General features: G+C 40.0%; 1 protein-coding gene and 2 long non-coding RNA genes across 3 annotated transcripts; 2 read left to right on the top strand and 1 right to left on the bottom strand.

Moving 5' to 3' along the window:
* The first annotated feature begins 1225 nt into the window (after positions 1-1225).
* Positions 1226-78589, top strand: LOC126875370 (protein groucho-like). The gene is made up of 12 exons (XM_050638249.1): positions 1226-2983; positions 34592-34689; positions 37836-37899; positions 45074-45118; positions 48564-48701; positions 58369-58648; positions 60604-60629; positions 68141-68284; positions 70535-71082; positions 74162-74437; positions 76206-76809; positions 77635-78589. The coding sequence occupies exons 1-12, from the start codon at positions 2918-2920 to the stop codon at positions 77740-77742; spliced, it is 2397 nt and encodes a 798-aa protein (XP_050494206.1). The 5' UTR covers positions 1226-2917; the 3' UTR covers positions 77743-78589.
* A 120-nt stretch (positions 78590-78709) lies between these two features.
* LOC126875528 (uncharacterized) lies at positions 78710-93231 on the bottom strand. Its single transcript, XR_007693525.1, has 3 exons — positions 93083-93231; positions 90419-92989; positions 78710-90331 (listed from the first exon to the last, which is right to left on the bottom strand). It is a non-coding gene; the product is annotated as an uncharacterized LOC126875528 (long non-coding RNA).
* A 1606-nt stretch (positions 93232-94837) lies between these two features.
* LOC126875535 (uncharacterized) lies at positions 94838-98606 on the top strand. Its single transcript, XR_007693537.1, has 2 exons — positions 94838-94947; positions 96910-98606. It is a non-coding gene; the product is annotated as an uncharacterized LOC126875535 (long non-coding RNA).
* Positions 98607-117992: the final 19386 nt, after the last annotated feature.

Raw genomic sequence — 117992 nt, 5'->3', positions numbered from 1 at the left:
GCGTAATATTCGGGCGAGAACCGTCCTATTTTTGTCGCTGGATTATCCGGTTAAACGTGTCGTCGATATGTCAGAAGATAGGAATTTCGTATCGAGCGTTCTAGTTCGATGACAAGCGATGACGTGTTTCTTTCCAGCTTTCGCGCCGACTCGAATTATGCGGCACAGATTTCTGTATCCTGTACCGCCAAACGAAACGATCTCGTGCAGTATGACTTCAAAAAACGCTCGTGGATATTAACCAATTAAACCAGAAAACGACCGAATTAATCCTATATCGGTAATTATGCGTTTGCTTAATCGACGTACGAGTGATTTTCTAACATGGAAATCGACGTTTAAAAGCCTTTTTTGTTTCGCTATCGATTGAGAGTAAATTAATCTTCGGCAAAGTCGGTTTGATCGCTGTCTAATTTTACTGGCGCTAGATTAATTAGCTGTGAAATTTTAATTGAACGTTCCTATTGCAGTGTGAACGAACAAAAAAACGTTTGTAAAAAAACTTCATGTATCGAATATTAAAGAAATTTGTAAAACGAATGGTGAAAAGAATTAGAGAAAGTGTTAGGAGAATTTAACATTCTAATTATTATTATATGTAGTATATATCTTGTACATAATACAATTATTAAATCGTATTGCTCACGAGAAGTTAAAAGTATCTACGTATTAATACGATAATAAAACCATGACTGTAACAAAATTATTTCCTAAATCCTTTGTCCAACCTAACCTCAATTTCTCCAAATTTGATCACACCATGAATAGGTTCAAGTAATGTTAATATTTCACAATTAGAGCCGCCGAACGATACGCAGCGCGATGTGGAAGCAAAATTATTGCAGCAAGACATCGATACAGAGAAACGGTCGACAAGAAAAAAAATGCACCCCTTGTCCTCAAGCACGCTGCGCAACGATTAGCTCGAATTACAGTTGCTAAAGCATGTCGCTGGGTGCACGTTGCCTGGCCACGGTATCATTAGCGGGCTCCGGTAATTTCTTCTTCCATTTGCTCTGGCGTACGCGAAATTTTCGTGACGAACATGGCTCGCGTGTCACCGCTCGTTAAAACTACTCGCTCGTCTCGTCTTCTATCCGAGAAGTCTCTTTCTCCCTCTTTTCCCCTCTTGTAGCCTTGTTCTTCTTTCTCCCGTTAAATAACGATAAGATTAAGCGTCACCGGGCCGAGTGCAGGAAGGGTAAAGTGATAATAATTGTTTGCAGGGAGTTGAGGCGGAAAGGTCGTCGATGGTTACCACCCTATCCAAAGGGGATGAACGTCGAGGCTTGTAACAGGGCGTGCACGCGTGTACACGTATACACGCCGACTGTAGAACACACACTGTCGAGTTGGAGTCACTGGGACGAAAAGAGGCTGTAGCGGAGTAGAGAAGGCATCGACGTGGTCGAGGGTTAGGGAGAGAGGAAGGCGGGGTGTACGACAAGTAAGAGGTCGAGGATGAAACGGACTGGCGGCGGTGAGATAGCGAGGACGAAAATGAGAGAAACTAAACGAGCGTGACGAGGATGACGGATGAGCCGAGAGCAGGCTAAACTCCAATCTGAGAGGTTCGTGGCTACAAACGGGACGAATGTAAACTAACCGAAAAGCGCGGGTCCACGGTAGAAGGTTTTGCCGATTGTACCGGAACGATGCGGTAGAAGAATAAGCAGAGAGATTCGAGGAACGAAAATAACTTTATTTGTAGCATGAAATAAGTTTTGCATATCTGGTTCCTTGTTGTTTAATGTTCGTTTTCGGTTTGAAGTTGGGATGAGACGAACGAGAAAGCCGATGGTAATTGTAGTTTGTTTAAATTCCTTTTCGATACGATTTGAAGCTAGGCGGAGAAACTTCATGCGCGTCGAAACACAAGGATAATCGTTTGAAAATAATTCTGGATGCTTGCAGGTAATTTAATTTAATAAATGCATGGGGAAGGAATCGCGGTAGCGACATTCGTTATGAAGCGATCAAATTTGCATGTAATAAAGAGGAAGGTTAACATAGGTTTTCCGGCGCGCGTTAGCAATGTTCAGCGTGTCTGGAGTAATAATTTAATACGCGCTCGGCGTAATGCAGCTACAAACTCACCGCAAGATCTACCGCGTGCAAATCTCGTTTTTGTGTAAGTAAAAATGCAAAGCGGATCGCGACGAACGGATTCCCTGTCTAGCTGAAACGTAGTATACGAAGAGCCCGTCTATGCCGCGCGCGCAACCGACCGGACCAGACGGAAAAGAGACGAACGAGCTAAGAGGCCGATTGTCGGAGGTGCAAGAGTGAGAAAGAGAGGGAACGACTGTGCGGTTGGATGGGAACGAGTGAGACGGAAAAGACGAGCAAAGGGGAGACCACGTGGTGTCGCGGTAAGCAGTGGGAGGGCGTAGCGGACGACGGTGCGGGAGAAGGAGAGGGAAGAGCTTCCCCTCGACTCTGCGGTTGATTAGTTGATACCCGTCCGTCGTCGAGGGTAGATCGTTCGGAGTTACGTCTTACATGTGTGTGCCGTCGGGTATTCGTATTGTGTAACTCTAACGTGATTCGATACTATCGTAAGTATTATTTCCTATTCTAAACATACACGCGTAGCGTATGTTGGCTTTCTTCGCGGTGTATATTCATTGTGAAACGAGTATCAAGTGAGTAGTGGCTGCCACGAGAAAACGACTCGAAGAAGAAAGTGACAGTGCTTAGTGTGTGCTCTAGCTTCGACTATTCTTTTCTTGTCTTGTGTCTTCTCCCGTTATTTCGTTTTTTATTGCTGACCAGTGAATAATAGTGTATACTGGCTATGACCTGGGATACCGCCGGATATACCTGAGGATAACGGAGACATATCCATTACTCCTGGCAGGACTTCGTCGTGACGGGAGGAAGCAACATAACCTCTTCGAGGGCCTCTGACGATAAGATGTACCCTAGTGCCAGTATAAACGCTGCGGCAGCTGTGGCTGTGGCAGCTGCGGCACGGCACCCGGTAAGTGCTTTTATTTCTCTTTCTCACTTGTCGATCTTTCTTTTCTTTTTTTTTCTTTGCCTCCTTCTCTTCTTACGTACTTATGCGTTCGATAGGAATGACTGACACGACAATCGCGATAAAAATAAAACAGCAAAGAATTTTGAAGTATTGAGACATCTTGTATTGAGCTCACGAGGCGAAGCGTTTGGATTTTCGCGTTTAGTCGCGTCGAACCGTATGATTCGATCCGACGCTACAGACAGACACGATCAACTTTCGACGTGCTCGTGCAAATTCTTATAAAGTTGTGTGTTCTTACGTTCTAGGAAATGAGCTCGGAATTATTGATATGTATATGTAATGAGCGTGTAACTGTCGTTTACGCGGTAGTTAATTATCGTATTTACAATTTCTGTGAGACAATTGCACAAAGACCGTTTGCATATTGAACGATAGATTTTTCTGCGAGTCGTCAACGCAGTTGTTCCTTCTTTTCGCTCTGATCGTTTATCGCACGTTCTAAGTTTCTATTTATCGGGAAATTATACGCGAAATGATGAGGTTGATTAACTTGAACCGGTGACCTCGCTACATCTTGCTATCAATAGATAGTGATTAAAGCACAAAGCAACCGTGAAAACATTCAGATCCGTGGTCAGATACGATTAACCATAGTCGGTTTCCCCCAACATTATCGTGTATATACTTATACACCGTGGACGCATTGTTGTCGTAGCAGAAGTGCACCTACAACCAAACCGGTGAAATTAAATTTAACCTTCCTCATTACAACAAGATAGCAATTTGCATGTCGTAAAGAATAAGGTTACGAAAATTGCATCTGGTAGTAATCAGTCATCGAATGACTGTATGCTCTTTTCTTTCTACCTGAAACTTCTTGAATAATCATTTTGTTTAATTTTTTGTCGTGTAAAAAGAAATACATAATGATGTATATTTTAATATTTTAGATTAGATTCTCTTTTTTTACACTAATAATTTTTATAATTTTATGACCATTATGCGCAATATAGTTATTAAACAAATATATCTGACAAATATACTACGTGAATTACTGGTGAATCACTTGACCTGAATGACAAATTATGGAACGTATTAACCAAGTACTTTACAAATATTGAGTATCAATGTCTTATAACAAATGACGAATTGAAATTCACAGGATGTCTTACTCATATAGAGCAAATCAAAATTTTGAGAACTTTAATATAACGGCGTAATTTAATTTATGCAGGCTCTTTTAATTTCGTAGTTCAATAAATTATAAATTCTTTCTCTACCATAATACTTATATCTGATACCTAATACTTTTAACGTACACATCAAATATATTCTTTATAATTCTTATTAACAAAGGTAGAACATTATTTTACAAAAAATACTGCTAAGCTAGCTTAGCTTACGCCATTATGATTTTCAGTTAACAAATATGTATACAGTATACAAGTGGTGCGACTATTCATATTTGAAAAAAATGTCAAATAAAAATTAGACAAAGTTTAGTTCGGAGTATCCATCTCGTAATGGCTTCCTCTCGATACGTTGCGCCCCCATATTCCTATATACATACACGTACATACAACGTTGTCTCCACACTTCTCGCAATTCATCGTCTCGTTTCGCCACGGATATCGAGTATGCATCGTGTATCCTCACGTTCGAAAATCCTTTCAATTGTGCGAGCGTACTTTCGATAAGTATCGTTCGTTGCAGCACCGGTCGGAGCGGAGCCTCTACCCATGCTAATTCGAGATACCGATATATCGACCGGTATATGGGTGCCAGGTCCATAGACTCTTTCTGCCGTCAGATGAATTCGTAGCTCATGGTCTATGGCTCCATAGCCTCCCCTCCCCTCTACTCGCCTTTTCCCCTTCGTGCACCGGCGTTACTCAAACGGAATAAAAAAGGTAGACCTGAAAAGTACTGTCAGAACGTTTTTTCATTTTTTTGGGGGGCAGGTCGTCGGAACGGTTGCGACGGCAAGCGAGTCGCGCGCGCGCGCGCGTATACTCGCTCTGCCAGACGAACTCTTTCGGATCGTTAGTCGAATGAATCCGGTCCCGTATTTATTTTCTCTCGATAGTTTACCCACGTTCTGCACCCATCACCCTCTCCACTCTCTACACGCGCTTCCCTTCCGTCACTACCTCCATCACTCTCTTTCTGCAAAGTACACACACGCGGCAGGAACTCTGACTCGCGCGCGAGACGAAGTTTGCTCATGCGTCTGTGCGCTAAATACCTATGCACTCCTCTTGTGTATAAATACGCGTCCGATGGAATTGACGCGAATCTAATTTTTTCCCTTCGTTTAGTTTTTTGGACCTCTCGCTTGGACCCTGAATTCACTATATGTAGCATAGTATATCTACTATATGTAGTATATCTACTAGGTAGTATGATTGTCAGGATTGTACGTGTCTTGTGGAAGCGCCTTATGCCTCGTGCAAAAGTTATATGTGAACTGGTATATTGCTTACAATTTTCCACTAAAATTATGAGAAATTATGTTCGTAACAATTATAACAATTCTCTTCTTCTTTAGTAATAATTGTCATATTAGTGAACGTCGATTTGTAGTTGTAGATTATATCAGGCATACTTTTTAAAAAAAACGAAAAAGATTTCGTTCTGAAAGTAGCTCGAGTTCCTTATCTCCCGAAATATATCTCAAATTACATGTTTCGACAGTCGAACCGTGTAACTCAACTCCTTGCTGATTTTACGACAGCGCTTATACGATAATATGTATCGCATCAGCTGGTTGGAATTTTGTTTCGTTAACAGACTTTTGTTATTCTCGTCGCAAAATAAACCAAGTGGCTTAGTTCATTGAGTGAAAATGCATTGAATGGAAGACAGATATTGCGGCATTCTTAGAATTATACCTCTCATGATAAGGTCACGACCTCTGGTCAGTTTACGCGGCACTACTGTATATTGTTTCCATCTAGTTCGTTTGTTCACAAGGCTTGGTATATCTTGCGTGTTTGCGTTGCACAGCATTGGCGTGCTATATACAGACGGATAGACGGACGGTGGCGCAGAAACGGTCGAAAAACGAACGAACGAATGACTGAACTGGGCGAGCACAGTGAGGAAAAGAGATTGTGAACGAGCGTTGGGGTCGCCGACGGAATAATATTTGGCCGGCGTGCAAATTTCCATTTGGCCGTAAACAGGCCGCGAGCCGAGGCGGAAAAGCTCGTCGGGAATACGACGAAAATAAATGCGTGTATCGTGACCGCCGCCGGCCAATATCCGCAATTACATTATGTTTGCTATAGCGCGGTACCGGTAGGTCGATGTATCGACGATTACCGACCGAGTAAACGGCGGGAATCGAAGGAAGAAAAAAAAAGAAAGGAGAGGGAAGGAAATAAATCTTGGATAAGAGGAGACGCTTCTGTCGCGTGGAATTATTTGAAAGTGCTGGAACATTTCCAATACGGTATATCGGAAGTGGAGCAGATTTGCTGCTCGTTTTAAAAGCTTGCTTTAGGTGATCCATTTTTATTCGATGTTCTATTGCACAATTGCTTTTTTATTGTCTCAATCGTATCGTAAGATATGCGTGTTATCGAACACGCTTCTTTTCGCCGTGTAACCGATTAATGATTCATAACGCGTTCGATGTGAAAGTGCGTTTAGTTGAAACTATAGACTCTATAAAATTGTATATGATTAATATAATTCCGGGCTTTGTCGTTGAAAAGAAAGCTGTCAGGTATAAGAAACAGAATTTTATAGCATAGCCATTGTTCTAGAGAACGGCATACACTACAGTATACGATACATGTAACGGTATGTCTAATGTAGAAATTCTTGATCCCTACGAAAAGGTTAGTGAAGAGCTTATGTGATGGAATGATTCATCTGTAAATGTAGCGCGAATGATGCTCGAAGATCGAATGAAAAGAATCGAGTGTTTCTCTTATGATATAGATTGAGAAACGATTCTAAGAACATACGTAATATGCATACTGGACATTTAGATGCAGAGTGACGTATGGTATAGGTTTTGTGCATGAATAAATCTTTAGGAAGCTGGTGTAGGTGATAGGAAAGAGAGAGAATCATCGCAGAATCATTAAAGTGTTGTGAGGTAGCGTGGTAGTGCAAACGTGGCTGCACAGACTTGGTTTCACGTTTGTATGAAGGTGCACTGTTGTAAAAAACACGTCTGCGAAAGAAAGACACTTTTCAGACAACCCAATATATGTATACCTAATTGAACGTATAAATGCATATATTTATATACTTATCAATTTAAAACTATTCAGCTCATTTTCCATCTTATCTATATCTATCCACTGATATTCACTCGCACGTGTAATATTACATAGTCGATTATACGATACTACGCACATATCTTCATAATTATATGAACTGCAATTTTCTCCACCATTCTAAATATCTACCACCCTCGAAATATGCAACTAATTTTACATTTCAAACTAACCTTTTCCGATTCGAGTTTCTATTTCTCGAACAGAGATCATCCCCTACATCTATACCTAGATGTCTTTTCACTGAAAAGTGAGTCTTGCGAACAGCATTCGCACCAGGACGAATCGCGTTTGCTCAAAAAATATTATTCGAAACTGTGAAGGATCAATAAAAGTAGGAGTACCTGCCGTAACGAGCCGGTCAAACAATCGAGGCTGACAATGCTAAGCAAACATAGTCGATCGCAACTCAGGTAACCAGCTTTTTCTATTTTTCTTTTTTCTTTTCTCTTTTCATCTGCTTCTTTCTCACCCCAAGATCCAAGAACACGGCATCTGTGTTTACATTGCAGGCACTTGCCAACAACCAACTGTCCCCTTTGTAAATTATAACCTCACCCGAGCAAGGGTTCGAATTTTACGATTATACGATGTTAATAGGATTACCAGATTAAAGTGTAAAAAGCTAAGATACGGCTGTTCGAAGTGACAGCGAACCGACAGTGGCGGGACGCGTCTTTAGAGAGGCGCAACGAGGCAGCATGTTCTCAAGCTAGATTTTTATAAGCATTTCTCGTATCGATTACGGAAACCTGTAAACGGCGCGTATTACGGCGATAAAACAGGAATAACCAACTCTCATCGACTTACCGATAGTACGGTTAAAGGCAGAATCGTTTACGATCGGATAAAAGGAAATGCGACTATGTGGGAACAGGTTCTATAATAGTGTAATGCTAATACAGGATGATACGAAAGTAAATTACAATCTTTACTTTTTTATGACGAAGGTAATGAGAGGAATTTGTGAAAAGGTTTTTATCGGAACGCATGTTTGTTTTGTTGAGAAATATTCCAACGTTGGGATAAATCTTGCTATACGCAATTGCCAAGAATTCCTCACAATACCGGCGAATTTGCCGTCATGTATTTCTGTATCGGAATATTTCATTCGAATTTAGTTCGATTTAAAGATATCGGAGCGTTCGATTTTTCATGAAGTATCTAACGAATTTTACTTCGGTCTGTTAGTTTGAAGGTAAGCTATTCACGCCTATATAAGCCATTGTAATATAATACTCCATCGTATATACAGGGTGGTTGGTAACTGGTGGTACAAGCGGAAAGGGAGTGATTGTACGCGAAAAAAGAAGTCGAAAATATAGAATACAAATTTTTCGTTTGAGGCTTCTCGATGGAAAAATTAAAAAAAAAATTTTAAAAAAATTGTTATTTTATATTTTCAACTTCTTTTTCGCGTAGAATCACCCCCTTTTCGCTTGTACCACCAGTTACCAACCACCCTGTATATTTCTCAGATACAACCAGAATTTACTAAAAATCCAAATCCCCTCCTGCTTAACAGCCCTTTAACACATTTCGTATTACGTAAGATGAACATCTTCGAGCAAAATACAATTACTGTATTCCACGTTATATTCCATTGCAACATATCCACTGAGATCCTGCGTAATCTCACCTTGATCGATCGGTGAATTTAGCAAAAGATCGAAATTGCATCCACGTGCATATCCTCGGCCGAGCACCGCTATTCTCCACTTCCAGCTACCATCCAATAAAAAGTAAAAAACCGGAAAGAGAAAAAAAGAATCGTGTAAATCGAAACGGAGGAGAGTACATTTAAACTCGAATCGAATTAAATCCCGAGCGATAATGGAACCGGCAGACTTTCTTGTAATTATTATATGACGATATACGCGGGAACAATTGGTCGCGTCGCGTAATTGTCGTCTGGCGTGTGGAAACGAAGAAAAGAGGGAGCACGCGGGGAATGTAAAAGCGGAACAGGGCTGGGAAGAGTGACGTGAAAAAAAAAAAAAAAAAAAGAAAGGGAGAGAAGCGGCGTGTATGTGGGAGAGATATATTCAGGCAGGATCAGGGCGAAATTGAAATCGAGACGAGCGGAACGACGAGATGGCGACGAGATATGGGGATGAGACGCGGGTGGGGCAGAGAGGAGCGAACGAAGGGATTCGAAGTACGATTGCACGAAATTCGCGGTTCGCACGCTTCCGAGCTTCCGCAGAGACCGCAATATGCATTGGTAATTACACGGGATGAATTACACCGCGGAATGAGCGAAGCGTGTTACGTGTAATTGGCGCGCATTATAAATCTCGCGACGTGCAAATAGCTCCGCACACCTCCGTTCCGCGTGGATCGTGGACCATGATATCGTTGTCACGGTCGTTCTTTTCCGTAGGACATTCGTTTGCTCTCGATTTTTGCTGGAAATCCTTTCGCGATAATTTATCGTCACGCTTTATATTGGACGTGGACGTTGAAAGTGGCAATAGGGAAATTTAGAGCCAGTCACACAGGCGTGTTTAATGTTTTTAATATGATTCGTGCTCGTTGCAACGAAGCTCGATAAGAGAAACGTTTCTTTCGATGAATCATTCGATTAGATCGTATGTAATGCATGGAATGTCTGAATTATTCGGATAGTTCGTTTAAATTGTGGCTAAAAGCATATCTTGCTTTATGTAAAATTAAATGTCAATCAACTATATGTTCTTTCGTTTCGTGTATTCTGCGTTTGAAATAGCGTTGTTGGAATTAATTCGCTATTCTTCTTCGAAATTTGAGTTATCTTCCCTTATGGGGTTAAATCCCACCATTCCATTGTGAATGCTGCATGCCATTGTTAATTGTTTTTGACGAGAGCTTTATTAATGAATGTGCTGTTCTTCGTTGGTTTTCTACATTTATTTTTAGTCACCCGTTAAAATGAAAAATAGATACACGTATCTGTGAAACATTCATACAGTAACTATGTATATAACGCTAGAAGTACAGTTTGATATTGTTACTGTAAATGGCTTGGTTAGAGGCGGAACGCTAACTAAATTGGAATACAAATGCTGCTTCCTTTTTAGTGGTGTAGTAAAATGGAAATAAATAATCTGTGGACGTGCTAATACCTTTTTGGAAATACACGACTCCATGTAAATACTTTCTTAATTCTTCAAAATCAGCCATGTAAATTTCACTATTGATACTGTTCATGAACCTTTGTTCATACATTGTTTTTTTCCTATTTGACGTATTATCTTCGGAACATCTTTCTTATATTCTTTCGTGTATTTTACATTGTCATAATTCGAGCAATTGCATAATTGAAAATATAACTAAAAAGCTAACTAATAACTAAACTAATAACTAAAAAAAAAACAGAACGTAATTGAAGACTCGATTCGTTCTCTAAATATTATATAAGTATCTTATTTTAAGTATTTTGTACATTCATATACGCGTTAAAATTTTCCATAAATACATAAGCGTCAAGTATATGAAATTATTTACATTCCACAGCTTTTATTCCATAACGTATCAAATAAATTCTGTTCGAAGAAATTTAATTTTCTATTACATGAAAAATCTCTATCCTATGCTATATTCTATTCCACACCGTAAGAAATTCTATAGCACGATACCACCGCAGTCTTAAAATTCTTGGAAAATTTACAACCGTACAATCATCCCACAGCCTTTCGCCGAAAAGTCTCAACGGATGATTCGCGTAATTTCCGTTCCGCGATCAGTCCGATCTTTCTTATCCGGGGTTCTCAATGTTTAAACGACGCCAAACAAGCTTGCCGCGTTTGGAGGCGCTAAAAGCCTTTCGTGAATTACTAATTTGCATGGAACGTAAACGACCGAACGGAATCTCGCGTCGTTAGTCAACGGGCGTCATTGCAAGTTTATTGCGGTCGTAAAAGCAAAAAGTAAGAGGGAGACAGGGGGAATAAGAACGAGGTAGAAACTGCTCTCTTGGCGTGGTTGGACACCGCCCTGCCTCTTTCTCGAAGCCCAAGAGTTACACCTTTCTTCTGGCTCTCGCATCGTGACTCATTTGAGCGGCCTGGTACTTGACCGAGTTGACACAGGCGGTGTTATTGGCACTCTGGAGGGCCGCCAGGGTTGTTTACGTACAAGCTGTACAAATATTATTTCCGGACAAACTGGCTCGCCGATCATTACGAAACTCCAGGCGGAAAGTTTTAACAGCGAACAACCCCTCCCACGTTCCTGCCGACGGCTTTCCACCGCCTTTCGTTCTCTTCTCCAGACGATACTTTAAACTTCTAGACGGGATCGATCGTTAAGGATCGAGCCCCGGTGTTTCCGGACCGACTACTCCAAAACGCTGTGGCTCTCGAGAATTTCGAACCGCCGGTAACGTTTGCGGTCTGGCAATCGACGAGACGAACGTTTCTCTTTTATTTTTCGGTCCTTCGGTCGTCGTTTAATCCCGCGAAACTCTGTCGGGATAAAGTCGGACAGCTGGTTTTTGGATGTCAGAGGATTCTCGAGAAGGATGAGGGAAGCGGCTGTCGCGTGTTACAGCTTGGATTGGTCGTGTTCTAGCGTGAATTGGATGTATCGGTGTGAAATATAAAGCGATGAAGTTGGCGTAAAATTGTTTCGACCGATAAAAATTGATTTTCATGCGATGATATAGCGGAGATGTGAAATAATTTGGAGGATTATGTAATTTTGATTTTCTTTTTTCTTTTGGTTTTTTTTTTTTTTTTTTTTTTTTTTTTTTTGTAGCGTCGAAACATTGGTATTAAAATATTAACTTCTTAATACACGTATGTTTTCCTTGATATTTCACGTTCTCTTTGGAAATGATTATTGAAAGCGTGATACGTTTATGGATATATAAATATGATTACTTTTAATACTTAGATAAACGTTCGAGTACAAATGGGTTAATACATTGCAAACAGATATGAAAGTATGGAAGACTTTAATTACAAAGAGTAAACTGAACGTGACGCATCTTTCTCTGTATAAAATAATTTTCGATGCGTTGGATGGTGAAGTTTAAATTGAACGGTTAAAGTAAATAAAAGATACCCGTTATGTTACTAAAACAACTAGACGGTCACCTATCTAAACAATGTTATCGCTTGGAAAGGAATTCTTGAATTATTCTAAATAATTAGTACAAATATTATTGTAGTAAATAAGATAAATATTTTGTCCTTGACACTTAGTTAAAAATGATACTCTTATGTTATCAAGGTACTCACGTTCTGTGTCATTATTTGACTGTTCGAGATAACAAATTACGCGAATTAAGAATACGCGAAAGCTGTAGGTACAAACAACTAAAGCAAACAACTTTCATCGCTAGTAAATTTCATTTCAAAACTTCAAACCTATTATACTCTAGATAGACTGATAATTATAAATAGAATGATCGAAATTATCTTTCTTGGCGATTAATTTTTAATTCTTCGTAGGCAATACGAGTTTATTTAGATTCAGGGCGGTATTTTTTATTGTTCTAAGCTTCCAAGAATTTCCAAAACATTCTGTAATATTTGTTTATGTCTTTATTATATTGTACAATCGTTTGTTAAGTCGAACGGTGGACACTTTTTTTCTAATAAAAAAGAACGTGTTTGGAGGAAAAAAATTAAAGGAAGAGTTTCGTTTGCATCTACTTACTCTAAGTTTAAAATTAATCTCATAATCTATGGGTATAATCTATTCACATACTTCCTTCTTTTTATTTCAATCCCTTCATATGTAACAAGATTATTAACATTCATTTCCAATACAAAATTGAGTGCATGATATAATTTTGGCAAATTATGCAGAAAATGCAAAAGAAATAATTATTCTCTGAAATTCATTTCCAATTCACCCTTATATAATATTACACCGTTAAAACGTTAATATCTAAATTGTTAAGCATTTTTTAGAAAATATCGTCACGGCAAATGGCAGAAAAGCGCATAACAAATATAATATTTAAAAATTTTCTAGTTAACTTGTCGCTTTTATTTCATACAACTACGATCAGTCAAATTTTATATAATTCGTTTTACACAGATAACTGGAGAGGAATGATTTCGGTTGAAATATCACGGGAATCTGTGTGTCGTTCCCGCGGATATTGTCCGGAATAAATCAGATTCCGTTTGGAATGTCTTTGTCGATGCGCGACGTGCGTCGTAAACGCGAACGAATATCATTCGAAGAGCGTAGAAAGCGCGATATCTAGGTACAGGTTTGTCTAAAAATTTCGAGAAATGATGACGCGGGTCCTCTTTGGTGAAATTCGGCCGCGGGAAATATTCTCGACGAGGATTCCAAAGGTGCATTTCGCTCGGATATCGTCGAACACAGTGACTCTGAACGCTCGAAGCGAAAACTCGAGACCGGGAGAGCAATTGCGCGCTTATCACGCGATATCTCGACACGAATTCGTTCCTCTGCAAATAACGCGACGTGCACGTGTAATACAAGACTCGTGTATGATCGTCGTTGACGTATCCGCGAATATCTCGAGTGGCTCTTTTCGTAACTCGCCTCTAAATTGCTTTGCGATCGTAGGAATATCGAATACGATATGAGAATTATCGTGTTGCCTCACTGTACCTTGTAGTCTTTTATTTATAGCCTGTTTTTAAATGGGGTATCGAAATCTTTTTCTGTATCTTTATCGCAGCAAAGAGAGAAATACAGGGAGGAGAAAATCGTTGCTCGAAAGTTGTTCCGATCGTAAAAACTTTTTGGAAGTTTCGCTGATTGTCGACGTGTAGTCTTCCATCTAGATATCGTTTGTGTGTTCTTTGTAAAACATAGCATGTATCTTATATATTTCTTCATTGTATCGAACAACAGAGTATAAACAATGTTGTTGCTATTAATGTTATTTTACGTCTAAAAAGAAATATTTAAATGCCACGTCGAAAGAAAGAAAAATGCAAAAGACCTGTTACTATTATAGTAGAATAATTTTTAAATTCTGGCAAGGGAATAACGATACGTATCGTACAATCGCAAAATCAAGTAATACGGTAATTTCGATAGCATCGGATTTATTGCAGACGTATCTACGGAATTATAAAATCGTTGTCCTGTAAAAGCCTAGGAAAATGTGACTTCGCGTGTTTTTCCTCTTTGTAGCCTTCATTGTAAATTACATTCAATTTTAGAATTTTAGCAGTTAAACGCGATACCTAACCAAGTAATTTATGATCATATCGAGTATCTATATCTTTTTCATTTAAATATTCGGAACTTTATAAATAATTCATAAGTTGTGAACATCAACGGAATTGTTGTATTTAACATTTTCATGCTTGAGGTTCTACATGCAACATTGTATGTTAACAAATTATTAATTAAACACACTAAACGATAAATAAATGTATTTGTTTTGGATAAAATTGGTCTTAAATTATGCTACCCAAAAATAAATCAACGTCGAGCAAATGTTTGTCCGGATTTACCGCTTATTTTTTCTCTCTAATTAAATTCGTTAATGAGTATAATTAAATTTATTTGCGCCGAGTGGATTGCGACGAGCTGGTCGGAACTCAAAAATTCATTGTTAATCGGTGGTTGCGGTACGCATTCACATGAACAGGTCCACCGAGAAATCGTGCAGCGTACAAATCCCTTGGTTGTAATTGTTGCAAAATATACAAACAGTCTGCGCTAACCCAGAACAGCTGCATTATCAAACCAATTCCGCACGTAGCACGGAATCCCTGCAAAAAGGCACAACCTTTCACCTCTCCGTTACGCAATAGGAATTTAATCGATTAAGGGGATATTCTACCGTGAACGAGCTAGTTTCAATTTGTTTTTGAAAATTCTTTTTCCGTGTGTGTATCGCTATTTGAAGTATCGAAAAAGCATTGTATCCTACTACCACTGTTCCATTTTTTCTAATACAAAATTTGTCACACGGTAGGAAATTTATACGATTTATGTAATTACCAGAATAACATTCGAACAATTAAGATTAGAAATTATTTGGTTGTCCGAAAAGTTTCTTTCGTTTTATAAGGAAATAATAAACGCACAATGTTTTCTGTTTTATATTAGCTTATTGAATTATGCACGAACATAATAATAGGAATAGAACGAAATGAATCACACCTAATTCAATAATGAGACGAAAGAAACTTTTTGGACAATCTAATAGAAGTGGAAAAATTTCGTAAGACACAGCGATGTGGTGTGAAACGGAATATACTTTTGAATAAATTTTATCCATTTTTTTATACATCGATATATTTAAAACTGCGTTCGTATCATCTCTTTTAAGTGTAACTTTGTAGTTTGGGCTGCAGATACCTGTATACAGCATTATACATGAAAAATATAAAAATCAAAAAATTTAACGTTCAACGTTCGATCAATTGATATTTCATCGAAGTTAAAAGTTTCTGCCGGAAGCAAGACAGATGCGTATTTTTTTACATCAATTAAGCGTATCATCGAGGGAGCCGTTCGACACAATTGTCGGCCGCAGCTTTACAAACGTAGCGTAGAATCGGAAAATAACGTAACCGAGTGACGGCAAATTACGCCACGGCGCATAATCTTCGGTCAGTCATTAGTTTATTGCGGTGCACGTTCGCCGAGGTTACCAATGATGACTTTTTATCGACGTGATTGTGATGATGATTAAATCTATTCCCCTCGACGATCTGCTGACCTCTGACCGGTTCATTGAAGTAATCATGAAAGAAATGTTTTCACGAGTTGGAAAAAATGATGCAACATCCACGCGTTTCATCTCTGCCACGAGTAATTTATAACACGTTGCACGTTACGTAGGGTCATCGATAACCGTAAATTATCGATGGAAGTGATATTTTTATTAGATAAACAAGAATATTATTAACTTTTTCTTCTTAATCTAAGAGAAGTTCGTAGCGCAGCGAAGTAACAGAAATTTGTATATATGTAGTATACGTGTGTATATGTGTATGTATGTAGTATATCTGTGTATATGTGTATATATATTTAGATGAAGCTTTTGGAAGGTCAGTTGTATTCCATCTAGGAACCAAATTCTTTTCTAATGTACGAGAAAGATTGCCTTTATTAATTATCGGTAACGGCAGTGTACTTGTGGGATGGTTTTATAAAGAAAATAAAGTTTTATTGAGAACAGATATATTTATAGTTCAGTTTAATTAATCGTGTTTTATATTATATTACATTGTACTTTAATAAATTGTAAACAAACAGAACGATAAATGTATAAATTTTTTAATAAAACTAGTCTTCAGTGTTATCATTATATTCTCTTCACAAAAATATGAGATCAACTGTACACGTTTTTGTCACGAATGGCTGATTAGACAAGAGTATTCCTACAATAATAAAACAATTGAATCCCGAAATAAAACATAAAATATAGTCAAAATATATTATTTTACGCGATGAGTCGTATGGAACACTGCTCCCTTCAAATTACAGCAAATTTATAGTCTACAACGATTGTGTTATAAAAGTACCATTCTGCTATTCGCATCACTTCTGTGAGGAACATTTAGAAACTGTAAAAGCTTCTTTACATTCTTCTGCACAAGTTTGGTGAAAGATGTTTTGGGACTTTTGAACATGTCTGCCAGGTCGGTCTGTGCCAGAAAATGGTGAAGTAACCGCATTGTTGGCGCGATAATACGGACTAATTTGTAAGGGGCAGCGAAACGTTGGAATCAAGAGGACCATTGTCAGCGGAGTCCTTGGTGGAACATGTCGAACAAAGCTCCCTCCTCGTAGAGTCCTTAAGATCGCCTCATTGTTCATAGACCGTGAGTCCTCTTCCACGCTCCATGGAGCAGCCGTTTAGTTAGAAATTGCCGATATTATGCGCTCGACACTTCTTCCTTTGCCAGGTAACGGCGGCTACGAGAGCGAAAAAAGGGAGGAGGGGAAAAAAAAAAGAGAAATCTCGCATTGTTTGCCAGCCACTGTGTCAAATATTTGTCGACGCTGGGAATCTCTAGAATAATCTCGATGGACGATCCCCGCTGGACTTACTTTTCACGTTGCCGGTTAACGAGCACTCTTGCTTTAAAATTGGGCGTTCCTGATAATTTTCGATTATCCTATCTACAGCGACTGTTGAAGCGCGCCCGTACGACGCATTACTTGAAGGGTACTCTCTTTTAGAACATCGATTTTTTAGCGTTTAATCGATAGTTTATATAAGGCGCTCACTAATTGAGAAATTGGTAGAAAACTCACGTAAGATACGTTGAGTGTTCGTTCTTAGGAAGATAAAATAAGAGTATATGTATTTATATACATTTTTACTTGAACACGATATCGATGATTATCGAACGATACGCGTACGTTCAGTGCATCGATGTATTTGTTATTTTATCTTGTTTTAAAGTGTAGTGTCTACATTCGGTGTTTTTAACCAGTTAGCTGTTGCGACCTCTTTGAAAACTTTGAAGAGTGTGTACGTAAAATGCGTGGCAAAAGGTAAGCGACGTCGAGTATACTCGTCAAACACAGAGTATGCGTGACTGTTATAATATAGAATTAAGTTGTAATGAAATGACTGTTTTATTTTCTAATTTTATTATTGACAGGGTTCGTCATAACACCAAATATTGCCATTTCTTCATGACGAGTATACTCGTCAGAAACAGTCAACTGAACTTAATTCGTATAACGATACAGCTTGGAGAAGTGGTCTTTTTAAATAAATGCATTCGTTTAATTGGAGTTTCGAAGAAGATCATCGTAGCAAAGCAGGTTAAAATCACACGATGAGTACCGTTTTATAAAATTTTCCTGACAGAGGAGCGAATCATTGCAAATTGATTCGAAGAAATAATTTCATGTGATAACTTCTTCATTCTATCAACTTATTTGCTAATACACCTCGAACATAACTATTGCGGATATAATCGCGCTTGTCACAATTCCAGAGAAATGTGAATTATTAAATTATACGCGATATCGTAAATGACAAAAACACGTATGTTGCGAAAGTACGTAGCTTGCCCGACAAAGTAATATTTTCCTATCTCTTTTCATGCGACATAGTATTTTGCTACTTTTTTCTGTCGTGATATGAAATTTTAAAACGTCAAACATTGCCTATAAATATATCTTTCATATCCGTGGAAACTTTTAGCATAGAAATAAAAATATTCTCAGCCGAATATATCACATTCTTTTCTCTTAGCAAAAAGGAGCAGAGTTATACGTTGTAACTTCGTGTTATTCGTATGTATTATGTTTCAAAGATTTTGTTTTCACTCTCATCCCCTGTCATGCAATCTTCTTATATTTTCTGGTTAACAGTGCATAATGCATTGTTCCACAATTATCGCTGTTCACACTCGTCCTCCCATTTATCATTGGCGTAGCCCACGCCAGCCTGTTCGTGATGTCCAGTGTTTATTTTAGACCACTGTTACACATGTTAGAAGAAAAGTAACTTACCCTTTAAATTTCCCTTTCTTTTTACTTCGAATGAAATCCTCTATCTTTCGGATTCCATAAATTAATTTCCAGTACAAATTTTTGTACTTTACTACGACGTGCGAATATGTGTAAATTACGATAATCCAGTAGCAATATTACTGAGATTTTCATTAAATAACAAATTGGAATTTCGTAGTACCTGTATAATTTTTGTTATTTAAACTTGTATAATCCAATGGAATACTCGACATGTGTCTCATCCTCGTCAACGAAACTATACTAATCAAACGTATTAAAACTAGTCGTATTACTTCCATACTTGCATGTCCCAATTAAGCCGTATTACTAAAAAAAATACACGCCATAAATTCAAGTCACAAAGAGCCCCCTTTAGCGCAATTATAATTCACATCAATAACCTGATCGCTCGATCATTATCTCTTTATGGTACAGAACCTATACTTTGTCAAACAAAAAAAAAAAAAAAAAAAAAAAAAAAAGAAGAAGAAGAAAAAGAGGAGAAAGAATAGCCGTTCTCACGATAAAAATACAAAAGATAAAAAAGAAAGAACTGGCAGCTCTTCGCGTGTTGAAATAACTTCGAAGTGTTCGCTTCCCGACTCTCGTTGGTCGTTCATCATCGAACGAGAATCAGTGCCCCGATTTCGTTCGTGGTATAATTAAGGAAGAAACTGGAAGTTTTAAGCAAGCCGATGAGTAGGTGAGAACAACAGGGTTGTGCCATGAATAGCGGCGTTCCCCGGCGAATTTCCTGCGCCGGCCGGTGTGGATTATTGCTAGGGGACGGAATCGACTACGAAATTGAAGGGCTCCGGGCAATTTAGGACGGCCCGCCCTAAAACTGCCGTCAATTTCCGCGTTAATGGCCGAATTCGGGAAATGGTACTTGGACCCTCGTCACCATTAAAATGCCTTGGGTACGAGTTTCATGCTTTGGCACTCGTAGACGGTCTCTAGTAGGAAGGCCGGAAAGGAGCCGAGTCGATTTCACGGCAAAGAGAACCCTGTCGGAGTATTTCCTCGACGCGTATCGATTACTTATTTCGAACGTCGAGTCCTGATTACAAATTAAAATCGTGCCTGGCATTTAATGGAGGACCAGCGACACCGCGCGCGGGGACGTGTTCCAACTTTTAAGAGACGAGAAACGCTTAGTAGCGAGCGCGCCATTTGTTGTCGTCATTATTATAATAGTATTTATGCCATCGTTTCTTTCTTCCTTTTTTTTGCTCGATCGTACACGTCCCTGCTCTTATATGCACGTACGTATAAAGAAAAAGAAGAAAAAAGGATGGCATGCGTAAAAAAATGGACGCGAATCGATGATCGCGTTTCACGCGTCATCGAATCCTTTTTCTTAATGCAATCTCGTACTCTGGCGCGCGTTGATTCGCGGTTTTATGGTCTCGCCGGGCTAAACGAGCGCAATCGAAGCCAACGAGCACACTCGAGCCTCTGTGTGCAATCACCAGTATCAGGGGGTGGAGGAACATTTCCACCGGGTCGCGAAAAAAATTCGATCGCGCCTCCATGATATATGTACATACGTATACGCGGTGGTTCGTGCCGCAAGTACGCGGCCGCTTATACATACACATAGAAAAATGGAAAAAGATATGTACCGATCTATATGTATATGTATATGTATGTATACATCATGCACGTAAAGATACATGTATACGCGTCTATATGTATATGCGCCACATGTACATACATCTAGACGCATATACATGTATGCGCCTTGTACATATAGATACACAACATGTATGCATCATATACATGTAGACACAAACAGGTAAACCACAGGTAGATATGTAGATAGTATATTCTACCAATAGACGGGACAGCTCCAGTCACGGTGACTACATCCACAGGCGCATGCGCGGTTGTATAGCGGCGAATACGCGAGAGCGCGGAAACGTACGCACGCACGCACGCGCGATGCCCTGTGTACATTGTTCGCAATAATGAGGAGTTTGCACAGACCGGGATCCCGACGTTCTTCAAACAAGGAGAGCAAGGACAAACAGCCCTATATGGACGGATGGACAAACACACTCAGCCACGAATCACACACCGCGCCAGCAGGCCCGGCGACATGCGTATTGCGTGCTTATGTACGAGGCAACTAAGCCTGTGAGCCGCGTCGTGTACATGTGCGCTCACCCGCTCACGGAACGCTCACGAACGAAGCCTCTTCACCGCTCCCACCACGGAAACTATCGACCATCACCCTCGCTCAACAAGCACCATAAGCGATATGGTGGCTAATATTTGCCGGGCTAAGCACACAAATACAATACAGTACTGTTTACCTACTGCCAGTGGTGCTCAGCCGTTTTGATCGACGCTGCTGATACCGGCAGGTCCCGTTTGTAATTGCGGCTCTCTCCGTTTCACGCACGATCGTCGTTCTCTGTCTCGTTCCATCGCGGACGTGTGTAATGTTGCACCATGCTGATGGTACGTCGCGCCGCGTCGCGTCGCTCCGAAATGGGAAGCGCGCGTTTCATTATGAATCGATCGAACCCCCTGCCATATGGGCTGGTGCGACCGGTTTGTCACGTTTTCGTGCCAATCTTGATTTTGCGAGGATGGAAGTTACATCGAGCGTTAGTTTTCCTTTTTTTTTTTTCTTCCTTTAGTTTTTTCTTTTTATTCTTTTATTTGATACTGCTGGTTGGAAAAGGTTCGAAGAATATGTTATGATTGATTTTAAGCGAGAGGTTTGCAGCAATTGGAGTTTGTTGAAGTTGATCGTATGCACTCGTTTGATCGAGGTTTAAGGGAGCGTAATTATGTTTATTACGTTATGTGTATTAATTCTATAATATTCATAAATTATTAAACGATTGTACAACGTTAAACGAAGTACTCGCGATTTGTATTGACCATTTTTCCAAAGTATAAAGCCAAAAAACGTACTTTTCTTATCGACACGGCCATGCAAAGGACGTACTCGAGATAAGCGATAGGCGATCAAGATCGATTTACGGTGTTTGTAGAACAAGTTTCATCGCAATATCGATTTCCCGATAAAATGTTTTCCGGGTATGATTTTCGAAGCTTCGATATTGCTGTGATATTTTCGATGACTCGGTAAATTTAATACGTGCTGATAATGTTGATCACGGTTTATCGATAACGTTAATTTTATATTGAATCTAAAGCTAGGACTTGTGATTTCTATCTATTTATGGACTATCGACTGATCTTTTAAAAATGTATTTCATTATGATCCAAATAAAAATGAAACCTTTTTTATATCCTACTTTAAAGTTAGATAAAATGAGGATTTTAATTTTAAGAAAAATATTCGTTTGTCCTTCTAAGTTACTAGTAAAAAGTCTATTCTGTATCGCTTATTACGATCTTTATCAAATTTACACTTTGAAATTCCTAACAATATTACGAATTCACTATCTCGACTTACCATTTATCGTACCTTACACAATCCATTTCAATACAATTTCAAATTAAACGCGATTGCTTATCCCGCCTTCTATTTTTCCACCAGTATCACTTACAAAGTAATCAAATTACATTCTACGCGGCGCTCTCGTTGCTCCCTGTATCACAAACAATCCACGAATTCGAAAACAATTGCCGCGCTCACAATACTTCTGCGCCATTCACCGGCACAAAGAAACGTGTATTAGCAACGGTAGCGCGAGAACCGATTCTCTCAACGCCTTTCCAGGCGTTTTTTCTATCGACCCAACGTAACGCGAGCCGAGCGCAGCCGGTCGTTTCGTTTCGGAGAAACATTTCTGCGAATCGGACGATTTTACGCGAACACGGTTCGTCGGGTAAATTTCTTTTTTGCCGAAACGACCGCAGGCAGCTCACTATCGAAAACGAGCTACTCGCATTCACCGCTTCCTTTTGAACAGCAAAATTCTCTCAGGAGCCGCGGGCCCGCCAGCATCCTGGCGTGACGGTTAGGTCAGCTGGTCGGTGGTTTGCGAACTATCTCAATTTGCCTAAGCCGCAACCGCGGCGACCACGAGAACCGCAACTTCCCTCATCCGTGGCCACCTTTGCCCCTCTTTCTCCGCAATTTCAGCTGTTCTCTATCCCACCCGCAACGATCCTCTTTCCCCGTCCGCCTTTTGCTGCTCTGTCTCCCCGAATATATTCTCTCTCTCGCTCTCACTCTCACTCTCTCTCTCTCTCTCTCTCTCTTTCTCGTGGCTCTAACATCTCGAGAATTTAGCAACTACATACCTAGTCTACATCGGCGTAACCTCTGACCACAGACCCTCGCGTCGAGAGAGCGACACTATCGTGTACTTTGCTACTAGTAGTAAGCTCGAGCGATTTTAATGATGGGGGGGAGGGTAATGTTAGGTTTATTTGAGACAGGATATTTTAGTCCGGTTAAGTAGCTTGCCTTGTAACTCGTCAATTTCGATTATGAACAATCTTTAAACGATCTACACGTGCATGTACCGTGTACTTACATCTACCTTGATAGCTTGACGATTATAGTTTTCTACGATGATGTAACTCCTATTCGCCGAAAGGAAAGTTTGTTAACACTAATAATTGTTTCTTACGACTAATGTCAATGTATTCTCAATTGTATATAATTATAATTCAGGGTACGTATATTTTCTGGAAGTTATTTTGTCGTTTATTTTATTTTCAATGTAATAGCTTCTCGCTGACTCAGACGTTCCTACCGGTGGCATTCTTCGAATCATCTTTCGGTTTTTTGATATCTTCGCTTATTGTACCTGAAGTACACCGTATTTCTTTATTCTTTCGTTATTATATCGAAGACCATTCGTAACAGAGATAGAAAGTCCGCTGTCTCGTAATACGCAAGCTTCATTATTCTGTACGGAATTTATGGTTGAATTCTAAGATGTCGAAGCTTAGGTGACTCGAAATAACTAACTTTACTATACTCCGACCCGAGTAAGATCTACGGCGAGAGAAACAGGAGGAGCATGAAAATGAGAATACCAGAAATTCCGCCAGCGAGATTACGAATAACCGCGACTCTGCCACGAGAAAGGAAAGTCCTGATCTCTGTTCTCTCGTTCTTCGCGACTCGATGCAAGACAAGAGATTGAATTCTTTCGCGATTGCTCGCTGTATCGAGCGTAACATCTTGCGGTTTTCTCGCAGCTCGATGGGTAATTTCGGAGTACGATGGGGAAAGGATTAACGCGTGTCGTAATGAGGCGTATGGTGTAAAAGTATTATTTTAGATTGGATTGCCTTATGTGAAACGATGAGTAGCGTGAGTCGGACGAGTTATGTCCGATGCTCGATCGAGGTTAAGGGGGTGCCCTGAATTAGAATGTTCTAAAGTAGCGTCTTTTTGTGATTTCTTTCAGAAGGGAAAGAAAGAAATGAAGTTATTGAATTGTGAGGTATGGTTTTATATATATTTAACGAATGCAAAAAAATTTTTTTTAAAGTGAAAAAAGAAAATTATAACAAATTTCTAAGCCTATTTCATGGGCTGCAGTTTTCAATCGGTGTGAAAGATCCACCTCGTAATTCTTGACCGAAACAAAAAACCAAAAAAGGATTAAATTATATATTTTTCTTCTCGATGAACTAGAAAAGTTCGTCAAAAAATTTATTCAAATAATTGTTATAGCACGGACGGATTCAACGATGCGTTATCGAGCGTGTGTTTTTCCTTTTCAGCAGATTTTTAGTTATATCGTATGCGAGACTGTTAATTTATGTGTTTACGATTTTTTAATCAGAGCCTCCCATTTAGATTTTTTGAATTTCGTTGTTCTTATCGTTGTTTATGGTAACGTCGTTGAAGTCATAATTTGTTAAGATGATTAACGTAACTGGAAAAATATCGTTTCTTCGCATCCGCATCTCGAAAGAAACGTATAGTTTTATTAAGTGTAACTGTCAATTACATTTTGTAGGTGCACTGTCAAGATTAATGTTATTGTAGCATTCGCTTTCTTATCGAACTAGAGATATAACAACCATCTTTTTTATCGTGTAACTGTAGAAGTATGTTGATGTCAAACTTTGTAAATTCATTGTATTCTATGTACAGAGTAATAACACACTAACTATTGCGGCGGAGATACAATTTTTTAACATCCGTACTTAATACCTTAATACGTAAAAAAAAGGTACCAGTTAGCAGAAAATATTGGTATGTCGCAAATAACATTTACACACATCGTGTTCACTTATCAATAATTTTAACGCGCATTAAGACTTACATATATAGCTTCTTGTTTTAAACCAACTGTTTACTCAATCTATTCTACGAATAGACGAAGAACTTCCTCTTGTATGCTTCCAACTTTTATCTGCTAAATATATCACCGCGAAAGATATCCCGTCTAAAGTGATATCCGTTCGTTGCTACAACTGCCTATCAAACTACTTATTAACGGTATTTACGATGTATTTTTGGAATGCAGGTAGAAGTTAGTAATGCCAAAATAAAATCGAGTGCCTAGATTATCGATAAGTATTCGCTAATTGTAGTTCTCGGTATCTACGCTGTTAACCATAAGCACTTGAACATCATCTCGTTACATTTATTGGGAAATTCTGATGCATTTCGTTATGTTTGGTAGCTTAGAATTTTTATTATAACAGAGCCTTTCCGAGTACAACTGAAATTTTCTAAAATGGTACAAGTCTCAAAAAACGAGATATATTAAATAGAACGTATGTTTATTTTTATAAAATCAATTTATTTTTGTATTATCCCGTACGAATATGGGTGGAATATACTTTCACATTACCGACACGCGTAACTTCGGTTCATGGGGAGAACCAACCCTTACCGCGTATAAAAGGCGGTTAAGGTTAAACGATCGAAAAACATCATTTTATTAACACTTTACCGACCGCTAGCGATTCTCCCTGGCGCCGGTTCTGTTTCGGTTTAGTCTCTCCAATACCATTCTTTTCGTTCATCGCAAACGATAAGTTTTCCAAATTGGTATAAAACTGTGGGAGCTTACGAAGCAACGCAACTGACGCAACTGAGCAATGTACCTTAGTACTAAATAACAAATTAATGCTCAGATAATGAGAAAGATTGTCGGCGACAAAAAACCGATTAATAGGCTATCGATCCGTAAAGTGTTAATACGCCATCCGCCTCGAACATGTTCCAACCATTCGCTGCGACGTAGCCTTGGTCGTATTAAATTGTTAGAAAGTAGATGCAACTAACAAAGGGTTACAATTTCCTGGAAATAAAAATAACGACAGACTGCAGTTACTATGTTATAGCATTGCAGGGTTGAGATCGGTGATAAAACGTGCCGCAGCGCAGATTTCGTCCACGTATCTGTTGATTGTCGTTCGATTTGATCCAGTTTCACGCGATAAAACGATTCGTTGAAACGATTTCTCGCGTGCTATTGGAATCTGTTGGAGTTAAAACACAGAAAGATTTACTGTTCCTTTCGGCGAGATCGGAATCTGCGAAAAATAAATAGCCTGTGACATCATTATTATTCGCGTCAAACACTATTTATCGCGTTTTATCTAGCGCGATAAGTTTTATGCGGCAGACAGTTGAGTGTACCAGGGGAGAAATATGATTCGTAGCGTCCTTGCTCGGCGTGTTTCACATTTTACGCGGTGTATTTCATTCGAGTAGACGTAGATAGGATGCGCGGAGAGGTATGTATCTTTAAATTTCCGACGATAGCCGCCAGGGGAAGCTTTCGTCATGCGAGAAAAATGCTTTCGTCGTGTTAGAAAAATGCTTTCGTGGCGCAAGAAAAGGCTCGCGACAAAGAAAATTCGAAACGAAGGTCCGTCGCTGGTAAATGAAATTTCATCGATCGAACAAGATAACCGGAGCTGAAAATGTGTTTCCATGCCGATAAAAACTGGTAATATTGAAGTCGATTGCCGTGTTGTAAAAAAGGTTTATTCTTTGATAAGCCGTTTCCAAAATTGATACGACGAACGTGTTAAATCTGTAGGGAATCCTATCGATAAAAGTTGAAGCGATCGATATCCATCGAGTGTTTGCTTATTTGCAACGAAAAATAAACTAGAAAACTTGAATCGGCAAGAAAACGAAGGAGTATCTTTGTCCGATGGGACAGTCTCGGGTGATTTTAAAGATTTGTCTTCTCTTCTTTTCAATCAAATCGCTTCTGCTCGATACGATTATTAACCAAATGATTGATGGAATCTGTTGCTCTAATCAGGAGACTCGGAAGAAAAGCGATACGTACGATAAAATCTTTAATTTCAGAAAATTATCGGTAAACTTGAACATAGAAAGATCTCTGTGCGTTTATTACTTTTGATTTATAGCCTTCTCATAATTCCGGTATTATGGGTTTCTATAATTCCTTCCGCGAGTCGTATTCGATCTTAACGGTTTTGTCTGAGACATTTTCACGTATTGTAAGATTATCGCAACGACTGCCTCGCGAATTCTCGTTTCGATGATAAATTTGCTTTCGAATAGTGAAAATCTCTAGCGTCGGTAACTATACGTTATTTCCACCACAGCGGGTGTGGAGTGAATGCACGATGTGCTGGCCGGTTTGCATTGCGGTGCACAGCGTAACGAAGTGCATTTTAGCGCATTAGCCGAAACGCTCTAAAAGCCGCAAAGTGCCGCTTGCGTTAAGAACCGTTTAAACTGCTGCAACAAGCTGCGTAGAGCGCGTGCAGCCTACGTGTGCTACTGAAGACGTAAGATATTTGACAAAGACAAACAAAAGGTTTCTATAAAATTATAATTACAGCATCGCGACTGAAATTACGACTGTAACGACACGAATACAATATGCAAGGTCCTTTGAAGCCTTTTTGAAATCGTACAGCGTAGAATGTTAATTTTCGTAGACGTTTCTTCGACCAACTTCGGCAGTTTGTATTTGTTTACTTGTATTTGTATTGCTTTCAAGAGCGAGTCGCGTTGCAACGTATTTATATAGTAGATTTAAACCCTTTCACCGTGTAGCACGAGAGAATCTTAGAAAGGCAGTCAAAAATATCCTACTACGAATTTTACATTTGAAATTTTATCAAACGTAACACAGTTACTGATACAGTAGCACGTATCCTTATTTTTCACTGAAATACTTTTTTTTATCAGATTCTATGTTACATATGTTCGTAGTATGAGATTTTCGTAGATGCACGAAAGTACCACAAAGTGATACGAAATTTATCGATGATACGAAAATATAATAAAATTAAAATTAATATGCGGTATATGGCATAATGATATAACGTATCATATAATAAATACAATTTTATATACTTGCACCCGATCGATTAGCATGTAAATGCTATAACGAGAACAATAGAGTACACTTCTCGTAACCACTGTATACACTTCCAATTAGAAATTGAAAATATGTATTTCTTGTTTATCACGTGCAAGTCACTGGTCCATCAGAGGCCGTGATTTCGCTTTCCTCATTTAACGTTTTACCTTGCTCGAAAGTAGACGATTGAGTTCCATTGCAGCAGAATAAAAGAGCCGGGGACGGAAAAGCGCGGAGCGAACCGCAAGAATGTTCGCACAAAGAGACTCGATGGATTCCACGATCGATTCAGTCGGCCGACAACTGAACCGAACAACGAGGAAAGGGAGCCTGGCTCCTCGGTTCATTCGATTACAACGGTTCGATTGTGATCGAGGTCAGGAGGTACCCGATGCACTTCTAGCTTAACCCGAGATAACTCCGGAGGCTAGCCTTCTTCCTTCTTCTTGTTTCCTCGATGATGCTCCTCGACGCTTCACGGAACATCTCGAGAATACGTAGTTGGCTGGAAGAACTTGCGCGAGGCACCTTAGCGTAGATGCAGACGCTGATTAATCAGCAACCTTCTTGTTTTCTTTCCATCGGAGCAGAGTAATCAAAGGGAAGTTTCGCAAATTATGTATCAAGCGAACGCTCGAACGATCGGCTCGATTCCACGACGAACGTTTCGTAAAGAGATTGATGAGCGGTAGGAACCTACGTGGAATAATTGATGCGATTAAAGAGCGTTCCTTTCGTGTTAGCTTTTCGAAAGGGAGCGATAAACGCTCACCGGTAAATCCGATTCGAATTTCTTACGCACGTAAAGCGATGGAGAACGAAAGCTCGATGTATTTGCGAAGAACTTTCCGTAACAAATTGTTACCTTTGTAAACTATCAGCCTTTGGATGTGTTTCTTTCATTCGGTTAGTCTCGAAAGCATATTTTTAAATGGAATTGCGACGATTATTAGCGTATCGGAGTAATCTAATAATCTTTCTCTCGGGTAGTTTTATTTATTTTATTTATGCTCAGTATAATTTGATCTATGTTCTACATTCCATATTTTATGTTTCTTATTCTGTTCCTGATCGTTTAATGAGATTATCTGATACATCCTTTCTTTCCTTTGTATCTGATTTTTGAAAAAAGATCGTAGTTATGCCAATAATTCATCGAAACTCCCGGTATGAATCCCGCAAGTCACGTTAATCGATTTCACGAATTGAAAATTACAGGAAAATGATCTTACAAACGCTGCTATTTTTTGAAATTTATGCCTCAGACCTCGCTCTTCGTCTACGTCATTTCGTAATATGTAAACCAGTGGAAATAAATCGACCATTTCCTGACAATCCATCGGTAATTCTACTACCTGGACTTTAGAAATTTACAAAAAGTGTAGTTGCGTGTGCGAATCACTTCGTATTCCGGGGCTCGTACAACTACTCTAGAACCGTCTTCCCGACACGGTTTTGCCTTTGTCGATCGATTTCCACCAGTTCAACAGAGAGATAGTCGTCGGTTAACGTGACTCTGCTTGTAGGGGAGCGTATCCAACACGATCTACAGGTCGGTCGAAGGACAACGCTTGCGTGGGCAGGGCAACTGGCGAATGTAGTTAACCGAACACCCTCTCTCTCTCTCTCTCTCACTTTAGGACACACGTGCAACGTCGATGGGCACCCACGTGCATTTGCACGCACACAGTACACGTGTGCGCGAGAGACTCGCAAGTTCATAGTTTCGGTTGTAGCGTGTAATCCTCGTGGACACCGCAAACATGTAATTAACACTTGCTCTCTCTCTACGAGCCGCTGCAGTCAGTCGAGATCGTGTTGACTATACCCAGCCTCGACCGTACCGACCGTGTAATCGTGTGCGCATGCCGACCAATGTAACGAATAAGACCCGCTCTTCGCTATACGGGGTGTCCCGACACCAACCGTAAATATTTTGTCATCGAATTTCGCTGGTGATCCCTGAAATTGAGATTTTGCTCGTTTCAAATCGGGTTTCTTGGTTTTTGCTATTTTTCAATTATCGTAGAGAGGAGACGAGTTACTGGAAAGTTTGCTAGTGGAAGAAATGCAGGTTGTTTTTGGTTTAGTGGACCACAAATATACAAGCAGTAAAAAATTGCTATACCTTGTGTAATACGATCTCGATCCTTTCACGCTTGGAAATATGATGCGCATAAGTCTGCGCTATTAAACTTTGAGTTTCATGGAAGTTTTTCTTAAGGAATGACCTAGTTTGTAACACAAGTATGATGCATATTGGTGTTTCTTTTTCTGTTTTTCTTTTTTAAGCTGCACTAATTCGAGTTTAGCGTGCCAAACAGAAACTTGTATAATTACGAAGTTACAAATTAACAAAGGCGAATGGTTTTTCGACCTGTTTCGGTGCTTGAAGCAGAAGTTCTTTGGTATTGAGTGATAAAGCTATTGAAGCGAAATAAATATCTGAAACTATACTTTTCTTCTTTTTGGGAAGAATTGAAATTATCGTGAATTTTTTAGACGGTACTGTGTACATATTATTTTTCTTTTTTTTTATTCTTGAACTACGTACGAGTACATGTTACATATATGACAAGCATACGAAGTATATGATAAGTTATAGTTTAAAGAACTTCGATCTTCCAGTAGGGGAATTCCAATAGAAAAATCTGAAACATATTTTTGTTAAATTACGATATTCACGTTATATGTACACTCGGATCAATTCTGAATTTCCATCGAGAAATATCCGCTGAAACGCTTCTGGAAGCGATCCTGAGCGCGAAAAATATGATGAAAGTTTCGAACTAGATTTTCGGCGATATTGTTGACACGAATGTCGGCTCTGCGGTAACTCGAACGTGATTTCGAACGTTATTGGGGATACGGAGGAACGTTTGAGATAATATGAAAGGAGAAATGTGTGTTATGCGCGAAGAATATGTAGAGTCGTTCGATCGATCGAGGTTGAATAGATGGTTCGGGGCGAGCGAGTTTCATGCATCGATGGAGACTGCAAATCATAGGTTTTAAGTTTCCTAGCGATGGTCCGTGTATGCATAGTACATCAATTTTTTGAAAGTTTCTTCGAGAAATTTGCGGTGAAACTCGTTTTCCATAGGTAGTTGTTTAGAAGATAGATTAAATTAAATGGTCGTGTAATTTCGTTGCTTAGCACTGTATACAACCACGAGAATCTTCCTCTGTCTGGAATTTCGACAGCGATACATCATTTTCTTGATTTTATATTCATTTGAATTAGCCATTGTTGTTATACAATATATATGATAGTTAACGATACAAATATGATTATTACAGAATTTGACAATTAGCTGTGGCGATTAGATACTCGAGATGCTAATGACAATAATCTCAGGTTTAATAACGAATACACGGTCAACGGTCAACGATAGCAGATACGCTTACTTCTCAAAAGTCCAAGTGGAACTGAACATACTTGTCCACAGTCCAAGTGTAACTCAACTTACTTGTCCACAATCCAAGTGGAACTGAACTTACTTGTCCACAGTCCAAGTGTAACTCAACTTACTTATCCGCAGTCCAAGTGTAACTCAACTTACTTATGCACAGTACAAGTGGAACTCACTCATGTATCTTTCTCTGTGCCTCTTTATACCCCTCGGGTCAACTATATTTTGAAGGAGAGCAATACAACTACTTACTTAACCTCTGTTAGGTAAAAAAGTCCATCCCATGACTGTGGCTACGTTTAGCGACCAGATATCACTTCGAGTCCAAGCCTGCTGTCATAAATCTCGGGCAAACATACTCGGATTAAATCATAAACAACTACTTCTAAGTTTTATTATTTAAGTACAGCTATAAAAAGTGTAGATTAAAGTATTGGGGATTTTCCCAAAAATTCTAAAGGAAAGGCCCCGATGTTCTTTCATCTCCGACATATACATGCGCGTTCTTTTAAGAAATATCGCTACTAAATACTGTGATGTTGTATATTTTATCAAATTATCGAACGTACGGATTTCCAATTTTATCATTGCTATCTTTAACGCGTACAGAATCGAGTTCTTCCATCAGACTATGGAAAAATTATTTTACAAATCACGAACGACAGAAGCACGTTCCTTTCGGTATTTCTGTAAAAGAGATACAGTGCAATAAAATCTTAGATCAGTCTCGAAACGTACGTTTATAAATCGATATCAATCAAATACAAATATACGAATCAAAATCAATATGAAACAGGTGGATTTCAATTCTTTCAAACATAACGCAGGAAAGTCTAAAACCAGTTTTAAAAAGTACATTCGTATCGTTTAGTCGCTTGACAGAGATACATTGATTTCAAATACGTTAATTTCAATTCTTTCTGTCATAAACATAATCTCTGCTCTCGATTGAAATAAAAATAGTTAACGTGTGAAAATCTGAGCCACCTTTCCCTTCCTTGTCAATGGGACACAGTATACATAGCGAAGCCGAAGGCAATGCGAATCATTGGTCTTTCGAAATAACAGAATTTCCTCGAGCGAGGAGAATTGTTTGGGATCGCGGAGTCTCCGGAGGCCGGACGAGATTCACCTGTCAAGCAAATCTTGTTATCACGTTGCGTTACGTTACATCGTGGGCTCACCCACGCGTGCACGATTGCCAATGGCGTTTAGGTGTCTTTCACTGTTTACCGTATGCCACATGGTCCGTACGCCTACCATCGTCTGGTCTGGTCTCGTCTCGTCTCGTCTCGTCTCGTCTCTTCGCTACGCCTGTCTGATTCCCCCTTTTCTTCGCTGGCTCGCGAATCGGCTAACGCATTATTTCCTGCATCCATTCTCGCTCCTTCGCGATGAACAGCTGTGTGAAATTAATTATTCACCGGCGGCATTGACGCGTATTCACATCGCGCGCTTCGCTGCGCTTCCGTCGCCTTTGCTATTCCTTTTTCAAATTGAAGAACGCAGGTGACAGACACGATAAGTCACATTTACGATCTTTCATGGGAGAACAGTTTTTAAATTCGATATATTGGCGTCTATTTTTGCGTCAATTTTGTATCAATTAATTCGTTTGATTATGGGCTCGAGTATGTGTTTTGTTATACGCTCGAGAAATATCAACAGCATCGGTTACGTGCACCGATATTAATTGATTTGAATTAGTATTAATTAATTAAGATTTGTATCTTTTATTCTCCTTTCAACAGTTTCACGTGAAAACATTTTTTTTTATCCGCTGGGTTCTACATAAAAGACGATCGATATGAAAAGACATATATTTTTCTCGTGTAGTCTTTTGTTTTTGTCTTTCTCTTTAGTTTCTTTCATTCTTCTCTTTCCTTTATCAGTTTGAAACGAAGCGAATTCTTTGTTTGAGATAAGATACGGAGAAAGTTGGATAATTCTTCGAAAAGTCTTGATGAATGTTAATGGGATTTAACGAGGATTTGTCTCGTGTGGTTTTGAAGACAGAAGCGTCATTCTTTGAAAGTGATCTTAACATCGAGTCAATGGATTTTAACTTGTCTTGAAATCTTCAAAGCTTTAATAACGTGAATAATTCAAACAGAATAACGTGGTGTAATTTCGGTTAAATACGTTTACATATGAACATATAAAAATATATATTTATATATATATTTGTTAGAAAATATATAAAACATGAAACATAATATTCTACAAAACTTCCTACTTAAGATTTTATTTCTTAAATCCTGTTCGTAAAATAATACCAGTGTAATTACACGAATATCATTTATGTTAACCATAACAAACATTCTTAAACGTAAGAAAATTCCGTTCTTCTTCATCATATTTTATTTTGCAACAAGTAAGTGAAATGACTGGCCATTACCAACGATAATAAAACGTGTATGGAATAGCGAAAACGGATGTTAGCAGTTTTATTTCCCATCGGTATAAAAACTACGTAGCAACTAAGAAGATAATAATATGCAATATTCCGTCGGCTAGTTTTCGCATAACATGCGCAACGATTAATACAGCAAAGTTTAGACTGTAAAGTTTGCTCGTGTTTTACGTGCTGTTGCGTTATAATGTGATACCACACACGTTGTATAGTTAGATATTCCAACCGTTATACTCTGTTACTTTCGCGAACTAAGCTGTAGATTATTACTGTGAAATCCGATAGATGATTTTTGCTGTTTAATTTATGTAACAGCATTCGAAGCAATATGTTATTTCGCTGAAATTAGCTTCAACTTTGTTACGCAATTTTGCGAACCATTTAGATATATAATTTATAATCGTTTTGCAAATTTCTAGAAATTTATAAATAAGATCAAATTCTACGTATAAATATTATTAAGTAATTTTTATTATTATTCATCTTATATTATATATTTTATTATTGCTTATTAAGTAATACTGTACGTTGAGAAAAATCATTGAGAGATTATTCGCTAGGAAAAATGAAAAGTTATGTGACAATTAAATTATCTTATAACAAAAAAAAAAAAAAAATGTTAAACGTAAGCTTTACTTATCTTGCTAAACAAATGAACGTATTTTGACGTAAAATGTTAATTCTTACTGCTCTAGAATACTCGACGAACATCCTGGCAGACGCATGTTTAAGAAATCGAAGACGATAAAGAAACAGCAAGATCGTTAATTTAACTGCTCGACTATTAATTCGTTTCTCTTGTGAATTTATTGCAGGGCCCGCCACAGCCCGGACAACAAATTAAATTCACAGTCGGAGAATCCTGCGATAGGATCAAAGAGGAATTCAACTTCCTGCAGAACCAATGCCACGCGTAAGTGACAGATATCTTGTACCATAATAATCTACGCATAATTTCCTCTCACACTTCTTAACACCTTGTCATCGTTTCATTACACAAAAACAACAAATACACCGATCCAACTTTTCGCTGATTTATGTTTTACACGCGCGTAGCGTTCTAAATAGAAAATCTAAAGAGAGATCTAAAGGTATCTGAAATACCTAGAAACAATCGAAATCTCGTTGTGAAACACAAGTAAAATTAAAATACCAAAAGTCGTGGTGAGGTAAGGAACGAATTAATTCCTTTGGAACAGCGACGTTAAACTATCCGCGATAAGGGCGAAACTTAATTACAACGCAGCGTAAGTAGAACATAAGAACAATCATCCGGAGAGATTCGACTCGAGGTCTTTGCACCCTTTGCAAGTCACCTTATTACAGTTTCTTTTCTTTTTTCTTCTTCGGTTCCAAGGGAATTAATATTAAAAAAGACGGACGGGCCAGAGCTAATCCGAAAAAAGGTCTTCCGGCTCGAATAAGTTTATTAAATCGTGTAACGAAAAGGGGGAAAAAAGAGAAAAGAAGAAGAAAGTAAGAGAAGGGAAAGAAGGAAAGAGGAGTAAAAAAAGGGGGGGACAAGAGTCGTAAAACGATTGAAGTCGAGCGGCACCTGCTCATCAGCCCTTTCAGACTCTCTTTCTCTTTCTCTCTCTCTCTCTCTCTCTCTCTCTCTCTCTCTCTCTCTCTCTCTCTCTCTCTCTCTCACTTCAAGTTCTCCTTTTGTCTCGAAGTTGCATACGTAGCCGGCAGCTACCGGGCACCACCATCGCGGATCGAGAAAGAGCCTGGGAATTCGTGCAGCTGCTTCCTTGGCTTTGCACGCGATACACAAAAGCCATAAGTGATTTACGACAACGTGGCTATTGGCAGACACGTAATGACACCCGTGCACCGTAGCCACCGCGAATACGAAATTAAGGAAGCCTCGATCTCGCTGCTGTTGCATTTTTCAGCGTTTCGCCGATCGAAACTTTCATTGTTCGTACAAGCTGCAACTTCCCAGCCGGAAGTTTCAAGCTCTTTTCCATTTCTCTCTCTTTCTTTCTGTCTTTTCTTCCGTCTCTTTTTCTTGTCGTTTCGCCTTTTTTCTTTTTTTCTACCCCTTTGAAGTTGGCAAACGTACACGGCATTGTTCCCAGTCGATGACGGCGAGGTATAAGAGAATGCAGAAGAACGATAGGAACAATATTTCAAACGTTGCGCTCCAACTTCTCGCAGCGTGCACACGCGAGAATGTACGTGCTGTCTATTATGGGCAGTAAGTGGTGCAACGAAGGACAGAGTGGTTTTGTATTAAAAAATGGATGGAAACTATCGAACGAAGATCTTTTTTTATAGGAAACTTCGTTTTTACGAAGACTTGAAGTTGTGAATCTGTATTAACGAACGAATGAAATTCATAGGAAACTGCGTTTTCGAAAAAGTTGAACTAATAGCGAATTTGTACTAGCAAACGGATGAAATCTTTTAATAGGAAGCCTCGTGGAATGTGTATTAAAAATTTGTCTAATTTAAATGAAATTTAATTGAAATTAATTGAATTAAACTAAATTATAATGAATCAATTAAAATTAATTTAAATCGAAAGTTGTTTCGTTCTCAAAAAGATTGAAACTGAAAATTCCTCGGTGGTGAGTTCTACGTTTAAGTTCCGATTTAGGTATTCATCGGGTAGAGTTTTTAATAAACGAAAACATCTACTGACATTTTCACTCGTCAATGTTGCAAGTGCAATCGTTTTGATGTATGATTAATGAAGATACGTCTATTGGGAGCTTTATACGCCAGTAATTAGATGCACGTGCACTCAAAGAACTTTCAAACTCAATTTTCTTGAGAACGAGGCCTTGTATCGCATTATCTTACTCTACATTTTTTATTCTTTTTTTGCATGTACAATCATTTATTATCCTTCCTTCTTCTACCACTTACGAGACACGGTAGTTTAATAGAAAGGGTGTGTTTGATGGGGGAAACAGGTTAGGGAATATAGCATAAATGGCCATCGCGTGTGCACGCAATTACGTATGCATAATCGACGACAATTAATATTAACATTATGCTAACGCGGTGAGCATAAAGTAGAAAGATCGTGGGACGTTACTCGGATTACACAGTGCGTAATGTAGGCATGTGTGACACACATAGCCACGTGTTATCTGTAAAATTATGCTACTTAGTGAATAACACGGGCAACGATATTTTAGACCATTTAAAATATCGTATAGCGGATGTTTGCATGTTGGTTGCCAAAAGTTTTCGTAAAGTGCGATTTTCTTATACCGTGTAAAGAGATAAATTCCAAAATTTCAATATAGAGATTCGCTGTGTAAGTATATCATGTAGTTAGTTCAATTTTCAAAGTAGAGAAAATTTATTGATCTGCGATCTAAAATAAGTTGTTTTTAAAAAGACATATTTATATTATACCATTGCCAACAATTTTTGGCTAACATACGCAGTGGTGTGTAGAAGCTTCTGGCCAAACAGATTTTTCAATTTATATTCTATCTTACAAATTTGTAACAAACGTTGTACGACTGTAGTAAACCTGTGTTTATTTGTTGTACTGTTTTCTTTTACTTGCCTTGCCTTTAAACTCGATATTTAAGTTAAAGTTCTTTAGATCTGGCTAAAATGTTACATTACATATATACAATCAATAAAACGAAAATAAATATACTATTTAGAACTGTATCTGGCTAAAAACAGTGTCTTACTTGCGTATTTATCGTACGAATAACGTGATTCATATTTTCACCATTCATATCCAAATTGATTTTTCTCTGCGATGCCTAAATTCCGAAACATAAAATTCAGCATTAAATCTGCTGTTCTTTACGCAACTGGACGTATCTTTTTCTCTCTCCTCAGAATGTTTCATTGTAATACTAAAATCGAATATTTAAAAGCCATTTATTTTTGGATAATATCAATCAAAATGAAATATTCATCTCGAGTCACATAAATCTAAGAAAAGCAATAAAATTAAGGTTACACCGTCGCTTGACCGCCACTTAATATATTACACACAATATACAAAAGTTAAGAGAAACATAAGATGGGATTAAAATCATTTAATCTGTACCAATTCCCCTTTCTCTCTGTTCACAGCTTGAAGCTCGAGTGCGAGAAATTGGCCACGGAGAAGATCGAGATTCAGCGACATTACGTGATGGTAAGGAATTACCATTCTGTAACACTAATTCCGGTTAAGTCCGTGCTCTCCTTTCTCCCTCTGTCCCCTAAAGTTTCCTTCTGATCCCTTCTCGCTTGGTCCTTTCTACCTCTATCTCTACCCCGTTCTCCGTATCCAGGATAATCATGCTTGCTCGACCGCTAAACCACCTCGGCTTCTTAGCATTAATTGCATCCTCGCCGCACCGACTTTACATTGGCCTGTTACGCCGCGCACATTTCCCCTCTGTTCAGGTATACAGTGTACAGGTACACACAGAGCCTCGCAAGGGACACTTACACACAAACGAACCACGTGTGCTGGCCCGTGTATCTGTATATTTATCTTGCGCACCTACTGTGCATAGCTAATGATTCTAAGAGGGCCAGAGGTTCTCACTGATTGGAAGACCAGTGGTTGGGAAAATCCAGTGTACGAGCGTATCGCATGCGAGCTTCTTATTTGACAAATAGCTTTACTTCAGCAAAATATAAAGGCACAGAGGATGGAGGGAATTACACGGGATTAGCATCAAAGTGCTTTGGCATTAAAATTGGAAAAGTTTGAAAATCTGGAGTTATTCATCTTGGCTTGTGAACTGCCCCCTGTGTGTTTCAAAGCTTTTACAACCGAAAATAATTCAGTTATGCTGTGCAAAAAAAAAACATGAAAACTGTCAAACGGGTATTTTCAAGGGTTAAAAACGAAAAACTGCGAAAATAATATTTGACCAAATAATGTTATGCGTTTGGTATATATATAAATTTTTTGTAAGCTTTCAAATGGTTTTTTGCGTTTTCTGAAAAATTTGTTTGAGTTGCCACGCTTTTGAAATACATGTTCGATATAGCAATGGGATCTGACACTTGGAATTTCTATGCAGCGCGTTATAAAATATATGGGGGATATTTATAGGGCCGATTCTAAATATCAAAAAGATGAAAAGCGCTGTTTCAAGCTTACCGTTCCAGTTATAAACAATTCTATTTTACGTTAGAAATATATTGGTATCAATGAGTCAGTTGATAAAGCTTTTTCTCTGTATCTCACTTAGATTTCTGGTTTCTCATTTTTCATCGACATCGGTACATTTCCAGCGCGAAATGAAATCGTTTGTAACTGTCTTCATTGTTTTTATGTTGAGAATTAACCCTCTCCCTTTCTATATATTTTAACCTTTGAATTATATTCCAGGTGATTTAGAAGTTAGAATTCTTGAAAGCTCTCACTGAATCCTGGAAATCCTACGTGTCTCGAGAGATACTTTCAAGTGTCTCAAGTGTGAAATTTTGCTCATCATAAGATCTTGACATTATTTAGACTATCCGATATTATACATTCATTTTCAATATCAAGGTATTCAATCGATACGCCATAAGGTACCAGCAGTTAATGAGATGAGAAATTAAAGGAGAAATAGAATTCAAGATCTCGAAACATTCAAAATTTAGAAAACTGCGAATCTGAAAGATTGAAAACTCGTCGAGGCTTTCGAGGTTGCAAAGTTTCGGATCGTGTTCGAAACGATTTGCATCTTCATAGTCTCGAAAAGCTTCGAATTATGTACTTGCGAGTTGAGATTCGAACACCCGTTACTACGAACGACCCGTCTTGGGACACCTAATGACAAAGTAATACAAGCTGGATGGAGGCGCGCGAGCAATGCCGAAGGATAATGTAGTTGGCCTCGTTGGCTTGTACCCGAATGCTTTCCAACGATCGACCGCCGTAAACCAGTCTAATTATACCGATCCGCGTGTCCCGCGAGGAAATCCGAGCCGCACTCGCTCGCCGCACGCAAGATGGGATTTATTGCCAGGCGTTTTCATGGTAAATGCCTCGCAGTTAACCCTCGCGAAATTGGACTGCGTGCGTGCACGAGTGCCAGCAAGAGGGAAAGGGTCCACCGAGTGACGTGTGGTTGGAGTTTATTGTGGTCCCGGTGACACAATTAATCGACGCTGATATCGCGACTATCGTTTATTCAGGGCGTTGTAAAATAGGACGTTTGACATTTTTCGAGTGTTAATTTCACGTGTTTCGTTTCTTGCGTGGGATAGAGCGGTTGAAATTTCTAGAAATCGAATGTCACGCGTAGAGAAACGGTTTCATGGATTCTGATTACTGTCTGTGGGTATCACGTATTCGAGCGAGTTTCTTCTTTGATCTTTCATTTTTCACATGTCGTAACACAGATACGCTTCGGTTTGTTATTTGGCCAGTGAAAAGATATACAAATTTTGAGTGATAGAAATTTTCTATACGATATAGGTACTTCGTATCAATAATATCACGATTAATAAGAGGAAGATAATTCGTTGCTCTGTTATTGTAAATTCATTTACGACGTTGAAACGTAATAGAACGAAGCATTGTTTCTATCCGTAGCAGTTCTTACGTATCTAGAACGTATACTTGAAATTGTATCTCTTCTGCAGCAAGTGTGCGATATTATTATAAATGAACATAAGTGAATGAGATTTCTTACGAACAAAAGCAATTACTACTTCATTGATAACCCTATTAAAAGGAAACGGCGATAATGTCTAAAACGTAAAAACACTATTGCTATCCTTGTATTTGTCATAACCTAATAATAAAATGATAAATTAAACGCAAAAGATAACAGAAGCAAACAGCAAGGAAAATAACATTCTTACAATTTAATCGTCGTGATTGCGTCTCATACTTCTCTGTCCTACATAACGCGCATAGTTACAGATAGAGAACTATAAGGACATAATATGGCGCCTTGTTCAAGGCCCGTATATCGGTTTGATATACTAATTTATTGTTGTCCCTTGCTACCCTGACGTGGCATTTCGCCTTAGGTTCTGTTTTTCCTCGAACACTCGGATACGAGGGAGTGTCTCTCCCTCGGTCCCTTTCTTGCTGTTCTTGCACAGGGCGTTGTACAGACTTAATTGGCGCGGAGGCGACTAGTTTAAACACGATTAATCAAGCGTACGAGCCAACACGGCTGCCGCCGGAGGAAGTCGCCGTGAAGAGAGAGAGAGAGAGAGAAACTCCATGGAGATTTATCGACACGAGCCACGTTGTTCCTCGCGAGGCTTTCTAAGACACGTTCTGTCTCATAATTTCTGTTACCGTGGAATGTAGATTTTGTTGCCCCCGGGACGTTATTATTGCTTGTAACATGCACTAAACGCATTGTTTCCCGCTAACGAATACCAACTTCTATGAACGTCCTCGTAAATATTGCCAACCGTGCTGGCCTTTCGTTGTATCTCTGTTACGTATTTTAATAGGCTGGGATTTTCCATTTTGTCGCGTGTTTTGTCTTATTTACAACAGGGCGAAATATCAGGGATGAATCATTGTCGTTGGAATCTCGTCCTTTACGTTTGGTCGAACGTTTTCTCAGATTGTTTCTGTTACAAGCGCATTATCGATGAAAAGTTTGCGATCAGTTCTCAGTCGGATCGTACCGAGTGTTCGGCTACTTTTGTCATCGATTCGAAATTGATATCAGATCGATGTAACAGATTTTTGACCATAGAATTTTCGGAGATGACAGAATTCCGAGCTGACGTTGCTGTTTTCCGGTTCTTCGCTTCTACGGAGCATGTAGGGTGATTCCAAGCTTTTGACATTTGAGGCAACTAAGGATATACGAACTCAAGCAATGACTATGCAGATGAAAATGATCTCCTAATTGTTTCAACCGGTATATAATAATACAGGCAATTGTCTTTCATATCTATGCTTGTTAATACTCATCAATTGTTACAGAATAGTACAACGATGATGAAAATTTCCAAAATTTTTAAACGTCCTTCCTCCAAACAGCTTATCCTGTTTCCGCGATTCCATTTCCCTAAGACATCAAAGTCGTTTCTGAATATCTCGAAACGCGTTTAATTCTGCGATTAATCAGCAAGCAACGCGCTTCGACCTATCCTCGTTCGAGTTCTCTAAGGGGAGCCGATCGATTTCTATCCGGTCAATAAAAATTTGTCGGATTGAATTACACCTCGGGCACGCCTTGGCCCGATCATTTATCCCCCCTTAACAAGATCACTCTCCGAGAGCAAAAGAGAAAGAAAGAAAGCTGTTCGAGCAATAGTACCGACGCGGCAGTAAAAAAAAAAGGCCAGGTCTCTAACAAAAGACCGCTTGTTAACTCGCTTAAACGACGTGTACAGAGTACATCTCGGTGGGGTGTCGGTGCCAAGGCGGAGCAACAACGGTGAGACGAGAAGTAGAAGAAGAAGGAAGAAACTAAGAGAAGAGAAGAAGGGCGCGTTGGCGAATCGAGGGAGATCGCGTGCTTTTTCTCGTTCTCTTTGTCGAGTTCATTAACAAGCGCCACGTTAAGGACGCTGGTGTACAGGGGTCGAGGCCCGTCACGTTAATTTGTTGTGCAAGCCATAATGAGTCGCGGAAGTTGGTCCAGAGAGTGCACTACTACTAAGGGCTGCTGCTGCTGCCGCCACCACCACCACCACCACCACCATCACCATCACCGCTGCTGATCGTCGCTGCTGGTTCCTGCTGCTGCAGTTGATCTTAACAACCTCTGCCTCCTGCCCTCTTCGCCTCTGTTGCTCTCTTCCTACCACCGCCGTTTCCTCAGCATGTCCTCCCCCTGTCCCCGCTGTGTTCCTTTCCATCGGTGGCTCGCTTCATCCCCCTTCTCCCTCGGGTGGAATAACTTACTTACGACGCAATTAATTCGCCCGTGTAATTACGGGGCTAATGGCCCGTAAAATTAAGAACCTGTACCTGGCTCTCGAGCGTGTTGCACGCGTTCTACTACCCTTCCCTCTTTCTCTCTCTCTCTCTCATCTATGTTCATCGTCTCTTTGCCCTTCATCTTCTATCTATTTCCGTCTTCTTCATACGCTCTCGTATAATTTCTCTCTCCCGCTCACACTCCAATTCGCTCCCTCGCGCAAAATCCTACGTATATACAACCGTCCGCTCCTCTGTCTCTCTGGAGTGTATTCGACTAGACTCGATTAAGTTTATCGCGATTAACGATAATTAATAACGCGTTACCACGGAAAGTGCAGTGCTGCATAGCGTGAGGGAGAGAGAGAGAGAGAGACTGGGGGCAGATATAGTCGAAGCTCGCTCGCGCCACCGCTCGTTCACGAGATTAATGGTACCCGGGGATGTTAATGACGCGGATGTGCAAGGAGGCGGCGACGTCGGGCAGGTGGTAGCTCGCCACGATGCCTTGCCGTAAGAAAGCCAGAGGATGAAAAAAAGAAGGCGAAGACGAGGGAGAGAAGGATGTAAGAATAAAAAAAAAAAAAAAAAAGAAAAAAAAGGGAAATAAAGGAGGAAAGGCGAGGAGAGAGAAAAAAGTAACAACGTCGAAATAACGAAGCAAGACACGGACAAATCTGGCAAATGATGTTAAATTGCTGGCAGTGAAGAGACGCCGCGCTGTACGGACGACGCGATGCTAAATGACCGCCGCTGAGCCTCGGAGTTGACTGTTAAGTAATGACGCTACAAAACGGTCTCTTCGGTAAAATGCTCGTTTACCGCAATTATGACCGCCTCATCGCTGCCCTGCTAACGACCACCGTTGATAGCCGATGAAAGACACTTCGCATCGGGAATTCTAGGAGTTTCCTGTGGTGTCGTAAGATGGCAGAATCGACGCCATATTATTATTTTTCAACCGTTTGAACATTGTTTCCGTGGAATTGACGGGACGAATCGCCGAGTTTTCGCGGTATAATAATAAGTGGCGAACGATCTATTGCAGAGAATTCTGTAAACGAGCGACATTATCCTTTCAGACTTTGTAAATTTCTTTCTTGTCCTGTCTTATTATCGTCCTTTTAAATTTTTATCAGGTGTATTATAAAAGTTAATTGCGTTGTTCGAGAAAACGTTGTAAACGAGTAACGTTGTTTCTTTAGATTTTTGTAATTCCTTTCAAACCCATCTATTTATTGTCCCTTCAAGTCAGATGTTGTAGTTGGATTCTATGGAAAAGTTCATTGATTTTTAACAGAGAACTCTGTAAAAGAGTAATGTTATTGTTTCCAATTTCTGATAATTCCCATCTATTTAGTGTATTTTAAAAAATGGTCAATATTGTATCGTAATTTCGCTGTTGGATATTTTATAAAGGTTTACTTTATAGAAGTTGGTAATTGTTTCCAGAATGAAATTTCGATATAAAACGAGGAAGAATATTGTGCGAATGTAAAACAGTTAAGTTTTGTGTTTTGATGTTTTCTGTGCAATATTAGAAATTTGTCTCTATCATCGAGGAAACATTGTAGACAGGCATTATATAACTTATTGCTAGTCTGTTATTTCCACTGAAAGCATCAAAATGATGAAACGGCAACCTAATGACATTATACATAATGGAGAAATATATTTCTGAAATAACGGGCCGCGTCTTACACATGACGCTTCATTTACATTATTATTTCATCGTATTTGCGAAAATAAATCTTGGAAAGCTCATTCGCGCGTAACATTTCTCTCTTATTATACGTTGGCTGCTTTTTAGTTTGGCATTTCAAGTTATCACAGGCCAGCGTAGTTAAGAATTAATCATTGGAAAATCTAATTAACTCTTTGCTTACAAAAGGCGGCTATGCATGCCCTTAATGTGTCATTAACATATTTATGAACTCTATATACAATAATTGTATGTACAGCCAATATATCTTTTAATTACCTGATAATCTCGTATATATTAAAAGGAAAGTGCGGATATTTGTAGCTACATTTATAGGAAATTTAAATGTGTATCGAAGAAATAATAAATAATTCGATTAAAATATACAATCGTATGAAGTTCAAACATGCACGAAATATCCAAAAATATCCATGTTACGATATTTAGAATGTGAGATAAATTTCTGGTCAGTTCCAATCTTTCGTTTCTCTAGTTCTTTTCACAAAAATATGAATTTCCATCGGCATATCCAGTCTATCGATATACACTGCACTTTTGCAATTATATTAAAAATGCTTCAAAATACGAAATTTAAATAAGAAATTCAACGCTTCTAACGCGCATCAACGACTGATTTCCAAATATAATTTCATCCAATGCAATATAATTGTGCTCTTTTAGTATACACCGTAGCTAAAAAGTTAATAATCCATTTTCATTTAGAAGTTGACGTATTTATAATTTTGATGCATAACCAATTTATGTTCTCTGTTACAGTATTACGAAATGTCGTACGGCCTAAACGTGGAGATGCACAAACAAGTAAGTTCCTTCTACCCTCTGCACCAAGAATTATCATAAATTTTCTCGTCATCATTTCCGACATATAACCGCGATTTTTTATTTATTTATTTATTTATTTAAATTTTACAATTTGTCCAGTAGGTCATTTGGTAAAATATTATAGCTTAGTGGTATAATAATATAACATATCTTCGAATTTGATTGATTTATTTCTTTAGTGTGGTGAGTGTACCGCGATTTTCGACCGGTGTACCATACAAATTTTTCAAACATGCAACACCTGACTATTTACTCAGGCGCATTGAACTCCCTTTTCCCTTAGATTATCAAATAAAAACGACGATATTCTTTCGATATAAAGGTCCTGTCTCGAACCAGCTACCTGTAATATATTTTTCAATGTGTCGCGAGATTTTAGTAATCAGCTTATCCGTGTAACGAGGCGAGAAAGGTCGAAAATCGCTGACACGATAGTCCCGTCTCGTTGCACGAAATTCAGAAATCGACCGCGAAAACGCGTTTCGCGTGTGTACACGCGCACTTCCTTCCACTTGCATTGCATCGGGCGACGATCTTTCTTGGCTCGAGACCCGCGCCGGTTAACGTCGCGTGTTTGCCGCAGTCATTAAGCGGGATAAGTTTGTCCCGTGTACACGGCCGAATAAACATTTGCAGCGATGACTCGACGACATGGGGCAAGGCTCTGAGAGAATGCAGCCGCCACTTTCGATTCCGTTTGCGAACATCTATTCCGAGAAGACGTTCCGTTCGCACGATAACTTGGTAGCCCGTACGCGTCAACGTTCTCCGTGTTTAAAAAAATCAGCTTCGCTACGGAGAATCCACGGATTCGTAAATATTGCTCCGTTCGAAATATTGTTTCGTACGATTCGAAAATACGAGGGCCGAAGAAATTTTGTTTTAAGATTAGGTAAAGAAGTTTGAAGATTTGCTTCTTAATATATTTCTTAATTATACTTGATAGGTCTACCTTAGAACGTGCGCGTATTTGACAGGTCAATCACGTAAAATTGATATTAATGAAACATTAGTTTGCAACTGTTATTGGAGATAATCGAGTAAAATTGGTTAACGGAATAGTTAAAATTCAGAGTATTCGAATAATTAAACTGTTGCGATAAATATAATCTGCCGGATACAGATCGTTTACCTCTATTTAATTTGCTAGTAAATTTACTTTAAATTTAAGCTAGATTATCTATAACTATTATTAGGAATTTAAATTTATGTATTTCTCACATATCTTTTAAAATAATCATCAAATATGTACAGAATTCTTTTCCAATACACCGTAGAAAATCGAAGAATCAAAATAGAAGGGAACTAATTTCCGGCTCTGAAAGACCTCGTAATGGTTATTAACTATTAAGTTAAAATTTACACAAAGATAAAGATAAATCAAGTTCGTAAAAGTTGTATCTTCTTGCTGTTTTTCTTTTCTGCTTAGTAATTAACATAAATAGCGCGTTCGTCGAATTTTTTGATCAGGCTACATAGGTGCAGTTAAGTTGGTGTACGGCTCGTTTCCTATACACAGAGGACGTAAACTAAGGGATCGGCTCGTTAAACCGGCGAAACCGAGCCGTGACGCGCAGCTTTTCTACGCGTCTCGTTAATCATCCTCCTTATGTCTGGCTGCGTCGCTTATTTCCGCGGTTCCACCGCCTCTTACCAGCTTCTTGCGACGAAAATAGAGACGCAGCCCATCCATGCTAGAAATACGCGGGTTCGATGAATATTGCTTGCATTCCGCCTATTTCCTTTACAAAATGTTGTCGAGTTGCCGCGGCAAAATATTAATTAACCGGCGGAACAAACAGGTTGAACGATTTTACGGTAGAATTATGCACACATTAATTTTTGGTAAATAATTTTGATCGGATGTAAATATGCAATCGAGCGTAAAACAAATTGAGGGAACGTTAGAAATTGGAAACTTTTGGTCGAGAGGAATTTTTATTGTAATTTTTTCCTTATAATATATTAATATACGAATCGAGTCGATAAATTAATTATACAAATATACATTATATAGTGTGACAAGAAATATTACGACAATATGGAATATTATAAGAAAAAGTTTAAAGAATTCCTTTTTCCTCTTTCAAGTCGATATTTCTTAAGAATAGGTGAAATTAAATATCCACGCAGTGTAATGTTTTAGAAGAAAATATTCTAAATCTGTAGTCTCGTTGCTCGAAAAGTTTAGGGTTCTGATATCTGTGTAACAAACACCTACGCTTCGCCAATTAAAACTCCAGCAAGACACAGTCGACGAAACCAAACAGTTGAAACGTAATTTCACAGCGGTGTATCTCGTTCTTTTGTACGTCTAATTTTACCGCATCGCGTGTTAAAAGTGTCCACGGTTAAACACTCTGCTTGCGAAAAGTGAGTGGGCCAAAAATATTTTCCATCTCTCCGGGCAGCTGGAAAGCATGTGTTCACCGCGAAAGCGAAATAAAAGCTTCCTTCCTCTTTTATGCACTTTGTTGCCGGCACGTTTTACTACGCGTAGCTCTCACGCGTCGACCGATCACCCACTGTGCCAAGTTAAAAAAGCGACGAACCGTGACCGGGTCCCTCTTACACCATTCAATGAAAAACTAATATTATCAGTGAAACTGTACAAGTCACGTGTTACAAATTACCAGTGCTATCAAATTCTTATGTACAACAGCCACCGTGTTTGATGATCTCGCGAATCCAGATCTTTGAGTAAATTTCGCAAATTACGAGTCTAATTTCTGGCGGAAATTTATAAAATTATAAGATAGAAGTTTGTACTTACAACTCGTAACTTGTCAGTTCATTGACATTATTTATACGATTTAATTTGATATTTTTACTTTGACTCAATAATTACGAATCCATATGAAATTTAAACGCTTGCCCACTATTTTGAGATTTCCAATTTTAATCTTAACATTTTTAACACGCAGTATCGCGAATCGAGATTTTTAAGTAAATTTCACGAATTACGATTCAGCCGATCATCTAATTTCTGGCGGAAATTTATAAAATTATAAGACAGAAGTTTGTAATTATAACTCGTAACTTGTCAGTTCATTGACATTATTTATACGATTTAATTTGATATTTTTACTTTGACTCGATAATTACGAATCCATATGAAATTTAAACGCTTCCCCACTATTTTGAGATTTCCAATTTTAATCTTAACATTTCTAACACGCAGCATACGTAACATTACTTCAAATGCTAAAAAAAATAGTAGAAAAAAGAAGAAATTATTGCTCCAAAAACTACATGGATAAATAAATGATAAATTTATTTTGAAAGACAGCGAATTAATTTCTACACCTAACGTTATTACTTGATAAATTATTGCGCAAGATCGTCCATATATTGTTGTTTTTATATAAATATTAATCGGGGACGAACGTTTCTCGTTAACCTCGAACCTTTGTTCCTTTTACAGGCCGAAATATCGAAGAGACTGAACGCTATCATCGGACAGATCCTGCCCTTTCTGTCTCAGGAACATCAACAGCAAGTTGCAACCGCTGTTGATAGGGCGAAACAGGTCACGATGACGGAGCTGAACTCCATAATTGGGGTAAGTGCGCGTCATGCTCCGTAATTGACTAATTTTCCAACAGAGGAGAGCGGTTGTTCGATCAGCATTACGCGTCAGGATATCGCAACAGGTGCATCGTGAAATTACGCGTTTCCGTCGAGGAAAAGGTTTAGTAATGATCTGTCAGTTTCAGTACCTCGGATACAATCGAGTGGACGTTTAAAGGATCGCTTTAAATAAGTTTTATCGGTGTCGTAAATTTTTTCATTGAGATATAGTCGAGCTTTCGTTAACCTTCATCCTCTTCGTCGTGTTGATTCGAACCGTTGCGATAAACGCGAAAGTGCAATATTGCTACGTGTCGTTTTATTATTTGTAAATCATACGAATGATATTCGTATGCTTGCCGATGTAGAAATACAAACGAGTCACAATTAAATGTTTTTATTAGGTTGTACATTTTACGTACGATTCGCCTTTTCCAATTGGGCCACACGTCCAATAACTTCAATTTAGTCATATAAAAAATGTATGGAATTTAGCCTGTTGTACACTTTCATAACCAAAGAGTAACACCGTTTGTTATTCTTGTAAGATACGTATAAATAACTAGACTTTATCTTTATGCAAACCCATATTCTCGAGAATATGATTAAAAAAAGCTAGAACTTGGCTAGAAAATTGTTCTACCTACCAAGTATTATACAAATCACTATACTTGCATGTTTTATACGTTTTTTCATACCATGTGCATTCTGCGCAATTTGGTACTTTCACATTATAAATGCATAAAGATCGGCAAACTACCCAGAACCCATGTACACAGAATGATCGTTTCAACCCATCCCATACACCTCCTCTTTTCTCATATCTACCGTATCTTCCGTATCTTCAAAGCGAAGTATCGCATGTTGCACTTAGAAGCCACAACATGATCTGCGATATTTTGGCGACGAAAAAAAGATGGGTGCACACGCAAAAACCTACCGCAGCAGGCAAAACGCGAGACAATTTTACACGCGACCAGCCGTTTATTCGGCGAGCGGGTAATTTAAGGTCGTTAAGTCGGGTGAATCACCCTTGCGTATCCATTACCTGACCTGGACGAGTCGCAAACGCGTTTCCACTTTAAAAAAAAAAAGAAAAGAAAAAGAATTTTTTTCCCGCCACCCAAGATCGCGTACGTCCGTCGTTGTCGAGCGAGCTTCAATTTACATAATAGTCCACCGAATCTAACCGCGCGACCGTGTGTACTCGTGCAAGCTGAAAAGGGAATGAGGTGTAGGTAAGCCGAGTCCTTTCTTCGCGTCTCGTGTACGACAGACTTCCGGTGGGAAACGTTTTTCTCATACTCATAGGCTGCATGCCGGTGATAGCAGGGTCGACGAATGCGAAATTGGCATTCGACCGCCGCGGCACGTATAATTGAGTTCCGTGTCGGTTCTCGCGTGCACGACTTGAATAATTCCCGATCGCCTAAACGAATGCACGGTCCTCGTGGCCCCGGACACGCTTGAATTACTCTTTCTGCACGTGCGCAGCTACATGCGCGTTAAAAACACCGCAGGCTAAAGGGAAATTTAGTAATCATATACGGCGAGCAGAAAAACCCAGTACGAGGGATTCTTTTTAAGAAATGATGATTTGTTTGTATTACGATATGAGAGACGCAGAAAATCGGAAACATATACTGTGCGACTACACAATGTATTTGTATATAGAGATCAGACCAATCGCACCGAGAAGCAAGGAATGGGCAGAAATAATAACAACAAACCGAGAAACATATATGACAACTGGCAAACTTCACGAAGGGAAGCAGAAAGTTGGATGCTTTCCGCATGAACGAACAGAGAAAGGAGGAACAGGAACGAAACACCAAAGACTGAAAGACTGACACGTAGAAGATGTATAGGATGGGACAGAATAAAGTGCGATTTTAAAAAAGCTGTAAAAAGGAACAATCAATTTTTCGAAATGTTATTTTCACCGCCTTCAAATACGTAAAAAAGTATTAAAGAAAAATAAATATTAGAATGGAAAAGTAACTAATTTTTCAAAATAACTCTGGTAATATGACGTCCGCTCAAGCATACGCATGCTTCCAGCCGGGCTCTCAAGTTATTCGTTACATTCCGCGGCATTGCCAGTGGAATTTGAACCACTTCCTGTCTGGAAATGGGCCTCGCCACTCATCCCTGAATTATTTGTAATGTCTTGATTAATTAAATTTAAAAATTCTTCACGGAACCGTCTTCGGTTCGCATTATCTGTTCCTTTAAGAGCCTGAACCATTTGGACTTCGTACGGATGATTATTGTGTAAAATTCATCTAATCGTTCTATTGGAAATCCTAAATGTAGCGCTGTGCGCTGGCGAGCCAAACGACGCGGGCTTCTTCCGATCGCAACTCTTACACGCTGTTACATGTTGTTTTCGGGTGTACGCACTGTTTTTGGTCTTCCAGGCGTTTTTTTCGTCGTTGACGAAGTCTCTTCAAACCACCCATGTTTCAGTCTCGACCCATTTTTTAATCAGACGGCATCGGTCTGAATGTTAAAATGGTTGCGGAAAGCATCGTTTTGATAAAACGCTTTGGCAGTATACGCGCGATGCTGAAGAGGGGTCCGCCGCTCCATTGATACAGCGTCCCCACTCTCTCACATCGACACAATACGATTGCTGCGCTTTTCAAAATCGCTCTTTATTCTGCCCACCCTGTATAATAACACGTGCAATAAATTAAGATATTGATCTACCTAGATAAATAGCATAAAAGGAATAAACTCAGATAAAAACGAAATGCAACGAGCGCCCATACATACGAAAAGACTGTAACAATCATAAGCTTCGATACAATAAACGAATACAATAGGATACGATATAATATACGATATGGGAGAAATTTATTAGTTGCATTTAATAATATTTTATTTTGTTAAGGTTTTATCTCGTAATAGAGAGAGAGAGAGAGAGAGAGAGAGAAAATACGTGGATGGATGTATTTATAGTAGAAAATATATTTAAGCAAGTTTAACTATAAGTACAATGTGTATGCTAGTCCAGATCCGCAGGCTGGCAGCTTTACTTTACGAAAGAGCTTCGAGGCCATGGGTCTATGGGTATTTACTCAATTACAGAAAACTGACCTGTCTGTACCTCGTTGCAGTATCTGTGCAAGGCATGTTCCTAGAAAACTATAAGGCTGAGAGGCCCTTCAAATTGATTTAGTGCTAAACAATACTGAATGGTTTCAAGGACTAAGAAAACTAAGCTTCAGAAAAGATGTGGAGTTTTCCTAGAAGTGGGACCCACTTCAACGTATGTTAACACTTTGACTACCACGTCGAAATCACATGTTTCGATCAGGACGCCACGGGAGTATTTTTATTATTCAAATAGTAAAATAATAATAAATTGATGATATAGACAACATCCTTCCCCAATGGACCCTGGCGCCTTGCTAACAGTCGATAGCGACATATTATAACAAGGCTTCGTTTATTTCAACAAACCATTCGCATTCGTTATTTCGTCGTAAGCAAAACGTCCAGAATATATTGTTGAAACGTGTAGAAGATATTAATAAGCAGTATTTGTTCATTCTGTGTATAATAGTAAAGAATGTGCACACTTCTAACTGTGCGACACGAAATGCAGAAGAAAAAAGGGCAAGCGTACCTTCTGTCTTTTTTTTTTTTTTTTTTATTTGGAAGTAGTTTACAATCAATTCTCATTGAGAATTATAAGTAAATTATTCTGACGTGGTGACGTTATAGAAAATGAAAGTTTCTTTCTCCGTGTAAAACTTGTACAGGGTATGTGAGTCTGATAGGAGTTGATTCTACGAAGCTCGTGGGACTAAGCTTCGCTCGTTTCGAATCGTCGAATCGGTTTAGCGAAGATAGTTGGAAGACAAAGACGATATCTTTACATAATATTACATCCTACTAGATTTTACTAAATTTTGATAACTAGATTCTACCGTAAAGGGACGATAATTTGTTAATTTTAAATTAAATATAAAGTCGAAGAATGCGCGAGCAAATTGATACGCTGCATTTTCGCGTAATGGACAGGCAGCGGACAAACGGCTTTCATTTTCTATAACGTAAATAATAAATGATTATCGTATGTTTGCTTCTAGCTGAATCTAATGTTTAAATCTAGAGAGTAATGTCTTTTTAGTCTGCGGATCTGATCCGTCGTGTCAAGTAATTGAGTAATTAGTGGGTTTTGGTGGTTGTTAATTCTTATGTTATATCTATTATTGAAATTATTATTGAATTTAACTGTAGGTATCTTAAGGTCGCGATTTACTGTTTCGTTAAGCGTACCTTTTTTTTTTTTATTATTTATTTATTTACATTTTACAATTTGTCCAGTAGGACATTTTAAGCAGAGAGTGCTTTTAATTTTGCAGAGAGTGCTATAAAAAAAATGTTAAACAGTTAAGATCAAAAATTGCTAAGAATCGGACCAAAAAGGTGACCACCTATTGTCCAGATTGTATTGATGAACCACATTTATGTTTAAAGTGTTTCAACACAGTGCACCGTTAGATGCAAGATTTTTTTTTTTTTTTTTATTTATTTGTTGAAATTACAATCAATTCTCGCGTTGAGAATTTTCAATAATTAGATGCAAGATTTGTTCTCATTTTTTTTTATTGATGTTCTAATAAAAATGTTTAATTGTTCAATGGGGCACTTTTTATTTCAAAGTATCTTCTATTTATCGCTTATATTCAAAATGTCCCAACCGTCAATTTTCATTCAATTTTTACAATTGTAAGAAGTTCAAGCGTTCCGGTCACTAATGACCACCGTGATCACAGGAGAAACCGTCATTATGACCAACGTGTCAGTCAAAGCGTTAACAGGATTCAAGTAAGTTTATTAATCGGAGTAGTTAATTCAACTTTGCACGGTTCAATAAAAATTGATCAAATTATGCTTGTTTGTTTCCCTTTCTTTTTCTTTTGTTTTGTCTCATCGCGAGATGCGTTTGACGTAAGACTGAATGAAACGATATATGTAGATAAAGAAAGTTAATTGAACTTCGTCTGGCTGATATCAAATTTGTCGGCGATCGAAGTATCTTTACCGGAATGGGTCAGATTAACTTTTGACGGTCGAAATGCTTGTAACGAAACATCATAGAAATTCGAATGCCGGCTGTTAATTATACCAGTTGTTTTCTACAGAAAAAAGAAAACTGTTGCTTTTGATTTCTGATTTCGACGTGCGATTTCTTCTGCCATTGAAATTTACTACGTCATTACCACGAGTCTGCCATAAAAACCGACCAACCCGCCAGAAAAATAAAAAAGAGCCATCGAACGTTATCTGGTCCGATCACCGCAGACAGAATCAGGCTCTCGTTGGGGCGTCCTCGATTTAACGAGCGCAGGCCTGACCGCTAGAAATCGTCGGATCGAGGTCGTGACACAAACCGCAATCTGCAGTTGCGTAATACGCGTCATCGGCATGTGGGGACGCGCGTGCACTCAGCGCCGGCCAGTGGCTAATACAAGGTGAAGCCGGCAACGTTACACGTGCACATGCACTCCTCTCGTTCGCACATGCGGTTAACGCATGCTGATGTACTTACCAAGGGGAGACGTTCCAATGTTTCCAGTTCTATCGTCGTAGGGTTGGAACATGCTAAATAAAGACGCGAAAACAAGGTAGAGATAAATCGAACGAGATAGAGTAAGGTACACACATATACATATAAATATACAAAAGGAAAGCGTAGTGGAAAGCAACGACGAACGCAGAAGAGAGACAGAAACGGACAGGGCAGAACGGCAGGGGCCAAAGGCTGAAGGGACGACAGAGGCAAATAGACATAAGCGCCAACCCCCATGAATATGTATTACTCGGTAAACAGGGGTTGAATCAATATTTCGTTTAATAACACTGCACGCTGGAACGCAATTCTCCCTGCCCCGTTTCTCCTATCTCGCTTCCACCGTTCCTTGTCTCCGCTGTATCCCATTGCACCTCTCTGTTTCACCCTGTCTCGTTTCGTTCCCCATTTCCTCTTCTTCTTGCACCTTTGAACGCGCGTATCGCACGCTTTCCTGCACGCACAGACAGATACGATAGCTAGCCAACCAGCCAGCCAAGGGGGATGCATTTGTACAGGCGCATACAGGATATTCCCTGACACGTATTTAAACGTACAGGTATGGACGAGTCGCACCTCCGGCACTGCGCGATGGTGCCGGACCGATTCTCCCCTCAGGCATCAGGCCAGCCAACCCTCCTCGTACTGTAGCTTCCCTTTCCGCGTATTATTCACGCCGCGTTAAACCTCGTTTGGGACTATTACGTTTCGTTTGCCGCGTTGCACGAACGACGACGTCCCCTGTTCCCCCCCCCTGTCGATTCTCTCGCGTTGCTTCGAATACGAATTGAATACCGTCGGGGGCTCGTGCACGCTCAACGTGGCCTATGCTCGCCGATTTTCGCTATACATGTACGTGTTTGTTGCGAACAACGCCGCTTCCACATCGGTTCTTTCCCCACCCCATCAGGTCAAACCGTCGGTCACAAGCACAAGGATTGGAACTTCGAGACGCTTTGGACGATTTTTAATAACAACATGAGAATCTTATCAAAAGGGTGAAGATCAATGTGGTAGTAATGTTTATCGACTTCAACCGACGGCACTGGAAGTGGACTATTTTTCTAATCTAAAATTCTCTCTCCACTCTTCGGTTGCGTACTAACGATGAGTTAGTATTTAGAAACTTTGGTAGTTAGAATGCCTTTTTATTGAATCGTCGGGCTATAAACCGAAATCAGTTATTATTCGCGCCACGTCATTGCATTGAGATCGTATTGAGAAACAGTATATCTTTTTCTTCTTCGATAGGAAACCGAGTTATTCTTGTTACATAGCTCTAAAATCAGCGAAATAGAATATTTTATTATACAAAAATCGAACTCAGGATACAGGAAAATGAACATTTACGGAACAACTCAAGCCTGTTGCCTTTTGAATATCGCGTGTCTATTGCTCGTTCGACAATTGTTTCCGTGCTTTGTATCTTTACTTTTATTTTTCTTTTCTTCTTTCGATTGATGTTGGTTTGTGAAATGGGGAAAATATTATAACTGACGTTTACGCATGTTTGATGGATGATACAGGGGTGGAAATTTTGGTCAGGGGTGTCCGAAATTTGATCAGGGGTAATCGATACATTTTGTTATGTATAAAGTGGAAAATGATTATACGGCGTGGTGGTAATGGTAGTATTATGGATATAGCGTAGCGTTCGAAATAAAAAAGGGTAATTTATGTAAATGGTATTCTTGGAACTGGTGAACATCCGTGGAAAGTTGTGATTCAGTGGCTGCGAATCTCCCGATGAAATGAACGTTAATAAAATCAGTCGATTATTTAAGCTGTACCAACGACGTTATCGGTGTTATATTTTTGGTAGATTCGTTTAAAATGCGTCTTAATGTCTGCCCAATAATAATAATGTCCAGTGGACGCGTATTTCTGTCATTCGAAAGCAACGTGCTTTCAAGTGGTCGAGTTAAATTTAGACGAAGCGAAAGGTTATCTTCGGTATTCGATAAAATTATTCAGTATTCGAATGTTCCTTGTAAAAATAAATTCTTCCGCGCATTCGCCTCTCTCCGTAAAAACATGGCTTTAGCAGCGGCTAAAATATCCTATCGGGGTAAACATATTTAAAATAGAACTAATTTTCCAGCACGAAGACGTAATCTGCGAGTGATCAAAATAGTGCATAATTGTTAAAATAGTTGCACCATTAATCGAGGTCGCTCTTTGTTTAGAAACTTGAACTCTCTTCCGCGATTACTGTTCTATTCTACTTCTGTTTTATCGCAATTTTAATCGTGTTACTCATTTCCTCATCCTCTCTCTTTCTCTTTACTTACACATCCAACATTTGACTCTGCATATAAAGCAAACGTAGCATAAAAACGACCTACTCTTTCAATTATGTTCACAAAAATATGAAGCCGCTCAAATATCCTCGACCTAGTATTAACCGCCGACTTAATATTTCCAAACGTTTAAAACTCCCACTGCAAAGCTTACTAACCGATGTCCACAAAGCGTTCGAAAAAAAGAAGAAAAAGAAGGGAAATTCCGCAGCAAATATCGCGCGAAACATCAAACGCCGCAGACCGTTTACCGTGCACGTCGATAAAAGCTCTCGACGGCTACCTCGAAAAAGCGGGGCGTTTCTTGAAAAAATCGATACCCCTGAAAAATGAACGTCAACGAGGCCTTCCTTCTCTTGCAAACGTTTCACCGTCTCGCGGCGCGATCCCCGTGGCCCCTTCCTGGTCGTTCGTCGAGCGGGCTTCACAGCATAGAAAAAGTTGTTGCGCGTCAAAAGCCCCTCGCCGGAAGTCGAGTGGCCGCAAGGCAAATTGCAAGCTACATCCGTGGAGTAGGTACACGTGCGTAGGGCGGTGCAAATACGTCCCTAGGGGGTAAACTGTGCTGCGGGAAGACCATACAAGCTGTATACACACACGCCAAGCCGCGACCCCTCGCCGTCCCTTTTGGCCCATTCAGCGACAGTCCAGGAAAATAACTATCGTACACAATCGGCGCGTAGCCCGAGAGGGGTTATTTCGCATAATCCACCCTCGTCGGTGCGACCACGACCCTCGTTCTACGAGAATCGTGTGTTACTTTCTCTCCCCTTCTACTCTTCTTTGTTCCTCTCGGTCGATCCCTAAATACCTAAGTGAAATCCACGATAAGCATGATTCGCTCACGTAACGAGTTTACCGGCCTCTGTTATCCCCTCTTGATCTAACATTGGATTTCTCCTGCCCTCGACAACTTGTTCTCTGTCTTCTTCGTGCTGAGTTTCTTTTTTCGTCTTCCCGTTTGCTCTTCACCGGTCTGTCCGCTCTTGTGTTCGTTGATTCACCTTCTCTCCCTCTATTTCTCGTTGCCTCTTATGGAGTAGCTCTTGGGACACCGTGGCCATCGCCATTGGTCTGCAAGGGTTCTCGAACACGGATTCGTTTTCACCCCTTACACGGGGCGTATAACGTCAGCTTGGATTTTCTCGGCGATGACATTTCATCCTGACGCCGATGGATGGTGTCATCTAAGGAAACGTCCACAGGGGACGTACTTCTGTGGTTCGAGTTATCGGTGATTATTATCGGTGGCGAAGTTTTATGCATTTTATGGAAGATTCGAAGGTGATATAAATACACAGAATGCAATGTAATATTTAAAAATGTGTCGAATAGAGAAAGAGCCTGTTCTAATATATCTAATAAACGAAACACACATTTCTGTATAATTTCTATCTCTTTTCTTGTATTCATAAAAGTATGAATTTACATAAGTACCGATAATGGTATATATAGAATGTCGAATATCTGAAACGTATGAAGAATTCAATTTTTATATTTAACTCCTTTGTTCTTAAATAAACCAATAGTGTTACGATAGATGAAACGCAATCAAAATTTAAACACAGACAATATTAATATACTATTCCTAATACTATTCCTATAGTATTAAAGAAATCAATTAGACAATAATACTATGTGTATTCGATGGCTATTCTCTTTGTACAAAATTATTTCTTTTATAACGAAAGATTAATTAATTCAATCAATAAAATAACGTTGTTATATATGAAAATTGAACCACGGTGATAACTATTTTTTCTGTGTTTTAGCAACAGAGACCTGACATATCAAGACTGCTGCAGCAAATGCATGCTCAACAATTGCCACCGGGGACGGCGATAGGTGCTCATCCAGGACTACCCGGACTTCCGGGACTAGGACCAGCTGCTGGACTTCCGGTGCCAACTTCCGCCTCCGCGGCTCTTCTTGGCCTTGGCTTAACGCCGGCTGCTGCCACAGCACCGGGCACAACAGCGGCTCATCCATTGTCGATGTTGAGTAAAACGGAATTGCATCGTGGTCAACCCGATGATTTAAAAAGCAATGGCGGTGAGTATCGTTGCTTCTCATTTCGATCAAAGAATACAAAGCTCCCATTAGCTTCTAAGGATTTTAACCCTTTGATAGTCCTAAGCGATTTTCTATTTTTATCGTTAATTTTGTTGTAAAAAAAATAAAAAAGGATTTCTTGTATAATTTAACGTTGAATATATCACGGTAGATTCTTTTCTATTTTTAATTTGGATATATGGTATTTTGATATGGAAAATAGAACCATTAAATAAACGAAAATAGTACTCGTCTGTGCTCGGAGGCAAATATTATCGTGATTTCTCGTGGAAAATAAGAGAAATATCGGAGTAACGGAGTTAATACTAATAAAACAAGAGAAACTAAGGAGAAATCTACTGTTCGATGGTACAAAGCCTCGTTCATTTAGCTAGAAAAGTCAACAAAAATACCGATAAAGATAATGATTCCTCGACGTACGTTACTCATAAAATATGCTTCTGATGGATCAAATAAACCGCGTATTTTCGCCAAAGAAAATCAACACGCGTGTATCATCGACGAAAACGTATCTCAGCTGCGACACATCAGCAAACCAGTAGGTAGAAAGGTTAATTACGGCATAACACGTATGAAATCATATGCTATATCCATCTGCAAATTATTAGAAAAAGAATTCCATCAAAATTACAACAATATATATTGTACTTGGTAGCGTGGAATCTGAAAAAGAACTTACGGTCCGAGGCATCAAAACCCATTTTAACGTCGGTGCCTGGAATCAAATTAGCGCCAGTTAATTTCCGCGCTTCCTTTTACGACGCATTACATTCCCTTCTCCCTCGCAGCAATTCCAAAAAACCACAGAAGACCGGCGCGCGGCGGGTGCGCACCCCTCCGCGCCACACGCTCCCCTTCACGATCGAATTCCTCGCCGCGGCTCTCTCCACGAGAATCGTAAAACCCCGGAATACTCGTTATACGCATACCTTCCGCCCTTTCACACGATTTTAATTGCCACCTCTGTGGGCAGCACGGCGGGAAAAGAAATTAACGAAATTCCGGCCTTTGGTCACGTTCGAGTGGCGCTGCGCCCCGATATAACGAATCACACCAGCACGCGCGCATGCGCAACAACGAGCGAGCGAGCGAGTTCCATGCTGCAAACGGTCCAGACCCATCGCGAGGTTTTTTCTCTTTTTGTCACCATCATCCGTTTGATCCCGCTTTTGCGATACCCTGAACAAAAAAAAAAAAAAAAAAAGAAAAAAGGAAGAGAGGGCCAGTCGACCGACTGTAGCCTATGTGTGTATATGTACGTGTCCTGTGTATATTGGTCTGTATATATGTATATGTATGCGCTATCGAAAATGGGTGGTCGGGAGCACTCTGGACCGCGGGACAGTCGACAGCGGGGGAAAGGGTATACGGGGGGTGAGGGAGAGAAAAAAAAGAATATGTAGCCGACGTGGCGCGAGCGTGCGGCTCGGCTCGCTCAACTGGAAATTTTCAAAGCGCTTTTCGGGTATCCGCTTTCGAGGCGAGGGGTGAGCGTGTTTGCGTCACCCTGTTAGCGGACACCGGCGGTTTTGAGCGAAAAGCGCATAAATATGCATGAAGATCATTTATACGGGCGCCTCTCGCGCTTCTACTATCCACGCCACGCTATGCCACATCGCATACGTATCTAACACACACATAGATATAGATATATATATATAGAGAGAGAGAGAGAGAAAGAACAGGCTAGTCTCCCCCTCCCCCCCTGTTTCGGCTCACACCCCTGCTGTCTCTTTTTTATGGGCACGTTATTAACATTTTATCGACGCGCGGTGGCCGGGATTTCGACAGTTTTTTTCACCTGCCCCCGTCCGCCCCTAAATCGTCCTCCCATTTCACCCCATGCATGAAAATGATTTTTTTTTCTCGCCCCCTCTTCCCATTGAAAGCGCACGGCTTTTGACTGACGATTGTTTGCATTTGTCTCGTTACAGGTCTCAGCTCGACCGAGGAAAGACACGTGAGTAGAAAATATTTTGTTCTATTGTTTTTTTCTATATTTCCCTCGCTTTCTTCTGTACTCGCCATTATCGCTACTTTTTTTTACTTTATCTCTCTCTTTGCCTTTCGAGCTAGCGAACGATTATTTACGAGTTATATAGACGAATTTCTCGAGTGATCGGAGAATTTTTGTACGAGAAACTCGCCGTTAATGAAATTTTGCTCTTTCGTTTCGCGTACTTTTATATTCGGTTGGAGTGCATTTAGTTTTTCTTTCGTTGCTTTTAACGAGTAATTTACGGAACGGTTGACGCGTGTACCGGCGCAGAAATCACGCTCAACGATAACGTCGCCGTTTCGAATTAAATTATTAATGGACGTTGAAGTGGCGGCGACGTGGCGCTTTTTGTTAGAATTTTCGAGCGTCAGAGATGCAGAGAGCGTGTGTTTGGGAAGTGAGAAATGTAAAGAGAGAGAGAGAAGTAAATGAGGGGAAGGGATGGAGAAATGGACGAGCCGCGCTTTATTTTTCATGTGTCGTAATTAAGGTTTACTACGCAAATGAAATTATGTCAGCGTCGCTGTTTTATCGCGGATGAAACAATAATATGCGCCGAGATTTACGGACCCATATTTTCGCTCCGGTAAATATTTCTCCACTGAAACGCAGACAAATCATTTATCGAAATGTCGAGTTAACAATCGGATTATCCGTCGAACTTCTACGTACGATCTATCGCATAAATAAATAAATATGCGAACGGATGGGCATTTTTTACCGCTTATCCGTTCTCGCCGCTGTTTCCGTCTGAAATTTCCAAAGGATTTAATGACGTAGATAAATAAATCCAATTGAAACGAATCGAACGAACGACAAAAATCGTCTCTGTATTTTCAACGATTAAAATTGCTTCAACATCCGCGTCTCTGTTATTGAATTTATGACGCGCGATGTGCGTGCATTCAGCGTGGAAAGAAGTTCGTCTCTCCATCGGTGATATGTAATAAATCGACGTCACTTTTTCGATGGATAGGAATTAACAATAACATTTAACAATAATTTAAAGTCACGTTTAAAAATATCACGTTTCGTCCACTGTAACAATAAATATTTTTGATTTTATGTACTAACAGGTTCGTATATGTGTATAGTTTTTCTTTAAAACTGTCTATTTTCTTTTTTCTTTTTGTCCTTTTTCGATACAATCGCAGACGAAAAATTAACATTTCTACGAAGTAAAAGTATAAACTAAGGTTCCTACGAAAAGAGGTATAACAATGTTTGAAAAAATAAAGACGTAATACAGAATTCGATATTTAGTAAGTGATTGTTACTTCTTGGCTTCTTGAACGTTTAATAATATTATTGAAGAAACAATCGTTCCTCTCTGACGCATTTTATCTCAAGGAGCGTATTTTAGTTAATCTTTCGTAGACAATTGTATCTCTCAAGGAGGTGAATCAAATCTGATATAGAAAGATAATACAAAACAATAAGAACGAAGTTCAGTCATCGCTAATGGTGTTTATTGGCTTCTACGAAACTTGTACATATCGTTTATGATGTTTTGCAATTGTTCTTATACCGTTACTAATATAATATAATATCTCAACTTTTAATGTCCTCCCTGACATTTTTTAATTTAATTAAGCCACGTTAAAATATTTGAAATTTATCGATACATCTAGATTCGTTGGAAGACAAGTAGTTTATACAATAAAAATTGTCCAATTTTCCTCACTAACTACTTCATTTTATCCACATAATATCAGTTCACGTTCAGATAAATAGATTCGATCGACAAAAATCCATTTAATCGTACAATTAACACTTTGACTACCACGTTGGTCATGTATGACCGGCCACGATTTTTCCTGTGACACCACACGGTGGTCATTTGTGACCGGAGCGTTTGAACTTCTTACAATTTAAAAATTGTATGAAAATTGAAAATTAGGACATTTTGAATATAACCGATAAATAGAAGATACTTTGAAATAAAGAGTGCCCCTTTGAACAATTAAACATTTTTATTAGAACATCGATAAAAAAAAATGAACAAATCTTGCATCTACAAATATTATTATAAACACACCTTAGAAAATAATCGTAAATGCTGTTTTATAATCATGTAATTGAAGTTACAAGTGTGCACATACCTTACTATTATATATAGAATGAGCAAATACTAATATCTTATACACGTTTCGGCAATATATTCTGCACGTTTTGCTTACGACGAAACAACGAATGCGAATGGTTTGTTGAAATAAACAAAGCCTTGTTATAACATGTTAGCAAGGCGCCACGGTGGTCATCCGTGAGCACCAATAAGATAAACGGTCCATTGGGGAAGAATGTCGTCTTCCATCATCAATTTATTATTATTTTGCCATTATATGCTTTAAATAATAAAAATACTCCCGTGGCGTCCTGAGCGAAACATGATTTCGGCGTGGCAGTCAATGTGTTAACTAAAATTTCATTTCGTTTCTCCGAAGCTTCAAACAATATTAGCCGTACGTAGTAATGTTATCTGCGACAGTGTTAAACGCAAACCATCGTTCCAATAAATAAAGTCTAGATAAACGGAGTTCCACTTTACGGAATTTTCTTCGATGACGTAAATGATGCACTCGAGACAACTACATATTTCTAATCTCGGGGTTGCAGCATGAACACGCGGCATGTATACGCACCTACAACGTACTCGACGTACGAGCACTCGCAACGTGACCTCCTCAATCTCTCTCTCTCTCTCTCTCTCTCTGATTCCCTCTCCTTCTGCCGTGTATTACAGCTACATTACACGCGTGTAACTTTCCGTGCGCGTGAAGGGTACAACGAGTGCTTCGACGTACTTCGCTTACGAGCACCCACTGTACGCGCAATTATGTTTTCGACGAACGCGTGAGTGGTATAAAGTGGTGGACGTGAAAGAGGCCTGCATGAAAAATACCTAACCGCGGCTACTAAGAAAAGAGCGTGTGCTCTTCGCCTTTCGACTTCACTCGTTCCCGCGTTTTGGTTCGTTGGACTGCAGTTTCAACGAACGCGGACCAAGGAAATTTTTCAGCTTCCCGAGCTTTCCGGTTCTATCGTGTTTACTTTTAGAAAAATTCTTTCCGAACGGAAATGGTTAGAGAAGAATATTAGTAGGTTAGTTGGTGGTTACGCTACGCTTTGAAACGTTTCGCAACAGAGTTGGTAATTTCGATGTATTTTTGTAGCATACAACTGTTTCACATCGAGGGTTTTATTTCGAAATGCAAAAAGTTAGAGCGATGTTTCCTTTCCTATTCTTCTTGTTTGTCACTGAACACGGCGCAAGAAACGTTATTCGCAAACGATCGTGAAATGGAAAGATTTTAGACGAAGAAACTTCCTCGAGGTTTCGGTCTCAGACCTTCTAATTATTCCACTTTTTTGAATAATCAAGTTGGTAAAAACAGCTTGTTTCGTAAAACCGTAGGGAACGGAATATACTCTAATAGTAAGGAAACTGTATCACAGAATTGTAGTTTATCTACATATTTCCTTAACACGCAGAGTTCTAGAAGTATCGCTCTTACGTACGCGAAACTGTGTCGAATTACATACGCAAATATCATCCAACACTTTAGTACTTGATGCAAGAACTTGGAGTTTAGTGTAGCAATAAGACATTGATGTTCTTCCATGTTCTTTCAAGTAAGACAACAAATGAATGATTCTGAATAAAATTAGCAAACAGCACAGGCGTATTCAAATACATTTGAACCTGTACATTACTTGTAATACGTTGTACTCTACACACTTTCAACATGCATTTGCACAAGTGAAATCGCACTTTTCTGAGAGCCATTGCGATCTAAAAAAAAGTAACTCGTCTATTAGCATTAGCGATAATCAACTCCTGCCAGTTCCTTCATCTTTTTTCAAATTATAATACTTAGACGTATTCGGTAAAATCAATGTTGGCTCCCACCGAGTACACATATCTATATTACCTTCATCGTAATGTATCTATCTTTATACTTTTATGTCTACAATTTTTATAACCTACTTTTTATACTTATACATATTTACATATACTCTTTCATATTTATAATTTTATTTAGCGATTTATAATCATTGTTATTACATACTTGGAATATTTAGATACGTTAGAATCTGATTAGAATCTGATAACATAAAGTCAAAATGCAGGATATAATAGCAGAAGAGGCTTTTATATTTGTCTTACGAAACTGGCTATTCGTTGCGAAGGCACGAAACAAAGAGGGACCGGTCGGTGTAAATCGAGCGAGAAACGGAACGAATCCGCGCTCGGGAACAAGAGGAGAAAGATATACCCGACCGCTCGAGAAGGAATAGCATTAAAGTTACAAAAGTAATTACAGACGAATACTAGTTCTCGATTGTATCGAGCTTAGGGAATAAAGTCCGCGTGCCGGGGGTTGGCCCACAATCTTTCTTTCTCTTTCTGCTTCTTCGGTGCAGAAACTTTTCTTTCCGAAGTCGTAGCCGTAGGGAAGGAAGAGGCACGGTTCGCCCGTAGAAAATGCAAGTAACGATCCTTCTTCTTGCGAGAATGGTCCCGAACCAGACCCCATGGAACGTGCAGAGGTAGTAGTAGAAGAAGAAGAAGAAGAAGATGAAGATGAAGATGAAGAAGAAGAAGAAGAAGAAGAAGGAGTCAAGATGAATAGAGAGGGACGCGTCGAAGAAAGGAAAAAGAACGAAGCAAGGGAAGGAGAGAGACAGAGAAACAAGAAAAATAATGGAAAGAGCAGAGCACCCATAAAGAAGGAGAGGGAAAGGGGAGATAGCAGCGTGTATTATAGGTTTGCCGAGCCTGTAATCATCGCGGGACCGCGAAACGCCCATCGACGCCCTCTCATTCTGCCTCTCGCCATTCTATTTTCCTCTCTCCTTATTCGACCCATCCTCGGGCAGTTTTCTCTGGTTCTTTCGTCCTTGCTGCGCGCTCCCTCGTGTGTGTCTCCTCGTCCTATTCTCTCTTCCATCGCGCCGACTCTATAATCATTATCAACCTCTTCCCAAACCATCGTCTTCCATTTTTTTCCCTTCGTTCCCTTTCCCCCCCCCCCCTTTATCTTCCCTTTTTTGTGTGTGTGTGTGTGTGTGTTTTTTTTTATTGTACCTCTGCCTTCCTTCTGCCTGTATCGCGGTATCGTGCTTCTTTTAATTCTGTTTGGAGCCGCGCGTGTGCTATTCATGGCCCGTCTCCCAACCGTGCTTTCCCCTTTTCCATGGATTTTAGCGTGTTCATGGCCAGCCTCGAATTCTATTAAGCTTCGTTACAAACTGGACGGCTATGCGGAATATAATGTGGACGCGTCGCGTGCCGCCAACGGCATTTCTGTGGGAATGAATTCGAAGGTTACGTGTGAGAAAATTGGCTCGACGGGAATTAGACAGGACGAAGTTTTGTTACGTTGGAACGGTGATTGTTAGCGGGAATTGGGGGCGAAGGTTCGGCGGTTTGCACTTGGTTTTCAGTTACCACGGTCCGTTCGACCGATGTAGAAATTTCGAATGGTAACCGGGCCAGACAGAAGTTTGTTTAAGTACATACATGGATCTGTTTGTTTAAGTTCCAGTGAATTAGTCTTGATTCTTCTAGTTACTGATTGTTAATGTAAAAAAGCATTCCATTTGCAAGCGAATAATTAAACGAGTTTTTAACGGACAGTTAAGAACTCCTGTAACGTTTGCGAAGACACGTGCCTTTCTTCTTCTTTTCTCTTTTTTCTTTAACTTTAAATTACGCTTCAACGTATAACGGTTTATTTTCACAACATTAGCTTCTTTAGATTTTTTATGTCGTTGTCGAAATTGCAACGACTTTCAAAGTTATCGAGTATAATTACAAATTCGCAGACAAGTATCGCAAATTTGTATGTAAAAAGCATCGGGGGATCTATTTTCCACGGCAGAAAAACACGCAAAACGCGTTATACCATCCCGTTGAAATATCGTTAAATTATATTGCGCATATCAAAATCACCGAGAATCTCTCGAACGCAATTCCGTCTCGCGGATATAGAGATTTTATTCACCGTAACGTAAACTGCCCTCCTCCCTCCCGAAATCTACGTATCGAAGCTCGTCGTTCGGCTGTCACGGGTGGAAAGTCGAAATCGATTATCGCGAACGGTCGCGTGACAATTGATAATAACCGTCGACGCGGGTAATTACGGTTTTGTCACGTTGATCGAACCGCAGGAAACACGTGGGTAATCCGTTGTTTCAGTCTATGCCGGTTGTCTGTTATTTAACCAGAGATTAACGGCTCTGTAAACGTATACTTCTGCTCGGATAGAAAACCGTATCTCTTCGTTCATTGTCGTCATCTGCAACATCATTCCTATGCATTAAATCGATCTCGTAATATGTAGTTGCTCAAGGTATCGAATCTTGACACATAGTAGCTGTAAGTGTTTGAACGTTATGTAATATGTAACATTATGTAATGTAATAATATATAATATTATGTTATATAAATATTCTATAAGTATATTATGTGTTTTATATGGAACAATTTTAACATTTCATGGGCACCGTAACGAGATAGGATTATCGTTATTATAACGATAAAAGTTTCAAATGTGCTTGAAAATGTACATGGAAGTCGGAAAATATTTAGTGCAAATATAGATGATACTTGATATATGTATCTATATGAATAATATGAACATAGTTATACTTGATAAATTTTCAAACTTGATTCTCTGGAAGATTAAGCCGAGAGTGCACAAATTTTATTCTACATCTTTTTCTTATTTTTCCACATGGAATCACTTCGTGTCTGTTTTTACACGTTATACGGTTGGACCCTGTATATCTCGCAGAGATGATAAAAGTATTCAAAGAAACAAATGTGCGTTGTGTTAATGAGCCTCGATATTCGGTGGGACCATACATCTTTAATATTAGGTTGTCTCAAAAGCTTCCTTCGTTTTATAAGGAAATAATAGATGCAAAACATTCTTTGTTTTATAGAATTTTATCGAATTATGTATGATCCATTTTATTCTATTAGAACAGATTATTTCCTTATAAAACTTCCGGGACTAACACTTATATACCTAAGATAACCAGTTACGCTAATTACACTAATTTTTGAAATATGTTATTCAATATGTTTAAACGCTTTTATAATCTCTTCGAATTATGTCTATTTGCACTGAATATCTTGTAGCTTTTACGTACATTTTCAAATTAGTTTGAAATGTTCTCGACGCAATCATGGCAATCGTGTCAAATTTAAAACGATAATGTGATATCAAAATTTATCTGTACGATACACATAACGTGTAAAAATTGTCTATGATCGAAACGTCACTTGGAAACGTATTCCTTTTCGTTTTTCTTCTTTTTTCTTTCTTTCCTCAAATTCAAGAGATACGATCGAAACGCGATTATCAGTGACGATCTCTCGCGTCATTTTATAGCGCGTTATTTGAAACGAGCGTGAGTAGTGAGTACGCGTCACGAGAGCCGTAATTTTCGTCACGTTACAGAGGAGCTCGATATCGCCCGGTGATAAATACAGTCGTCCACGCACACCGCAGGAAACGCATCATTCCCATCATTCTCAGAATCACCACGACCATCCCATGCACATCAAGAAGATGAAGAAGGAGCAAGACAAGGACATCGGTCATGTAAGTGTTTGCACTGTATTATTGTTCTTGCTAAGCTTGTTGGTCTTCGTAATCTCGCGACCATTCTCGCTTCATTTTCGACCCAGTTTTGCTGCTGTTTCTTTAGAAAATTGTGATTCTCAGGGAAATGGAGTCGGAGTGAGAAATGGGGTCGAGAAATGAAAGATATACATAGGATAGAGCGTACATCATAAAGATTTGTTGAAACTGTAGATTACCTCTACGTGTTCAAATAAAGCAGTTAATATTAATCGTTTTGTTAAGATCTTTCCTCGAAATTTTCATAAATCACGTTATACGTACGATCGATATAATTTTCAACTAGGAAAATGTAAATAAACAAGAACAATGAAATGCTATTAAACGAACAAAATCAGAATCACGATTCCTATATATTATTTATATTTATCTGACGAATATATTATTTAAGATAAAATATGTCTGTTGTTGTATCACGACGTTGATTGTGTATGAATGAAAACTTGTGACTTTATATATACGATGCTTTTCATTGCAGACATTGATGATAAACGTTCGAGTTTCCTTATCTATCGCGATAATCGATCAAGTATCTGCTTTTGATTGATTGATTTATCAAACGATTATAAGGCTACGAATTAATTAGCGACATTGATGAAATTGGCATCAGGTACCGTTATAATTCCAATGCTAATAGGGCACGAAGGAAACGTTGAACCGTGATTGAAACTTCAAACAAGATAACACCGATTAACTCCGCCAATATGTAACTTAGATACAAACCGTGCAAGCTCAAACACACTTCAGCGTGAACAACAAACTTTCAGCGAGTCTTTCGATAAAACGAAAAACCGCGTCATCTTAAATTCCCCGGCTAGCATGAATCATTCAGACGTCACAAATTACGTTCGAGCGATTTTACAAAGTCAGCAAATTATATTTTGAGGATCTTCTGAATTTGAGTAAATTTATATATAATACCATTATATGCGGTAAGGTATTATAGAAACAATTCAATATATTACGAGTTTATAGCATTCAACAAGAGGAATACAAAATATCGTATCGATAGGTACAGGCCTTGAAAGTTTATCCTTTCGATGTTATATCGAATTTTGTATCGACCATATTTTTCAATTGATATGATACGTATATCGTGTTTAAATTGGACTCGATCTTAGCTCTGTGTTAGGGCAAAAACAACTATGTACGTGTACACATGTAAAATGAAAATGCGTAATAACTATCAATACTGCCTTTGACTTAACTGGCGAGGAACTTCACCCTTTGCTATACTAAATTTTAATCTCGTTTCTACAACACTCTATGGGCAATCGATCATCGTTTCAGTTCTTAACCGTTCTATCTCCGTTACTTTTTGTAAACTGAGGAAACTAAGTTTAAAGTTTATGAAGTTTGACACTACAGTGTGTAGTTAGGATTTGAAAGAAACGAATATTTATCGCTCTCTAAGTAGAATTTTCATCGTATTACCACGAATCCGCATTTTTTATATGAATTGATTTCTTTGAAAAATAGTGTTAGAACAGTTAAGAACTTGGCCGATAATACGTACAAGGTGTTAAAAAAAAGGTACGAGACTCTATATCAATCAACATAAATCCTACAATCGATCCTTTTGACGCAAAACCGATTTTTATTATTTACGAACATTCGATGAACGACGATACTGTGAGTGAGTTTCTTCGTCGAACGTAAACACAGAGATTGAGCTCAATAGAACCATCCAATAAATCGTAATCAAGTACGTTGGTGCTCGAGTAGATGTGAGCATCTCATTGCAATGAGATGAAAACATGGAACATTTGCTGCACAAGGAACATTTTTACTTCGTTTCGCGTCTATGAAACAATGCTCGTTGATAATAGTAGCAATTTTCTGTTGATAATCTTGAATCGACGCATTCCTGAATCAATTCGTTTCTTTACGTTCAACGAAGAAACTGGAACATTCGTAAATGATAAAAATTGATTTTACGTGGAAAGAATCGATCGCAGGACCAGTGTCGATTTTTTTGATCCAAAAGAGCAAAGAATGCGCTATAGTATTGTAGTATCGTGGACGAGGGGCCTGGGGGGGGGGTCGTACGAATTATAAACAAGCGGTTGCTGAGCACGTGTACTACAGTATAAACACACTTAGTCTTCAACACATATTTTTGAACACCCTGTGTAACTTTTAACTATACCTAGCCACGTGTAAGAACATAACGAATGGCGAAATAACCTATCGACCATCGTATCTCTGCAGAGCGACGGCGAGAAAAGCGATCAGGACCTGGTGGTGGACGATGCCAGCGAGGGACCAACGAGTCCGGTTGTAAACGGTACTACGTCACCCCGAGAGAACGGTCTGGACAAAGTAACACCGATAGGTGCCGGAGTTCAGACAAAGAAAGATGTACCTCCACATTCACCAAGAAGTGGAACGAGCAGCAACGCGAGTACACCGTCGGCCAAGAAAATGGAGGAACGAGAGAAACCAACGACACCGATCTCCAAGCCTTTGACACCGACCTCAGGCTCGGCGATCGGTGGCAGTTTGAAACCATCGGGATCGGCGAAGCTACTTCAGGGACCACCGCCTCCCGGTGTACCAAGCGCGTATCCGCCACACTACGCTCCCGGCCCACCGCCTCACCATCTGGCACCAGCTGGACAGCATCCTCATGTCGACATGATGGGTGGTTATAACGGCTACGTGGCGCCTAGAGCACCACCTTCGCTTCAACAGCTCTACGATCCCCATGTTGCCATGAGAGCTCCCATGGGATCCGTTGGAGTACCCGGAGGCAAACCGTAAGTAGACATATGCAGTTTCTATATTCCTATTATCGTGAGCAGATTGCGGATTCTTATGCAAATTTCTATTTTCATGAATACGATTAAAGAAATTTGAAGTTGAAGGAAAATTGGTCTTGTCTGTTAGATATGAAAAAGAAAAACGTATTTTCAAGGTTTTGCATACTTTTGCATATTGTATGCATATTGTGTTCATTTTCTATGAAGGACGAATATCGGATAAAAATCCGCCGTCTAATCGCGAAGTTCGTAAATTTAACGCACTCGCTGCTAGAATGACTGTTCTATCTGTGATTATTAATTTTCTCGTTGATCAAGCATTTCTTCTTTCAAAGTCAGAAGCGTGTTTGTTACGAGCAACGTTATGTTTACGATAGATTTTTCGCAATTAATTAAAGACAGTAGCAGCGAAAGGGTTAAGTTGGTGAACGTTGTTAGTTTTTTTTAGTACCGTAGAATTCCATTGATCTGAATACTATTTATTGAAACGAAATTTTAGTCAGCGCTGGATTATCTGAATTCCTGACGATTGAATGATGACCGATCTGAACGTGAACTACTATTATGTAAATGAAAAATAGTAAGTAGCGAGAAGAATTGGTAAACTCTTATTGTACGAACTCTACTTACATGAACTGTTTTTTATCTCTCAACAAGTTCGGATAAATGGAGTTCTACTTTAAGTTAGTTCTCAGAATTAGTAAAACTAATGTCTGCTGAGAACTAATGTCGGAATTGTCAATGCCAATATTTGCGACCAATTAAATTCTCGCCGATCTTTAATATTAATTTTTACATAGAACGTAATATGCACTAATTAATGTAAATAATTACACGCTTAGAAATATTTCGTCGGTGTTCTCGAAAGATGATATTTTTGAAATATAAAAAATGAATCATGAAAATTGTTTCTCTTTTATTCCACACGTAGCTCATACTTTTCAAAATATTTTCCTGCAACAATGCATTCAGTTCTTAACACCCGAGCACCTGACCATTTAATGTTTTTTCCCCAATACCAACTGCGCGTTTTGTCAACCAGTGTTTCCATAAATATTTTATAACGTATCATGCGTGATATATTTTTCAAATAACTTCAAATTTTATATATATACAATATCCTCTTTTTCCTACTACAACTCAATCGTATTTGAATTGTAATAAAAAAATACTCGTAACCTAATCCACGTACCATTATTCACGCTATGGAAGATTCTATCGAAAGATTCTATAATATTACATGGATCGTGCGAAGAAGTCTTCTAGGCTTCGTAGATTAATTCGTATTACATACGATACTGTGATAAAGATTAATTTTACTGGTACAATCCAATTGATAGTGAAAGATCAAAATAACAGAAAAATCCTTTTAATTATTTTCAACAACGTATTTAGACCAGACTGCCTAAAGTCAAATCTCATTATTTAAACCGATAAAAGTATGAAACGAATAACAATGTGTCGCGTTTATCTTATAGCTAATACCACGAGATAGTGGTAAATTTAACGATACACGATGATGTAAGGTATATAAGCAGTTTCGAAAACGAATCTGGAATAGGCGAAGGCTGAGCGGCACGAAGCTGTTTGCTTTCCGAAGCAGATTATAAAAATTCGACAGAACGTTCCGCGATAAGATAATTGGATTAAATGTTCTGAAGCCTTAAATCGAGGATTATTAAGGGGGAATATGTATTTGACACAATTACTCGTCGTGACGATAATAATCTCTCAATCAATAAACCATTCGAAATTACCTACGTAGGAAGTGGAACTTTCCAATATACAATTTTCCATTTACGATTTCCCATTTCTCTTTTTGTAAAAAAAAAAAAAAATTATATGGAACGATACTAACGATTCTTGGTAAGCAATAAAAATATACGCTTTATATTTTTTAATGAAAAATCGAACATCCATATAATACGGTTTTTGTTAACGTTGTTTGATATTCGGTCTGCTTGCCACCCGGGGCTCGTTATCTACGGCTTTGTTTGCTACGAAGATTCACCAATGCTATTGTTTATTGTAGCCACGGACGGTTAAAATACGACGCGTTATCGATATTTTTATTTTAAAATGCAAATGCCAGTGCAGTATGATTAATGCTCAAGATAAAGATTGATGAAATGCGAGATTTCTGTGCAATTAGTATGTATACATCCTATTTATGGAACGCATTAATGCACTTTAGGCGGATAAGATAATTTTCGGTGTCCTTTCTTCTTTCTATAAATTCTCTATTTTCGAAATGTTTCATTATGACAAATACTGAAAGGATCAGCCTCTTTCGTAGTCTAAAAATATCCACAAGAATATCCTAAAACTACATCCTAATTTTATTAAACGAGTCGTTAATTAATCCTCCATAGGCAAAGTTAAGACCAGAAATTCTTTTACAAAAGAATTTTTATCGTTATCGAAAAAAATTCAAACACTCGATTTAACAAACTATTGTATAACGAAATATAAACGTTGATCAGCGTTAGAGAATTTTTCTAAATTTTGTTGTAAGCCTGAAAAAATAAGAAAACTAGGTTTGCACGTAAAGAGACCACTTTGCCTATTCGATGTTAATTAATCGAATTTCTCAACCGACCTATTAAATTCTATAAAACCTTCCTATGGAGAAAAAAAATCATTTTCCCCCAATTTCACGCCCTTTGTCACATCCAAATTACACTTTCACTCAGTTTGCCCGTGCAGTGTTAACTAAATTCCTCAGTCGTTCCATTAAATTCTACAAAATATTACGCGCTATTCCTACGAAAAAAGTCATCCCTTCCCAATCGTTCCGCTCGTGTTAGCGCCCGTAGTTTAAATCCATCTACCAGTTTCCCAAAGACAGAGAGCGACAGAACTAAAAAAAAAAAAAAGAAAAAAAGAAGTAAAAAAGAAAGTCAGTCTGATGACCAAAATCAGGCAAAATCCTGTCTCTCGATTAACTTCTCCAATTTCGTTGAACGATCGTTGCCCGAACGCGGGTCGCGTCGAACGTGTCAGCGAGCGGAACAGCGAATGGATGGTTGACAGACGCGTGTTCACCGCACGAGTCGCATTTTTCTGGATGTTTCAGCGCGTACAGCTTCCACGTGTCGAGCGAGGGCCAGATGCAGCCGGTGCCCTTCCCACCGGATGCGCTCAGCGGACAAGGGATACCACGTCATGCGCGGCAAATTAATACCCTCAGCCATGGGGAGGTCGTGTGTGCTGTCACGATCTCGAATCCGACCAAATATGTGTATACTGGCGGCAAGGGATGCGTCAAGGTCTGGGACATTGGCCAGGGCGGTACAGGAAGCACCAAGTCGGTCTCCCAGCTCGATTGTCTACAACCTGACAACTATATCAGGTGAGTGATTGTCCGAAATTTTTAGATTTCTTCTACTCTTTTCAATTATTTTATCGTCCCTGTTTCCTATGCTGACAATTAATATTAAGAGGAGGAGAAACGTTTTCCGCGTATGTAACATTCTAACGTTAGAACTATGAAAAGTATGACGTTGCGTTAGTTGAAATGAAAACTTTTATGTAACGAAGAGAACGGTACTTACTACTTCGTTGGTCAGGTAAATGTAGAAATGTCAATAATTCAACACCACCGATCATAGGTATTCTTGCTTAATTGAATTGGATATTCTAACGTGACTACTTGATTATCAAATTCTATTATACCCTTCGTTTTCATACATTATGAATTAACGACAAGTAATTTAGTTACATACACGTCTTTCTGCATATTTTTACTTGCAATTTAATTACTTTCAATATCAGACTCGGTTATGACGTTCTATTCTTTACGTATTCTATCATTTACATATTATTAATTGCACTGCAGAAGATCTTCTTCGAATCGATTTAGAGATCACGCGAAGCACACACGCAAGACAACGCAATAAACATCTATAAAACGTAATGAAGCAATTTCTTTTTAATAAAACAATTGCGAGATTCTAGCGGCGATGCGAATTAATTTGATCAAACACCTGGCAAACGCTCTTACAATAACACGAACGAAATTATGCGAGCCACACCGTTTTATTTCGTAAAAGCAGGCCGGCAATCAGCACAGAATCAAACGAATCAATCGGAACGGCGTACAAGAGGGGAACGAGGGGAAAAGATGGCCAGGAGCGAACGAAACATCGACATAATGAGATTCGATGTATTCGTTGCACGGAACGTCGAAAAATCGCGGCGAAGTGTCGGGTTTGCATAGAACAAACGGGACAGCGCGACGTTTTCACGATACATTTCGCGCTGGATGCACGTTTTAACGTTGGAATATGGCCGCATGTATAATATCGCGCTCGTATATGACTGTTAATGTTCGCGATACGCTGCCGGTAATTGAAGCCCGGCCGCGTTTTTTGAACGTACGGCCGAGCCACCGGCAAATTTAATACATTTCGTCCGGTAATGCATGCTCTACCTCACCCCCCCCCCCCTTCGTCGCTCCTCTTCTGCATTAAAAGGTACTTTATGATCCATCGGTCACAGTTGCTAATCACGGCCGCTGCAGTCCGCCCGATTTCGACACGGTCCACCGCGTAAAAATGATTACCACTTTTAAAACCCTGTCAAACCGAGCGAAACGAGCGGAATTCGCGACGCGTCGCCTCATCTCCAGAATGAATTGCAGTCACACAACGTTTTATTTATACGGAATATTCGACTGGATTTGGTTTGTCGATCGATCGAATCGCGCGGATTTTCACACTTGTGCGAATGAACTCGTTGTAAAGTGATTTTCGGCTTGTTGGCAACGGTGAGTCTGGTTACCACATTTTGGCAAAGTTGCCTTACGCACAGTATTTAAAGACTAGTTTCGAACAAAGGGATTAAAAAATTAGAAAATTTCAGCGTTGTCGGTGAAGATATAAAGATTGCCACTCAGCAGAGATATAAATCTACGAAAACTTCGTCCTAAATTTAACGAAATACCTGTATCAAAAAAAAAAAAAAAAAAAAAGAGAAGGTACAATCCTGTAGAAATCAACGAATAACGCGTTCCTCGATATCTTCCTTAAACCAAACAAGCGCAGACAAGCGCGAAACAAACTTGCCAAAACTTAGAACCAAACCTACGATATAACGAAACGTACGTATATTATATCCAGGTCAGTGAAACTGCTACCGGATGGCAGAACGCTGATAGTTGGCGGTGAAGCTAGTCGGCTGAGTATCTGGGATCTGGCGAGTCCAACACCAAGGATCAAGGCCGAGTTAATCTCTGCCGCCCCCGCCTGTTACGCTTTGGCGATCTCGCCGGACTCGAAGGTCTGCTTCAGCTGCTGCAGCGACGGCAGCATCGCCGTCTGGGATCTTCAGAATCAGACTCTGGTCAGACAGTTCCAAGGTCACACGGATGGAGCGTCCTGCATCGACATCTCCGCCGATGGCTCGAAATTGTGGACCGGTGGATTGGACAACACGGTTCGCTCGTGGGATCTTCGAGAAGGCAGACAGCTCAAGCAACACGACTTCACCTCGCAGATATTCTCTCTCGGCTACTGTCCCACGGGAGAATGGTTGGCCGTTGGAATGGAGAATTCAAATGTCGAGGTGTTGCACGCCTCTAATCCGGACAAGTATCAGCTACACCTGCACGAGTCTTGTGTATTGTCGTTGAGATTCGCATCGTGCGGCAAGTGGTTCGTCTCCACTGGCAAGGATAATCTGCTAAACGCGTGGCGCACGCCTTACGGAGCATCGATATTCCAGGTAAGCCTTTTTGCGATTTAGTAGAATATTCGACAGATAGTGTAGTTTCATTTGACTTTTTGTTTTTTCATTGATCGTTTTGTTTCTTTAAATTTCCACATCTTCGCTTTTTGCACGATCTGTTATGTTCGACGAACGTGAGTACCTAGGCTAATGCGCAGAAGTAGCCAACCGCTTGATCGTTTACGAGAAAAAATGTACTTTAGTTATAGGAGATCGATCAATCTTGCTTATTTACGATACAAAATGTATTTTAATTGCAGAGTCGATCTTGCTTATTTCAATTATATCTGTTTGGAATAATTTTCTATAATAATATGCCAAGGTTCTGCTGTCTTTCTTTTTTTTTTTTTTTTTTTTTTTTAAATCTTCTGTGTTTTGAGTGCCTTTTCAATCAGTTTCCATGACTTCCCGGAATACGCATTAGGATATTTTATGCGAAAATTGTCAATGCACGAGTTGATTTGTTCGTCTAAATCGGAGTCATGGTTACCCCTTGTCACATAGATCGTATATCATTCAAAACGTAAAAAACAATGTGTCGCGAAGGAACAGATTTCAAATTCTAATTGAGCGACGCGTCTAACGACGCCATAAAAAAAAAAAAAGAAAAAATAATGCAAAAAGGAAATAAGATTCGTAATGCAAATCGTTAATGTCCTTTACATTTTGCACGATTTCTTCGATGACCAGGCTGTTTCGATATAAAAAGAACGCGGAAAGAAATGTATATGAATTGGAATATAAGTCTTGGCATCGTATATTTTTACGCAATTCTTTAACAACCAGTTAACTCACGAAGGACGTATCTTATGATGTTTTCAGTCGAAGGAATCGTCATCTGTGCTCAGCTGCGATATATCAGCGGACGACAGGTACATCGTTACCGGTTCAGGTGACAAAAAGGCTACAGTCTACGAGGTGATGTACTGAACGACGAAACCGCAACGACCGAACACCACAACCGAACGTATTCATCCGACTTGGAGGACTCCCGTTGGCGTGGGTGTACATAATTCTTATACGATATTACGAGAGACGTTTGTTGCCGTTGTTCTTGTTATTGTTGTTGTTGTTGCTCTTGGTGAAGAGAGGGTCCGTGCAAGAATGAAAACGAGCCGAACGAACCAGAAAGCAGAAACGCGTGAAACGAATAAAAGAATTCGATGGAAATGAACGAAACGCGATTAAATTATATTGCTCGAGTAATTTCGTAGGAGACTTTGAAACACGTTCGTGACATCGGAGAAACAGACGAAGCGGAAATGGAAGACGTCGTTTCGTTCCTCGATCGAATTGTCCTTCTTACGACGAGATGATGAGGTCTCGTGAAAGAAACGAACGTTTCCAAAACGGCAGGCTCGAAAATCAAACAGTTCGTTCCGCTCGTTGCGCGTTCAGCCGCCACTTGGGCGGTGGGATCGCGTATTAATTAAAAACAAACGTTGGCATTCGTACCGCGTTTTCCTCCTTGTACATTTTGTATATACGTATATATATTATATATATTATATATACATACTTCAGTCTTTAAGTATACCATGATATTTTTCTACGTCCCTTAAAAGTGAGACGGAACGTGAGTAATGAAAAATAAAAGAAATCACATACACATACACACACATACACAAGCGCGCGCGCGCACGCACCCACTCACGCATGCACACAGAGAAACATGAACACACGAGAAACTAAAAAAAATTTGTAAATATTGTCTGGCTTAGAGAATAATAACAGAATCGTGACGAGAGACGATTAAATAAAAAGTGATACTCGATAACGAACTCGCTGATCCGATTCATTCCTCTCCCTTCGACTCTGCAATCCTATGAACCGTCATCGAAAAACAACAAGCGAAAATAAAACAAAGGAAACGAGAAAAAAAAACAGAGTATTTACAGAAAAGGGGAGGGGGGTGATTGGTATAAAAAAAACAACGCAGAGAAATAGAGTTTCGATGGGAAAAAATAACCTCATATACGCGGCGGGAGAGCGTGCGCGCGCGCGCGCACGCGCGCACGTCTGCATGGGTTTATCATGCTGCAAGGGTAGGTATGAAACGAAAATCGCGGGCAAATATTATCTCGCCACGGTTGTAATATAAAAACCGATGAACGCGCGGCGAGACCACTTCGCGCCGCAAACATTCGAAAGCGGCCGAACAGACTAACGAACGCGTGCCGGCGCCCGTCACTGAAAATATAAAACAAGGGTCGTCACACGGCCCTGGTCCCCGGAGCCTCCGTGCCCATAAACGTGTCAACGGCGCGGCGGCAGCCGACGTGGATCGAGAGAGCCAGAGGACTGATACAAAGAGAGAAAGCGACGCATGGCGTCAACAATATTTAGTCACAACGCTGGCGTATCGTGTCGCGAAAATTACGACACCGTTTCGTCGATGGAAAAAAAAAAAAAAAAAGGGAAGGGAGCGAGAAAAAAAGTATAACACAACCGCATACGCGTCGGAAGCCACGGCATTTCGTTCCTCGCGTTTCACGCGATTTCCACGGCGAACGAATTGCGGTGAACTCGACAGCCGCTGCTGTACGACTAACAAAAAGAAGAAGAAAGATATGACTGTTACGCGAAGGTAGTGAAACAACGGGTAGAAGAAGGAAAGAAGATGAAACGTAGCGTACGTTACGTTCGAAATGGCGATCGTGCGAGCCTCGTGCGAATCACGCCACCCGGTAGATAATTAGCGATGCAATCCACGATCGCGGAGCGCATATTCAATGGAAGGTTCATCGGCGTAATGTTATTATAATAGTGGCACGTTTTGCATATGTGACTGGGTAGCTGGTGCGAAGTGGAATCGCGAGTGGACAACGGACACGGTGTGGGAGTAGGAAGGTGGAAAAGAGAACCGCCGTTGCGTGGGAGGGAGATGAATACGAGTGTAGGCGAAGCAGGGTACGAGGTAAAGAGGGTGGGCGATTTTACACGGGCTTTGCCGCACGCCAAGCGTATTTGCATGGTAATGATATGCGGCGCGGCAGGACGGATGGAGTTCCGCCGGTGGCGGTGGCAAAAGTGGTGGGGGAGGAAGGTTTTCGGGTGGGGGATGGCGAATTGGCGATGGTATTTCGTGCACAAGTTTTGAATGTCGCGGCTAAATGCATCGGTTATTACGGTTAATTCGGTGAACGGGCAAGCGAACAGCTGGTCGCAGGTTTATTTATTCGTTGGCGCGAGCTTGCTCGTTTCTCCGCCGTTTTATTAGCAAGTACAGAAGACCGGTGTTCTTGTACCGCTACTCAACGCCTTCGTTTCTCTCCATGCCTCTACTGGCTCGCTCTCTTTTGCGTCATCGCTTTAATCGTTTACACCGGTGCAGTGTGTTCTGCGGTAAGAGGATTAACAGGCGCGAGCAAGTCTGTCCGTTCGATCGTGTCAAACGCGACGTAACCACTTAATCGACCGACTCTCTCGCCCTCCGCCCATCCCGTTGCATCGGTACTGTCTCGTCGGAGGATCCTACTACGGATCCTGGCCGTTTTATTTCGTTTTAGAAACAGCATTTTCCACGTGGAACGCGCGAAACGCGCACGAGCGCTCGTTCAACGAGCGAACAACCGCGGTTACACGCCACAGTGTATTTCCAGAAACGGATACACGCGGCGACTGCTTGATCGATCGCGATCGTGATCGTACCCGGACACCGTGTAATCTCCATTTTACGCGTAAAAATGGACGGGTAACGGCGTAATAAGCGGAGCGTACCGCTATCATTCGGGATCGTTAGCCGCCAGTAACTTGAGCTATCCGTGCCGCGAGCCTCTGTCCTATTACGCTTCGCGTCGATGTCCAATTTCGCGGAAACCCGTGTACCTTTTACGCGCGTGTATACCGTGTCGTACGTTCGTCACGGCTTCCATCCCTCCTCGTTCGCTGTTTCTACATCGGTTTGGAACAGGGCTAACTGGCATAACGCGACAAGAACGATGGAAACGTTTTCCACGTTCTCGTTGCATCGTTCGAATATTTAGTCTTTACGATTTGCGTACTCTTTTCGTTGTTGCATGTCGTTGGGGAGACGAGCTTTGCAACATTTTTCAATTTCCAGAAACCAGTTTTAGAAGGGTCGATCGATTATGTTTGGTGAAAAGACGCGCGATGTGCGCGGACCTCTACATAAACAAAGCTTGTGCAAACGATTTATGTACAGTGTACATATGTATATAAGTATGTTAGTTTTGATGTATGAAGTTTTTTAATGGTTTGTTCAGAGTCAATTTTATTTTTGAAGACGAGCTTTTTGTCTCTACTTCGCTCGTGTGTTTATTCCACGGAACTTGAATATTTATTTTACGCGTGTCAGGTGCAAAGTATGAATTGCTTGATTATTTCTTTCGGAACTTGATAATACGCATCGTCGATAGAATGGATTTTCTTTCTGAAACGAACGGGTTAAACACACACGTAGAAATCAATATTTATTAGCTACTTGATGGGGATGTACGGGGATGATAAAATAAAGACAACGCACAATAAACCTGTCGAATAAAAGCAGCTGTATTTCTTATCACTTCAAGTGATCGCAATAACATCGATTAGCGGACTACCGACGTTTTAAAAAACTTGCGTACTCGTAACGTGAAAATATTACGAATAATAAGCAGAAGTTTATGGTGAATGTTTATGACAGATGATTAATTTCACGCAACTTTTATTTTACCAACATCGTCGTACAAAAAATGTACAAAATTTTGCAGAAAATCCGTTTCCAGCTTTCTCAGAAAAATCCACTTTTCTGCCAAGGATATTCCTTCCTCATCCAACTTGCAAGATATTTGCAATGCGAAATAGACGATAACTCGGAACACATTACGCCTCAATAATCGATTTCAACAAATTAACAGCATTTAACGTTTAAGGATCCAACGATTTCCCCAACAAATAATTTTGCAATTCCACGTATAATCAGCGCCGCTATTTGCCACGTAATCCCTGGTTCCCTTCTTTTCGTCGATCAACTATTTTTCCGCTCCCTACGCCACGACATCGAACCATCCTCGATTCGATATCGAAGATACGAACCTTGACCCGTTACGGATCGAACGCTGGTCCATGAAAATCGAACGTGACGAAGCTCGCCGCCTAACGCGACGCGCTTTCGTCGCGTCCGCTGCGCGAGAAGAAAGAAAGCGAGAAAAACGCGCAAAAAGGAAAAGGAGACGTCGAATGTCGGGCGATTTTTATCCGACGCACCACAGGGGACCACCCAGGCGTTGGTACGCGAGCCGACGCGCACGTACGCTTCCACCACGCGCTCTCGCATTGCGACGCGAGCAAGCCAGGGTCCGAGAGAGCTGGGTTCTGGCCGGCAGGCGGTCAGGCACCCATACTCAAAGCGCTAATTTTCTCTCTGTCCATTGGCGGGGACTGGCTTGTGCGTGCCGCAGCGCGGCACGGTGCTCACACAAACGTGGCAAATTAACAGGCACGCAAATGAGCGAGTTCACGCGCTCGCTTTCGTGTTACCCTGCGCCTCTCTCGTCACAATTGGACACTAATAAACGCGGCAACGCGTGTCTCTATCCCATTCTGCCTCAGTGTAGAAGCCTCTCTGTTCCACCCCTTTGCGCTCTTCATCCCTTATGCCGACGCTATACCACGCTATCCAGTTCTATCGTTCTGTACTCTCTGCCTTGCTCGGTCCATCGCTAACGAACTACGTCTAGTATCTATGCTCTGCGAGCTTTGTCACGTAGGCGCACTGTTTCTGCCCGTTTCGCGTGCTTTCATTCCATTCTCGCGTTACACGGTCGAGCCTCGCATCTTGACGCCAGAGAATCTTCGAGTTGTGCGGATATCTTTCGGATACAGTAAGCGTTATAAGATGAGCAAGATATCGGGAGGATTCGTAAGCTGGTGATCTCGCAGGTCGATAAGAGTTCGTATCTCTGGGATTGTGGAGGCTGGAGAAAAGGCGAATTTGATGATTCTAGAAAAAATATATAATTCGAGTTACATAGTTGGCGTGCAAAAGGAGCACAGTGAGGATTGAAATACGACCTTTTATCGTAAGATACGACTGTGTACGTATGCATATATTAGGTTGTCTTTCTTTTACAAACACGTCTTTTACAACAACGCATCTTTATACAAACGTGAAACCTAATCTGTCAAACGTTGTGATCTTTATCTTGATAGAGCGAAATGGATCATACGTAATTTGATAAAATGATATAGAACGAATAATGTTGTGCATCCATTATTTTCTTACAAAACGAAAGAAACTTTTCGGACGACCTAATATAATCTACTACGTCGCAGCGATGATTAAGCTTTTACTTATACAGGTAAACTTGGATTTGTTGAAGGTTGATTTCCTAGTGTGTATGTGTGTGTGTATCTGCAAATGACTGTTATACGGATAAAAGTACGTATCTAGATACGTGGTAAAATATTCCATATAAGTTAGAAGCAAATGTCTTCACACTGAGGCAGAAAGAAACGAAGAGAATCATTGTCGTATAGAGATTTTTAAATTATAGAAAGTTGAATCACACAGATCTTCGTTTCTTACTTCTCTTAAATGTAGTTGTACAATGTATAGAAATGTAGTAGTTGTTTCTCTGGCGTTGTTTCGTCTGTTTCACTCTCTCTCTCTCTCTCTCTCTCTCTCTCTCTTGCTACGAGTCTGTCTCTATTTAGTACGTGTTGGTGTTTCATGTGATATACCCTTCTTCGTTACTCCTGCGAGTGCAATCTCCCTTGGATGGGCCATGATATCTGCAAACACGAGAGAGCAGCTCGCAGCGGGAATATGCACGCTTGTCCGCGTGAAAAGCGAGATACAGGAGAAAATTACCGGTCTCCGGACCGCTGCAATCGAGACACACGTGTCTCGTGCTATGAATTTCGACGTTGAACCGAGTCCACGAAGATTCTTGCGGATTTGTACCTTTTTCATATCTTCGCGTCAAGGATACTTATTAGACCGCGGAGTTTTATGCGTTTACGGGGAATTTGAAGAAGCAGAAATATACAGAGTGCGCGTGATATGCAGAGGAATATGAAACACTAAAAATAGAGTGCGGATATTTATGCAAATTCATATTTTTATAAACATAATCAAACATACATAGAAATTTTGTTACACGCCACACATTGTAAAAGACACTTATAGATATTTTATACACTTTTGCATTTTCAAATTTTCCACAAATGTACGAAAATCCGTAGTACAGTTACAATATTCAATAGATGAAACACGCGGCTCTTTGCTTACGTCTCATTTGCATTCGCAATCCGATGATTATGATGGGCGAAGATCTTCGTATTGCATTTCACTCACTGAGCGCTCTTTTATCTTTTTATTTCTCTGGTCTTTGCTCCAGTTTTTGCTATCTATTATATTTGGTGGTTAGGTTGGGCGATTAGGTTATATTAGGTGGTTGGTTATATTCGATGAAAGTGATCGTCTCTTGAGAAAATGCCGCGCGAAGAACCGAGTGATATGTAATCTCGCGGGTTGTCGGAGAAAGCTCGAAGATCTTGGGATTTATGGCGATTTGCATGCATTAGAGATCGTCGAGGATACTCTGGCGAGTCGAGAGGTCGAATGAGAGAAAAAAAGGATGGTTTTCTGCGAACCGATCACGAAGCGGTCTCGAAGAAGTCGAAGACACTAGGCTCCTTTTTGTCGATCCGAGCAAGTTGACCTTTTAAGGATCGCCTTCCGCAATGGAATCGATTAACCTATTGCACTGTCAGTCCCTTTTTGCATTCTTCTGTTACACTATGCCACGCGTGACCAATTACTTACGAATCGCATCTGATCCTTGTGTACTCGCTGTATTACGAAACAATTCTGTTTTCTAGCAACATTGTAACTATCTCAAATTATCGACATTGGCTTGACCTCTTTCATCCGACGTTTTTCTATCCGGTTTTTATTCTTCCACTCTGTAAAAACTGATAATACCACGGTAAGAAAAAGATCGAGATTTGTGTATCAATTTAAAAAATTGGAACATTGTGGATAAGACTATGTGTACATATATCGTATGTGTTTTAAATATATGTGCCTATCTATATATATGTATGTTTTACGATTTTTATAAATAATATTTGTCAAACATTTTATAAACAAATGTAATCAACCATTCGTTTGCTTGGCCAGAAACCTAACCCAACGCAGGCTGATTAAGGAGTATCGTACATCTCACAAGCCGAAAGATAAATAGATACAGACGTTCAAAACGTCGCGAAATTAGAACGCAAGAAAATAAAATTTAGTTTAATGTCGACTTATCAGAAGACAAAGTCATCAAGTACGAAATCACCAAGTTTTGACATTTGTATCCATCTAATAGGTGGAAAGATTCTGCTGCAACGAATGTAACAACACATTGTTCTACCTCGCAGAAAAATAACGCGAAAGAATGAACAGAAAGGTGTGCGCGAACAGTCGTGCATATCTGTACACGGACCAGTTAGAAAAAAATCGTAACATCAAAAACGCACAGATATTACATGGCCCGTACAGGCGCACCTACACGCCAACTACTGTTCCAGCTGTTTTCTACCTCCGGCAGTTTAAAAGTTTCCAAGTAATCTCTCGATTTTTCAGTTACAAAAATCAAATATCGTCGGTTGATCGAGCGCGTTCACGCTGTTCACGCGTGTACATCGGCAACGCATACGCGTACGCACGCATTTGGCCGGAGAGTCATCGTGTAAACCGCGAAAAGCTGAGGTGACGCACGCCTATGAAAACGTAACCAGCCCCAGTGGCGGTTGTTTTTCTGCGGTGTTAATGCAACGACAAAAATTGCTACAGCCGCGGACGGTGCAGCTGCTCGCGCGTGTCGAAACAAGCGCGCGAGAAACGCTCTCTCGGCTTCGATATTGCGATCCCTGCGTGTCCATAACGCTGAAATTTCGTTTCCCGGCCGTCCAAGCATAATGGATTTTCGACTTCCGCTTTTTACGTTTTCAATACCACCGACGAATCGTTTAACGAGCAACGCGCACGGCACACCGAAACGGGGCGCGAATTTTTCTCTTTTTTTCGCCATTTTGCCTGGAATTTGAACGCAGAAACATTTATTTCGAAGTTGCATCCTTTTCGGTTCGATTCTTTCTCTGTGAGAAACGCTTTCGCTATTTATATCGCAGATCTTTCAATTATAAAATATAGCAGAGTCTCGATGGAACAGCTGATTATTATCAGAAGAAGAATGATTGGTTTGGATAATCTCTACTGTCTCTGAATACGAGGAAGGATATTGTTTGAGAAATACGTGTAACTCGACGATTTAATTTTCATGTTTCTCACAATTAGGGAAGAAAATTTTTCAAGGGAAAAAGAATGAGAACGGTTACTGGCATTTCTTTCGAGAAATATAAAGTATATTTTCTCTTATCGCATCTTGTAGCGGATCGTAAAATACGTTCAACCAATAGCACAGTAATAATTTCCTAGTGCTCTTAAATGATATTAATGTTACAAATACTCGTTCTCTGCCTCTCCCTCTCTCTCACTCTCTCTGTCTATCTGTCTAAAATGAATACGAACGTATCGTAATGTTATTTCAATTATTTTTGACTTAATTGCAGCAGGTCTAATATAATGCGATTTATTATATATTCCAAAGTTGTAGATTATTTGCTCTGCAATGGTATCGAATAATATCGTATTCGAAAATAACATCAATTACAAAGAACTCGATATTACAAGCGAACACCATTCTCAAAATACCCGATGGATTCTGATCTTGTTGTGCTTCGTCCATCATCGATCCATTTAACACGTTGGCCGCCACGTCACCCATATCTATGTGACGGGTACACTTCCGTAGGGACCCGTCACCCAAGTACGGGTGACGCTCTTCTTGTTCCAGTTAATTAAATATGGGATATACAACATAAAAATATTATAAACACATTATACGATACTTTTCATTCATTTATATTCTGGATAAAATATTACATTATGCAATATCGCGTGGTATTTTTTAAAACATTCCAAACACATTTGAGGTGATTTTGCGCACTTCGAACAATAGTTGTAGACTTCGTCATCATTACTCTCCTCATTTTCAAATATATTTTTACGCTGTTTACTGAACATTTTGAGGATGAAAAAATCACTGATATAAGTCTCACAAATATGCTTCTCGACTAAATGAAAGATCTGAGATATTTGCCATGAGATCCCTCGCAATACTTTAGCTGGAAAGCTTATTGCTTTCTCCATTTCAGAACCAAGTAATCTTTTCTTTTCAATGAATCAAAGGCGATAAGCAATGAATTCCCGCTCGTCGCTCTGTTTACGTTCTGCGTACCGCCGGTCGAACTTGGGCCTCGCAGGAAACTTAGCTGAATCACGCCGGGCGATCAACGTGTTAATAAAGACAAATAAAGCTACAAATAAAGAATAAAAAAATTCGTCGCGCGATCTGAGAGACTCATGGATTGTCTAATGCTAAAGTACAAAGGGAAAGTGCAACGCGCATCGAAACAGAAAAATTGATCTCCTTAAAAACCTCGCAAGGGCGCAATTACTCGGACGATCGAGCCCAACTGGAGCAGCCCGTGACCGCGTGAATTAGAGGTCGGTAGGAGATTAAAATGAGCAGCAAACGGAGAGCAGATTTACCAGGTTAGAAACGTGCGGTTCGTCCTCGGAAAAGACGAGGAAACGATCGGGGGATCCACGTAAAACGGCAGCTGGCTCGCGGGATCGTAAACGCAGCTAAACATGTGTACGGGCATAAAACGTTGCTGCACTCTCCCTCTGTGCGTCGCATAAATATACAGGCGCCCCTTTAGCCGATGAGCCGTGGTGCGCTTAAATTTCTCGGTAGCCGTAAACGAAACCAGAAAGAGAAAAAGCGAAACACAGAGAGCGAGAGAGAGAATGATGGAAAGAGAAGAAATAGCACAGAAAGGGTAAGAGGAGGAGGAGGGCAGAAAGGAAGGCGAAGAAGGAGGAATTTATCGTGCAGCCTGGTCGAGGCGCAGCTGAGTGAATCGCTGCAATTACATGCCAAGGTAATTGCACACGGCGACCGGAGATTTTTATCCTCGCACCTTGCACAAAGAAACCCTTCCCCTCCTGGGCTATTCAATTTATTCGTTCTCCTTCTAGCGTCTACGATCGCCGACCGGCCGCAAAAACTCAGCCACCGCCGCAGTGGTTTTTTTCGTTCCACTTGAAAAATTGCGACACCGCCGCGTACTTCGCGGTTTCCCTCGGGGCGTTCCCTCGTGTGAAATCACAGCCAGTAGGAGTATGCAAGGGGATGAGTTGTACGTGTACAGAGATCGTTCGAATGGCTCGATTTAAGAGTGGGATATAGGGACGATCGATAAGGATCGACGATTAACCGAGATCGATTAAACGAGAGTTGCTCTTGTTGAGACTAGTTAAACGGACGCGTGTGATTTACGTAATCGAGCAAAGCGAAAATCGCGTTGCTCGATAGTTGTTGCTCCACGACGATCGTCGTCGATCAGTTTTGCGATTCTCGATGGATATACAGCGACCTATACCTACGTAGATTTGAAATTCATCGAAATTAAAGGCTGTTGATTTTGTTCTTTCGGAGGAATGAGAAACATTTGATGTCTGTTTTACGGATTTTTAAGGATGCTTTTGATACTGTTTCGTTAATGAGGTCTTGTAATTTTGGATAGATGTATTCGGTCAAATGAATAGGGAGATGTTGTACGCGAGATATGGGATTCGAGGTTGTCGGACGATTTCGTTGATTCGCGATTTTGCATGTTGACGAGAACTGAAGGCAGAAAAATTAGACTTTTGGATAACGATGATTGGATGCTGGTATCTTTCGATTGGGATTATTTGCGGTAATTACATATTGAAGCTGTTTTACTGTGCAGTCTGGATATAAAATGGCAGAAATTGTGCGTTATTAAATTCTCCTAATAACACATAAGCGGACTGACGATCATTGCCAATTCTTCATATCTCGTCATACCATCGTTTCAACAAATTACACATCCGTCCAAAAAGCAGCGGCAACAAGTACTTATTAACAAAAAGAGAGCTTCTTCGAGTCATATAAACCAGCGATAAAAAGCGCACTCGAAACACACAACTGGCAATCACGACAATACAATTCTCCACAAAAAGCCGAATAGCATCGCGATTAAACGTATTCTTCCTCTCTTCGCATCTTAAAAAGCCTTGAAAACTTCGGCATTAAGTAATTACCGTGCCACCCAAGGAGATCGTTAACGCTCCACGTATCAGCTCCTCGATCCTCCTCGTTCACGCGGCACAAGTGAACATTTTCTTGTCTCGTGCCACCGGAGGCCCATTCACAGAACGAAACGCTGGAAAAAGAAAAGCTTAAAAGAAAAGGGAAGAAAAAAGTGCGCTCTCGAACGCGTGTGCCATAAAATAAAGAGAAAAAAAGGAGGAGCGACATGACTAAGCGGAGACGCGACAGCTCGTTAACGCGTTCTTACGAGAGTTTCGATGATCGATCGGCTCGAAATTAGCGAGATAAGCGAGCGTTACGTCGACGGGTATCGTCGGTTCGACGACGAGGATCTGGTGGGTGGAAACGGTAACGTGATGTCGTTCTCTCTGTCTCTTTTACCTTGTCCGTCTCTCTCATTCCGGAGGCGGAGGTGTGCAGGAGGCGAACGCGGAGGCGGAGGGCATCGGCGGCGGCGGTGGTTATCCAGATAGCAGATAGCCAGGACGGTGGTCTCGTTTGCGGTTTGACCACCCTTGTGGTGCACTGCCCTAACCGCCCCTAACCACCATACCGCACCATCCGCAGCCGCGCGGTGTGTGCAACCGGCGATAATGTCGCCCTTGCTGCGGCCGATGCATGTCGTTGCACTGGCCACGCTTGAGGCACAAAGTGTTCTATCAAATGCTCCAACCTCGCCTCTTTCCCACACCTTCTTCTTTTCCTTTCTTCATTTCCTTTCTTCTTTTTCCTCGTTCCAGGCTCCATTATTTCCTTCGTCTTTTATACTTGTATTTCTCCTTTTCTTTCGGATTTCGTTTATTAATTTGCTCGTCCCTTTTGGGACGGCAATGGTTTTTTTAATTCGTAATAGACTTTTGTGCATGATGATAGAAGAATGGAATCGCGAGGTGATCGTTAGGAGCAGGATTTCCAGAATTTTGATTTCGAAAGGGTAAAATATTTTTTGTATATGCTTCTTGGAAGTTAGTAACATTTCGTTAGTGCACTTGCTTACCGTAGTTTATCTCAATTAATATCATTTAATATCATTTACGTCATCTTCTTGCAATAGACCAACGATAAATTTATACAAATAGGACGTTCGTTTCTTGAAAATCGAAACAATCATCTACTTATTTGATGAAATTAAGAAGCGCGTTAACAAAAATGGTTAACGAATATAAGGGGCTCTTAAACTTTTCTTTCTCCTTGCATTATACATTTTTCATATACTTGTCATTTAAATTTCTTTGATGCAAATTTCATGCCTCTATCGTTAACGCTGTCGTATTTAAAGCACCTGCGCGTCTCAGCGCGTTTCAATCAGGAGCCCCATCCTATAAAATCAGCAAAACAGAAACGTAAGTTGGTGATACAGGATGATCCCGATTAAAACTGACCAACATGCTGGCTAAACGTCTTACCGGATTATCTCGACACAGTCCGACGCGGAACAGGTTCATCGGTGGCCACGTTTGACAGGCTGTTTTACGCGGATAGCGATACGGGCCGATCGAATAAATAAGCGTTGTGGACGAGTTAATTATACCGGTCGTCGGGGTTCCATATTAATGCGATCCCGGTGAACCGTTTATTCGATGAAAAAGTCCAAATACGATCGTGGCGAGGCTTAACGAGATCCTTTCACGGGGTCCCGTACGATTGCGACCACGTAACCACGTATACGTAGCAGGCCACGCGGTAAACGAAAACATATCGGTCACCTGTAATGTGAGAAAATATCAAGAGGCAGGAATGTTCCATGTAACGAGCTGTTTCTGTTTTAAGGCATTTTTGAGGCTACCGATCGCTGCAGAAATTGGGTTCAGCGTGTTCGTGTGCGGGTACCAGCAATTCTTTAAATATTGTTTATGGTAAGTATGGATACTTACCATACTGAGAGATAGAAGTATGTATAGAAGGCTTTAATAAGTAGTTTTCTATTTGTATATTGTATCCTAAAATTGTATTCTATGTATCTATCGACAATCGAGAGGATTTTACCGTGTACCAGGAATTTTAATTTGCTATGCGAATTTCAAAATATAGTAAAGAAGCTTCGGTTATTATTATTTTATTTATTTTATTATTTATTTAATTCTTATCTTTTGTCATTGAATGGCTTCTAATTGCCAACCTTACAAAGGTAGTCAGTCTTCGCGATATTCGTTATGTATGCATATAATTTGCAATATTTTTTACAACGAGACTGTAGGAGAATATTTAATTATTCTTATGAAAGTTTACGATTTAAAAACAAAACGAAGTCGGTCGTACAATCTCGAATTTTCAATATTTAAAGTCGTCTTTTTCATAAATGATAAAAGAGAAAAGTTGGCATAATTGTGGTTAGCCCTTTAGAATTCGTTTATACTTTATACCGGCTACCTACTTTTCAAGCTCGGTTTCCTTTAAAAATCTCACGTCTTGCTCATGATTGTCCTTCGTTAGCGTTCCTTGTCTTAACCTGTTAACTAGGTCGCCTTTCAGATAGAGACTTCTTTTTCAGGTGGAATTAAAAATTCTCAAAACACGGGTTAACTCTAACTAGATGCATTTTGACGTTTTAAAACATGAGTATAATATAATGTACGTGTAATAGCAGAATGTAATAGCAACGTAACGATGCATTAAAACCGGAATATCCTCGGATAAATTAATTATTAAGTTCAAAGGTTAACTTGTCTTTACTAGTCAACAGGTTAGCTTTGTATATCAAGTAAGCGTACTAACCTTGTATATCAAGTAAGCGTGCTAACTTTATACTTTGTAATTTACATCCAGCGTTCTGATATACGAGATAGGAGATTATTCAGAGAATGGTCCGTTTTTGTATACGAATATATTATAAATTTCACGTATCGTTGAATTTTCCATGAATTTTCCATTCCTTTGCAAACCATACAGTTGCATACTAGTACGTGTGGAGCACTGGAGAACACGTAAAACTTCAAGTCAGAGGGCGATTTCCCTTTAATCTTCGCTCGAAGAATGGTCCCGATTAGCCAAAACTCGTGAACTCCACAATACACCTAATCGCAGCGGTGGTACGACAACAGTCTCGGGAATGCACGAAACGGTTGTTCTCTGGTAAATCGGCTGAATCTCTCTACTCACTGTCCCCACAGCGAAATTGGGCTTTATTCGCATAAAATGCTAACACGAATGAAATTTCGAATAAATTTTTCGAATGAAACTTGGTTCGAATAAAATATCTCGAATACATCTTTTTTTTTTAATCTTAAATAGGGCGTTAAAATACAATTACACTCAAATGAAATTTGACATAAATTTTTCGAACAAAATTTTGTTTCCTACGGTCTGTGACTAAAAGTTGCGAATAAAACGGAGTTGCTCGAATATAACGAGCAATCTCTTATTCAAGTGAAATAAAAACTTCTTCGAATAAATCAGAAAATAGAGGTATCGCGTGTGTCATCGGCGCGTACTATACACGTGTGAATGTACGCTATCTCAAGAAGGGTTTTCCCTTACCTTGTGGTATATACCTCTCGGATTTCTATCCATAAATGTAAAGTAGTGACGCTTTTATTTCTGACGTTTATGCTTATCGCGCAATTTTTTTCAATAACGAATAACCACATAGATCTATTCATCAATAACTTTATTGAACAAAAGAAAATACAAATATTATATAAAACTGTATTGCAAATTGTACAAAGAAATACAAATCAGTATATACATACACGCTGATATACAAACACATATTAATCTATTAGAAATGAGAACTCAGTAACTGTGGTAGTACATTTTTTAGATCGTTCCATATTATCAAATTCTGTTTTTCATCAAATTCTTGTTTTATTCCAAGGATTGGTTTAAAATTTCTCCCGCCATTATTTTTCCCAACCTATTCCTTTCTCTCCCTCTCTCTCTCTCTTTCTCTTATTTGCACCCATTCTACAACTTCATGAGATTTACCAAAATTAAAGTATTTATTGCACCGAGGCAAACTATTGTGTCCAACATAATCCCTAAAATACAGACAATGAACACAAATGCGTGTTAATCACGTGCCGTCTAGCAGCAGCCTAACGGATTTCCATTTCCTTTCCTACTTGACTCACCTAGGTATACACAGGTGTAACCCGAAGAAGCTATTCTGCCAGGTAAGGAAAGCAAGTGGGACTCGATTCCGGCTTTTCGTCCCGATCCAGCATTTCCGTTCGAATGATCGTCCAGTCGTTTACGAGGCGGCTAGCCAACGAGAGGAAACGTTTGTACGATTCGAATCATCGACAACCGATGGCCAGACTTCTTTATATGTACATGTACACGCATATACGTATGAGTATGTGCACACGCGTATGCATATATATATGCACATGTCACTCACACACGTATGTACATACATACATACATACACACACATCCAGGCGTGCCTATACACAGCTTCGTACATGTGTACGTACATATAGAGGCTGCATACATGTGTACGTACAGATGGACGTAATGCAACCGCACGTGTGTACATTTTACATATGTATACCTTGCACACGACGTATGTACACTGCGTAACGCCTATACGACAGCAGGCCGCGCCTAACGAACCGAAATGATACCCACCAGTCGTCGCGTGTGTACACATATACGCATAGATGCGCGACGGAGAAGTTCGTGTGACCGTTACACAGTTATACACAAACACGTGTCTCCGCGGAGAGCGAGAAGAGAGCAGCAGTCTCGCTTAATGCTCGGGCATTAACGCTAATTGATGGATTGTTTTTAATATTTACGCTTCGTTTCTCTTTCTACTCTTCTCCATCTTCTCTCATAGCGATGCCTGCTTCTTCATTTTGCTTGTTCTTTTCCTTCGTATAACGCTATCTCTGTCTTTCTTGCGTTACATATAGGGCAAACACTGCACGGTCCTATTCCCTGTATCTTTTTCCACAGTTGACCACGTTTTGTACGAGCACATAGATATTTCAGTATGTCATTCGTGTATATGTACGCTTGCACACCATTGTATACGTGCCAGCATGTACGTACTTACTCGTAGTAGGTATATACGCGTCTATCGTACGGAGCAGCACGAAGACACGTCGGCGACCAAGAGAGCTTGACGACGACGAGACGACGATGGCAGCGGCGACGAAGACAACGGAAAAGACGACGAAGACGACTACGACGACGTCGGAACAACACGATCATACGCGTATATAGCGGGAGAAGATCGGACGAGAGCGAGAAAGAGAGGGGAAAAAAGGAGAGAAGAGAAGCCTGTGAGATAGCCGTGCAGCCGACACATACGGTAGTCGCAGATCGGCGAGGCAGACAAGGGACTCGAGCAAGCAAAATGGAGGGCAGGCGAGCGTGGAATATAAAAGGAGGAACGTGAATTCATATCTCGTCCGGGGGATCTCGCTGCTTTGCTGCTGAGAGACTGTTTTCGCGGGACAGAGAGAAAGCGACCAAACGATGAACAGAGATACGTTGATGGAGAAGGGTGAGTAGGGTGAAAGAGAAAGAAGGATTGAAGAGCCGAGAGGCAAGGAAAGACTGCGAGAAGGAGAATGAGAGACTCGAGAACAGCCGGCCGTGGTTGCTATCGTATCTGTCACGAGTGCAACGATGACGTTTGAATATCCCGTCGATAGAGAAACAGAGAAGGAACATGGTTATCGTATAAGCGGGACGAAAACGACGATCTGTTCGTAACGAGTGGAACGAGGATAGAGGATACAGTCCGCGTGGAGTAGCCGTCGAAACGCCGGGAGAATCGACCAATGAGCGCGCGGCTCCGACCAATCGGGTGGCGAGTTACGAATCCGCGCTTGACTACTACGTAGTCTCATCTCTCACCCGGGCCAGTCGTTCCCGAACCACGTAAGGAGGTAGTCTCTTTTGTCTCGTGGAGCTGTGAATACACGATGCGTATACACAATGGTCCCTGCTAAGGATACCGCCGTGTACTCTGCCGTGTAGGCAGGTGAGAAAGTACGAAGAAAGAGGAAGAGAGTAAGAGAGCTGGGTACAAAATTCCCCGAGTATTCAGCGGTATTACCATGGATATAACGTGTGGTTTTTCGACTAGGTTTTTAGAGAGCGTTCCACGCCACGATGATAAAACCGTGCACAGATTAGTTCCGATTCTCTGGCATCGCGCGGCTGTTTGTACCGAGTGTAAAATTATTCGTTGACCTCTCTATCCCGACTCGCTTTTATTTTTCGAAACACTTCGTTAGTGTTTTATTTCGTATTCAGATTCTTCGGTTCTCTTTTAGCCTTTATTTACTTTAACTTCTTTTCCCAGCTTTAAGGAATTGTTCTTTTTTTAGACTGTTGGATCTAAGGTCGATTTTAACGCGGTTATTAGCACGATCGATAAGTTTTTCTTGGAACACGATCGTTCGAAATAACATGAGCTTTATATTTCCTCCGCCTATGGCATTACGTTCGTAATTGATCGGACAATGGCGAATTGTAATTTCGTCAGTCTTATGTGTTTGCTCTTCGACTTAACAGCTTTATCCTCGGATGACGAATGCGTCCATTAGTACGGTTGCGTTTCTAAAAACGTAGAACGCCAGGAAAAATTTATTCACAGTTTATTGAGGCCTCGTTAATTAAAACACGTGTCCCCTTTTTTCGTTAGCGTGAATTTCGGCACTCAGTTACCACCATTTGTCTGCTCCATGTTGTTCCAGCAGCTGTTTATTTTTGCTACACTTGTGGATATCTTTAGGAAACATAGGATATAATGCTCAACTGTTTGAACGAAAATATCAAATTCCTTGAGGCGTCGTCCCATGAAAAAATCTTATTTGCAAATCCTATATAAAAAAAGACTCTTTCATTCCAAGTTATTTGTAATACAACATTTTTTTAGTAAATAAAAATATTTGTCTGTGGCGAAATAGGATCACTGTGAGGAGAGTAAAAGATAAAATAATATCCATCCGGCTAGCAGACCTGATCTGATCAGATATCGTAATTATCTGAAACGCAAATTGCTAAGAAATTCTTAATCTGTAGACTCGTGGCTATCGTCTGAACGAGAGTAATAAAAAAAACGTTAAGAGATAGAAAAATAGCAGCAGGATTTCCAAAAAATTTTTTTGCAGCAAAAGGAAATTTGTAGTCGATCAGAATGTTGGTTATAACAAAAAAAAAAAATTAAATTACCTAAAATACACAAAATTGTATAGTTTACGAGTCATATAACCTTCTCACTGCTTATCCTAATTAATACTAATCCATTCAAGTAAGAACTAATTCGATCCGATCGATTAATTTATTAATCGATTGATTAATTTAATTCTTAACAAACTACAACATGTACTTCATCTAGTATTTCACATTATAAGACACGAACGGCATAAAATGCGCTATAAACATGAAATAATAAATTACATCTGCACGACGAATCCCAAAATTTCTATTGCCCCAAGCAAACAAAAAAAAATAGACAAAAATAACGAAAGAGAAAGTTGCTCCAATGAAAAATTAAGAAAAGAAAGACCCCTGCGACAAAGCAGCACAACGAGTGCCGAATATCGTGGCCCTGCAGAAAGCGAAATCACCTTCGAATCCAACGCGATTTCATTAGCGGCAGTTTGCAGCGATGTTCACGCAAGCCGATTGATACGGAGCATCCGGTCGGATCGGCGTTCTCGACGATCCGATTAAATTCACGCGAGTAGACGGTTCGTTCGCGCGTCCGCCCGTGAGAAACACGCTTCGCCCCCTTAACGATCATGCTAAACCCAGCGTTGGTCTATTTGTTGCGCCGGCGTCGAAACGGAAGACGCTCGTGTAAACGTGGTATAATCGGTATTAGACGCGTGTTCGAATCGCCTTTGCTTCGTGTATACGTATCCGTATTCGATCGTTTCGTCCGTTGCGATATTCTCGGTGGCGACTTTCGATTCTCACGTGTTACGTGTTACAGAATCTGCAGATCGAAGCAACGGCGGACCGCACGGCAGAATGCCTCTCGGATATCCTCGTATAGGCGTCACGGGTATAGCAATCGCGTGGCTTACAAGGCAAGCCTAACGAGCGTTTCTAAGAGCCTTCGTCGGAGAGATGTTTTCTCAAGGTACGGAGAATTAGCGTACTTAAACCGTTTACGGGCAGATTACGGCCGACTACCGTGCTCCGTGCCTCGGAAGATTTCCAAAGCGAAACGTACGTTACGGTCTCTAATCGGTGGATTTTTTTTTCTGCATAGGTGGTGTAGTGTTGCGAAGGATTTTGATTTTTTTCTTCTTTTTTATTTTTTTTTTTTACGATTGTCGAATCTTAGACTATCGTTGCGCGGTGTCTTCATATTTGGAAAATTCCATTACAGTTCTTGACCTTTTCTTGAATTAACATGTGACGTTTGGACTTTTCGACGACTGTTGCGCGACGTTTCGATCTTTGACACATTGTCGCGAATTTTTCGAGAATAATTGGAAGACGAAAGTTTGAACGCGTTTCGTCTTACGAACGATCGCCGGTGAATTTATTTAGAACGATCGCTAATTGCTATATGTCGATCGTTAATCCTCTTGTGTAAGAAGAGACGAAAGTCTCCGATGAACCGGAAGTTTTATCTCGGAACAAAGGGAAAATCTAGTTGCGAAAGGTTAAGAAGAGATCCGTTTGAAGATTAAAAGCAGTTTCTTCTTCCCAAGATAAGAAGCAGAGGCGAGCAGAGCTGATGGCTGCAACGTTATCACCGTAATGGACGGCTGTCCCACAAAAGTTTAACATCAACAGATACCACCAAGACAAGCAGACTTTCGTTTGTGATTTGCAAGAATCACGGTCGCAAAAATATGAGCGTACTGACCGCAAACTAGAACCTGAGCACTCCATTTGCAAATATTCCTCGGGTTCTTGGAAGCTTCCAAAGGCTCTTAAAAAGAAACGACCACAGTAGGGCAAGACGCTTTGCAAAGTGCTTGTTCTTCGTCCTGGATTAAATCTAAAAAATTAAAAAATAGCCTATATAGCAAAATGTGTTTAAGAATATTTTTATAATAGCCGGTGTAAGTACTTGCATTTAGTACACACTGATATACATAAATATTATAGAATATTGGGTTGGCAACTAAGTGATTGCGGATTTTGTCATTAGGCGGTATTGACAAATCCCGCAATCACTTAGTTGCCAGCTCAATATATTTGTAGAAATTACTGTTTTCCAGTGAATGGTTTTTACTTGGGGCAGTAAACATTAAAAAATATTTGAACTGAAATTATATTGATTTGCAGCTTGTCCAGAACAATTTAAGCACGAAGCGTTTTACAGTTGAATTTCGAAATTTTTTATCGCAATATTCTCGGCACAGTAACGAGGTTCATTGGTGAAAAATCAATTTAATATCCCCGGCTATATGTGTGTTTGTACATTGAAAAAGTTGTTACGATTCTTTCATAGGAATTTTACGACCCATTAAAATCGTATAACTTTCCGGCAACTACTTAAAAAGCTACCACTTATTCGTAAATATTGCTGTTATTTTTAGAGGCAATCAAATCTTCGCAAAAACACAGACAAAAATATTGCCTAATTAAAATTAGAATTTATTTTAATCCCCAATTTATATCCATGTTATCCCGTTTTTCGAACGAGAAAAAAAGAAAAAAGAAGAAAAACGTCTAGCTATTTTCTTGTAAATTGATAAAAAAGATTATACGAGATAGCGATATTTAATAACTCGTAACAATCAAACGTCCGGATTAAATTCTGCACGAAAAAGCTGTTTGCAATGATAATTTAAATGCAAACGTTCGGCGTTAATCGGCGTATCCTCGTGTCTCGTTTCGAAACTGTGAAATCAATATAATTGACGTGTTTGCGCCTTCGAGCACGTCGTTTTAGACATTGTATGTATTGTTATAGGCCGTTTGGCTCTTCCATCTGCCTTTTCTAAACACGTCATCGATGACTTTGAGAAACTGAAACAGAAAAGAGAAACGATCTTGAGCAACGACGTGAAATCGTCGAATTTATTTAGCCGCGCTTCCTATAGTATGTTATTCCACTCTGTTATTCTTATTCCATCGAAACCCTTGCGTGTGACAAATTGCGAATATGCCTGACGCTTTTGGAACGCAGCCACGTTAGAGCTACGTCGTTCATATGTCTTCTTATAAAACGCGTGTTTCTCGTCATGAGACTCTTGCATTGCTACTTGTGCATTACATCGAATGCATTTTGCACGGTTGAATTGTTGTATTTCAGGAAACTCTATTAACGTGTTATAATATATCGTAACATTGCAATTGTGAAAGCGAGTTCGATGGATTTGCTTAATTCTTTAATTTATTATTTTTAATTCTTTTTTTCTGTTACTGGTTGTTCTTTAGATTTGACAATTTTGTTTTTTTTTTCCTAATCGTGGGATATTCTTTTGTTAATGAGTTGATATATGGTTAACAGATTCGTGGAAGCTTAGATTTATATATATTATTTTTATATAATATGTTAAAGAATATTTATTGTTACTTATTTGAGAACAATTTATTTTTAATTCTTATTTTCTGTTACTATTTCTTCTTTAGATTTCACAATTTTGTTCTTTTTTCCTAATCGTGGGATATTCTTTTGTTAATGAGTTGAAATATGGTTAACAGATTCGTGAAAGCTTAGATTTATATATATTATTTTTATATAATATGTTAAAGAATATTTATTGTTATTTATTTGAGAACAATTTATTTTTAATTCTTATTTTCTGTTACTATTTCTTCTTTAGATTTCACAATTTTGTTCTTTTTTCCTAATCGTGGGATATTCTTTTGTTAATGAGTTGAAATATGGTTAACAGATTCCAGGAAGCTTAGATTTATATATATTATTTTTATATAGTATGTTAAAGAATATTTATTGTTACTTATTTGAGAATAATTTATTTTTAATTCTTATTTTCTGTTACTATTTCTTCTTTAGATTTCACAATTTTGTTCTTTTTTCCTAATCGTGGGATATTCTTTTGTTAATGAGTTGAAATATGGTTAACAGATTCGTGGAAGCTTAGATTTATATATATTATTTTTATATAATATGTTAAAGAATATTTATTGTTATTTATTTGAGAACAATTTATTTTTAATTCTTATTTTCTGTTACCATTTCTTCTTTAGATTTGACAATTTTGTTCTTTTTTCCTTATCGTGGAATATTCTTTTGTTAATGAGTTGAAATATGGTTAACAGATTCGTGGAAGCTTAGATTTATATATATTATTTTTATATAATATGTTAAAGAATATTTATTGTTATTTATTTGAGAACAATTTATTTTTAATTCTTATTTTCTGTTACTATTTCTTCTTTAGATTTTACAATTTTGTTCTTTTTCCCTAATCGTGGGATATTCTTTTGTTAATGAGTTGAAATATGGTTAACAGATTCGTGGAAGCTTAGATTTATATATATTATTTTTATATAGTATGTTAAAGAATATTTATTGTTATTTATTTGAGAACAATTTATTTTTAACTCTTATTTTCTATTACTATTTCTTCTTTAGATTTTACAATTTTGTTCTTTTTTCCTAATCGTGGAATATTCTTTTGTTAATGAGTTAAAATGTGGTTTACAGATTCCAGGAAGCTTAAATTTATATACAGGGTGGTTGGTAACTGGTGGTACAAACGGAAAGGGGGTGATTCTACGCGAAAAAAGAAGTCGAAAATATAGAATAAAAATTTTTCGTTTGAGGCTTTGTTTTCGAGAAAATCGACTTCGAATTTTCGCTCGGTACGCATGCGGTACGTTATAACGGATCTCCCTGTAGACCGTTGTCTCGATGGAAAGATTTAAAAAAAAAAGAAAAAAAAATTTTTATTCTATATTTTCGACTTCTTTTTTCGCGTAGAACCACCCCTTTCCGCTTGTACCACCAGTTACCAACCACCCTGTATATCATTCTTATATAGTATGCTAAAGAACATAATTATTAAGAATATCATTAGGTGTAACATACCAATTTGCTTGAAGCTTTATTTAGAACATACATACACGAAGTCTCGCTTATTTCGTGTTAAATTCCCTTTATATTTAGTCAATTTTAATTATAGAAATATTGCAGTGCGTTAGAATCGCGTTAATTAAACGCCAAATGAATTAATTTGACAGGAGTTATTTTCATCACTTGGAATTGACTCAAAACGACAAACTCTAAGCTACAAATACACCCTTTGGCCAAGATACTAGAAACATCATCGATCAAGCGTTTATTAAGCATTGACTAAGCAATGACTCATTCTCTAATGATAGTAAATTTACTCTTTCCTTTTCATACTCCACTCAATGTTACATTTCCACGGTAAGGTCGATTCGTACTTTAACTTCCAAGAAGGTACCATAAAGTTTAATCAAACTACCACCAATATTATCTGCATTTCAGTTTTATTCATTATACATCACTACAATATGTACAGATTATTAAGTAACAAATAGAAACAATTTAAGTTAATGTTTACATTTTTGCATCAACCAGCCGTATTTAGCCAAATTCTTCATTGATACCTGCTTCTATTGTACCTATTCTCTTATTATTTTTATCTCCACGAAAGCTAAACTCAAAAGACAAAGTTGCTCGAGTTTTCCTTAATTCAGTTTTATCAAATAAAACTAAGTTTTGTCAACACTAAACCTACCAGCGCTGGTCAAATTGGCCGTTTTTGAACCTCTACGCAAATTTAACACTTTGACCGCCATCCAGCCAAAAAATTCTACCAAATGTCCAAATTGGGACAAATTGTGAATGTAAACAACTAAATAAAAAAAAACCTTACTGCCACGCCGAAAACACATTTTTTGCTCAAGACGCCACGGGAGTATTTTTATTATCCAAAGCATATAATGGCAAAATAATAATAAATCGATGATGTAAGGCAACATTCTTTCCCAATGGACCGTTTATCTTATTGGCGGTCACGGGTGACCACCGTGGCGCCTTGCAAACAGTTGATAGCGACATATTATAACAAGGCTTCGTTTATTTCAACAAACCATCCGCATTCGTTATATCGTCGTAAGCAAAACGTGCAGAATATATTGTCGAAACGTGTAAAAGATATTAGTAAACAGTATTTGCTTATTCTATATATAATAGTAAGGTATGTGCACACTTCTAACTTCAATTATATGATTATAATGTGATTATAATATGATTATAAAACAGCATTCACGATTTTCTAAGCCGTGTTTATAATAATATTCGTAGATTACCCCTCAAAGATATGGATGCAAACACAGTGCACCGTTAGATGCAAGATTTGTTCTCATTTTTTTTATTGATATTCCAATAAAAATGTTTAATTGTTCAATGGGGCACTTTTTATTTCAATGTATCTTCTATTTATCGGTTATATTGAAAATGCTATAATTTTTACAATTGTAAGAAGTTCAAGCGCTCCGGTTACCAATGACCATCGTGGCAGTCAAAGTGTTAGCTATATTTAAACGTTATCATATCGCTTTATAATTTCTGATCTTTCCTAAAACATGCATACAATATATTTTTTGATATTTACTTTTTCTTTGCTTGTTTCTTTTCTAAAAAAAAAAAAAAAATGGTAAAACTCTTGAAGTAACTGCAATCGGTACAAAGAAAAGGCTATCTCAAGATCAGATGACAAAGAAAATTAGTAATAATAAATAATAACAGCTGTTACGCCCGTAACCTTGTCATAAACCATAATCCATCTCTCGATCAAGATGACTATCACTTGTCAAGATATATCGATTCAGGCCCATAATAATCCTAAGGAACTGCCATAAAATTTAGCATTGTCTTTACGGTCCATTGTTACAAACATTTTAAACCTCGAGAAGTTTCTTAGGGTTATTGCTCATTGCGATAAAACATGGGAAAAGCGGATTTTTCCCAACTCCACCTTCGAGTAACCGTTGATGGAGAATGGCAAATACTCATCAATATTTTCGTACAAATATCGCCGTCACAGACCATATTCTTATTTCCTATTGCCCTTTCGATTAGAATCTCAGTTCGTTAGTCAATCAGTTGACATCTAAACTTGTCATCTCTAAAATTCAGACAGAAAGCATTTCAGGGCGTTTTGTGTAAAATGGTTATGAAAGGAAAAGTAAAGCATATCAAATTTTTCTTTTATTTATTTATTCAAATTTTACAATTTGTCCAGTAGGACATTTGGTAAAATATTATACATTTGGTAAAATACTAATATAACATGTGGGTGGCTACCCCCAGCGGGGTACCATCATCGTGTGTATCAAATTTGACAATAATTTTGTATTCCGTACATGGTATTATTCTGTGATAAATATTTACCCTAGAAATGTCAAGACTTTTCAAAAAAAAAATGACAGACATAGAAGAAGACTGTTCAGTGTGCGATGAACAAAAAACTTCAGCAACTGAAAACAGCATGGAAACACATGAAATGCTATTTGCAACCGAACCAGAGTTGAATATTATAAATAAGCGTTTACGTAAGGGCAAAAAATTATCGTTGACAGCAGAGAGTGAAACTGGGCCCGATGGAACAGTTTGAAAAGAAATAGATGCAAGTCCCAAACCTGGCAGGACATCGGTTCATAATATTTTTAGGGATGTGCTAAACGACATATAATGAAAGGATAAGTAAACACGGCATTTTATCTTATCATTGATCACCGTATAATAGATCATATAATAAAATGTACGGAAAAAGAAACATTTAGAGTATTGGGGACTAAAAAGGAGCTAGATGCAACAAAACAAGATACATTTATTGCTCTGTTATATTCCCGCGATGTATATCAGGCAAAAAATTTAGATGCCTCATATTTGTGGAATAAAATTTGGAGACCTGCGTTTTTTTCAAAAACAATGAGCAGGAATGACTTTGTTGAAATTATGAGATTTATACAATTTTTTTTTTATTATTTATTAAAATTACAATCAATTCTCGCGTTGAGAATTTTCAGTAATTTTTCTGGCGTGGCGCAGTAACATGGCCAATTATTTATAATAAGTTAATACTTGTTATAGGTGAGTATAATTTGTACGTAAGTATTGTAAATAAGTAGATGTTACTTAATTTATACAATTTGATAAGAAAAGCGAAAGAAGCCAACGTTTACGAACCAATAAACTTTTTTTTCTTTTTTAATATTTATTAAAATTACGATCAATTCTCGCGTTGAGAATTTTCAGTAATTTTTCTGGCGTGGCGCAGTAACATGGCCAATTATTTATAATAAGTTAATACTTGTTATAGATGAGTATAATTTGTACGTAAGTATTATAAATAAGTAAATATTACTTAATTGAAATAATTAGTTGAATCTATCGTTTAGGTCTAGCGGGTAGTGTCTTTCCAGCCTGCGGAACCAATAAACTTGCAATGGCATCTACAGTATGGGGCCAATTTACAGAGAATTCACAAAATTGCTATAAACCTGGTGCATGCATTACTTTTGCATAAAAAATCGCGAGAAAAAACCATGCAATAAAACTATTAATAAATTCACAGATTCGTTACTACCAAAACTTGTCAAGTAAAGATTGCAAAGATTACAAAATTAGGAAAATTCGTTTAAGAAGCGGGAAATATGTATTCGGCAAACGTACATTTGATAATAAAATAATTTGTAAAAAATGCAGCGAAGTTGAATAAGATATATCTCTATATAAATAAACGTGCAATTCTATTTAAGTCTATAATCGAAATTAAACAAAAGTAAATTTGGACGAAATTTTATGAAAGTTCATTTTATATACATTTACTTACAGATTAACCATTATCTAAGTTAAATCATAAAAACAATTACTTCTTTAATATACACTAAGAATAATATACACTAAGAATAGATATACACTAAGTGATTCGAAGATGGTATCCCACTGGGGGTAGCCATCCACATGCTATATTGCTATATCACTAAGCTATAATATTTTACCAAATGTCCTACTGGACAAATTGTAAAATGTAAATAAACAAATAAAAAAAAAAAAAAAAACCAAGTGTCGGTAGGTTTAGCGTTAAATCAACCACGGCCCAATTTACAGCTACATCACTTCCTTCCGGATATTTCTCACTCAACAAGAAGCTCTCTTAACGTCACAACCTTAGCGCATTCCCATCGAAAAGACACGGTTCCGCCCCGCGACACCGTTAGCCGCGTCGCGGATGGGGCCCGCGCGCGCGCTCGTGCTTATAAATTATCGGCGAGCCGGTATCGGCGCAACGAGCGTGTATTATCTCGGGGCAAACACTGGTCGGAGGCTCTCTGGACCGCGTTTCCATCGACGCGGTCCGGTTTTATCAATCGCGCCGACGACCACGACATCAAATTATTCTGTTTATCGAACGAAAACGCTCTCTCAACAGGCGTGCTCGATACGTCGTTTATCTGCTCCGCCTCGTCGTATTTCTGCCTACGGCTGTATCTTCCTCCCTTTTCTTACCTATCTTTCTCCCTCTTCTTCCTCTTCTGCTTCCATCGCTTCTACCGTGTTCGTCTTTCGCTACTTAGTCTTTTCTTTTTTCTTTTTTTTTCTTTCTTTTCTTTCCTTGGTCCCCGGTTCTCGTCGCTACTTGTTCCTTTTTTCCTTTCTTGGCCCTCGTCGCCGGTTGGTACCGATTCTGGTTGGCGATTTTCGACGTTGCTCGTCCGGTCCATCGCTTGACAAAATGCACGGCGAGCAACTAACACGACAAAGGAACGGGGCAAAGGGGAAAAGAAGGAACATGGCGTGACAGAACGACACGAGCCGTCTTTCAGATACGTCCGAGCGATCACTGGCCTCGGACAAATTATTAATCCCGAAGTCTTGACCCCTTTCGCCTCTTAATCCGGATAAAGAGAGATATCTCGCGCGTTCGGGGACAAAAGGTCCAAGTGGTCTCGACGATCCCGCCTCTCTCCTTTTTGTCCATCTTTCTCTATCGTTTTTCTTTTTTACCTTCCCTTTCTTAACTCGTCCTCTGTTCAAGAGACTCGACTTTCCGTCTTTCTTTCCCCTCTGTCGCCGGCCTTCATCTCGCTCGCGCGAACACATTTCTTTCCGGCCCTTGTTTTTCTCTTCCCTTGATCCTTTCTCTTGTCGTTCCTTTTAGACCGTTCTCCGTGACGACGAGATAGTGCGTCGCGTTTATCTGCCGCGACTTATATTAGCTTTTTAGGTATCGCAAAGATCCGGAGCACCAGGAAATTCTTGTTTCACCGTTTGCAGATTTTCTCTTGCGTCTGTCGCCCTCTCGCCGTCGCAGCTTTGCTTCCGTACTTGTTCGCTCCGATTCTATGTGAAATTGCCGTGGAAGAACTAGACTCTCGGCGAAACGAAAATCCGGAAAGACGCTTTTTAGCTACGTTGCGAACGATCGGTAGACGCATTCGCCGAAATAAAAGCAAGTTGTATCGCAGCTCGGTGAATGTTAGTCGACGAATATTCCGTGTATCTGTTGGTTGCAATTATTCAGAATTTCGAGGATTTTTGTCTGAAGTCAGCTCTTGAGAATGTTAAAAAACACGCAATTTTCATGCATTTCATTTCACATCCATAGATCGATTTCTATCGTTTGTAATTCTGGAGTATTTTTGTTATCTTAAACAGGGAGCACTGTGTTGGTCGATTTTTAAAAACTGTTACAGATATATACGACTCTAATCTATCGTATAATATTCAGAGATTTATAAATTGCCGAATAATATTTATAGATTTCTATAAACTGCTATAGCCTACACCTACATACAGTACCTAGAACGTCGAGATCTATTAAATTCTTCGTTTCTATTTAATTTCGCTAATAGTGGTCATCATGGTTCCAAGAAACGTATCGAGTCACACGGTCAAATTAATCGTGAGAAATCCAAAGCCCATCATCCGAATGAAACAACTCTGCAAACAATCAAAGAGACCAAACAAACTTCGCCGCATCGATCGTCGAATCCATCAAATCTCCCGCAAGCAGCTGGCAACATCCGCAAACGCGAAACATCAGATCCGCCGAAACTATCTGGCGCAAAAGGAGAAACATGCAACAAGAGAGGGGAAACAGGCGAGCAAGAAAGCAAATAGAAAATCAGGAAACCAGTAACTGAAAAAACTAATACTATAGTGAAACAGGCGAAAATAAGATGAGTAGAAGTTTTTTTTTTTTATTATTTATTTATTTACATTTTACAATTTGTCCAGTAGGACATTTGGTAAAATATTATAGCTTAGTGATATAGCAATATAGCATGTGGATGGCTACCCCCAGTGGGATACCATCTTCGAATTTGATTGATTTATTTGTTTAGTGTGGTGAGTGTTTGTATGTTAGGTTACGTTCTTTGTGAGATCTGTTGGGTGTTTCCTTTTTAATCTTCTTTTTATGTTTGATGCACCGACCGTTTCCGCTGCCAGCCGGTTCGGCTGCGTTGCTATTCTTTCTCTGTACCTTCTTGCACTTCTGTTAATCTCTTCCTTGATCGTTGGTATTCGCAGGTCTTTCCGAATGTCCTCGTTTCTAACGTACCATCGCGCGTTTGCTATTGTTCTGAGTATTTCAGATTGCATTGCCTCTATTTTGGTTATATGGCTCATTGCTGCTGTTCCCCATAGTGCTATTCCGTATGTCCAGATTGGTTTTATGACCATTTTATATATTTTTAGTTTGTTTTCTATGCTTAGTTTGGATTTTCGACTTGTTAGCCAGTACATTTGTCTCCTCTTGCCATCTGTACTTTGTCTATCGAGTAGAAGTTAGAACGGGAAACGAAGAGAGATTCGTCTCTTAATTAAGTCGTCTCTTTTCTTCCTGTTTCCTCGAGTCCGGCATCGCGTCCCGTTTATCCGCTACAAATTCAGCCGCTACCGTTCGCCTGAATCTAATCGTCAAGATACATCGGGAAGCTACGTGTAGTAGCTTGTTCACGGATTGTTTCGTTCCCTGGTTTCTCGGTCTCCCTGTGGGAGTAGTAGCGGGAATCGTAGAGAAAGACCGATAGCTACGCTTGTGCACGGTGTTCCCGTGAAGGAAACGAAGGAGGAGCGTTGTTTGGATGGGAAACAAACGGCGGAGGACGTTCCATGGAGAAGGAATAAGGGGAAGGAGCACGATCCACGTTGATTAGAGGGGAGCAGCGAGCGATTAGAACTTAACCCGACAGACCAGAGATAGAAAAATCTGGTATTTAATTAAGCTCCTTCCTTCCGTATCTGTGTCCGGCTTGTCTTTCATTCACTTTGTACGTCTACGTGTGTATGTATGTTTGTCTATGTTTGTAATACGTGTGTGTACGCAAGATGTACACTGTACGCATCTATTATACGTATAAGGTGATTCAGAATCGAAGAAGTGATGCCTTTTGTTAATTCTTATTTATCGTCTTATCGTTTATTTCATAATTCTTTTATAATTCTTGCCTTAGGCTTGTTTAAGAGGCTCTCCGACTTACGTCATATTTACATTTACGTAAAAGAGTTCTAAACTCTTATCCTAGTAATTACTTGAGTCAATACGTTTCATCATTGCCTTGGGTATTGATACTTTCTATTAATTTGAGTAAACCGACAAAAACCGGCTTAAGATCGAACAAAAATCAAATTACTTGTTCAGATGCTGTGCTTAATTCTGCTACGAACTGCTCGAACTTTTTTATGTTTTGATCTTGCTCTCGTTATACGATAGAAAACAAAAAGGATTTCTAAGGTTTTAAAAATATGTTTCGCATAAAATTGAAACGAGAAATCACGCAAACGTTGATTTCTTTCATATTCTGTCCAAATTGTCTGTACGTGCGCGCACGCGCGTGTTTGTGTAAAGGTACTTTTAACGTATTTTTTAACGATGGAAAAATATAATTGGTTTGAAAATGACCGAAAAAGCGTAACAGAGTTGATTGGTATTCGCAGTAAATAAACTTTTGCCCTTTTCAATGTTCAAAAACCCGTATCTTTTTTCTCTTTAAATAAACACAATGTAAATATCGGAGCTTTGCCTCTTTATTAGAACAAATCCTTCAATTCGTAGATTACGGTGCTGTGCTTCTGTAAACGCTGCTGTGGTTATCTAAGAGACCCATCGCAAGAAATTCTGAAACACCCTGTACGTACTGCACGCTCACGCGACCACTGTGTCGCAGCGTCTCGAATTTTCCTTAATGCGACGAACGCCATGCTATCGGCTCGTGTTAATTGCTGAAACGCCAACCGATCGTTAATCGCCTCGTCTCGCATCTCCAGCCCAGCCGAGAAGATAATTGAGCGTTTTGAGAAACGAGCCGATCGAGAACACGACAAGAGACGGAGCTATCCGCCGCGAAGCGCGTTGAAACGGCCGCTTCATTTAAATGAAGCTTTTCTTTTCTCCGCTTTTTCTCTTCTTTTTAAATACGCCTTTTTTAAATACTAAGAAGTCAGTCATGAGCGAGCAGGCCGATAACTACAACGCCGGCGAGCAATTTCGATCTTCGATCTTTGTCTTGTTTGCCGGAGAGACGTGCTTCCTCTCTCTCTCTCTCTCTCTCTCTCTCTCTCTCTCTCTCTCTCTCTTATAAGAGCATTCTCAAAACGAGAGAGCCTGATGGCTGCGCGATTAAGCTCGTAAACGTGGCGAAATTAATCGACTGCGCGTCAATTCTCGAACCACCTTGGATTCTTCTCATCTCTTCTGCTCTTAACGTCCCCTCCTCCCTCTCTTTCCATAATACTCTTTCCATCTTTCGTTCGATCGAGCCAACCTCGAGCCAGATAAGATTCAACGCGTTTCGGTGATTAACAACACCGAGTTCGCCGTGTTAATGTACGATCGTACGAGGATCATTACACGCTGAGAGGTCCGAGCGACATATATAGCCAGACTGCTAGAATCTTGTGTGTGTGTGTATGGGCTTGGTAGAAGCGTGTGTAGCACTCCTTCGCACTAGGACACGCAGAACCATGTCATTATATTAGCTTAGCCGATTCCGGTAAGTCGGGCTGCGCGTTCAAAGAGCTCGGGTACGGGATCGCGTAGACCGGTGATTATGGATGACTGTCAGATTCATAAATCGACTTAAATCCGATCTCGGCTTCTGCGTGAATTTAACTATCCTCGCGCTGACTACTCAAGTCTATCCCTTTGCTACTATAATTCCTTTTCCGTCCATTCTTCTTCCTTCTATTTTTTGCTGCTCTAGCGTTTCTTTTAATCTTTCATCTTCTTGGAATTTTGCTTGTAATTATTATATTTGTGATAATTGTCTCTCTTCTACTGTATAATTCGCGATTAATTTCCCTCATTTCCGTTAGCTCAACGAGAATGAGCGAGATTTTGATTAGTGAGAAATGTACATTTTTGTGTATGAATCTTTGGCTGAGAGCCAACTATAGACTACACCGGTATAGTAGAATGCCAGATTGTAGAAATATAAAATATTTTACACTTTGTTGAATTCTTCCAATATTTGTTTAACAATTACGTAAAATTTTACAATGTGGAAAGTACTGGTCTTTATATGCGAAATACAAGTATATAATTCATATAATTCAATATCGTTTGGAAAATACTAAGTCAACAGGTTTCTTCGCTGCTGAGAGGTAGATGAGTGAGGTTTTCATAGCGGCGAGTAATCGTATTAGACACGCGTTTCTCTCGTATGGCACGCTTCTTCAAATAACTTTTGTTCGTCGTTATTATCGTATTTCTTTGTTCGCTTTTGAAGAAAAATTCTGCCGTACATATACTTATTAGTTGCTTCTATCTAATAATACAATAAGCGAATGATCGATTTTTACAAGGTTGAAATATAGACGGGATCCCTGAAGAATACTCCTGGAGGCTAATTTTAAAACACTTCCACAGCAACGTATCAAAAGGCACTTCGTTCATAATTAATTAATTAGTTACGTACTTTTATATTTTTCAAATTATCTTTCTTATCATTTCCTTCATCGGTGAATATATTTCGATCAAATTCAGGTATCATTCGTTGTTCAATTACCATTCCATGTAACGGTACATCGTTTAATCTATGCTTAACTCACATTTCACCGGACGTACGCACGGATATCCAGTAACTGTGCGAAGATTACAATTATTTAACTATAGAAATTAAGCCTAGTGCTATCCCATTCCGTTCCTAATCCGGCCATTTTCCCCGTGTCTTCTTCGATCCGGCAAATTCAGCTCTTTCCCTTTGTACAAGCATCTGGATCGAAAGCAATCCGAGCGACACATAGCGTGTTGCGAGCCAGCTTCCCGAGAGACGATTTCAATATCGGCGCTAATAGCGGCCAGATACGATAATCTCGGCCCAGTGGCCGTACTTAACGCTGACTTAACGCTAATCCCGGTCCCATGCCGATCCCGCAAACCTACGTTAGTATACTGGTGGCGTTATGTACATATGTACGCGTGTATCACGCCGAATAAGTGGATACCAGACGCGCAACGAACACAGCGAAACAGCTGATGTACAGAGGATGGAACACGATGAGAGAGAAGACAGGCGTTTGCGTCCGTACAACGCTTCGCACGTGTACACCACTGAATGAGGAAGAGAGAGAAAGCGAGGGTGGTGGAAGAAAAGGAACACGTCGAGTACGCCGAGAGGGTAGAAAGAGAGAGGAACAGGATGTGGGATTGCGTCGAATGTCGGCGCAGGAACGAGCCATTTGGCCATTTCGAGTTTAGTGACTGTTGCTAGTGCTGCTGGCGGTTGTTCATGGTTGCAGCCAGCAGCTTGTCTCGAGAGTAGTAGTCGTGGCGGTAGCACCAGCAGCAGCAACAGTACCTATGTTGCTGGTGGCGTTGCTGGCGCGCAATCCGCCGTCGAGACGATACTCGGCGCTCAGCCGGTCAGCCAACTTTCTGCTGGTTGCTAATAAACGCGCAGCTTCGCGGCTTCGGCTACTATGAACCTCTCTAGCTCTCTATCTATCTCTGTTGCTCGCTGTGAACACGTTTCCAGGGACGTATCAAGCGTCGCCTCTCTCCCCGACAGAGTGGAGAGGTTCTGGAATTTCGGCGCATGTGCTCGCGGCGTGATTAGAAAGGGGAATGACGCAGGCCAGGAACGCGCAATCTGGGAGGATATTAAAGGGGCATTAAACGGGATCTTGGCGAGCTCGTACCGAATCCCTGTGTTCGAGCGGCGAGCGACCTGGCATTCTTGTTTTATGGAATTTGTTTTGAAGTTGGAGATATTAGATAAGCTCTAAATCGCGTCTCGCGCTTGCCTGATGGCATTGTACGCTGTGTTTAGTGGTTGTTAAATGCCTGCAGTAAAAGAGGGATATTTGACTTGTAGGGAAAAGGAAAGTTGTATGTATATTGCTTAGAAGAGTTTTAGCGCGGGTCTGAACATTTCGTTTCAAACGAAATTCTCCGCACGTTCGTTTAAAACTTTCTTTTTAATTTTCCCTACGAACGTCAAAAGTTACTTTAAAGACCTATTTATACAATTCACTTGATCGAGATTACGATAGGCTGGCTACATGGACTGAAAAAATATTGTACGGAGGTGTTTGGACCGATATCAATCTAATTGAAGAATCTTATACGAAACCTTATCTTTAGACTAACTTTAGCCACCTAAACGACTAATTTTAACCACCTTTAATTATTCAAACTCAAGTACATCAGATACCAACGCAAACAACGTGAAACGAAGTAAATGACCAGAAATTACTCCGAAACATCGATCACAAAAGAACGCAACAATGTTAGCCGACTGTCTTCGTGAAAATATAGAACACCGTGAAACAACTTAGACGTTCGTATATTCGACCGAGGAATCGTTTCTCGCTGGAGCCGAACGAATTAATAGTCCGTCACGCATCGCGCGAAATAAACGGCGCCTGGGTGTATTACGTATTACGTAAAGCGCGACACGGTTTCCGGGGAGACTTCTGTTTGCACTTTATTACATCCATTCCTAATGTGATGTAACGATGATACGCGGGACGAAGCGTAAAGCACGGCTCTTGTCGCTTCGAGCGCTCCTATTCCGCTAGTTGGCTCCGCTAGATATACATAACATATACTCTGATCTCTGTCTATTCAGCACGAAAAGTCTGCGTATATATCTTAACCGCGACAAACGATCGGTCGATGTCTGTGTCGCGGTCGTGTCGTTACAATTCGCACGGAACACAGTTGGATTTATCGTATCGCGAAACGACTTTCGCCTGGCTCTCGTGATCTCTCCGTGATCTCTCCGTGATCTCTCTCGCGTTCGTTTCATTCAGGGCCGTGGCGAGAACGACGAGCAAAAAATTCGACTCCGAGGCCCTCGACCTCGCGTTACAACCTCTGCCGGCACGGAACCAGGGTTAACGCGTGAAATTGATATTGCATAGCGGCGTGGAAGGTACGCGGTGAGAAGCGAAGGACGAGAAGGGCCAGAAGAGCAGAGGAGAGGAGATTCGGTGAAAACCGGAGCGGGCTTCGGGAAGTTTGGCTAATTTTTTCTTTGCTGATCGAAAGGGACGAGCACTCCCCCCGGCGTGTCGATGATTTAAGGCCACTCCTCTCTGTCCTCTGAAAAGAAGGAGCCCGAAAGGGAAACGGCAGTGGCCCCTTTTGCTCGTGTTATTTACGACCGACTCTCGACAGACGTTTCCAGGATCGCTCTCACGTCGAAGGTCGGAAAGCCAGCAACAGACGAGACTGGGGGCTTCCATGGTTCTCGAGGACCTTGGCGTTTTTCCCCTCTGGCCTGTTCGAAACGCAAACACTTTCCTTCGGCCGCGACCGACTAATTTTAGTTTCATGATCGTTTCGACCGGCCCCGAACGGCATGCGTTCCGCTCCGGCCGCCCGTAAATCTTTCCCGTTGAGTGTGACCGTTAAACGGCACCTCCGATGTAATCTGTGGAAAGACGTAATTTGTCGCGGGGGAAAAGGCCCAGGATGCTCCGTTAAACGTTGCCCGAGGAAATTCTAAAGAGCATAGAAATTTTGTAGAAGAATTCGAGATATCTTAGGTACGGCGGCAAACGTCGGAATTTTGCTCGATAGTGGATGAACATAAATTTTGATCTCGTTTGATTTTTACTGTCTTCTTCTCTGCCTTTTAGTATCCATATTGAAATTTCCACGAGTTCTAAATGAATGTATACGTATACATATTCCTTTCGAAATTCGTTTCCAACTAATGTTCGTAACATCTGACGCTCGTCCCTTCGACGAACTACGTACTCACCGATAAAAAAAGGATCGGTTCGATATAAACCTGTCGGAACGACGCGCGTCGCTTCTCGGGTTCACCATCGACCGTGCAAGATATCTGCCCGTAGCCGAGGAAGGAACGGGCCGATTGCTACGGCCCTGGCTATATAAGCCATTACCGCGAAGCACAGACACTCGCCCGTCGCTCCTTCTTCGTTCGGCTATCTCCGTCTCTGTTCGGTGAACATTCGTGTCCTTGTCTTCGTTGCAACCGCGGTGTCGCGGACTCTGTCTCTCGGTCTCTCCCTCTCATCAGGCGGGGTGGCAGATAACATTGCTGCATGACACCACCGCTCTTGGTAGAACTACTCGAGCACCGAGAGTAGTAGATACCTACAGGCACACAACGAAGCTTCTCGTCTCGTCTCGCACGGCTCGCCGGCAGCACAGTCTCTCTCCATCGTTTTCTATGTGTGCGTCGTGCGCCATCGACGTTCACGAACACCTTAACGGAGCCGTGTCCGTGTGATAGTCACACAGAAAGACGGTTCCGAACAGCTCCGCAACGGGGAACGTCCATAACCGTGCGGCGTGGAGTAGCGCGCGCGGCGGCGGTGCAGTGCATTAGGACTGGGTTACGACAGTAAATTTTCACTACCGTGCGGAGTTCTAATGGCCGGGAATGCAGCTGGTTTCAGTGGCCTCCAGTTGCCGTCTTCGTCTTCCATTTTGCTCTTCCATCTTCCCTACCTCTCTGATTTCTCCTCTTGCTCGCGTCTCGCGCCATCTCTTGCTCGGCAAGCAGACGCGGCCCATGTGTACGTATTCACCGCATTGGTTTCCACGACGAAACGCGGAAATGGGAGTAAAGGAGATCGAGTAATATGTATGTAAGAGAGAGAGAGAGAGGAAGGGAGGGGATGAAAACGGGAGGGAAGATGGGAAAGCGTTGGAGGAGAAAGAGACGGAAGATACGGCGAGGAGTAAGTTGTTCGCGGTTCCTCCCTGTAGGAAATGTTCGACTTCGGCAAGATCCCTTTAATATCGTCGAAACAGCTCGCGACGTGTGCACCCAGCTTCCATGGCACCAAAGGAGTAAAGGGTGAACGTATGCACACGCGTGTGCGCGTTCGTGCGTGCACGCGGTGAAAGGGAAGAGCAATCAGACTGTCCGCTGCTCCGTCGTTCCATCTTCCTTCCGCCGTTTCCCTTCACTCATCCATCCTCCGGTGTGTACGTGTCTCTGCGGCATCCCGTTTCTTTTTCCTTCCTTTTTTATACCTTTTTCGTCCTTTGCTTACCGTGGTTTCACTAAATCAAGTTTCAGCTCGACAACAAGCAGTATCTCTGCCGTCTACTCTCGCGATTAGTTTGCCTGGCTTTCGTCCGAGTCTTGTTGGAGAATTCTCCCACGATAACGCGAGTAGAAAACGCTAATAGGGTATTCTGCTTTGGACAGCCCGATAGATCTGGGTTTTTGAATTCTTTTGACGATCAGAAGTTTGGAAACGCGGTTTTCAAAGCGTTTTCGGTCGAACTGAAAACATCGACAGTTGCATGAAAAAGTATATGATTTCTACGTGTACGTTTTAATTCCGTGCAAGCTTCGGATACGTTCTTTTTTATTAAGAGGATGGTTTTAATTGGCAACTCCAATATTCGTGTTCGATATTTTAAATGTCTTTCCTACATTTTTAATTCGCTAGTACGGATTCAAGTAATTCGAACAAATTATTCCGTTTAACAGAGTACGATAGAAACGATAATGATAATACATTTCTTAAGTAGCCTGAGTTGTTCTTAAAAAATTATTTTCACAGTAGAGTAGATAACGGCTACTATAAAATTAATAACGATACATTGTATTACATATACGTCACTTGAAGCGGTTATATAAATACCGATAAATCCACGTAAATACAATAACATCGATAAATTTATACACACTATATATCACCATACAACTTCCTTTTTCAAAAACAAGAACAAGAAGGAACTGGACGTAAAATAGCCACTTCAGCAAAATATCCCCTTAAAGGAGACGCGATAGGCCAGAATGCTTCTAGTTAATGGTTGATACTTGGCGTGCGTGCGCGTTTGACTGGCGACCTTGTTTGCTAATCGAATCTGCGCGGCGGTGTATCGCGAAACCCGTTTAGCGGTAAATTAACGAAGATCGCGTTTTCGGTGTCGTGTCGCATCGGTGGAAAGTCGTTAAACGGCATTAAGCGGCGACGAGACACCAGCATGCGGAACATAATGAAATACTTAAGGAAAAGTTTGCTACGCTTGGCGCAGAACGCGTCGTCTGTCTGTCCTTTCGTAAAACGACATTTAACGCAACGTCGTAACGGTTGGAAACGATCTTTTTTGTCTGCGTAACACGACATAGATAGTATACAGCCTATTCGTATCCAATTTCGCTTACACGGTGGCGTGAGAAAAACCGATGATTATCCGTGCTTGGTTAGCGCGAAAACATCGCCTGGTTAGTTGTATCTGTATTACTGCGTATAAGTACTTTCAATATCTCCGATCGGGATCGATCGCAATGATACTTATGATAGCCGATGCTTCAAGAGTGCTCGTTAAGTAATTTCTTGTCGTGAAATTGAAACACAGTCCACGAACGAAGTTGCGCGATCGTGAAAAACGGTTTTCCCAAAGGCGATCGTTATCGAAACGATATTCCCACCTTATCGACTATTCGTATCCTTGTGACTGTCTTTAAACGCGACGACACGACGCGACCACTTGCACGATTACGGCGATGAGTTTTCGGAACACGCGAATAACGAGTATCTGGCTGAAAAGGCAAAAGAGAGACGGAAAAACGAGAGAGAGTGAGAGAGAGAGAGAGAGAGAAAAAGAAGGAATAATTACGGGTTAATGCGCGTCGTCGACGGTGATTAATGGCTTCATAAACTGTGCGGCGTACGAAGTTAGGTTATGCGCGCATGGTGTTTCCCGTAATTGCCGGATCGTTTCGACGTCGACACGGGTCACCGTAGAAACGATTAGAGGAGATGTAATCGCCTCGAACATCGTCAAGGAGAAATCTGAAATTCGCGAAATCAGGGTCGATAGTTGTGCGAGCGTGTCTTACGTTGCCTGCATCACCCTCGTGACACGACCCAAATTCGCCGAGGGTCGCTCCTACTCCTCCGACACGGTCTACCCCCACTATTTATACACTCATCCGCTGTCCCCGATAAGTTTTGACAGGGTTCCTCTAATCGCGGCCCGTACTTTTACGTATGGTCTACTATATGTTATATAGATATATATATTATATATCCTATATATAGAACAGCAACTTAAAAAGTGGCTGGAGAACAATGGCGAGGCACCTTGCCTCCCCTATTATGCCAGCGCACGACTTCTAACGTATCACAGACGCACTCGATTTCAGCGCAGAAGAGGCCGATTGTGCGCAGGAGAGGGGCGGGAAACGGAAGGGAGGAGAAAGGGGAATACGAAAGCCTGCTGGTTCGGCGGTATATTGACGTACGATCCGATATACGCGACACGACCGGACTTTGTTATGCCGTAATAGCGCACCCCTAGGGAGGACAGAAGTCTGGAAGGACTCTCCGTTTGTCCATCCGCCCCTGTCGAGCGAAAAAAGCTCAGCGAAGAGAGCCTGACGAGTGGGGCCTCCGCGCTCCACTATCTCGCTTCCTCCCTTAAACCCTGTTTTTCTCTCCCTCGAGGTACCAGAGACAGGATAAGAGAGTGCGAGAGAGAGTGAGCGAACGAGCAGGGCAGGCGTGGGTGGCCAATAGTTTTGCCCCCTACTCGACCGCCGTAGAGCGGCCTACCACCACCTTTTCACAGTGCTGCGACTACTCCGCGCGGATTCAACGAGCCAACGTCAACCATGCCGCACCGACGGGACGAAACGCGCGGGCATCCGTGCGCT

The sequence above is a fragment of the Bombus huntii genome, chromosome 2 (genome assembly GCF_024542735.1).
Source record: "Bombus huntii isolate Logan2020A chromosome 2, iyBomHunt1.1, whole genome shotgun sequence".
Lineage (NCBI taxonomy): Eukaryota > Metazoa > Arthropoda > Insecta > Hymenoptera > Apidae > Bombus > Bombus huntii.
The sequence above is the reverse complement of the archived record's forward strand: the minus strand, read 5'-3'. Positions and strand labels throughout refer to the sequence as shown.

What these genes read in the sequence shown, in the direction of transcription:
- LOC126875370 (XM_050638249.1), top strand. Translation starts at nt 2,918, where the DNA reads ATGTACCCTAGTGCCAGTATAAACGCTGCGGCAGCTGTGGCTGTGGCA. An exon ending in AGCTGAACTCCATAATTGGG is followed by an intron (nt 48,702 to 58,368) that starts GTAAGTGCGCGT and finishes TCTGTGTTTTAG; the next exon opens with CAACAGAGACCTGACATATC. An exon ending in AAGACAAGGACATCGGTCAT is followed by an intron (nt 68,285 to 70,534) that starts GTAAGTGTTTGC and finishes GTATCTCTGCAG; the next exon opens with AGCGACGGCGAGAAAAGCGA.